The 144,179-nt window shown below is 44.0% G+C and overlaps 9 protein-coding genes across 11 annotated transcripts; 7 read left to right on the top strand and 2 right to left on the bottom strand.

Annotated features, from left to right (window-relative positions):
- Positions 1-23,220: 23,220 nt before the first annotated feature.
- Positions 23,221-54,918, top strand: LOC310868355 (uncharacterized protein). 2 transcript variants are annotated; one of them, XM_083778754.1, is made up of 5 exons: positions 23,221-23,484; positions 29,844-29,942; positions 31,004-31,297; positions 32,342-32,978; positions 54,892-54,918. In XM_083778754.1, exons 1-4 carry the CDS (start codon positions 23,439-23,441, stop codon positions 32,962-32,964), a joined length of 1,062 nt encoding a protein of 353 aa, XP_083634880.1. In that variant the 5' UTR covers positions 23,221-23,438; the 3' UTR covers positions 32,965-32,978; positions 54,892-54,918. The 2 variants fall into 2 exon arrangements, with proteins under 2 accessions (XP_083634880.1, XP_083634879.1); XM_083778753.1 differs by lacking the exon at positions 54,892-54,918 and having other exon boundaries at positions 32,342-33,471.
- A 1,887-nt stretch (positions 54,919-56,805) lies between these two features.
- Positions 56,806-64,483, top strand: LOC310868017 (uncharacterized protein). 2 transcript variants are annotated; one of them, XM_083778222.1, is made up of 4 exons: positions 56,806-57,050; positions 60,014-60,127; positions 61,607-61,888; positions 63,863-64,483. In XM_083778222.1, exons 2-4 carry the CDS (start codon positions 60,058-60,060, stop codon positions 64,468-64,470), a joined length of 960 nt encoding a protein of 319 aa, XP_083634348.1. In that variant the 5' UTR covers positions 56,806-57,050; positions 60,014-60,057; the 3' UTR covers positions 64,471-64,483. The 2 variants fall into 2 exon arrangements, with proteins under 2 accessions (XP_083634348.1, XP_083634347.1); XM_083778221.1 differs by having other exon boundaries at positions 60,014-60,133.
- A 3,626-nt stretch (positions 64,484-68,109) lies between these two features.
- LOC310867570 (uncharacterized protein) lies at positions 68,110-93,665 on the top strand. The gene is made up of 5 exons (XM_083777685.1): positions 68,110-68,127; positions 70,368-70,466; positions 78,347-78,493; positions 82,195-82,572; positions 92,441-93,665. The coding sequence occupies exons 2-5, from the start codon at positions 70,397-70,399 to the stop codon at positions 93,652-93,654; spliced, it is 1,809 nt and encodes a 602-aa protein (XP_083633811.1). The 5' UTR covers positions 68,110-68,127; positions 70,368-70,396; the 3' UTR covers positions 93,655-93,665.
- A 3,988-nt stretch (positions 93,666-97,653) lies between these two features.
- LOC310867569 (uncharacterized protein) lies at positions 97,654-108,558 on the top strand (the record flags this gene model as incomplete). The annotated part of the gene is made up of 5 exons (XM_083777684.1): positions 97,654-97,948; positions 101,482-101,628; positions 104,258-104,611; positions 106,499-106,813; positions 107,399-108,558. The coding sequence occupies exons 2-5, from the start codon at positions 101,499-101,501 to the stop codon at positions 108,556-108,558; spliced, it is 1,959 nt and encodes a 652-aa protein (XP_083633810.1). The 5' UTR covers positions 97,654-97,948; positions 101,482-101,498.
- Positions 108,559-112,170: 3,612 nt separating this feature from the next.
- Positions 112,171-125,547, top strand: eci2 (enoyl-CoA delta isomerase 2). Its single transcript, XM_083778163.1, has 11 exons — positions 112,171-112,347; positions 114,364-114,425; positions 114,571-114,671; positions 115,480-115,578; positions 117,103-117,291; positions 120,513-120,582; positions 120,716-120,818; positions 122,124-122,244; positions 122,730-122,819; positions 123,515-123,658; positions 124,564-125,547. Exons 1-11 carry the CDS (start codon positions 112,292-112,294, stop codon positions 124,717-124,719), a joined length of 1,191 nt encoding a protein of 396 aa, XP_083634289.1. The 5' UTR covers positions 112,171-112,291; the 3' UTR covers positions 124,720-125,547.
- A 3,250-nt stretch (positions 125,548-128,797) lies between these two features.
- LOC310867568 (synaptosomal-associated protein 23-like) lies at positions 128,798-129,430 on the bottom strand (the record flags this gene model as incomplete). The annotated part of the gene is made up of 1 exon (XM_083777683.1): positions 128,798-129,430. One exon carries the CDS (start codon positions 129,428-129,430, stop codon positions 128,798-128,800), a length of 633 nt encoding a protein of 210 aa, XP_083633809.1.
- A 3,367-nt stretch (positions 129,431-132,797) lies between these two features.
- Positions 132,798-133,487, bottom strand: LOC310867567 (E3 ubiquitin-protein ligase RNF114-like; the record flags this gene model as incomplete). The annotated part of the gene is made up of 1 exon (XM_083777682.1): positions 132,798-133,487. One exon carries the CDS (start codon positions 133,485-133,487, stop codon positions 132,798-132,800), a length of 690 nt encoding a protein of 229 aa, XP_083633808.1.
- A 1,184-nt stretch (positions 133,488-134,671) lies between these two features.
- Positions 134,672-135,790, top strand: LOC310867766 (26S proteasome non-ATPase regulatory subunit 13-like; the record flags this gene model as incomplete). The annotated part of the gene is made up of 1 exon (XM_083777892.1): positions 134,672-135,790. One exon carries the CDS (start codon positions 134,672-134,674, stop codon positions 135,788-135,790), a length of 1,119 nt encoding a protein of 372 aa, XP_083634018.1.
- A 6,750-nt stretch (positions 135,791-142,540) lies between these two features.
- On the top strand, positions 142,541-143,380 carry LOC310868364 (proteasome subunit beta type-7-like; the record flags this gene model as incomplete). The annotated part of the gene is made up of 1 exon (XM_083778777.1): positions 142,541-143,380. One exon carries the CDS (start codon positions 142,541-142,543, stop codon positions 143,378-143,380), a length of 840 nt encoding a protein of 279 aa, XP_083634903.1.
- Between the last annotated feature and the right edge of the window lie 799 nt (positions 143,381-144,179).

Raw genomic sequence — 144,179 nt, 5'->3', positions numbered from 1 at the left:
CGGGCGTGGCCTCACACCGGAAGGAAGTGCCGCCGTCCTCAAATACGGAAGAGACGCGTGGAGGTCGGCTTGGCCAGTGTTTGTTTGGAAGTGCCACGTCACCATCTTCCGGGTCCGTCTTCGGAGCAAGTAAGTGATTAAATGTTATTTAATACTTAACGCTGTTGTTGTTTTTGTGTTCAAACGTCTATCACTTGAAGTTACTTGTTATGATGTTTATATATGATGTTTGTACGACCGAATGGTTACTGTTGAAGGTTTATAAACAACGGGCCCGTCGATGACCGAGTGTTTTTCCTTCTTACCAAAACAAACAATTGTTTTTCCATCTAGTCGAGGTCCATTATTCATTAAGTATTTGAGCCACGGACCACCATGTTACATTTATAGACTCACATTAGAAATGAGCGAGTTATGATTAAAAGAACGTATAAGACGTATGATCTTGGCTCTTTGCTCTTTAACACACGACACAGACGGCTAGCTAACTAGGCTAGCTAGCTTCTAGCCTGTTGTTTGTTGGTGAAAGACTCCAAGCTGGGAAGTGTATTTCAGCGAGTAGCTATACGTGGTTTTGTTTATTTTCTGTAAAGTATAACCCTCGCTGCTACTCGCTGAAATACACTTCCCAGCTTGGAGTAAATAAACAAAACCACGTATAGCTACTCGCTGAAATACACTTCCCAACTTGGAGTCTTTCACCAACAAACAACAGGCTAGCCTAGTTAGCTAGCCGTCTGTGTCACTAATTTCTTGCTCATTTAAAAAAAGGTTATATACTATGTAAACTATGAAATGCAGGCTTTCATTTGGTATATAGAACGTTTGTGTAGGCCGTCTCTATGAAACGGTATCAATTGAAAAGGAAATGTCGGGAAATCGCTTTATTTTTTCCCTCGCGCACCCAGCGCCAAGATCACGCGTCGTGTAGGCCGTCTCTACGAAACGGTATCAATTGACTAATGATCATTATGACTTGCTGTTTGCTGTATCTGTTTTTTTTAAATAGCAAAATACTGGGTCAATTGTCTGACTTTGATTGCTTAAAGTAGACCTGCATAAAATTCTGTACTGCAGCTATTTACAACCAGGTAGTGTATAAGTTAAATTGAATTGTTGTACTTTCAAAAGGGTTTATTGGGGCACCTAAGGTGTTAGATCTCATTCTTCTGCCCTTTGTTTCATTGCACACTTGTTAAAGCATTGGTCTAAAACTACATAGCCTATATCCATTGAAAACTCTGTTAGCCTACTAGTTACTTTTTAGATTGTATTATTACAAAATATACACTAAACAACTTCAGTCCTATATTTCTTTACTTTAACTTACTTTTACTTTAACCTAGTGGGGGAGTGGTTAGTGGGTGGGGGAGTGATTATGCAAGAAATTAGGGTTGTGGACAAGTATCTATTGTCACACCCATTCAAGTGGTGCTAAAATTTCAGGATTCTTTGCATGGCTTATTCTTAGCCCCTCTCGGGACCCTACGTAAAACTTTTCTGATATTTTGTTGAGTTTTACGTTGGGTCCCTGCTCACTACTGTATTTTCGTATGGAAATTCCTATACGCGGAAGTGGAGATTCTCTCTAAAATAGGACCCGCGGCATGTGACGCCATTATTTTCCTTGAGTTATTCTGAATTCGGTAACTTTAAGTAGCTATACATCCAGCTGCGAATATCTCCTGTGGCGCGGAACCCGCTAAGTATTTTTAATCTTTGTTTGACCGATTTGGTCGCTTTATTTCTTCTTGTTTGTTTACCGTTTATTGTACCGCCTCCCGGTGTGCGGTTGGCTTGTGCGGCTACGTCCCTGCCTCTGATCTGCTGTGTCATAGCTATAGCGCCACTAGCTAGCCAGATAGGCGGTACAATGAGGTGTCGATAAACAAGGAAGGAAAAGAAGAATCCAAGCTTCCAAATCGGGCAAACATATATTAAAAATACTTAACGGCTTCCGCGCCACAGGAGATATTCGCAGCGGCATGTATGTGTACTTATACTTTACATATTCAGAAAGCCTCACACTGAATAATATCGTCATAGAGCGCGGGGAGCAGCGAAACATGGAGTAAATGTTTTAAACAGGTGGCATGGACGACGTGGAACAGGACCCAATGCACTGGGTCGAACAAATGTCAGAAACTTCAGTAGCATTTGGGTTCTGCCTGGAGGGCTAGCTTATTCTCTGCTTTGGGGTTTCTGTTTCAACAAGTTTTAGATGGTCATATCTCCTTCAATTATTGTCCAATTTCATTGAATGATACATCATATGAAAGCTTACATTCTGTACTTTAATAATTTACTGTAATCTGTAAAAATCGAGTTGAGGCATATTCTGCTGGCACTGGTCACAGATTCTAAACACAACAAGTAACTTAAAAAGTGATAACATGTTTGAGCCACGGACCACCATTTCACATTAATAGACTCTCACAATGGTGGTCAGTGATTATGCAAGAAATTAGGGTTGTGGACAAGTATCTATTGTCACACCCATTCAAGTGGTGCTAAAATTTCAGGATTCTTTGCATGGCTTATTCTCTGCTTTGGGGTTTCTGTTTCAACAAGTTTTAGATGGTCATATCTCCTTCAATTATTGTCCAATTTCATTGAATGATACATCATATGAAAGCTTACATTCTGTACTTTAATAATTTACTGTAATCTGTAAAAATCGAGTTGAGGCATATTCTGCTGGCACTGGTCACAGATTCTAAACACAACAAGTAACTTAAAAAGTGATAACATGTTTGAGCCACGGACCACCATTTCACATTAATAGACTCTCACAATGGTGGTCAGTGGCTCAAATGGGTCTGAGAGACTAGATGGCGTCAAATGTTGGTCCGTGGTTCAAACGCTGAATAAATAATCGACTAGAGGTGAGAAGAGTATTGTTTGGTAGGTAAAGGACACACATTCTGTGAAAATTGGCGCGAAGCAACAAACATTCTTTGAAATTGGTGGGAAACGATCCCGGGCACTCATGTTAACAAAGCTCAGTCACTAACCACTATGCTACAATCAGCATTATATAATTAAAGGATCAAAAGTAGCAATCTTCTACATTCTCTAATTGTGTAGTTTTTTGGAAATTAAGCAGATGCTTAACAACAATTGAACTATTGAGAGTGTAAAGATCTACTATTGGGGTCAATTTGGTTACCTAAATTAAATTGCTCTGTATTGTGACAGTAATCATTGCTATAGAGTGTGTGTTCAGTAACAGTGTTAAATAGCTCTATAGTGTGACAGAAATCATTGCTATAGTGTGTGTTCAGTAACAGTGTTAAATAGATATTGTGACAGTAATCATTGCTATAGTGTGTGTTCAGTAACAGTGTTAAATAGCTCTATATTGTGACAGTAATCATTGCTATAGTGTTTGTTCAGTAACAGAGGTCTCCCGGTCTCTCCAGCTTTTTGTTAAACACAGTCCCATAGTCACAGTACCTCCCATTCACTCCCACTCAGTCCCATTCACTCCCATTCACTTTTATTCACTCCCATTCAGTCACATAGTAACAGTACATCCCATTCAGTCCCATTCACTCCCATAGTATCAGTCCCATAGTAACAATACCTCCCATTCACTCCCATCCACTCCCATGCACTCCCATAGTATCAGTCCCATAGTAACAGTACCTCCCTTTCACTCCCATTCAGTCCCATAGTATCAGTAACTCCCATTATCTTGCAACACAGCAGCCAAGTATATGCAGAACATGTATACACGCATTTGACATAACACAAACAACAAGACAATTTACATACATAAAGACATGAAGACAAGAGCAATATCCACCGCTTTGATTATCCTGTGGCTACTACAACTCCTGATTAAACCCTTTTCTATTTATTAAAGAGCTGGAGAGACAGGAATATTCCTGTTACTGAACACACACTATAGCAATTATTACTGTCACAATAACTTTGTACTTTTGCTACTGATGTTTGTGTGCAACATTTGAGCTGGTGTCAAGTCACCTTAATTCAAGTGATAGATTATATACAGGGGCATGCCATATGGTCTACCTGCACAGCCTTTGTGATTACTGGTAGATCACGATGTACCTTTTGGGCACCCCTGCAATACAGGATTCCTGTCCAGAATTGTTTTTTTATTAAATATAGAGGGTTTAAGTGTAGGGTTTGTCATGTTGGTGTTCTCTATAACTTTTCGTCCTGGGCATGACGTTAAACTGTCCAGTGTAACTCCAAGTTACATGGGGTGGGTATGGTTTGAGAGTTTGTGATGCTCAGTTCTTTTTTTGCGTCTCGGTTCCTCAGGTGGAAGCTGCATAGTTGGGTTTTTGATGGTTTGGGTTTCAAGTGGCTGGTCGTTTGTTTAGATATTGAAAAGGAGGGGGGCGAGCGCGCTACCTTGTGGGAGGCCGTTCTTTTCGGCTTTCCATTTACTCCTCTGGTCATTTAACTGAACATAGAAGCGCCTGTTGTTGAGGAGGCTTTTCCTGACCATTGTGCGGTGTTGGACAGTGTCGTAGGCAGCAGAGAGATCTCTGAATGCTGCTCCAGTTATTTGTTTCCCCTCAAACCCATCCTCAATGTGTTGGGTGAGGTTGAGCTCTGTCCAGCACAGGAGCGGCTGGGACGGAAACCAGCTTGGTCTTTAGTCAGCTTGGTATCTATGAGTGGCAACAAGGCGTTGGAGTAGCAGCTTCTCATATAGCCTTGTAGGTGATGCAGAGGGAAATGGGTCGGTAGCTCTTTGTGGATAATGGGTCTATGCCAGGTTTAGGGATTGCAACCACGTTGGCCTTTTCCTAGACAGAAGGGATGGTTTTCTGTGCTATGCATGTGTTCAGCATCCCCACAAGCCAGGTCTTTGCGTTGGGTCCCAGGTGCTGTAACATTTCTGCCAGTAGGTCATCAATCCCTGCTGCTTTTCCGGGTTTCAACTTTCCCATTGCAGTTTCAAGTTCTTCTAGGTCGAAGGGTTTGGTTTGAGGGCTGGCTGATTGTGGTTGGTCTGATACCACTGTGCGATGGTATTCTCCTGTGGGTCGGTGGCGGTCTTGGTCACAACTGGTGGCCAACAGTTGTAACCAACACCGCCACTGACCCACATAGAATACCATCGCACAGTGGTATCAGACCAACCACAATCAGCCAGCCCTCAAACCAAACCCTTCGACTTAGAAGAACGTGAAACTGCAATGGGAAAGTTGAAACCCGGAAAAGCAGCAGGGATTGATGGCATACTGGCAGAAATGATACAGCACCTGGGACCTATCGCAAGGACCTGGCTTGTGGGGATGCTGAACACATGCATAGCACAGAAAACCATCCCTTCTGTTTGGAAAAAGGCTGGAGTAGTTGCAATCCCTAAACCTGGCAAAGACCCATTATCCCCGAAGAGCTACCGACCCATTTCCCTCCTCTGCATCACCTACAAGCTCTATGAGAGGCACTAGAATTTCTGAACAGACTATATTTACATCAATATGTCTGGGTCCCCACCTACTCACTCAGGGTTGACGTGTCACACCTGCAGTGATGGGAGGGGCACCAAAATGTGGTATTTTGATTGTTTAATGGGGGCACTCCCTTAGTATAAAAGTGTATGTTTTGTGTACACATGACCTGATGAAGATCAAATGGATCGAAACGCTGTCAGTATTTCAACAAAGAACGTCTTTCTTATACCTGTGGTGTGCGGGCTCCATCCAATACCTACACCAGTTGTGATGCAACAGAGTTTGCTGTGACCGTTGTGAATTATGGGTGGTGTGGTTTTTGCCAAGACGGTGGATTGTGGCCCATGCCTTCCTGCTGTTATTTGACATGTTGGTGTTCTCTATATCTTTTCGTCCTGGGCATGACGTTAAACTGTTCCGTTCGAGAGGACCAGCGACCCTCGAATGTAAACGGCCACGAAAGGAAATTATGTGTGTGTGAGGTGTTCTCTATAGGTTGGGTTTCAGGTGGTTGTATTGTAGTAGCTTGACATTTCTTGGAGGGCACTTTCAAGGACAGACTCAATCTTCTGGAAGTCTGCTTGTTGGGTCGTAATGCAGAGGTTGTCGGCGTAGATGAAACGCTGGCATTAGGCATTGGGTAGTGGCTGGTCGTTTGTGTAGATATTGAAAAGGAGGGGGGCGAGCACGCTACCTTGGTGGAGGCCGTTCTTTTGGGCTTTCCATTTACTCCTCTGGTCATTTAACTGGACATAGAAGCGCCTGTTGTTGAGGAGGCTTTTCCTGACCATTGTGCGGTGTTGGACAGTGTCGTAGGCAGCAGAGAGATCTCTGAATGCTGCTCCAGTTATTTGTTTCCCCTCAAACCCATCCTCAATGTGTTGGGTGAGGTTGAGCTCTGTCCAGCACAGGAGCGGCTGGGACGGAAACCAGCTTGGTCTTTAGTCAGCTTGGTATCTATGAGTGGCAACAAGGCGTTGGAGTAGCAGCTTCTCATATAGCCTTGTAGGTGATGCAGAGGGAAATGGGTCGGTAGCTCTTTGTGGATAATGGGTCTTTGCCAGGTTTAGGGATTGCAACCACTTTGGCCTTTTCCCAGACAGAAGGGATGGTTTTCTGTGCTATGCATGTGTTCAGCATCCCCACAAGCCAGGTCTTTGCGTTGGGTCCCAGGTGCTGTAACATTTCTGCCAGTAGGTCATCAATCCCTGCTGCTTTTCCGGGTTTCAACTTTCCCATTGCAGTTTCAAGTTCTTCTAGGTCGAAGGGTTTGGTTTGAGGGTTGGCTGATTGTGGTTGGTCTGATACCACTGTGCGATGGTATTCTCCTGTGGGTCGGTGGCGGTCTTGGTCACAACTGGTGGCCAACAGTTGTAACCAACACCGCCACCGACCCACATAGAATACCATCGCACAGTGGTATCAGACCAACCACAATCAGCCAGCCCTCAAACCAAACCCTTCGACTTAGAAGAACGTGAAACTGCAATGGGAAAGTTGAAACCCGGAAAAGCAGCAGGGATTGATGGCATACTGGCAGAAATGATACAGCACCTGGGACCTATCGCAAGGACCTGGCTTGTGGGGATGCTGAACACATGCATAGCACAGAAAACCATCCCTTCTGTTTGGAAAAAGGCTGGAGTAGTTGCAATCCCTAAACCTGGCAAAGACCCATTATCCCCGAAGAGCTACCGACCCATTTCCCTCCTCTGCATCACCTACAAGCTCTATGAGAGGCACTACAATTTCTGAACAGACTATATTTACATCAATATGTCTGGGTCCCCACCTACTCACTCAGGGTTGACGTGTCACACCTGCAGTGATGGGAGGGGCACCAAAATGTGGTATTTTGATTGTTTAATGGGGGCACTCCCTTAGTATAAAAGTGTATGTTTTGTGTACACATGACCTGATGAAGATCAAATGGATCAAAACGCTGTCAGTATTTCAACAAAGAACGTCTTTCTTATACCTGTGGTGTGCGGGCTCCATCCAATACCTACACCAGTTGTGATGCAACAGAGTTTGCTGTGACCGTTGTGAATTATGGGTGGTGTGGTTTTTGCCAAGACGGTGGATTGTGGCCCATGCCTTCCTGCTGTTATTTGACATGTTGGTGTTCTCTATATCTTTTCGTCCTGGGCATGACGTTAAACTGTTCCGTTCGAGAGGACCAGCGACCCTCGAATGTAAACGGCCACGAAAGGAAATTATGTGTGTGTGAGGTGTTCTCTATAGGTTGGGTTTCAGGTGGTTGTATTGTAGTAGCTTGACATTTCTTGGAGGGCACTTTCAAGGACAGACTCAATCTTCTGGAAGTCTGCTTGTTGGGTCGTAATGCAGAGGTTGTCGGCGTAGATGAAACGCTGGCATTAGGCATTGGGTAGTGGCTGGTCGTTTGTGTAGATATTGAAAAGGAGGGGGGCGAGCACGCTACCTTGTTGGAGGCCGTTCTTTTGGGCTTTCCATTTACTCCTCTGGTCATTTAACTGGACATAGAAGCGCCTGTTGTTGAGGAGGCTTTTCCTGACCATTGTGCGGTGTTGGACAGTGTCGTAGGCAGCAGAGAGATCTCTGAATGCTGCTCCAGTTATTTGTTTCCCCTCAAACCCATCCTCAATGTGTTGGGTGAGGTTGAGCTCTGTCCAGCACAGGAGCGGCTGGGACGGAAACCAGCTTGGTCTTTAGTCAGCTTGGTATCTATGAGTGGCAACAAGGCGTTGGAGTAGCAGCTTCTCATATAGCCTTGTAGGTGATGCAGAGGGAAATGGGTCGGTAGCTCTTTGTGGATAATGGGTCTTTGCCAGGTTTAGGGATTGCAACCACTTTGGCCTTTTCCCAGACAGAAGGGATGGTTTTCTGTGATATGCATGTGTTCAGCATCCCCACAAGCCAGGTCTTTGCGTTGGGTCCCAGGTGCTGTAACATTTCTGCCAGTAGGTCATCAATCCCTGCTGCTTTTCCGGGTTTCAACTTTCCCATTGCAGTTTCAAGTTCTTCTAGGTCGAAGGGTTTGGTTTGAGGGCTGGCTGATTGTGGTTGGTCTGATACCACTGTGCGATGGTATTCTCCTGTGGGTCGGTGGCGGTCTTGGTCACAACTGGTGGCCAACAGTTGTAACCAACACCGCCACCGACCCACATAGAATACCATCGCACAGTGGTATCAGACCAACCACAATCAGCCAGCCCTCAAACCAAACCCTTCGACTTAGAAGAACGTGAAACTGCAATGGGAAAGTTGAAACCCGGAAAAGCAGCAAGGATTGATGGCATACTGGCAGAAATGATACAGCACCTGGGACCTATCGCAAGGACCTGGCTTGTGGGGATGCTGAACACATGCATAGCACAGAAAACCATCCCTTCTGTTTGGAAAAAGGCTGGAGTAGTTGCAATCCCTAAACCTGGCAAAGACCCATTATCCCCGAAGAGCTACCGACCCATTTCCCTCCTCTGCATCACGTCTTTCTTATACCTGTGGTGTGCGGGCTCCATCCAATACCTACACCAGTTGTGATGCAACAGAGTTTGCTGTGACCGTTGTGAATTATGGGTGGTGTGGTCTTTGCCAAGACGGTGGATTGTGGCCCATGCCTTCCTGCTGTTATTTGTCATTATGGTGTTCTCTATATCTTTTCGTCCTGGGCATGACGTTAAACTGTTCCGTTCGAGAGGACCAGCGACCCTCGAATGTAAACGGCCACGAAAGGAAACTGTGTGTGAGGTGTTCTCTATCATTTCATTCCAGACTTCACTGTCTATCTCCTGTGTTTTCCATTCATCTTGAGCGTTACACAGTCGTCTGATGTGCGGGGGGAGGTGCCGGCTAGCGCATAAAGGCACGGACGGGACAGGTGTTGTCTTGACCCATCCCGTGATGATGCGACAGGTGTCATTTAGGGCTGTGTCGACCAATTTGGTGTGACGTGATCGGCTCCAGCTTGAGCAGGCATACTCTGCTGTAGAGAAAGACAGGGCCATGGCAGTTGCACGGATTGTTTGTGGGTCTGCGCCCCACTTGGGAGTTCACTAGTTTTCACAGGATGTTATTGTGGGTGTTGACCGTGGCTTTTGTGTTCTCCAGGTGTTTTTTTGAAGAAGATTGTCCTGTCCAGTGTAACTCCAAGATACATGGGGTGGGTATGGTTGGAGAGTTTGTGACCATCCCAAGTGACGCTCAGTTATTTTCTCGCGTCTCGGTTCCTCAGGTGGAAGCTGCATAGTTGGGTTTGTGTGTCTTTCTTTTTCTGTCTTTCTTTCTTAGGACGGAGATCAAGGTAGACGCCATAGGAAGGCTCAACACTAGCCGATGCCCCTAGAGATCCATCCCAAAGCTTCCCTCAGGGAGCACAGCAAGCCAGCTAGCCAGCAAGCCTGCCCAGTCAGCCAACGCAGCCAGTTAGCTCCGCCAGTCAGCCAGTGTAGAAAGTCAGGCTGCCAAGCCAGAGCATATCAGCCCTTGCAGTCAGCCATTGCAGCCATACCAGCCTTGCTCAGTCAGCTCAGCCAGGCCTCTCTTGAGGCCTGGCTCTCTGTCTGCCTGGCCCGGTCTGCCCTGCCCTGCCTTGCAGCAACAGAACCAGCCTTTCTGGAAAGCCAGCCAGCTCAGAATGCGAGCTGAGCAAGCCAGTGCAGCAGCAAGCCCAGACTAGGTTACCGCAGCCTTACTGTGCAGCCACAGCCACTCAGTCTAGACCAGCAGGAGCTGGCCAGGCTCCAACCCTTGCAGCGCAGCCTTAGGCCGGACAGTCCCCCTGCCTGCACTTTGTTGCCTTCCTGGCCTGTCTGCCTGCCTAGGCGCCTCGGTCTTCCTGTCTGTCTGCCTTGGCCTGCCAGTCTGAAACTGGTTTAGACTAACTGCGTGCTTGCCAGCTGCGCTGGCTTGCTGAGCTCGTATTCTGAGCTGGCTGGCTTGCCAGCAAGGCTGGTTCTGTTGCTGCAAGGCAGGGCGGGGCAGACCGGGCCAGGCAGACAGAGAGCCAGGCCTCGAGAGAGGCCTGGCTGAGCTGACTGAGCAAGGCTGGTATGGCTACAATGGTTGACTGCAAGGGCTGATGTGCGCTGGCCTGGCAGCCTGACTTTCTACACTGGCTGACTGGCGGAGCTGGCTGGCTGCGTTGGCTGACTGGGCGGGCTTGCTGGCTAGCTGGCTTGCTGGACTCCCTGAGGGAAGCTTTGGGATGGATCTCTAGGGGCATCGGCTTGTGTTGAGCCTTCCAACGGCGTCTACCTTGATCTTCGTCCTAAGAAAGAAAGACAGAAAAAGAAACACACACACTAACTCAACTATGCAGCTTCCACATGAGGAAGGCACGCAGGCAGGCACAAGCTGCCTGCGTGCTTGCTTCGCCCTCCAGTTGCTGCTCCAGTTATTTGTTTTCCCTCAAACCCATCCTCAATGTGTTGGGTGAGGTTGAGCTCTGTCCAGCACAGGACGGGACGGAAACCAGCTTGGTCTTTAGTCAGCTTGGTGTCTATGAGTGGTATGAGGCGTTGGAGTAGCAGCCTCTCTTGTAGGTGATGCAGAGGAGGGAAATGGGTCGGTAGCTCTTTGAGGATGATGGGTCTTTGCCAGGTTTGGGGATTGCAACCACTTTGGCTTTTCTCCAGACAGAAGGGATGGTTTTCTGTGCCATGCATGTGTTCAGCATCCCCACGAGCCAGGTCTTTGCGTTAGGTTCCAGGTGCTGTATAATTTCTGCCAGTATGTCATCAATCCCTGCTGCTTTTCCGGGTTTCAACTTTCCCATTGCAGTTTTGAGTTCTTCTAGGTCGAAGGGTTTGGTTTGAGGGCTGGCTGATTGTGGTTGGTCTGATACCACTGTGCGATGGTATTCTCCTGTGGGTCGTGGCGGTGTTGGTTACGACTGTTGGCCACCAGTTGTGATGCAACAGAGTTCGCTGTGACCGTTGTGAATTATGGGTGGCTCCCTGAGGTCCTTGATCGCCATTGGGTCCAACAGTGGTCATTGAAGCGTGCACACACATGCACACATGCACCTACACACACAGGGGCACATGCGTATGCACACCTGGACCTTTAAATGAACAACAACACAAAAACTAAGGCACTGGTGTCGGACTTCTGGTTTACCGGAACGGGGTTCAACTCCCTGCAGTGCCCTGCTCAATGTGTTGTATTTCATTCATTGGTCCATGGTCTCAGGTCATTGAGCGGCGCGCTATAGTGTGCGATTCTTCATCATTGTTGAGGATTTTTTAAAGGTGAAAATCAAGGAAAAGCAAAAGGCTATAGTCCATGGTCACGAACCGCATACTGGTCAAGGTCTTCTAAAGGTCATTTATACTGGTGAAGATCATTTACTAGTCTTCTAAAGGTCATTTATACTGGTCAAGGTCAATTACTAGTCTCATGAAGGTAATTTATACTGGTCACAGTCATATACTGGTCACGGTCATTTCTACTGGTGAAGGTCATTTATACTGGTCAAGGTCATTTGTACTTGTCAAGGTCATTTATACTGGTCAAGGTCATTTACTAGTCTTATTGAAGGTAATTTATACTGCTCAAGGTCATTGATATTGGTCAAGGTCATTAAGTGGCACGCTATAGTGCGCGATTCTTCATCATTGTTGAGGATTTGAAAAAAGGTTAAATTGCAGAAAAGCGAAAGGCTAAAGTCCATGGTCACGGAGGGCATACTATAGTATGTTGTTTTTCTTTTTTTTGGTGGTGTGTGGGCTCCATCCAATAACTACACCAGTTGTGATGCAATAGAGTTTGCTGTGACCGTTGTGAATTATGGGTGGTGTGGTCTTTGCCAAGACGGTGGATTGTGGCCCATGCCTTCCTGCTGTTATTTGTCATGTTGGTGTTCTCTATATCTTTTCGTCCTGGGCATGACGTTAAACTGTTCCGTTCGAGAGGACCGGCGACCCTCGAATGTAAACAGGTGTTGGGACAGGGTCAGGTGTTGTCTTGATGCATCCTATGATGATGCCACAGGTGTCATTTAGGGCTGTGTCGACCAATTTGGTGTGACGGGATAGGCTTGTAGGTGATGCAGAGGAGGGAAATGGGTCGGTAGCTCTTTGGGGATAATGGGTCTTTGCCAGGTTTAGGGATTGCAACCACTTTGGCCTTTTTCCAGACAGAAGGGATGGTTTTCTGTGCTATGCATGTGTTCAGCATCCCCACAAGCCAGGTCTTTCCGTTAGGTCCCAGGTGCTGTATCATTTCTGCTAGTAGGTCATCAATCCCTGCTGCTTTTCCGGGTTTCAACTTTCCCATTGCAGTTTCACGTTCTTTTAGGTCGAAGGGTTTGATTTGAAGGCTGGCTGATTGTGGTTGGTCTGATACCACTGTGCGATGGTATTCTCCTGTGGGTTGGTGGCGGTCTTGGTCACAACTGGTGGCCAACAGTTGTAACCAACACCGCCACCGACCCACATAGAATACCATCGCACAGTGGTATCAGACCAACCATAATCAGCCATCACTCAAACCAAACCCTTCGACCTAGAAGAACTTGAAACTGCAATGGGAAAGTTGAAACCCGGAAAAGCAGCAGGGATTGATGACCTACTGGCAGAAATGATACAGCACCTGGGACCTAACTCAAGGCCCTGGCTTGTGGGGATGCTGAACACATGCACAGCACAGAAAACCACCCCTTCTGTCTGGAAAAAGGCCAAAGTGGTTGCATTCCCTAAACCTGGCAAAGACCCATTATCCCCGAAGAGCTACCGACCCATTTCCCTCCTCTGCATCACGTCTTTCTTATACCTGTGGTGTGCGGGCTCCATCCAATACCTACACTAGTTGTGATGCAACAGAATTTGCTGTGACCGTTGTGAATTATGGGTGGTGTGGTCTTTGCCAAGACGGTGGATTGTGGCCCATGCCTTCCTGCTGTTATTTGTCATTTGTCATTATGGTGTTCTCTATATCTTTTCGTCCTGGGCATGACGTTAAACTGTTCCGTTTGAGAGGACCGGCGACCCTCGAATGTAAACAGCCACGAAAGGAAACTGTGTGTGTGAGGTGTTCTCTATCATTCATTCCAGACTTCACTGTCTATCTCCTGTGTTTTCCATTCATCTTGAGCGTTACACAGTCGTCTGATGTGCGGGGGGAGGTGCCGGCTAGCGCATAAAGGCACGGACGGGACAGGTGTTTTCTTGACCCATCCCGTGATGATGCGACAGGTGTCATTTAGGGCTGTGTCGACCAATTTGGTGTGACGTGATCGGCTCCAGCTTGAGCAGGAATACTCTGCTGTAGAGAAAGACAGGGCCATGGCAGTTGCACGGATTGTTTGTGGGTCTGCGCCCCACTTGGGAGTTCACTAGTTTTCACAGGATGTTATTGTGGGTGTTGACCGTGGCTTTTGTGTTCTCCAGGTGTTTTTTTGAAGAAGAGTGTCCTGTCCAGTGTAACTCCAAGATACATGGGGTGGGTATGGTTGGAGAGTTTGTGACCATCCCAAGTGACGCTCAGTTCTTTTCTCGCGTCTCGGTTCCTCAGGTGGAAGCTGCATAGTTGGGTTTGTGTGTCTTTCTTTTTCTGTCTTTCTTTCTTAGGACGGAGATCAAGGTAGACGCCATAGGAAGGCTCAACACTAGCCGATGCCCCTAGAGATCCATCCCAAAGCTTCCCTCAGGGAGCACAGCAAGCCAGCTAGCCAGCAAGCCTGCCCAGTCAGCCAACGCAGCCAGTTAGCTCCGCCAGTCAGCCAGTGTAGAAAGTCAGGCTGCCAAGCCAGAGCATATCAGCCCTTGCAGTCAGCCATTGCAGCCATACCAGCCTTGCTCAGTCAGCTCAGCCAGGCCTCTCTTGAGGCCTGGCTCTCTGTCTGCCTGGCCCGGTCTGCCCTGCCCTGCCTTGCAGCAACAGAACCAGCCTTTCTGGAAAGCCAGCCAGCTCAGAATGCGAGCTGAGCAAGCCAGTGCAGCAGCAAGCCCAGACTAGGTTACCGCAGCCTTACTGTGCAGCCACAGCCACTCAGTCTAGACCAGCAGGAGCTGGCCAGGCTCCAACCCTTGCAGCGCAGCCTTAGGCCGGACAGTCCCCCTGCCTGCACTTTGTTGCCTTCCTGGCCTGTCTGCCTGCCTAGGCGCCTCGGTCTTCCTGTCTGTCTGCCTTGGCCTGCCAGTCTGAAACTGGTTTAGACTAACTGCGTGCTTGCCAGCTGCGCTGGCTTGCTGAGCTCGTATTCTGAGCTGGCTGGCTTGCCAGCAAGGCTGGTTCTGTTGCTGCAAGGCAGGGCGGGGCAGACCGGGCCAGGCAGACAGAGAGCCAGGCCTCGAGAGAGGCCTGGCTGAGCTGACTGAGCAAGGCTGGTATGGCTACAATGGTTGACTGCAAGGGCTGATGTGCGCTGGCTTGGCAGCCTGACTTTCTACACTGGCTGACTGGCGGAGCTGGCTGGCTGCGTTGGCTGACTGGGCGGGCTTGCTGGCTAGCTGGCTTGCTGGGCTCCCTGAGGGAAGCTTTGGGATGGATCTCTAGGGGCATCGGCTTGTGTTGAGCCTTCCAACGGTGTCTACCTTGATCTTCGTCCTAAGAAAGAAAGACAGAAAAAGAAAGACACACACAAACTCAACTACGCAGCTTCCACATGAGGAAGGCAGGCAGGCAGGCACGCACGCAGGCAGGCACAAGCTGCCTGCGTGCTTGCTTCGCCCTCCAGTTGCTGCTCCAGTTATTTGTTTTCCCTCAAACCCATCCTCAATGTGTTGGGTGAGGTTGAGCTCTGTCCAGCACAGGAGCGGCCGGGACGGAAACCAGCTTGGTCTTTAGTCAGCTTGGTGTCTATGAGTGGCATGAGGCGTTGGAGTAGCAGCCTCTCTTGTAGGTGATGCAGAAGAGGGAAATGGGTCGGTTGCTCTTTGGGGATGATGGGTCTTTGCCAGGTTTAGGGATTGCAACCACTTTGGCCGTTCTCCAGACAGAAGGGATGGTTTTCTGTGCCATGCATGTATTCAGCATCCCTACGAGCCAGGTCTTTGCGTTAGGTTCCAGGTGCTGTATAATTTCTGCCAGTATGTCATCAATCCCTGCTGCTTTTCCGGGTTTCAACTTTCCCATTGCAGTTTCGAGTTCTTCTAGGTCGAAGGGTTTGGTTTGAGGGCTGGCTGATTGTGGTTGGTCTGATACCACTGTGTGATGGTATTCTCCTGTGGGTCGGTGGCGGTCTTGGTCACAACTGGTGGCCAACAGTTGTGATGCAACAGAGTTCGCTGTGACCGTTGTGAATTATGGGTGGCTCCCTGAGGTCCTTGATCCCCATGGGGTCCAACAGTGGTCATTGAAGTGTGCACACACACATGCACCTACACACACAGGCCTGTAAATGAACAACAACACAAAAACTAAGGCACTGGTGTCGGACTTCTGGTTTACCGGAACGGGGTTCAACTCCCTGCAGTGCCCTGCTCAATGTGTTGTATTTACATGGTTCATTGGTCCATGGTCTCAGGTCATTGTCATTATCCCTGAAGAGCTACTGACCCATTTCCCTCCTCTGCATCACCTACAAGCTATATGAGAGGCACTACATTTTCTGAACAGATTATATTTACATCAATATGTCTGGGTCCCCACCTACTCACTCAGGGTTGACGTGTCACACCTGCAGTGATGGGAGGGGCACCAAAATGTGGTGTTTTGATTGGTTAATGGAGGCACTCCCTTAGTATAAAAGTGTATGTTTTGTGTACACATGACCTGATGAAGATCAAATTGATCGAAACGTCAGTATTTCAATAAAGAACGTCTTTCTTATACCTGTGGTGTGCGGGCTCCATCCAATACCTACACCAGTTGTGATGCAACAGAGTTTGCTGTGACCGTTGTGAATTATGGGTGGTGTGGTCTTTGCCAAGACGGTGGATTGTGGCCCATGCCTTCCTGCGTTTATTTGTCATGTTGGTGTTCTCTATATCTTTTCGTCCTGGGCATGACGTTAAACTGTTCCGTTCGAGAGGACCGGCGACCCTCGAATGTAAACAGGTGTTAGGACAGGGACAGGTGTTGTCTTGATGCATCCCGTGATGATGCGACAGGTGTCATTTAGGGCTGTGTCGACCAATTTGGTGTGACGTGATCGGCTCCAGCTTGAGCAGGCATACTCTGCTGTAGAGAAAGACAGGGCCATGGCAGTTGCACGGATTGTTTGTGGGTCTGCACCCCACTTGGAGTTCACTAGTTTTCACAGGATGTTATTGTGGGTGTTGACCGTGGCTTTTGTGTTCTCCAGGTGTTTTTTGAAGAAGAGTGTCCTGTCCAGTGTAACTCCAAGATACATGGGGTGGGTATGGTTGGAGAGTTTGTGACCATCCCAAGTGACGCTCAGTTCTTTTTTCGCGTCTCGGTTCCTCAGGTGGAAGCTGCATAGTTGGGTTTGTGTGTGTCTTTCTTTTTCTGTCTTTCTTTCTTAGGACGGAGATAAAGGTAGACGCCGTTGGAAGGCTCAACACAAGCCGATGTCCCTAGAGATCCATCCCAAAGCTTCCCTCAGGGAGCCCAGCAAGCCAGCTAGCCAGCAAGCCTGCCCAGTCAGCCAACGCAGCCAGTCAGCTCCGCCAGTCAGCCAGTGTAGAAAGTCAGGCTGCCAAGCCAGAGCATATCAGCCGTTGCAGTCAGCCATTGCAGCCATACCAGCCTTGCTCAGTCAGCTCAGCCAGGCCTCTCTCGAGGCCTGGCTCTCTGTCTGCCTTGCCCGGTCTGCCCTGCCCTGCCTTGCAGCAACAGAACCAGCCTTTCTGGCAAGCCAGCCAGCTCAGAATGCGAGCTGAGCAAGCCAGTGCAGCAACAAGCCCAGACTAGGTTACTGCAGCCTTACTGTGCAGCCACAGCCACTCAGCCCAGACCAGCAGGAGCAAGCCAGGCTCCAACCCTTGCAGCGCAGCCTTAGGCCGGATAGTCCCCCTGCCTGCACTTTGTTGCCTTCCTGGCCTGTCTGCCTGCCTAGGCGCCTCGGTCTTCCTGTCTGTCTGCCCTGGCCTGCCGGTCTGAAACTGGTTTAGACTAACTGCGTGCTTGCCAGCTGCGCTGGCTTGCTGAGCTCGTATTCTGAGCTGGCTGGCTTGCCAGCAAGGCTGGTTTTGTTGCTGCAAGCCAGGGCGGGTCAGACCGGGCCAGGCAGACAGAGAGCCAGGCCTCGAGAGAGGCCTGGCTGAGCTGACTGAGCAAAGCTGGTATGGCTACAATGGTTGACTGCAAGGGCTGATGTGCGCTGGCTTGGCATCCTGACTTTCTACACTGGCTGACTGGCGGAGCTGGCTGGCTGCGTTGGCTGACTGGGCGGGCTTGCTGGCTAGCTGGGCTCCCTGAGGGAAGCTTTGGGATGGATCTCTAGGGGCATCGGCTTGTGTTGAGCCTTCCAACGGCGTCTACCTTGATCTTCGTCCTAAGAAAGAAAGACAGAAAAAGAAAGACACACACAAACTCAACTACGCAGCTTCCACATGAGGAAGGCAGAAACAAAAGGTGAAAATCAAGGAAAAGCGAAAGGCTATAGTCCATGGTCACGGACCGCATACTGGTCAAGGTCATTTATACTGGTAAAGATCATTTACTAGTCTTATGAAGGTCATTTATACTGGTCAAGGTCATTTACTAGTCTCATGAAGGTAATTTATACTGGTCAGTCATATACTGGTCACGGTCATTTATACTGGTCAAGGTCATTTGTACTTGTCAAGGTCATTTATACTGGTCAAGGTCATTTACTAGTCTTATTGAAGGTCATTTATACTGCTCAAGGTCATTGATCAATATCAATGACCTTGATGACCCCAAGGTCATTAAGTGGCATGCTATAGTGCGCGATTCTTCATCATTGTTTACGATTTGAAAAAAGGTAAAATTGCGGAAAAGCGAAAGGCTACAGTCCATGGTCACGGAGGGCATACTATAGTATGTTGTCTTTCAAGATTTCTGAGGATTTGAAAAAAAGGTGAAAATCACGGAAAAGCTAAAGGCTATAGTCCATAGTCTCGGAAAGCATACAAAAATGTGTGGTGCTATACAGGCCGTTCTGGAAAATTTGGGACAGAGGTTCATCGTTGGCATCCAGGGAGTGTGTGTGCAAAATTTGGCATCGACCGGGTTAATGGTGCTGGAGATTAGCTGTTAACAAACTGACGGACACACACACACACACACACACACACACACACACACACACACACACACACACTCACTCAGAGTGCAAAACATACTCTATCCCCATGGCTTTGGCCTGGTGCCATACCGTTATTAATTATTGCCTACAATGTCAATTGTGAAATTACTTTACCGTTGCAATGCAAAATTTACATTTCAACGAATGGACCTCGTAAAACAAAACAAAAACCAAGGCACTTGTTGTGGTACTTCTGGTTTACCGGAATGGGGTTCAACTCCCTGCAGTGCTCTGCTCAATTTGTTGTATTTACATGGTTCATTTTTATTTTCTGCTCATTGTGTTGCCTTTTCATAGATGATAACCCCCAGGTTCTTTAATGTGTTTGCACTCCCTACAGTTAGGTTACCAAGTCTATTTATTTATTATTTCTGTTCAATAGAACTAGAACCAATTACCAAAGTAGGCTTTCTAATGACACAACTCGCCTTTGTTTTTATGTGTAGCAAAAACGTTCTTTTTATTTACGCCAAAGAGTAGAGGCTGGTCTGCATTCATGCGAGCGGGGAAGTTTAGAGTAACATAGCTCTAAATGAAACGCATTAGAGCTATGGACCAGAGCTAGTAGTCATAGCACTTCATGGTATATGCATAGTTTATATAGTTTCATTATAGATATATTAAACAGAGAGGACTGGAGTCAATTGGGTTAGGCCTATATTATGTTTAACACTAATTTGAAGCTGTCAAAATCTGACAGACTTCTGGCGGCCATGGCCACGCCCACCTTTTGGTAACGCCCACTTTCGGCCAAGCCCACAAAAAGGACCCCCCATGTCATTTGCCAGGCAGGCTCCACTCTCAGACAGATATTTGGCTCCGTCTTATGAGCTAATTTAGAATTTCCTGTCTGAGAGCTAGCTAATTTAAGACATCCGGTTGCCTTCAGAATAAAATAAGGTTATTTAATTCGTTAATTAAATAATTGTCAATGCCCCAAGGCACAGCACTTTTTTGAGCGTTGACCTCAGTAGAAGGTCTGCTGCCGTGAATTTTACACCTCTCCCACTTAGCGGAGAGTGGGGTGTGGTACAGGACATCTCCCCGAACGCGTGGGTATACTGCATCTACAAGTAGTACAAGATAAATTGAAACCATTGACACCTACTTCGATGGTTCAGTTGTCATCTATGCCGGGGAATTTAGCAGCTCTCATTCAAGCGTTTTTTCAAAATCCAGGTCACACATTTGATTGCAAAACAATCTGTGGTGTCACTCAACAACTAGTGAATAGCATCTTACTTGGCCTTAGGAATGCACAATGACCCATTAGATTGTATACACAAACTAGTAGTTTGGTTGAGTATGTGTGGTGTCCACACAGTTGTTCAAGCAAAACATACAGACATCTGTACATTCTGTGCCTGGACAGTTGAAAGCAATTAACAGAACAATAACGGAGGACAATTTGGAAGAAGATGATGATGATGTGGTTTTATGCAATGAAAGTCTAAATGACAATATGTGTGAAGCTATACCATTACCAATTCTAACATTTCTACAACAGACATCTGCTATCAAAAAATGTCACACACGGCTTGAAGAAGCAGCAGCGCAGGACTCAACATTTAGACGGAAACTTGAGAAATTCAATCTAGCCAACACATCAGTGTCATTAGTGTCTCAGAAATGTTCTAGGACAGAAGAATGCACCATATTAAACAGCTTTGTAGAATACACACTTCGGTCTCCTTTCCTTGGAGATGACCTGCTTTGCCTGAAAAGTCTTAGTCTGTATAGTTGTACTCAATGTGGTGACAAGGCCTTACCATCTACAAAGAACATGTCACAATTCATAGTGCAGCCACTTGACGTGTCACAAAAAGGCATCTTAGACACTATTGCACAAATATTACCTGCTCAATCTGAACAATGTGAAACATGTCAGCAGGAAAAGAGCTTATCAACATATGAAGTAATTAACAGCCCACAGACCTTACTTCTCCTGTTAAGAGCTGGCACAAAAATTCCAAAAACGTTCAATTTATCCTGTCTGTAGGCTACCACCAAAATGAGTATGCTTTGACCAGTATGTGTGTATTTTTCGACAGGCCACCATATGCGTCATTGTACATCCTTAAAGATCATAAATGGCATATCTGGACAAATGAATCGAATGACACAGCAGGCTATACCTTTGATGCAAAGAACATCCGCTCGACAGCACACAAAGACAGTAGTCACAAGTAGTTTCTATGTCGTGTCATACGAGAAAATAAACAGTCGAGAAATAATCAAGTTTCGTCAGGACAAACAAATGCATAAATGCACAGACAGATGCAATCAACGCACACAAGTGACACCCATTCCAAAGCTAGAGGTAACTCCTTGACCTGACTTAGCTTGCGTAGAGAAAGTGATTTCATGTCAATGCCCCAAGGCACAGCACTTTTTTGAGCGTTGACCCCAGTAGAAGGTCTGCTGCTGTGAATTTTACACCTCTCCCGCTTAGCGGAGAGTGTGGTGTGGTAGAGGACATCTCCCCGAACGCGTGGGTATGTCCAGATAGTTGCCTCGCGGAGGCCTCTTTGTCCAGTGTCCATTCTGGGTCCGGAAACGGTACTTTTTTCAGCGTTGACCACAGTAGAAGGTCTGCTGCTGTGAATTTTACACCTCTCCCGCTTAGCGGAGAGTGGGGTGTGGTACAGGACATCTCCCCGAACGCGTGGGTATGTCCAGATAGTTGCCTCGCGGAGCCGTCTTTTGTCCAGTGTCCATTCTGGGTCCGGAAACGGTACTTTTTGTCAGCCTTGACCCCAGTAGAAGGTCTGCTGCTGTGAATTTTACACCTCTCCCGCTTAGCGGAGAGTGTGGTGTGGTAGAGGACATCTCCCCGAACGTGTGGGTATGTCCAGATAGTTGCCTCGCGGAGGCCTCTTTGTCCAGTGTCCATTCTGGGTCCGGAAACGGTACTTTTTGTCAGCATTGACCCCAGTAGAAGGTCTGCTGCTGTGAATTTTACACCTCTCCCGCTTAGCGGAGAGTGTGGTGTGGTAGAGGACATCTCCCCGAACGTGTGGGTATGTCCAGATAGTTGCCTCGCGGAGGCCTCTTTGTCCAGTGTCCATTCTGGGTCCGGAAACGGTACTTTTTTCAGCGTTGACCACAGTAGAAGGTCTGCTGCTGTGAATTTTACACCTCTCCCGCTTAGCGGAGAGTGGGGTGTGGTACAGGACATCTCCCCGAACGCGTGGGTATGTCCAGATAGTTGCCTCGCGGAGCCGTCTTTCGTCCAGTGTCCATTCTGGGTCCGGAAACGGTACTTTTTGTCAGCCTTGACCCCAGTAGAAGGTCTGCTGCTGTGAATTTTACACCTCTCCCGCTTAGCGGAGAGTGTGGTGTGGTAGAGGACATCTCCCCGAATGTGTGGGTATGTCCAGATAGTTACCTCGCGGAGGCCTCTTTGTCCAGTGTCCATTCTGGGTCCGGAAACGGTACTTTTTGTCAGCATTGACCCCAGTAGAAGGTCTGCTGCTGTGAATTTTACACCTCTCCCGCTTAGCGGAGAGTGGGGTGTGGTACAGGACATCCCCCCGAACGCGTGGGTATGTCCAGATAGTTGCCTCGCGGAGCCGTCTTTTGTCCAGTGTCCATTCTGGGTCCGGAAACGGTACTTTTTGTCAGCCTTGACCCCAGTAGAAGGTCTGCTGCTGTGAATTTTACACCTCTCCCTCTTAGCGGAGAGTGTGGTGTGGTAGAGGACATCTCCCCGAACGTGTGGGTATGTCCAGATAGTTGCCTCGCGGAGGCCTCTTTGTCCAGTGTCCATTCTGGGTCCGGAAACGGTACTTTTTGTCAGCATTGACCCCAGTAGAAGGTCTGCTGCTGTGAATTTTACACCTCTCCCGCTTAGCGGAGAGTGTGGTGTGGTAGAGGACATCTCCCCGAACGTGTGGGTATGTCCAGATAGTTGCCTCGCGGAGGCCTCTTTGTCCAGTGTCCATTCTGGGTCCGGTAACGGTACTTTTTTCAGCGTTGACCACAGTAGAAGGTCTGCTGCTGTGAATTTTACACCTCTCCCGCTTAGCGGAGAGTGGGGTGTGGTACAGGACATCTCCCCGAACGCGTGGGTATGTCCAGATAGTTGCCTCGCGGAGCCGTCTTTTGTCCAGTGTCCATTCTGGGTCCGGAAACGGTACTTTTTGTCAGCCTTGACCCCAGTAGAAGGTCTGCTGCTGTGAATTTTACACCTCTCCCGCTTAGCGGAGAGTGGGGTGTGGTATAGGACATCTCCCCGAACGCGTGGGTATGTCCAGATAGTTGCCTTGCGGAGCCGTCTTTTGTCCAGTGTCCACTTTATAAAGTCCATGCACTCCAGTGAATAGCATTTATCCATTTAGATAACTTTATTATTATTATTATTATAAGGATTTAATTACTTATTCTTACACAGAAACATAATGTGTGTCTTATAGCATCATATAGCATCATTTAAATGCTTAATTTGTAGTTTTAATGTGCAAATTAAACTTTCTTTCAATACTCTAGAGGGTACTCTTATTTTGAAGAGATCGTCCACCGGAAGTCTTAAATTAGCTCACTAGACGCTGCCCTCTGTGTTCACTAGACACTGGTCGGAAGCGGCTGCCGAACAAAGTAGAGCAGAGAGTGAACGTGATACAGAGAATGTCTGTGTGATGATGATGATGATATACAGTTTGCAGTACAACCCTTTGTGCAATTTGCGTCTGACATTATCTCGTTGCACAGTTTGTAAAGAAAACGGGAAGATTTTTCACCTTATAGGTTAAAAGACGGTTTGTTTTGTATGGTAACGCTAATGCTAAGATAGCTTCAAGTACAGTCGAGAGAGAGACTGGAATACAACTTTCCCCACTATGGATGTGTTAAAGTGTGTTGTCTACCAGAATACGTCATCGGAAGGTATGTTTTTGTTATATACAATAATGATTTAAATTAGAGTGTAGGCTCTCAGTCAGTGTTGCGTGTTGCCAACTCTCGTGTGAGAAATAAACAAAAGCAAGCCAACTCAATGTCCCCTCGGAAAACAAGCCCAAAAATATGGCCATATAATCCTAATCATTTTTATTATAGGCTACTAGCCTATTACACACGTGTGTGTATGTGTGTGTGTGTGTGTGTGTGTGTGTGTGTGTGTGTGTGTGTGTGTGTGTGTGTGTGTGTGTGTGTGTGTGTGTGTGTGTGTGTGTGTGTGTGTGTGTGTGTGTGTGTGTGTGTGTGTGTGTGTGTGTGTGTGTGTGTGTGTGCGCGCGCGCTGAATGTCACTGACAAGCCAGCAAAGCAGGCAGCAGTGCCGGATTAACCCCCATGAGTGCCCCTACAGATCATGTTTAGTGCCCCCATTACCATAGCCCCTCTCGGAACCCCCTGGGTCAGCCCAATCTATCGTGCCGAACCGGGCTGACCCATGGGGTCCCTGTGCGGTGATGTGTTTTCGTATGTAAATGATAGAACGCAGACATAAATATCGTCGGAAACGTCGTCTCTTTTTAGTGCTTCTGTTCGTTTGAGTGATTCTGATTCTAAGAGCTCTAAGTTACAACGGATACCACTGCGAATTCTCCTGTGCCGCGGAAGCCGTTAAGTATTTTTAATCTTTGTTTGACCGATTTGGTCGCTTTGATTCTTCTCTTCCTTCCTTGTTTATTGACCGTTTATTGTACCGCCTCCCGCTGCGAGGTTGGCTTGTGCGTGGCTACGTTCCTGCCTCTGATCTGCTCTGTCATAGCTATAGCCACTAGCTAGCCAGATAGGCGGTACAATGAGGTGTCAATAAATAAGCAAGGAAGAGAAGAATCAAAGCGACCAAATCGGTCAAACAAATAAAAATACTTAACGCCTTCCGCGGCACAGGAGAATTCGCAGCGGTATCCGTTGTAACTTAGAGCTCTTAGAATCAGAATCACTCAAACGAACAGAAGCACTCAAACGGCACAGAAACGACGTATCCGAAGGTATTTATGTTTATTTATGTTTGCGTACCCGGTAACAGGGTAGCGGTGGCATAGGACCCCATGGTACTGGGTCTCAAAAATGTCAGAAACTTCAGTACCATTGGGTTCTGACTTGTGGGGCTATGCCCCCCATAGCGTGGGTGCGACCGACCCCGAACACAATAGAATAGGCATAGGCCTATAGGTCTTATAACATTTTCAGCAGCAGTTGGCACAACTCGGCCTGGGCAGTGTCAGTGCACCAGGTGAGGCAATAATGATAAACTCTGGGGGGAAAAAAAGCCAAAAGTCGTACGAAATAAGCAGACTTGACAATCCTGGTGTCAGTGCTTAATCATGGTTCGTCCTAGCCATGGTTCACATGATGCTCTTACCAGGCTTCACATGGCTTAACTTCCACCTGTTTTACACGATCAGTGATTGCTTATTGAAAACGTGGACATAAACATTCAGATTTAAAATATAAAGTACTCATTACATGGGTTAGAACTGCTGCATTCTGCATTGTTTAATAAAAAGCATTTTTATCCGAGCTGTTCTTTTGCCATGGGCTTTCAGCTACGCGCCTCTATCGATCGGGATGAGTGTTGCACTCTGAAACAATGGGTGTGTTCGATATAGGCACGCTGACCGCACTGCCAATACAAACTCATAGGCGAGTGCACTCCCGGTGTTCAACTGAGTTTTCCGAATGCACCCCGTTTGATAAAAATGCCTTTTATTAAACAACGTGGAATGCAGCAATGCTAATCGCTGTACCAGCAGTTGCCAGTCTTGCGACATGACTGTCATATGTCATACTGTCATACATACTATGTCATACTGTCAGTCATGTTTCAGGGCTAGGTTCGTCCACTAAGTAACAGTTTTTGCATTGCCTTTTGTGCTTTTGTTTGAAATGTACCAATTCTGCATACTGCAAAATAAAACATTCAATCAATCAATCATTGTTAACCTGAAAAGAAAACACTTTGCGGCCAAGCCCAAAGCCAAGGGCCTATGTTCTATTCCCTGATTGTATTTGTATGTTTTCTTCTTCTGTCAAATATTGCAGTTCTGGCTTAGCCGTGCAGTCAGTTTTTGCAAAACGTGGCAATAGAGGGCTATGTCAAACGGGGAAGACGCAAAGCCCAAGACCATTGTCCAAAGGGTGCCGCTATAGCACTAAATTGAAAATGCAAATTTTGAACAGGCAATCTGCTTTTGACCTCTGACCTTTAGATCGCCCACTATTTTGAATTATGAATAATTGCTTGTGTTGGTGCTCCAGGCCAACCCGTGCAGTCATTTCTTTTACGAAACGTGGCAATATGATAGATAGAGGGCTACCGTATGTCACCCTGCTTAGACACGAAGCCTGCAGTCCCCTGTACTATGTTTACTTGTTTTTGTATGGCATATGTTTTTGTATGGACAATTTTGTTACCACTTTTAAGAGCCTGCTCAGGGACTACAGATGAAAAAAGGCTTCTGACTAACTCTGGCTATTTACATGGATTAGAATATATATATATATATAGATATATATATATATATATATATATATATATATATATATATATATATATATATATATATATATATATAATTTTTAATCGGATGGGCACCACAGGTCACTTTTTGAAAGAATGAAAGGGCACACAAACTAATTAGAGGATGGTTTGCCCCACCTGTTTAAGAGCAGGATTGCTGCAGGTGAAGGCAGTCTGGCAGTCTGACTTGAGGCTAGTGAGAGCAACAGGGGAAAACTGCGTGCCAGGGCCTCATTGCAGGAGGCATTCAAGCCTGTAACAGTTACTGTTTGTGATTTTCTTAAAGTTTAGCCGTCAAGTGTTAATTTTGTTTCTCATTTTTTGGAACATTGTTTTTTGTCCAGTATTTCTTTTTGGTATTTGTCACCGTCTTGCACTGTTGATGCACTTTTGGAGGTTACTAAAATGCCTAAGACGAATTTGTGGACTGGTCTATTTCCTGGAATCGGCTAGCATTATCACACCTTAAAGAGGGAACATCTTCTAATAGAGTTATTAATTAATATTAATATTAAGAAATATAGCTGCAAGCAGCGATAAGACAGTGCCACTTTAGGTCTCCCAGTGATATTGCAGCTGTTAGTACCCCAAACAGACAGACAAACCGACGAGGTATGAGTTATGCCTGTTCAAAGTTTCTGTTATCGCTGCTTGCAGCTACTGTATAGGCCTATTTGTTTGTACAAACTTTCACGTACAAACCTCTTCAACTGGGATTTCAGGAAACCATCCATAGATTGCATCGGCGTAACTACCGTGACGCAGACAACGCAACTGCGTGGGGGCCCAGAGGCAAGCGGGGCACCCTGTAAAATAAAATGATAAATACATACAGAGATGCAATGACAGTTGAGTTGTCGGGGGCACCTGCTGACCAGCCTGTGTTGGGGTCGTTGATATATTGTGTGTAGAACTTTTCAGGCAAATTGCTAAAAAATCCTGGCAGAAAATCAGATTTAAGCGATTTTCAAATGGAGATAGATTTGAACTGTTTTTCATATAACTCAAAATGGTGGGAGATCTAAAGATCAGATTCAAAAGTCAGAACACGAAAGTTGTTCGGCATGTTGGGCAATATATGGGTATTACCGTTTCCTGCGATATCTGAAGTCCGCCTATGTGTTGGTTCACCTATGTGACTACCTATGTGTTGGTTAATGAGCACCAGTATAATGAGTACCAGTAGGGGCGCTGTTGTGCCAGAAACAGATAGAGAGAGAGAGAGAGAGAGAGTGCTGCACTGTTGCCTGCTAGAGAGAGAGGGGGGGGGGGGGGAGTTGCACCACACAGTTCACACGGGTGTGATTTAAAAAATATATATAAACATCCAAATATTTTTTTTGTTACAGGACAACATTTGTTTTTTTCAGCCAAGGTTCATGTTTTAGGTTGTTATATTAGAGAAAGTAAAAGATGAGTTACTTTTTTTTTACGTTCTCCGTGTAATGAACCAATTGAAAAGTGATTACCGAAATAGTCCTTCCTTATTGGCTGCTATTGTCAAAGCACCAACGAGCTAGCCAGATGTATGGAGAGAGAACCGGGATGACTGGAAGCGACGATGGAGGGCTCGTCTGCGGTATGCGGTATGCGCAAGACGTATCTATACGTTTTATGGGGTTTTTTATGATTACTGTACTTCATATTTATACGCGCCCGGACAACATAGAAAGTAACACTGATCGGCTCTACAAAGGTCCGGTATGTGATCCGGGAGTTAAAAGCCCCCCCCCCCCCCTCCTGAAAAGAGGTCTGGTCTATGCGGGCAGGCGGCATCCATTACGACGTAATGGAGGCGGCCTGCACGGCATAGCGTAGACCAACGCAGATGTCAGGGGATCTAAAATGGAGGTACCCATGCTCTAGTGTGTGTGAATACACTCGATTCCCCCTCCCCTCCTGTTTCTACATGGTTTCTCCCGAGGAAGCTTTGTGGGGGGAGTCTCTTGATCGCTTTGGCAGTTTGAGTTCTCCCCCCCCAGGCCCCACTGCGCCTTGCGATCGCCTTGCACCGCTCTCTCATTCTCGGAAAAAGATATAACGCAGTCGTGTCGATTTGCCCTCTGCCCGTATATAAACCAAGAATAATCTTCAACGATCGCCATTTCATAACGTTTTCAACACACACACAGGGTCATGGACAGATACGCAAAACGAATGACGTATTATCGAGGGACCGCCATGATCAACTAACTGCCTGGGATCGAGGCTACGTCTTCACCAGCCAATGCAGCCATCGCTATCCGTTGTGTGATTGTAGCCTTTTTATTCATTATAATTGAATAGCAATTGAATAGCAATGAAGGCGTCTGAGACGCCATCGACCCGTTTGTAATGTATAACGAATACAGATGTCTCATCCTAAACTGCGGAAGCCATCGAGTTTTAGTCATTTTTTCTATATCACAGCCGGGCTTAGCGTCTCTCTCGATACCGTGGATGTAGCCTACATCCACAATCACACAACGGATAGCGATGGCTGCATTGGCTGGTGAAGACGTAGCCAGGCAGTTAGTTGATCATGGCGGTCCCTCGATAATACGTCATTACGTATCTGCCGTGGATGAAGCTCTTTTCCATCGCTGATCTCTACTATACGTGCTTCTTTGCCCAAACAAAGTGAAGACGCGATGTCCAACAAAAGACATGTAAAGCGGCCAGTTATTTGATCATCTCTCTCTCCTGTGCTTCTTTGCCCAAACAAAGACATGTCCAGACATGTCAACCTCAACCACTAAACTCACCGATCCAGTAACGCGTCTCACCGTTATACTATCGTTCTGAAGGCAGATATAAAAATAAACATAAATAAATTATTATCATATACATACTACACACTGAATGAAAGCCCTAAATGTCTACTTTTAGGAGGAAAACAAATACATAATATTGATCCCATGTACAGTTTGTCAGTAGGCTATTGAATGCAGTTGTTCAGGTCCAACTATTATTCACAAAATAAGGCCTATAGCGACATGTACATACTATATACCGTATGAAACAGAAGACTCTCTGCTTTCATAAGAAAAAAACGAATACTGTAATAATAATAAAAATCACACCCCTGTGAAGTGAGCAGTGCAATGTTGTGAAGTGAGCAGTGCAACATTGCACTGCTCACTTCACAGTGGTGTGATTTTTATTATTACAGTAGAAGTATTTTTCTTATGAAAGCAGAGAGTCTTATGTTTCATACGGTATATAGTATGTATATGTCGCTTATTTTGTGAATATTGAGCAGTTCAGGTCCATGTCTTAGTCTTAGTTATCTCTGGTGGGCACAAGCTGAATTCAATGACCAATTACTGTCAAACTGTATATGTGTACAATGTGTACTGTTTTCCTCCTAAAAGTAGACATTCAGGGCTTTCATTCTGTGTATGGGATAGTATTTGTGCTCATTTTTATATCGGTCTGTTGAACTGGAAAAAAAAAACTGAACTGAAATGTCTGTCAACTTCAACCTTCCATATCTCTGTTGTTTTTTCAAGCGAGCAGCGTGCAGGCAAAAGCAGGTGTTAGAAAAAGATCAATATCTCCAGAATGGAAGATGGTAAAATCATATATATTTTTTTTAAATTGAAGTGGACAAGTTGGGCTTCCTTTTGATTTATGCGGTGTGATTCTCACTATAAGAGGCCCCTCGCTGTGGGCCCCGAAAAAGTTCAGAAGTCCAATGTTAATCGCTCAGTACCACCAAGCCTGAGAAAATTGAACACTGTAGCAATCAATGTGTTTTAATAATGAACTATGGGATTCTTTTTTTACGTTCCAGACTCTGAGGAGTCCAGACAGCAGGTGCAGATGAACTCTCCGTACCCAGCAAGTCCCGTTTCAATGAAACAGGAGGAACCTGAAGACCAGCCAGACCTCAGTAAGTCTCTCTCTTTCCAGCTTCAAGGCGCACACGCGCCTACATGTGTGCATGTGCACAGAAAAGCAGATAGCCTAAATTGTTAATAGTGTATATGAGTTTTAGACACAAACACAAAAGTAGACTTAAACTAATCAGGCAACTTCTTTACGTTGCTGACATAGCGAAACTACAGTAGAAAAAAATGCTTTGGACGAATCTCTTTGAGGGACATTTTGTTGTTGCGTTCAGAACACCACATCAGCAGTAGCCTAGCTACTGGAGCCATACTGCTGTGTTGCTTACTGTGTATGAGAACGTGAGCTCAGTTGAACAGTTAAACCTGTTGTTATGCAAAGTAGTAGCCTAATTTAGATTTGGGCACGGTAGGCCTACTTGACACATTGTGAAAAAAAAGGGGGGGGGGTACCATTGGGTACTTGATGCATCTTGAAAAGTCTGGTGACCAGTTTAGGTGCATCTTCTGTTGAATCTAGCGTGCATATGCGTGCACCGTTCGGTACCGTACCTGCGCATGAGCATCACATTTTTGGGGGTACCACAGCGTGGTACTGCATTGTACGAGCATGACACCACTGTTTATGAGTGCAGATCTGCATCACTTCAGTGATGCTTGCGGAACTCAACTTCGTCTCGTTCCTGACCAATAATCATGTTAACCCACACCCTCTCGTGTAATATTTCTTAATTAACTTGGCTTTTCTGAGGTTTTCAGAACCACCTTCTATAGAACGAGTGGCCCAGGAAATGAATCCCAATACATTTTTCCCATAGGCATTTCTTAAATTATTTATTTAAATACCTTTTAAGCGTCGTACGAAGCCAATTCTTGTCGTGACAAATCATGACAACACACACAATATTTTGGACCAAACAAATAATTACAAAGAAGAAAAACAACAAAAAAAGTCTTGTAACCTGCCGTTTTTTTTTAAAGGGGGGAGGGACTGCGACGCTCTATAAGATCTACTTCGTAACTGGTAATGGCTCATTTTGTACATGGAAAAGACAGGAAACTGAATCCAGTGTGGATGACTATCATGTTGTTTTTCTGTTCCTAGACATCCAAGAGGAGTTTTCTCCTAAACAGGAGAGGAGCCCCAGTCTGCTTCAGGAGGAACCAGAGCCTCCAGATATTAACCAGAAACAGGAGGAGCTACTTCAAAGACCAGAGGAGCCTAATGGGTCAATGTTGACATTACTAGCAGTGAAAAGTGAAGATGAGGATGAAGACATCTCTTCACACGTTGAAGTTAAACTTGAATCTGGCACTGACACTGAAGACAGTGATGATTGGGAGGAGTCCAGTGAATCTGACACCGAAGACCGTGATTATTGGGAGGAGTACGGTGGAGGTCAGTCAGTGTTAAACACAGGGACAGGAACTACATTTGTAGAGAAAACTGAGTTGGCACAGTTACTAAATTAGGAAAAGAAAAGCGAAATATGAAGAAAAATATAAAACAAATAAAGTAATAAGGAAGGACTTTGTGCTCCTAAACAAGGAACTTGTTTGATGATGGAAGCTTTTCAAGTTGTACCTGTATAGCTGGGGGCAAACTCGTAAGAAATCGCCATAATTTGGCTCTTGGTGACTAGTTTATTAATTTTGGCGGTATAAGTATAAGGTTTTCAAAAAGCTGTGCAAACACGCTAGTGGGCTGTTTGCACAGACTCAAATATTAGATATGTATAGCTATGGTTGTAAACCAAAATAATTGATCAAATAGATTTTTCAATGGATTCTGTTACTATTGGGAGTGCTAAATAACATACTAAAAGTTTAGGAAAAATGAACAACCAGAAAGGCATCGTATTCAAGATGGCGTCCACGGTGGGTAAAATGAGCTAAAATGCCTATAAACTTGGATTTAATATGTAAAAAATCATAACAATTATGCAATTGGTAACTACTTTTAGAATTTTGGCATGGTGTTGGGTATGGGCAAGGTTTTCAAAAACCATCACAAACTAATTTGGCTCGCCCCCTAGTGGTCGGTTTGCAATGAAACCACTATTACATATGTCAGTATATGGTTGGAACCCCAAATAATTGATAGAGATTTTTCAATGGATTCTGTTACCATTGAGTGTGCTAAATAACATACTATTTTTTCCCGGAAAACGAACAACTTTAAAGGCATCGTTTTCAAGATGGCATCCACGATGGCTGCCGGGAGCTTAAAATGCATATGGTTTCATTGCAAACCGACCACTAGGGGGCGAGCAAAATTAGTTTGCAATGGTTTTTGAAAACCTTATACCCATACCTAACACCACGCCAAAATTCAAAGACTAGTCACCAAAAGCCAAATCTTTACAAGTGCGCCCCCAGCTAGTACTGACTATTTTTAACCTGCCTATCCACATCTCTCTCTCTGTCTCTCTCTTTCTCTCAGGAGTGACGTCTTCAGAGACCCACAGCTGTACACGGTGTGAAAAGGTTTTCCTTACTGCAATTGGCCTGAAGACACACCTGTGTGACTCACCTGCAGGAGAAAAACCTTTCCCATGTGAAATTTGTGACAAGACTTTCCTTTATCCGACTGACCTGAAGAGACACCAGCATATCCACACTTTACAAAGACCTTACCAATGTAAACATTGCAACAAGAGATTCACCCGGGCAAATACTCTGAACAGACACCAGAGTATCCACACTGGAGAAAAACCTTTCCAGTGTGAACATTGTGGCAAGAGTTTCCGTGCGATAGGGCTACTGCGGTCACATCTGGTTACCCACACAGGAGAAAAACCTTTCCAGTGTAAACAATGTGACAAGAGTTTTAGTAGATTAAATTACCTGAATTACCACCAGCGTTCCCACACTGGCGAAAGACCTTTCCACTGTACATATTGTGACAAACGTTTCATTCAGAAAAGGGAGCTGAAGACACACCAGCGTATCCACACTGGAGAAAAACCTTTCCAGTGTAAACTTTGTGACAAGAGTTTCTGTCAGTTAACTTCTCTAAAATATCACCAGCGTTCCCACACTGGAGGAAAACCTTTTCCACTGTAAACGGTGTGATAAGAGTTGAAGGCTCACCAGCATATTCTAAAAAAAAAGTCTTCTAAATCTAATTTTCTGTTTGGTTTTCTGAAAACCCTATGTCAAGGACCCCCAGAATTATCTGTATTTGGCAGCGGACCCCCATATGACAATATTTTGTTCCGGGGACCTCCCAAAAGCAAAGGTATGAGTTAAAAACGTTCACTGTGAAATCATATATATTCAAAAAAGCAGATCTACAAGCTCGTAGCGTGGCACTTTAAAAAAAAAAAAACTTTTTTCGATTCAATTGTGGATACATATCCACTGAACTTGAACAACATGAACTTGAACATTGGACATCTATGAACTCTGCGTTTAAAGGCTTGAAGGCCATTGTCTGTGATGAAGTCAACTACATGCTCTGGTAGGCTGTTCCACATCCGTTTTGCCGTCTGGTGTAAGTTGGATGGAGCATGTCCTGGAGGTAGTGTGCAATTTGAGCTAGAAGATCTGTTATTTTTCAACAGCTGAAGTTTAAAATAATGGTTACGGGACGCTGTGGGTGCTGGCGGCGTGTTTCCTCCTCTGTGTCATCAGTGCCCATACCCGAAGCGGGGTTGGCGAAAGGGCCTTTCTGTGTGGAGTTTGCATGTTCTCCCCGTGTCCCCTAGGGTAGGTACACTCACAAAAAACATGCAGTAATCCTGGTCTCTAAACTGCCTCCCCCTGGCCAGCCGGGGCGCCTGATGGAGGGGAAAGGAACTGGTTGGAATAACTAGCGTTCCTTCCACGCCAACCAGGGAAACTCCCCCCTGTCAGGTGTAAAGGAGCAACTTGGACACTAATGCATGAAGGAAGCATGAGTTCAAGTCCGTTGCTCTCCCCAGGTTGGCGGAGGGTGTGTAGAGCCTAGGATCACATTAGATAATTGACACAGGGGTGAAAAATGGGTTACAAAATTGTGGGATAAAACATTTATTAAAATAATAATAATAATAATGGTTAAATGCTAAAGCGACACAGATGCATTCCCGTCATAAATGGGTTAAATTACCTCACCGGCTGGATCAAATTAAACAGCTGTGAGTTGATAGACCAGCAACATGTTCATGGAAATAAATACTGCTTCTGTGAACAGAAGTTTCACCTTACTGCAATCAATTTACCGCCAACACCACCATCTTGTGGCTGAATTGTAGACTCCAGGACTGCCACTCGTTCATTTCAATGCAAAACCCATTTATTTTTAAAGGTGTTTCACCCGGAAACTGTGTCGGAAAGTGAAAAACCACTATGTAAGTATGTAATAGGCCTATGTCCCGCGAATGTTATTTAATTCACCCGATACATACAGTACAATTGCACAAGACATACACATACAGTTAACGTGCCCCCCTTCTCCCACCCATACCCCCGGCCCTCAACTCAGACAAGAAATAATGGAGAAAACGGTATTATTACCTGTTAACATATATGTGCAAGCAGTATTTAGAGAGAGTGATCAATAATCTGCATGTCCAAAGCACCTCTTACCTTACTACTGCAGTATAAGTATTTAAAATTAACACATTACTGCTACAATGTTGAGGAACCGAAACCACAACCTATGGGTAGTGCACGAATGAACCCCCACCACTATTGTGTCAGGTGGGTCTATGATGGACTCACCCGACACATTAGTGGTGGTCCCTGGGTTGCTCTTAGTCAGGATGGTGGTCACCGGACCCTGAGTCAGAATCAGTTGAAAACCCCCCTTACAGTGCTGTAGTCTCAAGAGTTAGGTCTGTGGGGTCGTTGAAATAAAAAAATGGTTGAAAACCACTCGTCCATATCAAATGTAATTTTAAAATATTTACACATGTATTTGTCCCCCTTTTATAATGTACGTTATATATTTCAGGGGCTCACTGTATCATATAACCTATATGGTTATCATATTTGTTATATCGATGTGGATATAGTCTCCATCCTAATGTCAAGTTTACCCATTCCGTTCACCTGTAAATAGTTTCTTGGATAGATGTTTCTTGATTAAAGTGTAATATGGACATTTTGACTTTTTGACTACCTGATATGCATATGTCATAATTCATGTTTTTTGTTTAAAAAAGTAAAAGTCACTTGATTTCATTAAGCATTATATTCCCTCTTGTTTTACAGAGATTCCCCAGTTGTTTTAAATTACTACAGTATTAACATCACTCACTAGGTCTGGCTTTGACACAATATAATGCAGCAGGCACACCAGTACAGATACAAAATAACATCTTAACCCCCTTGCCACTTGAATTACGTTTCAAGGTGGTTCCCAACACTAGGCTATAGTCTGGCTCTACCAGGGGGGCAGTCAGACAGATATTTTGTGAAGCCACTAAGGAAATCGGGATTTCCTGAAAGATATAATGGCCTGTTGTGGTGCTGTCATTGGACCCAGAAAAACCCATAGCCCCAGAAGTCCATGTATTTGGGCCCAACTTCACCTAGACTGTATTACCTTAATAAACATGGTCATGAATACTTTCTGCTTCCAGTCACTAGTTTAAAGTCTCATTTCTAATGTCATAATATTCTTTTTGGAAAATTATGGTCCCATTTATTTAAAAAATGACCATAAAGTCGCGCATGTTCTGAGGGGCGTGGCTACCGTTACAGTCTAGGGATTCCCCTCCCACTCGAGTCAAAATAAAAACCAACGGAGAAGAAGGGGGGAAGTCCCGCCTCGTTGTCTGGGCCAGCCAATGGCCAGCTGGGCTAAAACGGATCTAGAAAGATGGCGACTTACAATACAAGGACTGACAGGCTTCATTTTACGTTCATGTTAGACCTGGAGAACGCTTTGTCCAATTAAACTGTAGGCCTATGTCACCATGTGCACCATGTTTATCAATACACAGCACATTATGGACTGGCATGACTTTGTCTATGTAGGTATATCTTCGTCTATTTTGTATATTTTGCTACTTCGTGTGTACTCCATTTCCTCTGGCCAGGACAACGCAGCTGCTGTAAGTGGAGCATAATATATATTCTACTGTATATATACAGTAGAATATATATTATGCTCCACTTATAGAATAAACAGTGATATTACTGTAATAGAACAGACCAGTAGCAGTAGTAGGGTATTATTTTCTTCAGCTTAAATAAGAACACAGCCTAAATGTCTGCCTAAATATCTAAAGCAGAGCTCTTCAAGAGTTATTACAGGGGAGCGCCCAAAGTGTTGAGTGATATAAAAAAAAATGGAAGCCTAACATCCATAACATCTAACATCTAGCGGATAGATGTTAGATGTTATGGATGTTCCCATCTTAATATGGATGTTAGGCTAGATTCTAGCTTAACATCCATAAGATGGGAACATTCGCTGAAAATAGAAAAAGCTACCTCACTTGTAGATTGGCTACTTTTGGTGAAGTTGACTAACTATTGAGGGTTGAAGTGGTTTGATTGAATGAATACTTTATTAACAGTAATGAAGGGAAGTACAGTACAGTACAGTATAATAATAATGCTAAAATGATTTTTCAAAGAAATCGAAAATGCACATTAACATGAATTATTACAGGGCTGTCAAACACGTTTATGAGGCTAGGTTTATTGCGACTGAACTACTGAAGGTCACAGTTAACTATGGAATCGCCCATTTCCCGTCAGTGTGTCGCGCACCAGTGTGTCGGGCACCTATATATTGTGCCCATGTGACATTTAATGTCTCCCTTTTGACTTCCATTCACATTCAAATTTCAACTCTAGATGGGCCTGCCCCAAAGTTATTAGTGCAGCCGTGCCCGGCAGCCGGCAGGCCTGAAAATCTGGCCGCATCAAACCCTGTAGACTCAAGACATGCTCCTTATATGGCCACTACAGAATTAATTCCATGTTGATATGACCCCCCCATGCCAAAGCGCCAGGGCTCGCCCAGCAATCTGCCGTCAATGATGCGGATGCAACCTCAGTCGTCTTACAGGTGATAATGAATTTACATTATTTCTGATGCTAGAACTCGACTATTCTGGGTATTTTCCTTCATAGGGAAAAAAAGACCCCTGATCTAAAACATTGTCTAGATGAAATTGCTGTGGGTTAATTGACAAAAACATTCAAAAATACATATTGCACGTTGCTCGTACTGTAGGCCTATGCAAACAGACTTGACAGGTTTTTATTTATTCATTTAATGAAGCTCAAAGAATCTTGTCTATTCACATACCAGCCGCAACTGACTGATCTGCAAGCTCACTATGAAGTTTACAATTATACTAATATTGATCTAGATTATATAATTGTGTATGTGGCCTAATAAAATGACGAGTGCAGCTTGCCTGTTATGCAGCCACGGTTCTGTCAGTGCACATTTGCTTGATTGTTTGATAGAAAGTCCAGACTCCAGACAATAAAATCCTTCCCTTTAGATGGTATAAACTGAGTAAATCGGCACCATTCTAAGTCAATAAAGTAGTATGTATAGTAGAACAGGGGTTATCAACGTTTTTGGCTGGGGACCCCCGGCTTTGGCCATGTCTCACGACCCCCGCCCCCCTCCCCACCCCCAATACAAATTAACCTTAATAATAGGCCTAGAGAAAATAGTAGTATAAAATACATCAGAAATAAATACCGAAACCAAATAAGGAAAGTTTATGCATGCACTATGTGTATTATCTAAACTCTTAATTTCCATTGACCACCCATTCATTCAAAAAACTTTTTCAATCAATCAATCAATAAATCAATCAATCACATGGAAATGTCACTGTTTACAAGCTCATCATGTTACTAGCAAAGTGATTGATATAATCATATCCATCACTTTGCTAGAGTAGCCTATACTGACACCAATGATAATGTGTCTGCCCAGCTCACATTGCCCCACAACAGGGCTCCGGGCTCCCAAATGATAATGTTATGTTAACTGCACTCCAGTGAACATTATCCATGTCACACTAGTCGATAGGCCTACATAGCAGGGATTTTTGTCCAGTGTCCACTTTAGTCTGGAAATGTGAAGTTTTTTTTACCTCTGACCTCGTGCCAAATATTTGTTTACACCTCTGCTGCTTAGCGGAGGGTGTGGTGTTGTAGAGGAGCTCTCCCCGGACATGTGCGTATGTTACACTAGTCGATACATAGCAGGGATTTTTGTCCAGTGTCCACTTTAGTCTGGACATGTGAGGTTTTATTTACCTCTGACCTCGTGCCAAATATATATTTTACACCTCTGCTGCTTAGCGGAGGGTGTGGTGTTGTAGAGGAGGTCTCTCCGGACATGTGCGTATGTCACACTAGTCGATACATATAAGGGATTTTTGTCCAGCGTCCACTTTATAAAGTCCATGCACTCCAGTGAATATTTATATATTATTTAGATAACTTTTTAATTACTTATCTTTACACAGAAACATTACTTATTACTTATTTTTACATTTTTACATAATGTGTGTCTTAAGCCCCATTGGATTGGATGGAGCCCGCACACCATAGGTAATATCAAGACGTTCTTTATTTAAATATTGACAACGTTTCGATCTGTTTGATCTTCATCAGGTCATGTGAACATACACACAAGTTTGTACATTTATAATTAGGGAGTGCCCCCATTACCCAATCAAAAACACCTCATTTTGGTGCCCCTCCCATCACTACAGGTGTGACACGTCAACCCTGAGTGAGTGGGTGGGGACCCAGACATATTGATGTGAATATAGTCTGTTCAGAAGTTTTAGTGCACTAGTTAAAAACATTTTAAAACCAATTAAAAAAAAAACATACATGTATGTCTATACTCAAATTCATCGGTACATCAAATAAAGATCCCACATGTCCTATCTACTAGGTCTGTGGGCTTAATTTCCATTTCCAATGTTATTTATTTTTGTTGCATTGTTCTCCTTTTGTAGGGTAAAACTTTGCAACCAAACTGAAAAACAGGAAAATACTGATGCAGATACATAAAGAACAATCAAGAAAACTACCAAATGAACTACATAAAGACACCAAAACTATATAATTATAAAGTACACACCAAAAAGAAATACATGAAAACAACAACATATGCACCAGGTTGGATTTATTCAATGCAGGAGGCCACTTTTTTTTAAAGCTTAGGCCTATAGGACAGTATAATTTTGAACCATATTTTTTACTTTTTAAATAAAAAAATGGAGAAGCAGAGCTTCACTCCAAACAAAGGGGTTTCTACAGGAAATGTCTAATTTCGTCTTCTTGGTTTAGGCCCTTCGGCATCATGGTTTGAAGAGTATGAATGTGGTAACTTTCTCTTCTTAATAAGAGGTTATTTATGTTACCTCCCCTTCTTGGGGTTTTTACATGCTCTATACCAATGTATATCAGGGAGAAGACACTATGATTAGCTTCAGCAAAGTGTAAGGCCACTGGACTGCGTTGATCCCTGGTGCGTATGTTGCTCCGGTGTTCAGCAATCCTGGTCTTGAGAGCTCTGGTGGTCTTTCCTACATAGGCGAGACCACAGGGACATGATATTAGATACACAACATTGTTTTGATTACAGGTAATGATCCCTCTAATTTTTATTTTCTTCCCTGTGTGAGGATGGTTATATGTGGTGCACTTCGTAGTGAAATTGCACTGTGTGCAGGCTCCACATCTATAGTTCCCATCTGGGAAAAGTACCTTTTCTTAGGGGAGGTAGATCTGATTTAACCAATACATTTCTCAAATTTGGGGGACGTTTGTATAACAACCTTTGGGGGATCTTTGAATACATACCTACTTGTGGGTCTGTACTAACTATATGCCAATGTTTTTAATGATACCCTCGAGTTCCTTGCCAACAGGAGTACTGCAGGAAACAACATGTACTGGTGTTAGTATAGGTTTAGCCTGTCTTTTTGTGAGACACGCTTCCTGCGTGTTAAACATATACTTATCTCTAGCTGATTTTATCCACTGTTCTGGGTAACCCTTTTGTCTAAATCTCAAGTCTAGTTCGTTTGCTTGTTTTTTGAAAACGGCCTCATCGCTGCAGATTCTGCGGATCCGACTATATTGGCTGATTGGTAGACTTTTCTTTAGATGAGTAGGGTGGAAGGAATCGGCCTGTAGATAGGAACACTTGTCTGTTTTCTTTCTATAGAGGTCAGTGGCAAACCCATTACCATCTGTCTTTATGAGTATGTCAAGAAAATTGATTTCCTGCAGGTCATGGCAGATAGTAAATTTTAGATGTTCATGACAACTTCTTAAGCCTCATTCACATTGCAGAAGCTAGCTTCTGCATGCTTTAGCTTCGTTGTCCCATGTTATCTCTATGCAGAGCAGCTTTTGCGTTTTGAAGCTTGGAATTAACAGCTTTTTTTTTTTTTTCGTTTTTTTTTTCTCCCCAAAACTTAACTTTAAAGCAGCTTTTAAAAGCTGGAGCTTTTAAAAGCTGTGTGTAGCCAGTCAGAGCACAGGAGGCAGAGTTGAGATAATTTCACAAAAGGAAAAGGCTCTGCAAAAGCTGTCCACTGCGATTCTCCGAATTAAAAAATAAACTTTTTAAATATGGGCTGTATATGAAATATGAATGGATATTTGGCAAGACTATAGCATATTTGTCGATAGAAATGAAAGTTTATATGAGAAACAAGTTGTCGAAGCCCCGGTTCTCACCGCACCGAAGCTATGGACTACTGACCAGTCCAGAGCGCTATCCGTCGCTGACGCTGATTGTGGACTAAACAGTGCATACACACACGGTTGATAAATTAGCAGATATAGATAGATAGACAAACAACTAACAATATAGTTCCAACCGGTTGTTGTGTCGGAGCGAGAGCGCTCTCTCTCTCTCTCTTTCGCTTGCACACACACACACACACATGGCTATATAATTAATTAAATCATGGCGGCCCCCTTCAGCGAGCAAGGTGAAACGCAAAGCAACAAGCAATGTGGGACTAACCTCGCATCACCAGGCTTTCCACCTTGGAGGAAAAATGTGGGACAGTTTTGTTGTGATTGTCAACAGTTCTGGTAAGAATGTCGGTGCGCAAAAATGCACTATAGCCTATGCAAGTTTGCAACCCTCCTCCTCCGCTGCGCTGTCTGGAGAGGCGGCGGGGTGCACGTTGCTCATAGAGAGCAGTCTCATGTCATGTTAAAGCATATAATATTGCAGAGAACACCAAGGGTCCGGATCTCGGATCGGATCAGCGCCGTTTTGGGCAAAACTTCTCGGCTCCGTTTCGGACCGGATCCAAAACTTTCGGGTCCGGTTCCGGGCCGGGTGCGGCCAATTAGAATGTTCTCGGATCCGGATCGGGTCGGTTCTGATATCACCGGGTCCGTTTCGGACCGGGTCCAATTTTATGGACCCGTGCTGCCCTCTAGTAGATACTAGATAGCCTAGTATATTTATAGATAGATAGAACACAATCCCCGTGTGTGTGTGTGTGTGTGTGTGTGTGTGTGTGTGTGTGTGTGTGTGTGTGATATTGAGCACCGTCACCATGGAGGAGCCGCCCGACACGGGGACACGTGTGTGTGTGTGTGTGTGAGTTTTGATTGATTGATTGAAATATTTATTAACAGTTTGTAGAATTTACAGTACATTTTAAGCACAAACTCAATACAAAGACTGTCAACTGTGAGTGGACGACCCAATTAAGCATTACACTTGTTTACAACAGGGTCCACATTGTTCAATTCATCAAAACATTTAAAGACATACAAACATTTAGAGACATACAAATAGACATTTCTATGTAGCTATAAAGTACAGAACAGGAATTCATCATATGGGAAGCAAAAAAGGGAAAAGATACAATATACAGTGAGGGGAAATGGGGGGGGGGGGGGGGAGATTCAGATTTTACAGAGGCCAGTTTCGAATTGCAGCCATCCGTAGGTGCCCTTTGAGAGCGGTTTTGAAGGAGTCAAGGGATTCACATGTCTTAATGACTGTTGGTAGGGCGTTCCACATTTTGGTGGCATAGGAGCGAAAATAATTTAGTCCCTTGTTTGTGCCGAATCTGGGTTTGTTGCACTCCCTCTGGTGTTGTGGGTGTGGACTTCGTTTACATTAAGGAAGTATTTAGACAGGTACATGGGTATCTTGGTGGTGTATCGAATCTTGTGGACCAGACCCATTGCAAGATGCTGTACTCTGTCGTCGACCCTAAGCCATCCCAGCCTGTCAAAGTGGGCAGGGGTGAGGTGGGTTCGGGGGGTGAGGCCAAGTAGGAGCCTGACCAGTTTGTTTTGGGAGGTCTGGAGCCTTGTTTTAAGGGCCTTTGAGGTGCTGTGGTACCAAGAGGTGGATGCATAGTCAAAGAAACCTTGTACGAGGGCTCCTGTTAAGGTCTTCAAGGTGTTTTTGCTGACCAGTGAGGAGATCCTGTAAAGGAATCTTGTTCTTTGATTGACTTTTTTGATTACGTTGGTGGCCATTTTATCACCGGAAAGATTGGCCTCCAGGATGGAACCTAGGTAGGTAATTTGATCTTTTCGTGTGATAATATTGTCACCCACTCTAACCAAGAAGCCATCTGCCTTGCTGAGAGAGAGAGCGATATAATGGCCCGTAGCCTATATATATATGCCATATACCGTATATACTGGCCCTATTAACTATTAATGTTAATGTTAAGTAAACGATATCTCTCTCTCACTCATGCACACACACCCATTAACATTACATAATGCCCGGAGGGTTTCGCTCTTGGCCTGGGGGAGAGGAGAGCGGAGTGGGGGGGGGGGGACATGAGCACTGAAGACAGGGGGATTGAGATCCGCTCCGTTCGGTTATTTACAAACAAGTTGACCAAGATTATATTATTTATTCATCGATAAATAGGTTATGATGTAACTAAATATATAATTATTTCTCCTATAGTCGCTATTTTACATTTTAGACTTTCAAATGCGCATCTGCTAAAAAACTGCATGTGTTCTTCCTCGTCTCAAAGCCAGTCCAGGCAGCTTGAGTGACAGGTAGGGGAGGATGGGGGAAGATGAACCGTCGGGTAAGTTGAACCACCCCCTGTATCTTTAAAACTACACACATGAGTTGTCATGTGACCTCAAAATCAGGACACACCCACCATTTCAACCTGACTGTGAAGATGAGAGACACATGGACAAAGTGGAAAGTACATTTATACACAAAAAAGTGTTTTTTGCTGGTCAAAGTAAAAAAATAAACTTTTCTGGAATAATCATTTTTATATTAAAGCAAAAGCACCCAGGTCTATACTTATATATCATGCATGTTGGTGATATACCAATGTATAAAACCCATGTGAATCATTTAGCTAAACATTATCCTGGAGCATTAAGCTAGCCATGTTTTGTCAAAAAGTGGCCATGGGGCAAGTTGAACCAATTCCTTGGGGTAAATTGAGCCAATTTTCTTAATGTGAATCACCATTCATATTTTTGTATTAAGTATTAGCTACTCAAATTATACTGAATGACCTTTAATTTGGATGTTTGCAAATGTTTGCAAATTTGCTATATTGTATTAACAATATTGCAAATATTATAAGGTTCTGAATAACAAACTTTATTTAATTGTCTTTATATTGTTTAAATAATAAATAAACAGATAAATAAGACTATTTGCAAAAGGGAAAACTGTTATTAAATTATTTTCAATACGTGAATACATTATCTGTTCAAGTTTAAGCTCTTTACATTAAAATATCATGTGGTTAAATTTTGGATCAACTTACCCCTTACCTGGGGCAAATTGAGCCACTTTTTTTTTTTTTTTGAAAAGGTCATATTTTCATGGCCCTTTGTCATAGCTGCTTACTCATCATTTCAATTGATAGAGGACATCCTGAAATATGTGTAGATCATTAGATTTGACTGCCATCTCATTTTGCCTTGCTTCCAGGACAACTTAAGTAAAAAGTGGTTCATCTTCCCCCATCCTCCCCTACCTTGTACACGCCCACTTTCTAAAAAAAAAGCTGCAAATGAGTTTTGCTTTTTATTTATTTCCAGCTTTTTTTTATCTGAACGGGGCTTAATAGCATCGCTTAAATGCTTCATTTATAGTTTTAATGTGCAAATTAATATATTTTTTCAATACCCTAGAGGGTACTCTTATTTTGAAGAGATCGTCTTAAATTTGCTAGCTTAGATTTGCAAGAAAAACACAAAACAGTGCCCTGCTGCATTGGTGAACACTACAGCGCCAAACAGAACATGCCTGTGATGTTTGCAGTGTACAACCCTTTGTGCAACATGATGTGTCTGAGAATCTCGTTGCACGACAGTCTGTAAAGAACGACAGACTGGCTATTGTGAAAACGGGAGGAATTTGCACACGAAGTTCAAAGACGGTTTGTTTTGTATGCTAACGCTAATTAAGATATAGCTTCAAGTACAGTCGAGATACTCGAGACTAGAATAGTGCCCTACTTTGGACGTGGTAAAGTGTGTTTCCTACCAGAGTAAGTCATCCGGGAGGTACTGTATGTTTTTGTTTTATGTATAGCCTATAGCCTACAATACAAATCACACTCGTGTGAAGTGGGCGCTCTTATCATCATACATCATCTCATTCTGGCCAATCACAATTTGCGTCCTCACTTTTGTCTTCGGCGTTTGTGTTTAGCCTACAGTTATGTTTACAGATGGTAAACTTATAGGGGTGAAATAACTGCATATTGGCTTAAATAAAAATGTAGCCCAGTCATCCCCGTCTGCATTCACAGTAGCCTACTAAAGATGGTACTGGCTGACAAACAACCGCCTTGTAATCTTACGTGCCTATAGTTTATCATCTGTAGGTCGGTTCTGATGCCTTTACTTTTGAGGGGCGCTGTAGCCCCTCCTATATACAGGCTTAATGTTTGTTTTAAAACACCATTGACAATGAAGATAAATTAATGTTTGTTTTTAGTTCGATGTTTGTTTTAAAAATGCCATTGACAATGAAGGGAACATTTAGCCTACGCCATATTGTCCCTAACACAAACATGAAATGCCATTAACATAATTTAATGTTTGTTTTGTCACCGTTTGTTTTACATCACCACATAGCTGTGGCAACTACTTTAGACTAGGGGGGGCTGCACTTTCAAATGCGCGTGCACGTGTTAAAATGCGCGTGCACACCATAGACTGTAAAAAATATGGACAAAGCGTTCCCCGGGTCTAACATGAACGTAAAATGAAGCCTGTAATGATATGCTAATTCCTGATGTAAGTCGCCATCTTTCTAGATCCGTTTGGTACCAGCTGGCCATTGGCTGGCTCCGTTTTGTACCAGCTGGCCATTGGCTGCCCAGACAACGAGGCGGGACTTCCCCCCTTTTTCTCCGTTGGTTTTTATTTTGACTCGAGTGGGAGGAGAAGACTCTTGAGTGGGAGGGGAATCCCGATCATAGACTGTAACGGTAGCCACGCCCCTCAGAACATACGCGACTTTATGGTCATTTTTTTAATTAATGGGACCATAATTTTCCAAAAAGAATATTATGACATTAGAAATGAGACTTTAAACTAGTGACTGGAAGAAGAAAGTATTCATGACCATGTTTATTAAGGTAATACAGTCTAGGTGAAGTTGGGCCAAAATACATGGGCCTCTATGGAGCTATGGGGCTTTTTGGGTCCAGTCCAGCAGTCCAACAGGCCATTATATGAACTACCGATTTCAAATGAGGCTTCACGAAATATCTGGCTGACTGCCCCCCTGGTGCACACACACAAATAATTACCTTTTTTCTCCCACAACGGCGCCGGCGCGCCGCATAACAATGACAATATCATCCCTTACTTTATAAGACGATCTGATCATGACCAGACAGACAGCTGCAGTGACACATGTATATAGAACAACTCTGTAGGCAACTTTAGGAGGATGAAAGACATAAGTATGAAAGTATTACAAGTTACAACTTCTCACTTGGGTGAGGGTCCCAATTTATTTTCGCACACTGCACTCACTGACAACTCAAGTTCAACACACAACACATTCATAACAGAAAAGGTGGAGATTCTGCTCGGCGGCAGCATGGCATCTTTCTTATAATTTTTTTTTTTTACATACCGAGGTGAGCGTGAGCAGCTGCGGGTCGAGTTCAACAATCCAATCGAAATGTCACTTTAATCCAACGTCACAATAATAAATAATCCAAGCCGACAAGCTGGTTTCCAAGAATCCAAGCTGGTTTCTGTCCCAAAATGCCGACCTGGGAAATGTAAGACTGCTGGCTGGAACGGGTCCTCATCCTCAAATGGAATTAGGCTGGTGGCATTTTGCTCCACCAAAGCTATGGCTGGCGGTGGTTCTGGTGGATCCACATCGTTGGTGGTTCGGTGGTGGGACCATCATTAGTCTCTGCGGGGGCATGGCTACTGTTGCGGGGGGCAGCGGTGGCACTGACACCGGAGGGGCCGGGGGTCCGGGAAGATCATCATCTTCAAGAATCATCCAATATAACAGCGGTGCTGGCGCTGCTGCTTAGTATAGCTTCTCCTTCTCTTCTCTTAGGCTTTGGAGACTGTTTTCGAAACCAATCTGAAATCAGTTTTTGAGACATAATACTAACTCGTACTATAGTGTCGACGTGCGCGCATTCGATTATTGCCCAACTTCTATCTACGATGATGCCGGATGTAAACAGGAAATACACCTGTCCAGCGTGCACCGAGGTGGCCCGTGATGACGTGAATTCATTGTGTATATTTTGTAAATATTGCACTAAATCCCCCACAAATAACCAACAACAACATACACTTTATGTACTTTATGTTTTTAATTATTTGAGTGGCCCCCAGGAATGGTTATGATATAATTATTTTCCATTCAAATTAAAAAAGGAAAGAAATGGAAAAATTCCTCTCCAGACCACTGGGGGTGCTATAGCACCCGCAGCACCCCTACTTCCCACGGCTATGCATCACCTAATCAACATGACTTTAGACTTTAATATGAATTGGTGCCCTTCACTTCACACGGGTGTGATTTTCTTTTTGGAAACTGACCAGCCAACTGGCCTGACCTGAACCTCACAGAGAATCTAGGTTGTATTGTCAAGAGGAAGGTGTGAGACATAGGACTGAACAATACAAATTAATTTACGATTGTTATCAAAGCAAACCTGGGCTTCCATAACACCTCAACTGCCACAGGCTGATCACCTCCATGCCACGCCCCATTGATGAAAGTCGTCGTTAGATCGTCAAATAAATGTCCAGAGTGAATTATGCTGGCAATGGATGTAGAGCACAGCCTATGGTAACGGGCGAGAATGTTAAATATATGAGACCCACTTGCTTAGTCAATAAGACTATAAAGAAGCCATGGGTAAATCATTTCACTTCAAAATAATGTCCTGGTGTGATTTTGCTGGTGTGAACAAGCGATTCAATCTCTGCTCCAGGTGCTGGACGAACGAAGATCAACAGTTAGGGCTGTCACGATTACACATTTAAGTTGTAAACTTCAATGTCAACCTCCTTATTCTGTTCCTTCATTCCAGAGACCCCAGACTGGTCTATGGAGTCCAGCCTGCAGGTGAAGATGAGTTCTCCAGAAGCAGCCAGAACCATTTCCCCAGGGCTCCCAGCAGCAGGACGGGGGAAGAGACAGAGACGATTACCCCAGCACTTCCACGACTTTGACTTGGGTGAGTGGGTTTTTACTGGGGCCGATGGATCCCCTCATGGGGGTCAGGGTGGCATTCTGATGCACCACCATTCCAACTACGTAGCTTCTGCGTGCGGTTAGGGATACGGTTAATGCGGCGAGTCGGAATGGCAATGCTTCGGAATAGCGGGTTTTGGAACCGGTGTGTAACCGGATGGGCTGTATAGCGTCATTCTGTCAATTGGCAATTAAAACAAAAAAAAAAAAAGTTTGCTTTCATTCATCCAGTTGACTCCCCCCATTAATGCACCATCAGAAATATGAGTGGATCCCAGCATGAATTATGTAAAATATATTGAAGCGAGCCGTCTGTTTTTGTAACCCCAGGGTTAGCGGGGTAGCCTACAAAAAATTACATGCAGCTCAGGAGGGACGAGGTGAATTTCCTTATTTTACCCTTATATTACATCTGCTATAAATATGGCAAAATCAACCATCGTCCCTGTATAGTGCAGCATAGCCTACATTTTATATCTATTGAGAAATGTGCTTGGTGGACTGTCACTTTGTGGACTTGACATCTGTTCTCACTTGAAACCTCTTAACTTATATGCAAGGTGCATATTGGTTTAAATAACTACTGAAGGCTAAGTGTCTTCCTGTGGGGTTTTTAACTTTAACGCACTGCTGCTATGCACCATGTGGCTGTAAAGTCGAGCCCTATACAGTAATAATTTTAAGATGAATATTGCGATTGGCCAAACTATAAGCAATTCTATAAAATGAAGCATGAATTGCAAACACGCTCACAGTGAAGTCAGTTAGAACTTAGGGGAACACCATTTGACCATCCCAATTATTTTGCGTTTATTATCCCTGTCTAGGACATGAGTAGACCAATGCAACGTGGAACAATACAATTCCCCCCTTTCAACAGAATTACCGTCTGTTGAATACAAATGTATATTGTCCATATATTCATCTGTTGCATCATGGCCTATTAAACACACAGTAGGAAAAACATCACAATAGCCTATATACAAAAAAGTTCCCAAAATAGTTACAACTAGTATCAGATCAAAGGTTTCATGACATTAATATTAATCTATTTTTATTTGATGTTTTATGACCTCAATTACACCCACACAACCTGAACTTTGAACATTAAGTGGATTTTCTGTGGTCTGGGGTTTTATGTGTTCTGAAGCCTTTTGAGCTGCAATGAAAACAGGCAAAATCCCTCAACAGTGACATCTTCTGGCAAATTCTTATGTCATATATATGGGATTTGTGGACTCCTACATCACAGTCCACAGGAAAATCAGAGCACTTGTTTGAGCCAGAAAACCCCAGACCACAGGAAATCTAACTAGAAAAAGTGCCCTTCTGGGCACAGGTCTCCACCAGGATAGGAATGTAGGACATTGCAGCTTGCCTTCATCTGGTGGTTGGATAAAAGGGCAACAAAAGTAAATTAGAGGTAAAAACACTTTTCGGCCAGTTATAGCGCCACCTTGAGGCTGAGTTGAAATTGTTCATGTGGCATTTCTTCCTCGGCCTAGTGGGAATGTGCGTGCACAATTTCACGGAAATCACGCGATGTGTTCATGATTTGCAGCATTTTGTTTGAAACTGAGCACTCCTGTGAACTTTGGAAGCCAATCTTAACCAATCAGGATGGAGTCTGAGAAATCTGAAAGACCCGTTTCGTTGAATGGCTCTAGAGAGACTGTGTACCAAACTTGTTTTGCACAAAGCGGCCTCCTCGTGGCGCTATAACAGGCCGTTCTGGAAATTTTGGGGCAGAGGTTCATCGTTGGCATCCAGGGAGTGTGTGTGCAAAATTTGGCATCGACCGGGTTAACGGTGGCCGAGATTAGCTGCTCACGGACACACGGACGGACGGACGGACACACACACACACACACGGACGGACGGACGGACGGACGGAGTGCAAAACATACTCTCCCCCCATGCCTTCGGCCTGGTGGAGACAATGAATGTTAAAAATGTAAGGTTTTTTCTCAGAAAACCTAAAAAAAAAGAAAAATTACAAAAACGTTTTATGTCACGATCCCTTTCAACTATTTATTAATACGTACAAAACTGAAACATGGCCATGACTTGCGGCACATTCTATTACAGGTAGAAAACACTTGCTTGGCCTACAGGCAGCATGCACAATGAATGTTGCGATGATCGGTTTCTGATAATTGCACCAGTCACACAGATTCACAGAATTATTTCTAGACATATAGAGCCACATCATCAATCATGAACATCAGTTTACATAGATTTAAAACTACGACTGATTAACAATGTCAAGCTTTCATGTCTTGCATAACGTCATGCACTTGAAGGCATGAGCTATGATTGGTCTACTTTGGAGGTCGACCTACCTACAGAAAGAGTCCTGTTGTATTTGATTGGCCTACAGCCTAATTTACTCCCAAATCAGAGCTCACATATTAACTATTGTTTTAATACTTTTTTTTTATGTCGTTCAAATTAAACATTTGCTCTAAAAATAATGTAGTACTAAATACATCAATTCAAATTACCCTATAAATATAAGACATTTATAAGTTTTATTTTTCTCCAATGGAAATATCCTATAAAAATGTATTTTAATCGTGGACTAGACTATTTGACATTCAATGTTATTTTTCCACAGATGAGTCTTGAAAAATGGGGGTCGTCTTATAATCAGAGTTGTCTTAATATATTCGGCACAATACGGTACTTTAGAAAATATGTATTTAGCTTAAATCGTACTAATTGACTTAATTTCAGAAGTTACGTTTCCAGAACCACCTTTTTTAATGTCTGCTTCATAACTGGTAATAGCTAATTTTGTACATGGAAAAGACAGAAAACGGAATCCAGTGTTGATGACTATCATGTTTTTCTGCTCCTAGACATCCAAGAGGAGTTTTCTCCTAAACGTGAGAGGAGCCCCAGTCTGCTTCAGGAGGAACCAGAGCCCCCAGAGATTAACCAGGAACAGGAGGAGCTACTTCAAAGACCAGAGGAGCCTGATGGGTCAATGTTGACATTACTAGCAGTGAAGAGTGGAGATGAGGATGAAGACATCTCTCCGCATGTTGAAGTTCAACTTGAATCTGACAATGAAGACAGTGATTATTGGGCGGGGTCCAGTGGAGGTCAGTCAGTGTTAAACACAGGGATATTTGTGGGGAAAACAGAGTTGGCACATTTACTAAATTAGGAGAACAAAAGCGAAATATGAAAAAAAAACAAGCAAGTATTAAGGGACCAGTCGAAATTTATGAAAAGGGGGCCTGGAGCAAAATAGGGGAGGGTGATGCCTTTCTAATTTTAGTCAGAGGGAGGATGAGTTAATTTTACTTTGAGTCCAAGGGAGGGTGATCCAATTTTGATAATACAATATTATTTTCTTTCCTACAGCTTTTCTGAATCCAAGTAGAACTTTGGTCAATGATACCCCTCCGTTGCTTTGAATGACGCGTCATGGTGATTCTCAGTCACGCACTCACATTGCGGAGAGCGCACATACAGTGCTATGGGCTCACTCAGTTCACATTGTAGTTGGAGATCCGGTTTAGACTGGATACGGAAACAGCCTTTCTCCGTGCCTATGGTGTGTGCAAAATATTACCGGATATAGTAGGCGGGCCACAACGAGAATTACATTTAAAACATGTTTCTGGTTGGCTGTCAGACTGTCAGTTATCATAGTTAGTTCTGGATTCAAATCATCCAGAATTTTCTGGAAGAGAAAAAGAAACATGCAAGGTGAAATTAATACTATTCAGCGGGCAACTTTCGTTAGAGAATGCAACTTAAAAAATAAATGAAGCACTTTGCAACAATTACTCTTTGCAGGAGCTGATAATGTGGTTAAAGACGTTTTGAGACACATGGGGAGTAGGCTACGATAGGCAGGCTATAGGCTACACCCTGCTATGAGAGAAGTAACAGCAGGACAACAGCAAACACAGTTAATGAATAATAATAACTGTGCCAAAGGCGCTGAGGTAAATGTCATGTTATTGTTAAGGGGAGAGTGATTACATTTTTGTTTAATCACTCGGGGACGGTATACTTTTGTTTTGTTTTTTTCATTCAGATGGAGGGGCATGATATTTTATATCAGGGCACATACATTTCCTCCAGGGGTACCCCTACTTAAATTTCGACCTGTCCCTAAAGGAGAATTCCAGACAAGCCGTTTTTTCTGGAAATAATAATTAAAAGAAGAAGAAGAATCCATGCCAAGCATTCCATAAGAATTTAGCAGATTTACCCTCCGTGCGTGTCAAATGCCAGATCTCTTCTGAAATCGTGCAACCTTTTTTGTTGTTCACATCTAGATGATGTGGAAAACCATTCTCTTCTTTTTCTTTTTTTTTTCAATTTTTTTAATCCCACGATTTTGTAATTTTTTTTCATGCAGTGCCAATTATCTAATGTAATCCTAACCTGGGGGGGCAGCGGACAGGGGGGAATTTCCCTGGCCAGACGTAGCGCGTGGAAGGAACACGTTAATCCAACCAGTTCCTTTCCCCTCCATCAGGCGCCCCGGCTGGCCAGGGGGAGGTAGTTTTAGAGACCAGGATTACTGCATGTTTAGGGTACCTACCCTAGGGGACACGGGGAGAACATGCAAACCTTTCGCCAACCCCACCTCGGGTATGGGCACTGATGACGCGGAAGAGGGAACACGCCCACAGCGTCCCCAGCGGGAATCGAACCCAGCTGCAGGACCTTCTAGCTGTGAGGCGACAGCACTACCGACCGTGCCCCCCTGTGGAAAACCATTCTATGGAGTGTTGTTGTTAGATTACTTCCGCATCCACGTCATCCAGTGTGAGGTCCTTACCGTTTCTTAAAGGACCAACACCTTATATATTTTTTTCTTTTTTTTTGCCAAAACAGTGTTTCATACACATTATCAACAGAATTCAGTAGAAAAAAATAAGCGGTTAGTGCGGAACTCTCCTTTGACAGGGAAGCCTTAGTGCTCCGAAATAAGGAACTTTGATTGATGATGGAAGCATTTCAAGTTGTTGCGAACGCAGTGAGCCACTTACTATGACAGCAAGGGCTGAATGTCTGTGTGTGTGTGTGTGTGTCACGCTGTTACACCACCCGCCCGCCACCAGAGGGCGCAGCTGTAGCACACACACACACACACACACACACACACACAGGGCGCAGCTGTAGCACACACACACACACACACAACCACACACACACGAGCTGCATTCGCTTCACGCGTTTGCGCGTCTTACTTGTACCTGATGTACTCACTAGTTTTAACTTGCATATTCATCTCTCTCTCTCTCTCTCTCTCTCTCTCTCTCTCTCTCTCTCTCTCTCAGGAGTGAGGTCCCGGTCGTCAAAGGTCCACATCTGTACATATTGTGAAAAGGGTTTCATTACTGCATGTGACCTGAGGCGACACCAGCATATCCACATTGAAGAAAAACCTTTCCAATGTAAACATTGTAACAAGAGATTCAACTATGCAGGATCTCTGAAGACACACCAGCGTATTCACACTGGAGAAAAACCTTTCCACTGTATATATTGTGACAAGAGTTACTATCACAAAGGTACCCTAAAGGCACACCTGCTTATCCACCCAGGAGGAAAACCTTTCCAATGTAAGTATTGTGACAAGAGTTTCTATTTTTCAAATGACCTGGAGAAACACCAGCGTATCCACACAGGAGAAAAACCTTTCAAATGTAAACATTGTGACAAGAGTTACCCTGATTCAACTGAACTGAAGAGACACCAGCATGTCCACACTGGAGTAAAACCTTTCCAATGTAAACATTGCAACACGAGATTCACCCGGGCAAGTGCTCTGAAGGAACACCAGAGTATCCACACTGGAGAAAAACCTTTTCAGTGTGAACATTGTGGAAAGAGTTTCCGTGCGATTGGGGCACTGCGGTCACATCTGGTTACCCACACAGGAGAAAAACCTTTCCAGTGTGAACAATGTGACAAGAGTTTTAGTACAACAAGTAAACTGAAGGTACATCAGCGTTCCCACACTGGAGAAAGACCTTTCCACTGTACATATTGTGACAAGAGTTTTAGTGTGTCAGGTTCTCTCAAGAAACACCAGCGTATCCACACAAGAGGAAAACCTTTCCAATGTAAAGATTGTGACAAGAGATTCAGCTTTGCAGATTCTCTGAAAACACACCAGCGTGTCCACACTGGAGAAAAACCTTTCCAGTGTAAGCATTGTGAAAAGAGTTTCTGTCTGTCCACATCTCTAAAGTACCACCAGCATTACCACACTGGAGTAAAACCTTTCCACTGTACATATTGTGACAAGAATTTTAGTAGGTCAGGATCTCTCAAGACACATCAGCGTATCCACACAAGAATAAAACCTCTGCAGTGTGAGCATTGTGACAAAAGTTTCAATAACTCAGGTAATCTCAAGAAACACCGGCGTATCCACACAGGAGAGAAACCTTTCAAATGTAAACATTGTGACAAGAGTTACCCTGATTCAACTGAACTGAAGAGACACCAGCATGTCCACACTGGAGTAAAACCTTTCCAATGTAAACATTGCAACACGAGATTCACCCGGGCAAGTGCTCTGAAGGAACACCAGAGTATCCACACTGGAGAAAAACCTTTTCAGTGTGAACATTGTGGAAAGAGTTTCCGTGCGATTGGGGCACTGCGGTCACATCTGGTTACCCACACAGGAGAAAAACCTTTCCAGTGTGAACAATGTGACAAGAGTTTTAGTACAACAAGTATACTGAAGGTACATCAGCGTTCCCACACTGGAGAAAGACCTTTCCACTGTACATATTGTGACAAGAGTTTTAGTGTGTCAGGTTCTCTCAAGTCACACCAGCGTATCCACACAAGAGGAAAACCTTTCCAATGTAAAGATTGTGACAAGAGATTCAGCTTTGCAGGTTCTCTGAAAAAACACTGGCGTGTCCACTGGAGAAAAACCTTTCCAGTGTAAGCATTGTGAAAATAGTTTCTGTCTGTCCACATCTCTAAAGTTCCACCAGCATTACCACACTGGAGAAAAACCTTGTTTCCACTGTACATATTGTGACAAGAATTTTAGTAGGTCAGGATCTCTCAAGACACATCAGCGTATCCACACAGGAGGAAAACGTTTCCAATGTAAAGATTGTGACAAGAGTTACTATCACATAGCTCACCTGAAGACACACCTGCTTATCCACACAAGAATAAAACCTCTGCAGTGTGAGCATTGTGACAAAAGTTTCAATAACTCAGGTAATCTCAAGAAACACCGGCGTATCCACACAGGAGAGAAACCTTTCCACTGTAAATATTGTGAAAAGAGTTCCCACACTGAGTTTCAGTGAGTCATCTAGTCTGAAGGCTCACCAGCATATCCACACGAGAAAAACCTTTCCACTATAAAAGTCATGTCAGCTGAAGGGGAAACACTGGAGAAAAACCCTTGTCACGATGTTAACAATGTGAAAAGAGTTTCAGTCGGTTACGTTCTCTGAAAACCAAAGGGGAAAAAGTAAATAAATAACGTAACTTTAACTTACCTTGCCACCTAGATCAAATTAAAGAGCTGTTTTAGGGAGTTGATCAACATTTTCATGAATACAAATACAGCTTCACCTTACAGCAATCAGTGTTAACGGTATCTTTCCTCGTCTCTTTTTTCTCTCTAGAGGTCAGGTAATGTAACATATTTTGGTGTAATTAATTTATACTATAAATTACCATGTAAACCGTGCGTGTGTGTGTGTGTGTGTGTGTGTGTGTGTGTGTGCGTGTGTGTGTGTGTGTACGTGCAAGTTTTAAATTCCCAATGGGGCACTATTTCAATTACTTTACTTATATAGCAGTTAACCAAGGGGAAATTACATGTATTTTGTTATGAGTTATGATTATTTTGTATGTCTCCACCAGGCCGAAGGCATGGGGAGAGTATGTTTTGCAATCCGTCTGTTCGTGTGTCTGTCTGTGTGTGTCCCTCCATCCTTCTGTGTACAACTAATCTAATCTCTGTCACCGTTGGCTCAGTCAATGCCACACTCCCTGGACTCCAACGTCTAACCTCTGCCCCAAATTATTCAGATCGGCCTATCATAGCGCCACCATATTTGCCACCTATTGTTGCTAAACACTTTTCATTACATTACATTAAGTCATGTGATCAACACGGATCTGTCCCATTTCCCATATTCCATCCCGACTGACGATTGCCTTCCAAAGCTTGCAGAATTGGTGCCGCAAATCATGAACACAGCATGCAATTTCCGTGAAATTATACACACATTTCCTTCTTGGTGAAGGATGACTTAGTGAATTGACTTTTAGACCATATCTGTGGTCATCATATGGGCATACCTAACAATGGATCCCAAACAAATGGGAACATTTCCATTTTTGTGTATTTCTATGTGTATATTATATATATATATATATATATATATATATGTATGTATGTATATATATATATAATGTGTATATCTTTTAAAATCAGCCTCACGGTGGCACTATAACTCACAACAATTCCTGTTTTTACACTGCACCAATCTGTACAACTGTATGCACGTTCCCTAGAGGCCTTTTCCCTGCATCTACCTGTTATTTTTAACGTTTCAGTTAAAAGCATAATGCAAGCAATAATATTTAACATGCTGTTTGAACACTGGTATGAACTACAATTCTATAATTTAGACTATTTGTAGCTTATTTATGTCATCATTTGACAGGTGGAGACATTTTTTCCCGTCAGGGCGTTTGTGAGAGACTACTCTGGGGAAGTCTCGGGTATCATCCAAACACACATTTTGTAACATGGGATCATATCATTTATAGAAATGAGCCACAAATCAAGCTTGTTTTGATCAAAAAATAATTAAGAATTTGAGATATATGTCTGGGAATCCATCGGAAAGGTTTTTCTTCAGTTTTTTTTTCTTTTCTTACTCCCCCCCCCCCCCCCCCCCCAGAACAGCTGACACAAAGAACCCTCTCCTGTCCAGCTTCCTATTTGTAAGGGCTATGCACTCCTGTTATAATAAACTGTTATAAATGTTAATAAAAAATATGCAGAAACATAATTTGTGTTGGATATTTTCGTTTTAATACTTCATGATTTATTGTTTTAATGTGCAAATGTATCGTTTTTCTTTACTTACTCTATAGCATACTTTTATTCTGAAGAGCTCGGCCACCGGAAGTCTTATCCGTGCTCCCTTATCATTGTTTACTAGACACTGGTGAACAAGCCACGGCAACGGATCAGAGAGTTAACAATTATGTCTGTGTGATGATGACAACGACGACGATATACAGTTTGCAATGTACAACCCTTTGTGCTACTTTTGTCTCAGATTCTTGTTGCACGACAGTCTGTAAAGAGAGACAGACTGGCTAGTTGTGAAAATGAGAGGAATTTGCACACAAAGTTAAAAGACTGTTTTGTATGCTAACGCTGCTAATGCTAAGACATATCTTCAAGTAGACCTACAGTCGAGACAAGAATAATACGTCATCCGGGAAGGTATGTTTTTGTTTCATTTATATACAATAATGATGTAAATTACAGTGTTGACAGTGTTGACCTGAAAGAAAAGGGGCGTTTGCATTTCAGTGATTTGGTTGGTAGTGAACCTGAACAGTGTTTAAAGGTATATTCAGTGATTTCACTAAAAAAAACCTTAGGTTTCGTTTTTGGCTGGGACCTAAGCCTTTCGTCTAATCAGGATAGAGAGTCAAAAACGAAACTTAAGGTTTTTTGACCCCCATGGGTTAACTGGGGACAGGGAGGAACTCCTTATATGGTCAGCACACTCTATAGTAGGGAGGATTATCACAACAAAACAAAAAAATAAGTGATATTTGAATTAAGTGAAATCACTGAATATACCTTTAACCTGAAAAATAAAATAAACACTTTATTGAGGGGCCAAGCCCCAAGCCATGGGGCCTATGGTCCCTCATTGTATTTGTAGCCTATGTTTCTTCTTCTTTAAGGGACCAAGCTCGAATGGACGTTGGTCCCTTATTGGTTTATTTAAAAAAAATAGCAGTTCTGGCTGAACCATGCACTCGTGCAGTCAGTTTTTGCGAAAAGTGGCAATATGGTAGAGGACTATGCCAAACGGTGAGGATGCAAAGCCCATGGCCATTGGCCAAAGGGTATCACTATAGCACTCAATTGGAAATTAAAACTTAAAGGAGAATTCCGTACTAAAAGGCTTTCTTACCTTTCTTTGTAGTTGTTACGTCCCCACCAAAGAGGTCCAGGTGTTATTTTGTGCAAAAGCTCCAAAAGCTCATTGGCTATTTCCCCTACCATAAGCCCTAAATGAATTGAATGGGAATTGAATGGGGCTATGGGGTGTTGTGCTAATTTGCTTATTTCCATTGCTCAAGATAAAAAATTTTTTGTATATATCCTCTCTTCATAATGTAAATAATATCCCAAGCGGCTCACTTTACTACTTATTTAGATGGAAATAAGCAAATTAGCACAACACCCAATAGCCCCATTCAATTCCCATTCAATTCAATGCAATTCATTGAGGGCTTATGGTAGGGGAAATAGCCAATAAGGAGATTTTGCACAAAAAAACACCTGGACCTCTTTGGTGGGGACGTAATGACTACTAAGAAAGGTAAAAAGGTCTTCTAGCATGGAATTCTCCTTTAACAGGCATAGCTCATGAACCGTCAGCAATATAACTTCTTATAGCTGGGGTCGCACTTGGAAAGATTCGGCTTTTGGTGACTAGTTTTTTTAATTTTGGCGTGGTGTTGGGTATGGGTATAGGCCTAATGATTTCAAAAAGCTGTGCAAACGTATTTACCCCTAGTGGTCTGTTTACACACACTCAAATATTAGACACATAGGCCTAGGTATGGTTGAAAACCAAAATAATTGATACATTTTTAAAATCTTAGGAAAAACGAACAACCAGAAAGGCATCGTTTTCAAGATGGCATCCACGCGGTGGCTAAAATGCCTATAAACTGGGATTTAATATGTAAAAAATCATAACAATTATGCACTTGGTAACTACTTTTTTAATTTTGGCATGGTGTTAGGCATGGGCATAAGGTTTTAAAAAACTCTCGCAAAATTTGGCTCGCCCCCTAGTGGTCGGTTTGCAATGAAACCACTATTAGATATGTCAGTATAGTTGAAACCCCAAATAATTGATAGATTTTTCAATGGATTATGTTACTAGTGGGTGTGCTAAATAACATCCAGAAAGGCATCGTTTTCAAGATGTCGTCCACGGTGGAGCTGCCGGGAGCTTAAAATGCCTATGGTTTCATTGCAAACCGATCACTAGGGGCGAGCAAAATTAATTTGCAATGGTTTTTGAAAACCTTTTGACTATACCTATATATGCCAAAATTCAAAGAGCAGTTACCAAGTGCATAATTGTTTTTTATGTGATGCTGCCAGGAGCTAAAATGCCTATAAACTTTATAAACTGTGATTAATGTAATTTTTTTTAACAATTATGCACTTGGTAACTGCTCTTAGAATTTTGGCATGCTGTTAGGTATGGTCATAAGGTTTTCAAAACGCATTGCAAACTAATTTGGCTTGCCCCCTAGTGGTCGGTTTGCAACTTTGGAATGAAGTAGGCAATTTAAGCTCCCGGCAGCCATCGTGGACGCCATCTTGAAAACGATGCCTTTCAAGTTGTTCGTTTTCCGTAAAGAAAATAGTATGTTATTTAGCACACCCAATGGTAACATGATCCATTGACAAATCGCCTCTATCAATTATTTGGGTTCCAACCATATACTGATATATCTAATAGTGGTTTCATTGTAAACCGACCACTAGGGGGCGAGCAAAATTAGTTTGCATATGCCCATACCCAACATCATGCCAAAATTCAAAAAGTAGTTACAAAGCGCTTAATTTTTGACATATTAAATCCCAGTTTATAGGCATTTTAGCCACCGTGAAAACAATGCCTTTCTGATTGTTAGTTTTTCCTAAAATTTGAGTATGTTATTTAGCACACCCAATAGTAACAGAATCCATTGAAAAATCTATTTCATCAATTATTTTGGTTTACAACTATAGCTATATATATCTAATATTTGAGTCTGTGCAAACAGCCCACTAGGGCTCCACTCATGCAGCTGAATGCCGCGATGGCCAGATTCCCGGAAACGCTCTCCTCCGCGGCAAATGAAAGCTGTTTTCGAGCTTCATTTTCCATCCACCAGCTGTCAAAAAACCCGGAATAGCGGCTCTGAGCGGAAAAATGCCGCGCCTGTCTGCGAAAGTGTGGAAACACTATCAATTCTTCTTTATGCCTTAAAAAATCTACTTACCTTAAAGAGGGAACATCTTCTAATAGAGAATTACATTAAATAATATAGCTGCAAGCAGCGATAAGACGGGACCAATAAGCCCCTTTAGAGCTTACTGGTCAAAGTGACAGATGTGTTCTTAATGAATCTTCAACTTTTTTATTAAATTTGTTATTTTAGTTTTTTTCATTCCAGACTCTGAGGAGTCCAGACAGCAGGTGCAGATGAACTCTCCATACCCAGCAAGACCCGTTTCAATGAAACAGGAGGAACCTGAAGACCAGCCAGACTTCAGTAAACGTCTCTCTCTCCTTCCTCATCCATCGTTCCTCTTCAATGTCTGCCTTTTGACTGATACCTGTCCATTTAAACTCTAGACGGGCCTGCCCCAAAGTTATTTGTGCAGCCGGGCCTGGCAGCCGGTGAAAACTAGAGTTCTCAATTAAATTAAGGCCCGGCCCTGCCTGGGCCCTCAACAAACTCTGTACACCCAAGACACTGCCATAGGTCAGCTCCATATATGGAGCTGACCTGTTATGACATTCCATATGTTGATCTGTCCTCATTAAACCCTGTACACTCAAGACATTCTCCATATACGGCCAGTGCACGACTGCACGTGACCTCGCAGCTTCTCACCCTCAGGCGTTTTACTGGTATTAATTTGCTTTGAGCTTTACTTTCACCTCGTTAAAGGTATATTCAGTGATTTCACTCAAAAAACCTTAGGTTTTGTTTTTGGCTGAGACCCAAAGCCTTTCGTCCAATCAGGATAGAGTCAAAAACGAAACCTAAGGTTTTTTGACCCCCAGGGGTTAACTGGGGACAGGGAGGAACTCCTTATATGGTCCGCACACTCTGTAGTAGAGAGGATTATCACAACAAAACAAAAAAAGAAGTGATATTTGAATTAATTGAAATCACTGAATATACCTTTAAGATCAACACTGTTGTCAGGATCCATGATATAAAGTAGAATTGCACGCCGGTGTTTTCATTCAAATCAGCCCATCCTGGCTTAATTGCCTTGCAAGTACACTCCTTGCACTGCTGATCCTAAACCAGCATAATCATTACACAAGTAACACAGCCGTTCATGTTGCTGCTACACTAAAGTGATCTTAGGTCAGCCTAACTTATCACACGTTAAACAGTTTGTTGTGCCTCCTCCACAGCGCAGCAGAGCACACACAGCGGACAGTGAGAGACAGTCAGACTGACACACAATCACACACTGATTGAATATTTTATTAACATTTGCAACAACAACGAAAAGCACAGACAGTACACACACACACGTCACACACAGAGTCAGTAGCATACAGGTCTTCTCGGGCATTACACATAATGACTGACAGACCTGAGGTCCGTGAAAATGCCTGAGTGGGCCCGAGATCCGCACGGGTCAGAGCTGTGTTTTATCATAAACACTCGGGCAGGGTCGGAATCAGGGGATCCGGTGAAGAGCTCTAGTCTAGGTGTCTTGGATATGTCATGCACTTGAAGGCATGAGCTATGATTGGTCTACTTTAAGGGTGAACTATCTACAGCAAAAGGACTGCCTAACTTAATCCCTAATCAGAGCTCATACGAGAGAGGGAGAGAGAGAGAGAGAATAGAAAACATGTGTTTTGCTTAAATTGTACTAATTCACTTGGCTTCTCTGAAGTTTCCAGAACCACCTTTTTTAACATCTACTGGTAATAGCTAATTTTGAACACGGAAAAACGGAATCCAGTGTTTATGTCTATCATGTTGTTTTTCTGCTCCTAGACATCCAAGAGGAGTGTTCTCCTAAATGGGAGACGAGCCTCAGTCTGCTTCAGGAGGAACCAGAGCCTCCAAAGATTAACCAGGAACAGGAGGAGCTACTTCAAAGACAAGAGGAGCCTGATGGGTCAATGTTGACATTACTAGCAGTGAAAAGTGAAGATCAGGATGAAGACATCTCTTCGCACGTTGAAATTGAATCTGACACTGAAGACAGTGCTGATTGGGAGGAGTCCAGTGAACCTAACACCGAAGACAGTGATTATTGGGAGGAGTACGGTGGAGGTCAGTCACTGTTAAACACAGGGACTGAACTACATTTTTGGGGAAAACTGAGAGTTGGCACCAGGGCAGGAATTTCACGGCGGCCACGGCCATGGCCATGGCCGTCGTTGCCCCTCTCTTCGGCCGTGTGCCCCTCGAAAAAGTATATGCCCATACGGCCACAGTGGCCGTGGTGCCCCGAACGGCTCCCACAGAAGTTCATTTTTCCCCTTTCCAGTCATTACGGTAACCAATGTTCCCCTCACGTACCGCGCAGAACAAATCTGTGTTGTAGTTGTGTTGCCATTTGCCAAGTGGTTTGATTATTTTGTGGTACTTTGCCTTAATAACTACCCCCGCTGGTCGTCATGACACACACGCACACACACAAACACCGCCTCCTCCTCCGCGCCACACATACACGCACTGACAGAGTAAACAGAGAGCATTTAGCCCACACGCTGCCTACTACTACTAGTGTAGCTACTAGCTATCCGGTCAAACTGCAACTATCACCCAAAACAAAATAATGTTTTCTACCTTTGAGACAGTGTGGTGGTCCTACGTCACATGCATTAACTTTGGTCGGACATGGTCCAGCTGATTTATTTTTGTCTAACGCGAAACAGCGTGGCTGTGCATAGTCCATACAAGGAGGAGGAGAGATGTTCTACCCCATTCTACCGCCAACAAACATAAATGTACTTTGCGTCACATTATGGATAGCGACAGAAAAATACCATGGATATAATTAAACAATTGTTCCCCTGTGCACAGCACACACTCCAGGTAAGAACAAAAAACTGATCTGAAGCTGCACTTTCACTTTGAGTTGACTTATCTCCAGAGTCCTCAGTCCTGCAGCCCCACAATGGAGAAATTATCTCATCTGTCACTAACCTCTCTACAATGTTATTCAATATATTAGTTTAGCACAAAATATAGGCTTTTCTAAACCAAACCCTTATTCAAAAGTTACTGTCATTGTATTTTCTGTGAATTAACTCACAGATTAACACAGTGATCCTCTGCCATTTACATTTCAAGGACCCCCACATTAAATGTAAATGAATTAGCCTAGGGTGACAGGGTCCTAGGCAATTTCATTATGATTTTCATCTCTGGACTTGGACCCCAAAACATGTTTACAATATTTTACAACAGTAGCTACTTATATTTTGTTATTTAAAGCTGTGATTATTTATTTAAGAAGCACTGTTCAGAACCAATGTTCGCCTTGAAAAAATAAATCCTTAACCTTTAAGCTAAAATAATTATGACCGGGGACTTAAAATCATTGTTTTAATTGATGGCCTTCATGCCCTGGCACTCGGCCAGGGCACAAAAAGTTGACCACACTAAAGGCCAAGTGGCCTTGCCCCTAAAAGGATGAAATTCCAGGCCTGGTTGGCACAGTTACTAAATTAGGACAAAAGCGAAATATGAAAAAACAAAGTATTAAGGGAAGACTTAGTGCTCCCAAACAGAGGTACAGCGAGTGCATTTTCCGGCAGCGGCAGCAGCCACGGAACACCCGCGGCAGGCGGTAGTGTTCCATGCGGAAGGACACTAATCCAAACCCTCGCCCTAACCATAACCGCAAGCACGGCGCAACGCATGTCGGAAACCGAGGCCGTGGAACATCCGCGTCAGGCGCCATACCCTAACCATAACCTAACCCAAACCCTTACCCTAACCTTACGGCGATCTTGCACGGCGCAACACATGTCGGCACCTCCATGGCACCTGCCACGGTTGTTGTTTAGTAGTGTACCTGCTACTGCCAAACGGAACGAGACCCCCTGTGGCAGCTGCCGCCCACCAGCTGCCGCCAGCAATGGAGTGACAAATCCCCCCCTGGCAGCGTCGCGGCTTATGCCGCTGGCGGAGAATGTACTCGCTCCTTCTGCCCCAAAGAAGATTTTCAAGTTGTGCCAGTACTCAAAATGTTGAACCTGCCTAATGTGCCTATCCAAACATCTCTCTCTCTCTTAGGAGTGAGGTCCCAGTCTTCTGAGACCCACAGCTGTACACATTGTGGAAATAATTTCATTACTGCAATTGGCCTGAAGACACACGTGTGTGACACACCTGCAGGAGAAAAACCTTTCCCATGTGAACATTGTGACAAGAGTTACCTTTATCCAACTGACCTGAAGAGACACCAGCATGTCCACACTGGAGAAAAACCTTTCCAATGTAATCATTGCAACAAGAGATTCACCCGGGCAAGTTCTCTGAAGACACACCAGAGTATCCACACTGGAGAAAAACCTTTCCAGTGTGAACATTGTGGCAAGAGTTTCCATGCGTTAGGGCTATTGAAGTCACACCAGGTTACCCACACAGCAGAAAAACCTTTCCAGTGTATACAGTGTGACAAGAGTTTTAGTAGAGCAGCTTATCTGAAGGTACATCAGAGTTTCCACGCTAGAGAAAGACCTTTCCGCTGTACATATTGTGACAAACGTTTCATTCAGAAAAGTGTACTGAAGACACACCAGCGTATCCACACTGGAGAAAGACCTTTCCAGTGTAAACTTTGTGACAAGAGTTTCTGTCAGTTAACTTCTCTGAAGTACCACCAGCGTTCCCACACTTGAGTTTCAGTGAGTCGTCTAGTCTGAAGGCTCATATCCATACACACTGGAGAAAAGCCACACTAAAGAAAGACCTTTCCACTGTACATATTGTGACAAAAGTTTCATTAAGAAAAGGGAAATGAAGATACTGTTAAGTCAAACCCCAATTCCACTCCAAATGACAGGTAAGGAAACAACTCCAAGATCCAACTCAAAGTCAACTTTTATTTTCAACTTATGTTGACTGGTTGGTTCTTCAATTAGGTTGAAAACAAGGAAACAAGGTTTTAACAATGCCAAACAAACATATCTTTTCAAACAAATAAGTTCTCTTTTTATACATGCTTGATTTTAAACATTAAATATATTTTTTAAATAATCAAACGTCATTTTCAATTAAACATTTTAGATTACTGTAACCTTTAAGATTGAATAAACTTTAATATTGAATAAACTTTAGGGACATTTGGTAAACAACAACAAATGTTATGTATAAGTATTTAAGTAAAGTCATTAAAGGGAAAAACTGAACTTTGAGCGTGTAGATCAGCTCCAAGTAACCTAGGCATTTGACATACCTTTAAACATGGTAAATCATCCAAGTAACCTATGCATTTGACATACCTTTAAACATGGTAAATCATATAGATTCACATTTTTGTAGTCTTTTAAGTTAGTAAATATAAATTTAAATGCAAACTCAAACAAATTGAGGCTATACTGAAAGTTCCAAACTGACTATCTTAATCTACAGACATTAGCCCATTAAGGCCAGATTTTAACAACATTAAGCAGTAAGCATAAAGTATAAGTAGAATAAACATAACCGACCATTGGTGTCTTTGGGGGTAGAGCTCTTGGGTAGACCTTCAGCTTGCTTGTTTGTTTGGTCTGAGGTGTCTTGTAGAAGATCCATGCTCCATTTACGAGTTTTAACTCAACAAATACACCAGCATATCCACACTGGAGAAAAACCCTTCCAGTGTAAACTTTGTGACAAGAGTTTCTGTCAGTTAACTTCTCTAAAGCACCACCAGCGTCCCCACACTGGAGATAATCCTTTCCACTGTAAACATTGTGACAAGAGTTACCATACTTCTACTGACCTGAAGATACACCAGCATATCCACACTGGTGAAAAACCTTTCCAATGTAAACATTGCAACAAGGGATTCACCCAGGCAACTTCTCTGAAGATACACCAGAGTATCCACACTGGAGAAAAACCTTTCCAGTGTGAACATTGTGGCAAGAGTTTCCGTACGCTAAACCTACTGAACATACACCAGCGTAGCCACACAGGAGAAAAACCTTTCCAGTATAAACAATGTGACAAGAGTTTTAGAACATCAAGTTCTCTGAGTGTACATCAGCGTTACCACACTGGAGAAAGACCTTTCCACTGTACATATTGTGACAAAAGTTTCTGTAAGTTAACTTCTCTGAAGTATCCCCGGCGTTCCCACACTGGAGAAAATCCTTTTCCACTGTAAACGGTGTGTTTAAGAGTTTCAGTGAGTCACTGGAGAAAAACCTTTCCACTGTAAATCACGTCAGCTTAAGGGACTCCAGCATGTCCACATTGGAGAAAACCCTTGTCACGATGTTAACAATGTGAAAAGAGTTTCAGGTCTCTGAAATCCAAAATTTAAATTAATAATTAACTAAACTTTAACCCATTTAGACCTGAGGCCGATTTTAAGTTTTCTGTTCGATTGTCTGGAAAACAGTCAGTGGTACGTGCTGAACCTTTTTCATGTCAAGGACCCCCAGAAGTATCTGTATGTGGCCGGGTTTTTCCGACCCCAATATGAAAATATTTTGTTCCGGGGACCTCCCGGAAGCAAAGGTATGAGTTAAAAACTTTCACTGTGAAATGATATATATTCAAAAATAGCAGATCTAGCTTGTAGATCTGCTATTTTCAACAGCTGAAGTTTAAAATTATGGTTAAAATCAACACTCAATGCGAGGCCCGTGTCGTGTCTTTCAACATTTTAGACCAACATGTCTGCCTGGGTGACAGCAGAGTGCTGGACGAGTGCTGGCGCTTTGGCATAAGATCTTAATTTCCAGGCCTATTAACAAGTTTTCGCCGGCTGCCGGGCGCGGCTGCACTAATAACTTTTGGGGCAGGCCTGTCTCGAGTTTAAATGGACAGGTATCAGTCAAAAGGGAGACATCGAAGAGGAAGGATGGATGGGGAAGGATCAATGGAATGGAATGTCAGAACATATATGGAGATCTAAGGGTTTGAGGTCAGACGTAGAGTTGCTGGCCAATATTGATGACATCAGGGTACTCCATATATGGGCTTAATATTTATGTCATCAGGGAACTCCATCCCTGATGATGTCACGTGATGTCACATGCTCCATCCCTGATGATGTCATGTGCTCCATCGCTGATGATGTCACATGCTCTCTCACCCCGACCAACCAACACACACACTGACTGACGGGAAATGCACAATTCCATAGTTGACTGCGACCTTCGGTTGCAAACTAGCAATTATATTCATGTGATTATTTTAAGATTTTTTTTCCGTTAGTTACAATTGCCCGTTGAAATTTCCTCACACAATGTGATTTTGGTTTGAGGGACAATCTTTTCGATTAGAAATGACAAACATGCTTGGACTTTGAAAAGATTAGACTCACAAAAATACATCTATTTTTATTTATGGAATGTTAAAGAAATTTTGCATTTCTTTCCGTTAGTTTTATTCAAGTACCTTCTTTGAGAAACAAGGTCGAGACAGTCACACCATTTGAGTTTTGCTATGTTTGATTAAAAAAATTCTAAAGAAATGAGGAATGAAATGTTATAATGCTGTTCACACTCAGATTCTAGAGTAAGTAAACAAAGATTATTGTGCAAACGATAATTTGCACATTAAAACAATAAATTAAGTGACGTGACACTTCCTCAGTGTCAAACTGTATAAATAAAATAAAAAAAATGGGCCAAAAACCTTCTGAATAGTGAGGATATTATGCTTTAGGTGAACTTACTCAAGTGCGTATGTCACAACAGCTGCCCTGAAGAGCCGTTTTTTGTCCAGTGTCCACTCTCGTCTGGAAACGGCACTTTTCTGACCTTTGACACTATAGTAGGCCTGCTGCTCGGAATTTTATACCTCTCCCGCTTAGCGGAGAGTGGGGTGTTGTAGAGGGGGTCTTCCCGAACGCGTGCGTATGTCACAACAGCTGGCCCGAAGAGCCGTTTTTTGTCCAGTGTCATATTTGTAACAATAAGCACACCAGTGAATAATTTGTTAAGGTTAATAACTGTAAATGATAATAAAAATACACTGAAACATAATTTGTGTTGTATATTTTCGTTTAAATACTTAATGTATTGTTTTAATTCAATGCAAATTAATCGTTTTTGTTTACTAGCGGGTTCTTTTATTTTGAAGAGCTCGGCCACCGAGGTCTTATCGTAGCTGCCTTATCCTAGCTGACTGACGCAGCTCTGCCAAACAACCGGAGCAGAATCTGAACGTGATATATCAGACTATCTGTGTGATGATATTTTTTTGTTTGCAGTGTACAGTACAAGTACAACCCTTATTTGTGCAACTTGTGTCTGAGATTCTCGTTGCACGACAGTCTGTAAAGAGTGACAGTTGTGAAAACGGGAGTAGGCTTAATTTGCACACGAAGTTCAAAGACGGTTTGTTTTGTATGCTAAACTGTAAAGCTAATGCTAAGAGATAATGCAGTCGAGATACTATAATAGTTCCCCAGGGTTAAAATTGTGTTTTCTACCAGAATAAGTCATCCGGGAAGGTAGGTTTGTTATCAATAATATTGTAAATGTGAGTGACGTGAAAATGATAGGACTATAGGAGCATCTCACTGTTTTAGTCATGAACCGAAATAGAAAACACTTTATTGAGGGGCCAAGCCCGAAGCCAAAGGCTTATGGTTCCTCAATGTATATTTTGTATTTGTATGTTTTTTTGTTCTGCCAAATATTGCAATTCTGTCTTAACCATTGCAGTGCAGTCAGTTTTTGCGAAACCTTGCAAATTGCAATATGGTAGAGGGCTATGCCAACTCGGGACGAGTGGCACCCACCTTTTGGGGGGCTTTTTGGATAAGGTTAGATAGTTTTATATAGTCCTTCCTTATAAATACAATTTGAGTTGGTTAGGGTCAGCTTAAAAAAAATAAAAAAAATAATAATAAAAATAATAAATACAAATAATAATTATTTAATAATAAATAATATAATAATAATCTTTATATAAAGATAGCCTGATGAAGGCCACATAGGCCGAAACGTTGCTGTCTCCCTATTAAAGTGTTTTCACTGCATTTGAAGACAGTGTGTGGGTGTTTGTTCTTTTTCATTGTTGGGCACCTTAACCGAATAAAAGTCGGTTCGGTGCTGTAGAGCCTACAAATACAATGTGACGTCATTTGAGGTTCGGGGGAGCAGGTACCGTGCTAAAGTCGGCTCTTCGGTGCTACTGAAATTTTCTGATGAGCCGAAATCATTTCGGCACTACAGCGCCGAAACAGCGGTAAAATAATAGTATGAATCGGCCCTAAGACTCATTCATAGTCTGGATTTTTGGTGGTGGGGTGACCACCGCTCCGGTGGTGAGGTGACCACCGGAGCTGAAATAACGTTGAGCGGTGGTGAGTAAAAACAGAGAGAAGGGCTGGGGCCGGTGGCGGTGGTTTGCTCTTCACCGCGGCTTGTGACGTCATGTTGTAGTTTGGTGGTCACCTCACCAGCGAAAATCCATACTATTAATGAGCCCCTACGCACCTGTCGCCTGTAGGTGTGCAAAAGCCTTGCTTTTTATTGGCGGAAGAAGAAAAATAATCTGGCTAAATACAATATTGGACCAAGAAGTCCCTTCAGGCTTGGTCCCTTAATTAAGAATTATATTTTCGATGACATATTATAGACTACAGAAAATATTGCAGGCATGAGGCAGGCGCGCGGAAATTTATTTATACCAGGGGGGCTGAAGGGTGGGAGGGAAAGCGCAAAATTCCGGGCCTTATTTGGGTATAATTGGCCTAATAATGACTTATTTAGGTCGTAGCACCGCAGCAGCATGTACACACGTGTGCACGCACAACCACACACTGCTCCTTGCACCGTGACAGGCAGCCTGCACAGCGCAACACACAAGAAAATATATTTAACATACCTCTCCATTAGGCATTGTGTATGCATCAGCAAGCATTACAATCAGTTAGCCTTAGCCCACTTAAACTACTAGAGAGAGAGAGAGAGAGAGAGATGTGTACACACGCGCACACAGACATCTCTGAACTGTGCACTGATACGCTCCAACACAAACACTCTGCCTCGACAAACATCACCCCTTGTGTGTTTCTCCAAAACACAAGTCCTTTGCAGCTTTACAATAAAATAATAACACATTTCTTATTTCTCTAACAAACGCACACCTGTTACTTATTAGTTGTCGCTGTGTTATTTCCAACTCCTCATCCGAGTAACCGTGTTAATAACAGTATGTGACTCTTGTGTTGTTCTTTGGGGGGGGGGGGGGGGGTACAGCATTTTGTAAACCAGTCATACAAAGCAAGTAAGGCATTCAATCAATTCAATATATATATTTTTGGACCATCTCGACAGGGGAGGCTGCCGCTCCAAAAGCCCCATACTTGCCGCGCCCATGATTGCAGGAAAGAAGGGCCTGACCCTGAAATTCTCTGTGCAAAAGTAACTTGTCCAATTGAAAAGTGATTACCCTTCCTTCCTTATTGGCTGTTATTGTCAAGAAAAGACACAGGACAGACACTGGCCAGATAACCGGGATAACTGGAAGTGACGATGATCTAGAGAGAGAGAGAGTTGAAGTTAAGTGTCTCTCAAAGTCTTTGCAATTAATCCTGAACTTTGGGATTTTATTGTTTTCATTCCAGACTGTGAGGAGTCCAGACAGCAGGTGCAGATGAACTCTCCATACCCAGCCAGACCCGTTTCAATGAAACAGGAGGAACCTGAAGACAAGCCAGAACTCAGTAAGGCCCAATTCCAATCCGCTCCCTTGCTGACTAAATGAGCCCTCACTGACTTAGGCACGCGTTCATGTGAAGTCTGCGAGGGCTTGAGGGCTGTCCCATTTAAAATCGGTAAGTCAGTGAGGGCTCAGCCCCGCGCCTTTATGCACCCTTTGCCAAAGTCAGCATCGATGCTAAGGACAGAGTGCAACCACTCCTATAGACCGATTCAGAAACGGGTCTCATGGTCGCAGGCAGAGACGACATACAGTATCTGCGGTTTCCCCGTACCTCCTTCTACTACAGTGAATGGAAAAGTGACTGATGTTAGACTGCCTCAAACGTTACTCTGTTACCTGCTTTTTACTAACACTAATTACAAAGATGACCAGAACATCGGTGTAGTTTATGGCTGCTCCAACAGTAGTGGCAACAAAATAAAACGGAATGTCAAAATATCTACCGCGGTGTCTGAGACCAGAGCCATATAGTAATGGTTGAGACAAAGCAGTGAAAGGTCCTGAAAGATACATAACGTCAGTCTTACCCAATACCCAATCCTTCTGTTTTAGGAACACATGGCTGCTGCACTTTATACCTTATACTAAGCAATAAAGTAATGTTAGTGTTAGTAAAAAGCAGGTAAAAGAGTAACGTTTGAGGCAGACTAGCCTGACCTAAGCAGAGACATTTCTGGCCTAGATGGGAGGGTCGCGCCTCAGAAATGCGCGCACCCAGATTGGATCTCATCGATCTGTCCGTCACCCCCGGCCCCTCCTCTCCCCCCTAGTGCAGCGCTACGTCACATCATTTAGAGCGACGCCCACCCGGAAGGGTTGACTCCCACTTTTAGACTGGTTCAGCCCACGGCTTTTTCCAGGCTTTCATCTTTCGCGCAGACGAAATGAAAGCCTGGGTATCGAGGCTAGAGGCAGACTAACATCAGTCACTTTTCCATTCACTGTAGTAGGAGGTGTGGGGAAACCGCAGATATGTCGTCTCCGCCTACAGGAAATACGTTGCCTGCGACCATGAGACCTTTCTGAATCGGTCTATAGACAGCTATGTGCGTGGCTGTGTCCCTGGGTCTGTGTCCAAGCACGAAAATAGTGTTAGCGTTTGTTCACCACCAAGTCCAGCCCTTGCAGCCTCTCACCCTCAAGCACTTACAGCTGACGTCACTAAAGTCAATGACGGCTCAGTGCTTGAGGGAGGCTATTGGAATTGGGCCTTTGTCTCTCTCTCTTTTCCAGCATCAAGGCGTTCATTGTCACATGCAACAGTTGCTAGCTGTACTTTAACTGAATGCAGCTTCTTCCAATAGTTGCAGTGATTAGTCCTTTAATGCACCCAGCAAGGATGAATTTTGCAGATTCTGGTACCCAAATAGCTTAACTCTAACTCGCTCCACCTTTAGTCCACTTTAGGCCTTGAAGCTTGCTCTGAGCATGCATGCTCCCTGGAAGATTAACCCATGTGACCCAATGACCTATCTTTCACCATCAGGCCAAATGTTTTACACAAGTTTGGGACGGCTTGATTATAATATATAATCTTTATTTCAGACAGTAGTCCATATCACATAAGATCAACGTACAAAAGATAAACAACATGGGAAAAGGAGAAAAGCGATCAATTAATACAAAACAAAGTACAGTAGTGCATATATAAGTAGGCTACTGACCTACCTAATCAGCAGCAGGCTGCTGAGCCAGCTGTGCTTGCGCAGCCTGGACGTGACCCGGTAACAGCTCCTCATATGTAGGTTTCGTTAGTGCCACTATGATACTGTTACTAGACACCTCCAGTTGTCTTAACAAAGCATCACATGTGGGCACACCAACAGAGGTAAACAACTGACTGACTGGCAGTCCGTTGTTGTGTAGTATAATTATATATATTAAAGGGCCACTTCACCCCTTTTGCAACCAGATCTTATTGTAATGATACTATTAAAGGACACAAGAAACACTTTCCTTTCTGGACTACAAGTACAATTTACAATTTTGGCATTTAGCAGACGCTTTTAAAGGACAACTTTAGATTTTTTTCAACCAAGGTTCATGTTTTAGGTTGTGATTAGAGAAAGTAAAAGGTGTGTTTTTTCATTTGCTGCTTTCTTTAGTTTTAGGGATTTTAGGTGTTTTTGACAGGGGGACGGGGGCATTCGAGCATGGGGCTAAATATGTATTTCTTTTACAAAATGTTACAGCGATTTATTATTTTATTATTTACTATAGTCCTACTAGACCCCAATAAATTATATCTGGCCACAAAAGATCACAGGATCTACTGAATGTGAAGGAGGCCTATTGGGGTGAAGCCACACTGTGTGTCATAGGCTCAATATGTCAGTTCCTTTTACTTTGTTTAATTACAACCTAAAACATTAACCTTGGTTGAAAAAAACTAAAGTTGTCCTTTAATCGAGAGCGATTTACAGTAAGCAAGAACAAAACCTGGCGATGCATCAAATACATAAAAAGAGTCAAGAATTATACGTAAGCTAAGAACCTAACAGTGGAATGTCTATAATGAAACTATGAGTATACTATACACTATAGACTCAGTGCTATGTCTACAAAAATGTCTAATCCACAAGGAGGGGCAGTGCACTATGGTCATTGTAGGAATTCAGCAATCCAGTCAAACCATAGTCAAACACACACTACATTATTTGTCTGGCCCCCTTCTGAAAATATGTTGTTCCAGGGACCCCTAGAAGCAAAATATGAGTTAAAAACGTTTGCTGTGAAAGGATATATATATTCAAAGATTTGCACATGTTTTCAAGAAAATAGCAGATCTACAAGCGTGACACTTGTTGCCGCGCTATGGGCTTGTCGATATGCTATTTTTCAAGTCTAATTGGTTATACCCTATACTGTACCGGTGTACCCTAATCCCCCAGGGCTCCACAGTATACCTAGGTCCTAGGACACCACCTGTTTTGCTCTACACTAAACATATTTGCTATAAATAGCCGATAAACAAGCTCTCTCTGCCCTCCAGGGCTATAGCTCAGTAGCAGTTTAGGCCACTGAGTTCTGCATCCTCGCCGCCCGCTGTGACTGAAGCGAGGCTGCACTCCGCAGCGCGTTCATCCGGGTTTTGAGTGAGGCTACGAGGGATGCCCTGGCCAAGAGAGAGACCCCCCACTCTGACCGAACTCATCTCTCTGTCCATTTCCATTGATGAGCGACGCCGTGCACCTAAGCGTGAAAGGGCTTCCCAGCATCACGCTGCTGTCAAGCCATCTCCCTCCGCCCCCACCAGTCTCACTCGGCCCGAGCAAGTTCCATCTGCATCCTCCAGTCTCACATGTGAGGACGCCGCCATGCAACTGGGTCAAATCCTGGTGACTTCCAGGGGTCACTTATCTCCGGCTGAGTGCGAGCACTGCCGACTACATGGCATATTGTGCCAGCTCAGCGCACAGTGTTCACTCCTGTCCCATTCTGCTCCCCAAGGTGTCCACTTCCTCGCCACCAGGGAGTGTAGTTTAATCTACTCTGGGTTTTCGGGTGATCTGTCTCACTACTACTTCCCAGCCTCACACCAGTGTCGCCGGATTCCCTGTCACTCTCACATGGCAGGGACAGACACTCACCGTTCCAGCTCTTATCGACTCCGGGGCCGATGAGAGCTTCATTGACCTCCAGTATGCTCAGAAGGTGGGCCTCCCTGTGTCTCCTCTCGAGGCTTCTGTCTGCCTTCGCTCTGAATGGTCATTCCTTGGGCCCCATCACACACAGGGCTCATCCTATCACCCTCACTGTCTCTGGGAACCACGTGGAGAGAATCTGCCCCTAAATTATTCATTCCCTGTGCACTCCACTACAATTTACAATTTAGGCATTTAGCAGACGCTCTTGATCCAGAGCGACTTACATTTAAGCAAACAAACAAAAGCATGTCATACATCACATATATTAAAAGTAGTTATCATGAATCGTGTATAAACTAAGAATGTAACAGTGGGGTATCTATGTCAACTATACATACTATACTATACTATAGTATACTATACTATTATATATTATACAATATATACATGTGTACTATAAAGTGCTATGACTACATAAAATGCAATTATAGTGCTGTCTACGTAACGAGCTATAAGTCTGTCTAAAATACTATCTAAGTCGACATAAAATGCTATCTAAGGGGCTAGGGCAAGTTCTACGGGCCATGGTGGAGTCTGAAGAGGTGGGTTTTCAGACTACGGTGGAAGATTGGGAGTGAGGCTGCAGTTCTGACTGTGATGGGAAGTGCATTTCACTCATCCTGGGCAGACCCTGGTAGGAGATTCACACCCCCCACGTCTGCCAGGTCTGTTGCCTTCAGTCCGCCCCGACCTCCACCCAGGCTGAATGTCCTCCTGCCCAGGTTCCTGCTATGTCTACATAAAATGCTATTCTAGTGCTATAAGTCTGCATAAAATGCTATCTAAGTTACATAAGTTGAGCCTTTGCATATTGTAGCGGACCCAGCTGGCAATAAGGAGTTGGAGATCGACTGATGAATTTTACCATTTTATTGTAAACTGTCACCGTGAAAACTGAAAGAAAAACATATAATACATACATCAAAGATCAATAACATCGCATGAATAACGTCACATATCAGTACATCATATATAAGCAGTTTCATATAAGTAAATCATATTTATGCATTGGCATTGCACATTCCCCATATATACACAGCCTACATTTCTAATAATCTACACAAAGCATCCAGAATCATAAACCACCAGCCCACCATAACACATTACACAATAGATCAAGACCATAAAACTCAATATAACATTTATAATAAACTTCTAGGGAATTCAACAACAGTACAGACAAACAATAGTACAGAGTAGACATCCAAACAAAATACCTTTTGCCCCCTTCCAGCTAGGCGCTAAATCATTGAGATATGAACCGCTCGTCTCTCTCAAGGTCCATTCTTGTGTTCTCTCAAAGTTACCTGTCCATGGGGATCGCACCAAACATGTCTAGTTTGTCATGCGATTCCCCATGCCGTCCGTCCATGCCAAACAATTCCTCTCCCTACACATGCTAAACTGGATTTAAATAGCCCTCTCTGATGACAGCCGGAAGGAGCTGGCTGGCGCTTCCGACCATACCCTTCAAAATAAAGTTCAGCCTTCTCGGGGTCCGTTACACTCCCACCAATAATACAGTGAATTTCAAACCCTTTGCACCAAGTTTAAAATTACAAATTATTTTTCCATCAATCATGTGACCCCAGAAGCATTTAAAATGTTCACAAGAGGTAGCAATAAACTGTACCACCCGTCTCCCATCATGATGCCTCCTCCCACCTTGGGCAGAGGTGCCTGTGCTTCCTCAGGTTGTCCTCGTTGCTGCGACGCTCCTCTAGCTGCCCGTTCCGCTACTACAGCAGCCGGGGAGTCTTCCTTGGCAGCCACCTTGTAAGCCACCAGAGCGACTGCATGAGGCTCGGCCCCCCTGACCTGTCGAGCACCAGCTCCCACTGAACCCCCTGGTGCCTCGGCATCTGAGGCCAGGGCAGCTGCATGCTGCTGGACTGAGTCTTTGGGTCTCCCCGCTGCTGCTCCCTCCATCTCCAGCAGTTTCTTGACACACATTTCTTTCTCGCCGTTCGGAGCACCCAGGCCTGGCTGTTGTGTCGGTTGGATCTCCTCATGTTGCTCCTCTGTGACTGCAAGGAGTCTCCTCTGTGGCTCTCGCTCCTCCGTAGCCGCCCTCTGTTGCTCTTGCTCAGCAGCCAGGAGCCTCTGCTGCTCTCTCTTCTCTGCGGCAGCCCTCTGTTGCTCCTGCTCAGCAGCCAGGAGCCTCTGCTGCTCTCTCTTCTCTGCGGCAGCCCTCTGTTGCTCCTGCTCCTCCGTAGCAGCCAGGAGCCTCTGCTGCTCTCTCTTCTCTGCGGCAGCCCTCTGTTGCTCCTGCTCCTCCGTAGCAGCCAGGAGCCTCTGCTGCTCTCTCTTCTCTGCGGCAGCCCTCTGTTGCTCCTGCTCCTCCGTAGCAGCCAGGAGCCTCTGCTGCTCTCGCGTCTCTGCGGCAGCCCTCTGTTGTCGCTGCTTAGCAGCCAGGAACCTCCTCTGTATCTCCTCTTGCCTCTCCATCTCATGTTTTTGAACTTCCAGAGCTTTCCTTTGTTCTTCCTGCTCACGTACAATTTCGTACTCATGAAAATAATTATGCACTTCCATTCCATAAAACTTTCCATTTACCATATTCTCAGCAACAACTTTGAAAAGATCTCTTGAAAAGTATTCACATAAATCCACTCGGACTCGTAGAACAACAGGTGGTGTGATGCATTTCTGGATTTCACCATACAGTTCAAAAATGTCTTTACTCTTCTCCAAGGTGTAAAGGAGAAGTCTTGGGTCACTCTCTGTAACGCTGGATCTTAACTGTTTCTTTACTATTCGTGCTGCCATTTTCCAATGCTCATAGGCCTATAGGTCAAAAATACTCTTCAATTTATGCTCGACCTCGGAATCTGTATTGTCTGCCATTTTGTAAAGGAAACTTGAGAATAAACCTTAAATGACCATAGAAAATAATTTAGCACAGAAAAGTATATTTCCCTTGGCCAACTGTATTATCAATTAAACAGAAACAATCTTGGAAATCATAAACAGCTGAAAATATAATTAAACAATCCTTGTGCAAGTCTCATCATTTTGTTTAGTTCCTTTTGCATATGGTTTGTTTCCTGACCTTGTTGTGCATGTTCTGTTTTTTAGCTGTAGTGTTCGTGCTGCTGTTTACCAGATCCAGTCAACAGGTTTGATGATGTTGAGCTCAGGTGATGCCTCAGAGGTTGAGTGGCGGCCATTTTATTTCAGGTGTAGAGTAGATAGCAGGCAGCAGGGTGAAGATATGTAGAGGTGATGAGGCCATTTGGGTAAAGTTTTCACTGTAGCGGACCCAGCTGGCAATAAGGAGTTGGAGATCGACTGATGAATTTTACCATTTTATTGTAAACTGTCACCGTGAAAACTGAAAGAAGAATATATAATACATACATCAAAGATCAATAACATCGCATCAATAACGTTACATATCAGTACATCATATATATAAGCAGTTTCATATACAAAGGAAATCATATGTATGCATTGGCATTGCACATTTCCCATATATACACAGCCTACATTTCTAATAATCTACACAAAGCATCCAGAATCATAAACCACCAGCCCACCATAACACATTACACAATAGATCAAGACCATAAAACTCAATATAACATTTATAATAAACTTCTAGGGAATTCAACAACAGTACAGACAAACAACAGTACAGAGTAGACATCCAAACAAAATACCTTTTGCCCCCTTCCAGCTAGGCGCTAAATCATTGAGATATGAACCGCTCGTCTCTCTCAAGGTCCATTCTTGTGTTCTCTCAAAGTTACCTGTCCATGGGGATCGCACCAAACATGTCTAGTTTGTCATGCGATTCCCCATGCCGTCCGTCCATGCCAAACAATTCCTCTCCCTACACATGCTAAGCTGGATTTAAATAGCCCTCTCTGATGACAGCCGGAAGGAGCTGGCTGGCGCTTCCGGCCATACCCTTCAAATTAAAGTTCAGCCTTCTCGGGGTCCGTTACACATATGCCTGTAAGTTCGTCGGGGCTAGGGCAAGTGCTACGGGCCTTGATGGAGTCTGAAGAGGTGGGTTTTCAGACTATGGCGTAAGATTGGGAGTGAGGCTGCAGTTCTGATTGTAATGGGAAGTGCATTCCATAGTTTTGGAGCTAGAAGGGAGAAGAGTTTGGGACGTGTGGAGCGTTGTCCCGGCATTTTTGTGAAGGTACTTCCAGCTTGTGTAACTTCCAGTCACGTGTAAAGTAGACGTCAATGTCAACATCCTTTTTCTGTTCCTTCATTCCAGAGACCCCAGGCCGGTCTATGGCGTCCAGTCTGCAGGCGAAGATGAGTTTTCCAGAAGCAGCCAGAACCATTTCTCCAAGGCTCTCAGCAGCAGGACGGGGGAAGAGACGGAGACGATTACCCCAGCACTTCCACGACTTTGACTTGGGTGAGTGGGTTTTTACTGGGGACGCTGTATCCCATCATGGGGGGACAGAGTGACATTCCGACTCACCGCCATTCCAACTACGTGGCTTCCAATAGTGGCCACCATTAACAGCCTATATAAGGCAAAAAAACCCACACTGCTTAGATTGTGCAAATACATTCACCCATTCCACACCGGTGGCAGTGGAGACCATGCAAGGCACCAACTGCACATCGGGAGCAATTAGGGGTTCAGAGTCTTGCTCAAGGACACATCGACACTAACTTTGGGGGAGCCCGGGTTCGAACTGGGGACTGTGCGGTCCCATCCGGCCACTCTACCCCTAAGCCTCCTTGGGCTAAATTCGGCCATAGCCACTTGCCCAAATGTGCCCAAATGTAATGGCCTCATCACATTTGGGCACATTTGTGATGCCTGTTTGATTCCCATTGCTGCACGTTCCTCCAGACACAGCTGATGTTGATCACATAACTATTCTGTTTTTAATCTCATTCAAGATGACATCCGGACAGTGTGTTACACATTTTAAATGGAATAAGCACGCTAAAATATCTATCTGAAAACATTTTTGGTTAGAAATACGTAGTAGGTGAATGCTCTATAGGCCTATCTGACTTTTAATGTTTGGTAAACAAACCACTCCAGCGCTACAGAGTTGTTGTCCCATAGCTTTAGTTTAGTTTATTTAGGATCCCCATTAGCTGTTACACCTGGCCAGTCCTCACAGAATAATATACATACAATTTTTTTTTAAATAAAAACAACATTTACAGATATCACAAAAGAAGAAAAAATACATTACAGCATGACAAATATGGTTAGTGCATTCACTCAGATTGTATTACATTACCTGGTATATTGACATATGTATAAAAAAATCCTTCAGTCTTTTCCTAAAATGCCTTTTACCCTTAATTTATGTGATGCATATCCTACTGGCAGTGGAGCCTGCCTGGAAAATGACAAGGGGGGGCCTTTTTGTGGGCGTGGCCAAAAGTGGGCGTTACCAAAAGGTGGGCGTGGCCAAAAGTGGGCGTTACCAAAAGGTGGGCGTGTCAATGGCCGTCAGATTTTGACAGCTTCAAATTCGTGTTAAAAATAATATAACCCAATTGACTCCAGTCCTCTCTGTTTAATTCACTACAGTAAGCACTTGTGTTATTTGTAAAGTGTTATTAGAAGACAATTGTCCCTGGATAAATTGTAAAAGTATACTGTACCAATTTGACTACATAAAAAGCAATTATAGTGCTGTCTAGATTGATTTGGTGTGTGTGTGACACAAGTACAGCACAATAACAGTGAAGATGCATATCTACAAGCTCACATTTCACATTAGCCTATTCAAAAGACAGTGTTTGGCAATGACATCTGTTTTACAGAAGCTAAGAACATAACAGTGGAATATATCTATCTATATAATTAAACTATATGTATAAACTATGCATATAACCATGAAGTGCTATGACTACATAATGTGTGGGGTCAAACTGGGGGTTTTTCATTACTCTGAATCCATTAAAAGCATTACTTTTGCACAAAAAGCACTTTTGGGTGACACTACAGCTCTTGTCATTATTTCTGGATACAAAATGCAATCATATTCACCACAATTGCCCAAGAGATGGCTTATTGACATTACATTCCTCCTGGATAGATGGTTGTGAATGGCCCATTGACATCCCACAATCAAAATAGGAATAGCAATGGCCTGATTGATAGCTAAGATCATTGTTCCAGACCCCTTAATGAACACCTAGGAATGGAAAACTAAACTGAGTTCAAACCATATTTACATTTTTTTTAATTCTAAACTCAAAAGTGCCCCAAGTTGAAGAATCACCCACATATATCTAACTATAAAGTGCTATGACTGCATAAAAAGCAATTATAGTGCTGTCTAGATTGATGTGTGTGTGTGTGTGTGTGTGTGTGTGTGTGACACAAGTACAGCACAATAACAGTGAAGATCTACAAGCTCACATTACACAATAGCCTATTCAAAAGACAGTGTTTGGCAATGAAATCTGTTTTACAGAAGCTAAGAACACAAAAAACTATATAAATAAGATTTGTGTTGTTATTTTCGCTTATTTTGGGCTTGAATTTGTTTTCACAACTGGTTGCTTATTTCTCTCGCAGAATCTGGCGGCAACATCCTTTGTTGTTGACGGTAGCTCTGTAGGCTAGGCGGGCCAAGACACTGGCCAATACCATTGTTAATATTTCCTTCTCTGCTATTTCTGTTAGCCAGTTAGTACCATACTAGTATTATCTTCAAAAACGATCGGTTACAATTAACGGATTTTATCGCGAAAATGGTTTAGCAAATGACTTTACTAGCATGGAAGCACTAGCATGGAAGCTGTAGTTAGCATTGGTAGCAAGGGTTCCCCCACACCAAACAGACACATTAGCTGCCTGCACACAACACAAATAGTATTGTTGTTGTTACTTGTTGTTGCATTAGATAATAGATTAGCCTACTTAATTTCTACAAAGTCTACACAATTAGATAATGTAGAGCCATTGTCATTTTGATCGTTTGCCTGTCATCTCTCCTTTAAAAAATTATAGTCTACTGTATTTATTTGGCATTTTGTATGAAAAAACAAACATTAAAATAACAGTCTCAGATGCATTAGGCCTGTGTAAATGTGCCAAATGAGTACAAATAAAAAAACTATATAAATAAGATTTGTGTTGTTATTTTCGCTTATTTTGGACTTGAAGTTGTTTTCACAACTGGTTGCTTATTTCTCTCGCAGAATCTGGCGGCAACATCCTTTGTTGTTGACGGTAGCTCTGTAGGCTAGGCGGGCCAATACACTTTTACAAAATACCATTGTTAATATTTCCTTCTCTGCTATTTCTGTTAGCCAGTTAGTACCATACTAGTATTATCTTCAAAAACGATCGGTTACAATTAACGGATTTTATCGCGAAATTGGTTTAGCAAATGACTTTACTAGCATGGAAGCACTAGCATTACTTTAGCAGGGAACCTTCACTTTACTCTCTGATGTTTGACGAGGGTGTCCCCCCATGTCCTGCGTGGGGGGGCCCACTCCAAGCGGGGGGGGACCCACTCCAAGCGGGGGGGGGGGGGGGTCTGTTTACAGTTTAAGTGCCTCTGAGACTGTCTGAATACAAAGCGACGGTCTGCGCATGCGTGGTCAGACTCAATCGGGGGGGGACACTGTGTCAATGCCACAGACAGGGCCAGGCGCGCCTGCCTACTGGTAGAGTTCCAGAAAGTCATTGCCCTGTACATGACTGTATTATTCATAGCCTGAAGGTATGTGACACTCTGATTGGTTCAGAAGCATACAGCATAACATTTTAGACTGAAAATTCCAAATAAAATTCCCAAAAAGCCACTGCACCCCGTATTTAACAGCATTCAAATGAGTACACTTCATTCAACTATTTCAGTGCACGTCACCTCATGTCTGGAGGTATGTTGTAGGCATTAGCTATGATTGGTCTACTTACTGACCTACCTACTGAAAATTAAATGTTGTATATGATTGGCCCACAGCCAAACTTACTCCCAAATCAGAGCTCAAATATGAAGTTTTTCTTTTCCAGAACCACCTTTTGTAATGTCTACTTCGTAACTGGTAATAGCTAATTTTATACACAGGAAAGACAGAAAACAGAATCCAGTGTTGACTATCATGTTGTTTTTCTGCTCCTAGACATCCAAGAGGGGTTTTCTACTAAACAGGAGAGGAGCCCCAGTCTGCTTCAGGAGGAACCAGAGCCTCCAGAGATTAACCAGGAACAGGAGGAGCTACTTCAAAGACCAGAGGAGCCTGATGGGTCAATGTTGACATTACTAGCAGTGAAAAGTGAAGATGAGGATGAAGACATCTCTTCATTACTAGCAGTGAAAAGTGAAGATGAGGATGAAGACATCTCTTCATTACTAGCAGTGAAAAGTGAAGATGAGGATGAAGACATCTCTTCGCACGTTAAAGTTGAACTTGGGTCTGACACTGAAGACCGTGATTATTGGGAGAAGTCCAGTGAATCTGACACTGAAGATGGTGATTATCGGGAGGAGTCCAGTGGAGGTCAGTCAGTGTTAAACACAGGGACAGGATCTACATTTGTGGGGAAAAGAGAGTTGGCACAGTTACTAAATTAGGAGAACCCAGGACCTTCTAGCTGTGAGGCGACAGCACTACCGACTGTGCCACCGTGAGGCGTGAGCCCTCTGGATCGCTAATTTTAGATCGACCTCGCCATAATGATCCATTCTATCCGTTTCTTTCAATTGCCTGTATCTCCTATTCCTTGTCCCAGATGGCATTTTTGGTCAAAACAATGTTTCTTTGACGGCACAGAGCCGGCGATGTGGAGCTCTCCAGTGCCCCGGTTTGGATTCATCTTGTAAACAAGGCCTCCGTTCAGCTTTCTAGGTTATGTTGACTTCCGGTGGACTGGAAATGTGGCTTTTCAAAATAAGAGCTCAACTGGAAAAAAGGCTGGCGTGAATTAGATCCTAATTTTTCAATCAATGCTAGTGGGCTAAGTGTTCAGGGAAGCCTTACTGCCGACTTCTAATCTGAATCGACTTGTGTTAATGTGTGTTTTTTAATTAATGCCCTTGTGAGAAGTGCACACAGTGTATTTTACCAATACCAACAGAGGACTTTCTTTTCTCCGTGACAGACTGTTCTAACCCAGTTTTTTACTTTCCCTGTGTGCAGCAATTATCAGCAATGTGAAACAGAACAAAAAGATGAGTTGAGTACAATCTTTTATAACCACCAGCACACCCCTCTCTCTCTCTCTCCCCCACCCTTCATGTGAGCAGTGTTACGCAGTGTCCGTGGCACAATATGTGACCAAATTTGACTGAGGGACTGCCATTGGATTTTTTTTAATTTCCGTTTTTTCATGTCATGTGAAAGCAGGGAATCATAGCTTTAAATTGACATTGTTTATTCAGTTTGACCCACCAGTTTTGGAGATATGGCTTATAGAGTAAGAAAACAGCGAGTTGAGAAAACGGGCTTGAAAGGTTCACTTATGTGGTCTCTAACATTACACCTAGCTACATGTTTAAGCATTTATTTCATATGTACATGTCAATTTCAGTGCTGACACTTATTTCAAACATGCTCTAGTATGTGAAGAGTCTGCCTGTGCTATTAACTCTGGCGAAAAGCTGGAATTTGCATGCGCGATGGCAGGCTCTCATTCAAATCTGGTCACATAGGCCTATAATATCTTTTTTAATATATTTTTTATCCCACGATTTTGTAACCCATTTTTCACCCCTGGGTCACATATAATATCAAATATAATATTATATCAAATATGAAATGAAATTCATTCTAGTTTTATTTATTCTCAAAATTACACTTAGTAATTAAACACATTTTCAGTGTCGTCAAGTAATACAATATCACATAAAAAAACATCACAATACAAGAAGATCAGGAAAAGGAAAACAAAAGGTATACATGTAAATTACATAAGGTTTACAAATAAAAAGCTAAGGCAAATTTCAAAACTTATCTAAAAACAGTTAGGGGATATGTATGCTCACCAAGGTTTTAAAATGACTCAAGGGTACCAATGTGGTCAATTTGAACACTTAGAGCGCTAGCATTTATTGATAAATTATGATCTAATTCACGGTAGCATTTTTCCCAGTTGAGCTCTTATTTTTGAATAGCCACATTTCCAGACTACCGGAAGTGAACATAACCTAGTAAGTGGAACATGTCCTGGACAGGGCTTGTTTACAAGATGGGTCTATGTTCTGGCACTGGAGGGCTCCACATCGTCGGCTCTGTGCCACCAAAGAAACGTTGTTTTGACCAAAAATGACATCTGGGACAAGGAATAGCAGATACAGGCGATTGAAAGAAACGGATAGAATGGATTATTATTGCGAGAACGATCTAAGATGGGCGATTCATTGTCATGACAACAACAACGATGCTAACGCAAGTAGCATTATGGCTTGATCGATCGAAAGCGATATAAAAGCGCAATTGTCATTGATCTACGCCAATGGCGGTAAGCGTAGTATTACATAATAGGCTTCAATTGACCTAGATCTACGCCAATGGCGCAGAGGGTGTTTTAATGTAGTTTGCAGGTCATTCCATGTATTAGGGCCACAGAAGCTAAAAGCAGATCTACCAAGTTCAGAATTAACTTTTGGTACCTTGAATTTGGGGAAATTACTTGATCGGGTGTGGTAGGGTTCAGAGTCCCAATTCAGAAATGATGAGATTTATTTAGGACAATCTCCAAGCATGCTTTATACAAGAACAGGTGCCAATGCAGTTCTCGTCTCTTTGTCAGGGAAGACCATCCAACCTTGTTATTTAAGATACAATGGTGAGTACCATAGCTATCACCCTTAATACCATAAATCTAATCGGGTGATAAACAGAGTCTAGGGATTTAAGAGTGGATGCTGCTGCATGTATATAGATTATGTCCCCATAATCCAAGACAGACAGGAACACTGCCTCTCTTATTGCTAATGACAGGAAAGCTGGCTTTATGTCTATACAAAAAAACTATTTTATGTTGCAATTTACCAGCAAGGACCTCTACATGGTCTTTAAAATTAAGTCATCAATCCAAATACCAAGATATTTATACTATGTGACTCTTTCAATATCAACTCCATTCATAGGAGATATGTGAATGTCATTATAGGAGATATTTTGGCTCTGGAGAACAACATGCATTTTGTTGTTTGATGTTCAACATCAATCTGAGACCTATAAGAGCATCCTGGAGGACGTTAAAAGAAAGTTGTAGGTTTTCCACTGTGACTTGTATAGAGTCTGCAGTACAATACATGAATGTCATCTGCATAGAGATGACAGCTACTGTTCTATTAATACAGCTTCGCAAGGCTGCTCACTTTTTGGGAGTTGACGCCCCCTGGCGTAAACACAGAAGCACTACAAATAAACTCACAGACTTTAGGCTGGGACTTTAGACGTGATGACGTTGAAGACCCCGCCCGCCGGGTGCACTTATAAGCGTGCCTCAGCGTCACGTCTCCATTCGTTATTCTCTTCTCACGTGTATAACACGGCGCTACGAAGTCTCCCTCACGGATGAGTATCTGATTTATTTCCACAAGGACGAGAAGCCTTCTCGGTACCGCGGAAACTGCTTATCCCAGAGGCTTCAAGAAGAAGAAAGTCGGTGAGTCCGCTTTCTTTAACTAAGTTAACACTAACTTGGAGGTAATTCTTTATTACCTGTGTGACGGTCTGTACCGTGGCTAGCAACAGCCAGGTTTCTGCTTCCACACAAACTTTCGCGGACCTAAAGGTCCCGAACGTGTGAGGTGCCAGGAGCGGCACGCGCCCTTCCTTGGCCTCCACTCGTGTGGCGGCTTTAGCGGTGACTACTACAGCCCGCTCCAGCCACACACAACGTCCCGCGGCTCTTCCAAGCCCGCGACGGTGACTTGAGCAGCATAAGTTATTCTGTCTCGAACGTGTGAAGAGCCAGGAGCGGTACACGACCCTTCCTTGGCTTCCACGCGTGTGGCGGCTTTAGCGGTGATTACTAACAGCCCGCTCCAGCCACACACTACGTCTCGCGGCTCTTCCAAGCCCGCGACGGTGATTTGAGCAGCATAATTTTATTCTGTTTAAGCTTCCACGCTGTGTGACGGTCTGATAAAGCTATCTTAGCTTTCTTTCAGCTTCCACACATACGTCCCGTGGCTTTCACAAGCCCGCGACCACGTGGCCCTCGAACGTGTGTGCGTGTGAAGAGCTACGAGCGGGGCAACCCTTTGTTAGCCTCCACACGTGCGGCGGCGTTAGCGGCGGCTATTAATAGCACGCCCTTGCCGACACACGTACGTCTCGCGGCTTTTCAAGCCCGCGACGGAGTGGTAACCTAGGCAGGATATAGTAATATTTCTGTTTGGCTACCACTTTGTGTGACGTCTCTGATGTGTGACGTCTCTGATAGAAGCTAACAATAGCTCTATTCTCAGCTTCCACACGCACGTGACGTCTTGTGCGGTGGGTGGCAACACCCACTGCATCACTGTAACGTGACAACCTACCAACTCGGCGCCTACAGGCACGCAGCCCTGTAGGACTGGTTATTAGAATTTGAGGTTACTTACGTAACCCGGGTTCTTAAACCGGCGAGCCTTGTTTCTAGCTTGTTTTGTTCAGGAAATTTCGTGGTTGCCTGCTAACTCGGCCCCTCGTGCCTTGTTTTTTGCTTCCACGTGCATCTTAGTTTCTAAGATGTCTGAGTCTCCGACCAAGGCCCGTCGTCGACGCCGTCGCGCCCTAGCGGACGCTGACAGCATGAACCTGCAGAGGGCCTGCAAGGCTTGCAGGGGCCTGCTCGCCCACGACGACAAGCACGACGAGTGTCTCTACTGCCTGGGCTATGGCCATGCTGTGGAGGCGATGGAGAACCCAGAGCGGTGCCCACATTGCTCTGTCCTCTCCGACTTGCTGAAGCGTAGCAGGCTGAAGCGCGCCCACAGGGCATATCGGATCCAGCGGGACGCCCACGCACGGGGGAGAGAGGACGAGGCCCAGCGTCAGGAAACCTCCAGGGAGGCAGCTGACCCTAACCGCTACTCTCCGAGCCTCTTCGTAGGAGCCCCGACCCCCGGCGAGGCAGCCCGGGCTGCAGCACAGGAGACCTACGATGCAGATAGACAGCGTGGGGCCACTCCCGAGGAGGCGGCCCACGCCATTGCAACATCTATTGCACGGAGGGCCTACAACAACGCTCTGAAACAAGGAGCCAGGCAGTGGTCCGCCGACATGGACGCTCCACTCCCCGACGCCCCTGACGTTGTCATTCTCGCGGATGACAACGCAGACGTGGTGCAGGCTCCAAGAGTGGACAACGCTGAGATGGACTCTGGGGGGTCCTCACCTCAGGACTCAGCATCCTCCTACACCTCCGACGAGAGGGAGGATGATGAAGAGAGCAGCGACGAGAGCGACGCCGAGGTGGCAGAGCTGCCTCCGGTCGTCGTGGCCGCTCAAGCGGCCGTTGTCGCCGCCCCCATTGCAGCGCCAGTTCCTGCTGGAGTTGCATCGGCCGACACTGTTGCAGCTCCGACTGCTCCGGCTGAACCGCAGCTCCACTATGACAACACTGACATAGTCGATCTGTTCAAGAAGGCCACGATCCGCTGTGGTCTGGTCTGGCCGGCCAGTCTTGAACCTCCGGTGGCTAAGGACACCCTATGCGAACAGTTTCGCAAGAAGATTCAAGGCAACCCAGCAAAGTCCCAGGCCAAGGCTGAGATCCCCGTCGATGACGGGTTCCTGAAATCCCTCATGCTATCCTGGGGACAGCCTTACTCGGCTTCCACCTCCCTGGGCGGAGGCATGAAGCTGCTGGACTGCGCGGGACAACGGCAGCTTGCCGCCGATGGACAAGTCCTTTGCCGGATGGCTCATGGGTGTCAACCCCAATGTCTTCCACGAGGACCCGGACTTCTCCTTGCCTTCGGACAAGGACGACTCCAAACTTAATAAGGCTGCCTACAAGTGCGCCTCAACTGCGGCCAGGGCACTGAACGCCGCGACCCTTCTGCAAGGGTCCGCGTCTCATGTCCTGTTGGAAGCGGGAGACGAGCCTACCCCCGACCACATGGCTGAATTGAGGCGCCTGCACCTTGAGCTCCTCCGTCTCACTCAGGCCCAGACAGAGATGGTGGGCGGAACCATGGCGAGACTCCTGGTCCTCGAGAGGGCCAGGTGGCTGGAGCTGTCCCCCAAAGTGGGACGTACTCCTCTGAAACAGAAGGTTTCCACATCGACACTCTTCGCGTCCATGCTCGAGGAGATGCGCTCCCGCGACGGACAGACGAAGAATGACACGGAGGTCATCGGCGCCTGTCTCCCGGCGTCTGGTGCACGACCCAAGCAGGCTCAACCCTACAGGCCGACCTACGAGCGCACCATGGACAGGGACAATCGTTCCAGGTCCAGGAGGAGCGCCTTCGAGGTCCCCGATGCTCAGAGGGCTCCGTCAGCGGCGGCCTCAGCTTCCCGCCCACCTCGCAACCGCAAGAAGACCGACAGGCCCAGGCGCCCCTCGGCTTCTCCGGCCGGCGGCCCCCGCAAAGGGGCCACGGCAAGAGGACCACCTGGCGGGAAGGCGAAATAACCAGACCTGCCCCACGGGGAGACATCGGACACTGTCTCCCCCACCCTTCCCCGAGTTTCTCTGTAGCGCAGCATAGTGGCCACGGGCCTCATGCCGGAAGCGCTTGGTGTAGGCGGAAAGAGGACCTGTTTCTTGGGAATAAATGTCTCTCCAGTTTTTTCTGTGCCACCACTTTTCTTAATAAAGCAGTGTTCTCTACTGAAAACCGGTCTTTTGAATCGTCACTTGAAACTCAAGGGGATGGGCCAGCAGCCCGGGCCCTCGAGGGGGCCCAGGGTTGTCGGCCGAAATGCAAGTGTAACTGCCGTGGACACAGCCCCAGAGCCCCAGGTCCATATTGCAGGACAGAGGCCCCAGGCCCGGGTTCTGACCGAAGGGGGCGCCGCTCCACCACAAAAAGGTGCAGAGCTGGCTTCAACCCCTCTGGCACTGTGTCTACAGGAGTGGAATCGTTGTGGTGTTCATCCGTGGGTGTTGAACACCATCTCGAAGGGTTACAAACTACAGTTTGCCAGAAGACCTCCCACTTGTGGGAACGTTCTGTTCTCGCAAGCGAGTGGTCAGGCAGCCGAGGTTCTCCAGGGCGAGATAACGTCTCTCTTGGAGAAGAAGGCTATACGTGTGGTGCCCATGGAGCAGAGCAACACCGGGTTTTACCCCCGCTACTTTCTCGTGAAGAAGAAAGGGGGGGGCATGCGGCCCATTCTAGACCTACGGGCTCTGAACGGCTATTTGAGAGCGTTTCGCTTCAAAATGCTCACGAGCAAGGCTCTGCTGCGCATGATGCAGTCACTGGGTGTAAGACAACACCGTTGTCATCATCTTGTGAACGTGTCGGTGGGTTGCTTCGAGGCATTACGCCAGTGGAGAGGCGCTCAATTCCTCTCGGAAGGCGTGAGTATGGGGATGGTCGTATCCCGGAAAGTACTCACGACGGACGCCAGCCTGTCTGGGTGGGGTGCCACCCACGAAGGCAGGACGGCCAGGGGGGTATGGAGTGGCAGCATCAGGTCTGCCCACATAAATTACCTGGAGCTGATGGCGGTAATGTTGGCGTTACAACATTTCGAACGTTTCATCAGCGGTTCCCATGTCCTGGGCAGGACGGACAACACAACAACGATGTGCTATATCAACAAGCAGGGGGGCCTACGGTCCACCAAACTGCATGCGCTAGCACACAGACTGACGTTATGGTGCGACGAGCACCTTCTTTCAGTCAGAGCCTCCCACGTTCCGGGACTCCAGAACACGGGAGCGGATCTGTTGTCCAGGGGCCGATACCTCTATGCGGCTTGGTCACTGCACAAAACAGTGGCCAGACAGTTGTGGGAGAGGTTCGGCGAGCCACGAGTGGATCTGTTTGCGTCGGAAGAGAACAGCAAGTGTCCTCTGTTCTTCTCCATAGCAGGGACGGCTCCGCTAGGTTTGGATGCCTTGGCGCATCGTTGGCCCCAGGGCCTACTTTATGCGTTTCCCCCGTTGTCTCTCATCCTTCCCACGTTGGAGAGGGTGAGGACACAGCGCCTGTCAGTAATCCTGGTGGCCCCAGGATGGGGCTCTTGGAGGTCAGACATAGTCCCTCTCCTGTACGGTCGGCCCTGGCAGCTTCCGTTGCGCAGGGACCTATTGACCCAGGCGGAAGGCGAGATATTCCACCCACGGCCAGAAGATCTAGACCTCTGGGCTTGGCCCGTGAGAGGTTGAATCTTGGCGCGGAGGGTCTTCCCCAGAGCGTCATCGACACTATTCAGTGTGCGAGGGCGCAGTCGACCAGGGATGCTTATGATATGAGGTGGCGGTTGTTTGAAGACTGGTGTTCACCGGCTCAGGTTGTGCCATTTCAAGCACCAGTAAGGGTCGTTCTGTCGTTCCTCCAGGATCTCTTGGACAAAGGCAGGGCCTTTAGTACTGTCAAGGTGTATCTGGCTGCTATCTCAGCCTGCCACATCGGGTTTGAGGACAAGACGGTGGGCCAGCTCCCGCTGGTGTGCCAGTTCATGAAGGGGGCTAGCCACCTTCATCCGGTGACCAAGTCTCTGGTCCCCTCGTGGGACCTTGCTTTGGTTTTGGACTCTCTGTCCCGGCCACCGTTTGAGCCCTTGGAGGGTTTGAGTATGAAGCTATTGTCGCTGAAGACAGCGTTGTTATTAGCTTTGGTGATCGCTAAAAGGGTCAGTGATATCCATGCTTTGTCCACGAGTGCGGAATGCATGAGGTTCAATGGGGATGCAAGGGTGGTCATCAAGACCAATCCGGCATTTTTACCTAAGAACCGCCTAGCTGCCCCGGTTCCGGTGGACTTGGCGGCGTTCTGTCCGCCCCCCTTTGCCTCTGAGGAGGATAGGAGGAGGCATAACCTCTGTCCGATAAGGGCATTGAGGTTGTATTTGGACAGGACTCAGGTGACGAGGAAGACTACACAACTGTTTGTCTCCTGGGATCCCAAGACTGTGGGACTGCCTATCTCAAAGGTTAGGCTTTCCCAGTGGATCGTGGAGGCTATAGAGCGGGCCTACTCTGGTAGGGATATGGTGCCTCCCGTAGGGTTGAGAGCACATTCCACGAGAGGTATGGCATCATCCTGGGCCCTCTGTAGGGGGGTCTCTGTTCAGGATGTTTGTTCCGCTGCAAGTTGGGCGTCGTCTTCCACCTTTGCCACCTTCTATAGACTGGATGTGACAGCAGCGCCAGTGGCGCATGCGGTCCTGGGCGTGGCCTCCAGTTAGGTGGAGAGACTTGGTTCCCCGCGGGGGACGTTGGTCTTCTCCAGGGCGTTATGACGGTTGTTCTGTCGGCCCTCTTAGGCACATTTGCAGACTTAGGTCTGATTGGCCTTCCCGTTGGGGTGCAGTAGTCCTGTTGAGGGACGTACTGTGGTCCTTTGCTCACAGATAAAGGTACGGGCCCTAGGGGTCCAGACTTCGTGATGACAATAAGGGAGTTAATGAAGTCTCCCAAAAAGTGAGCAGCCTTGCGAAGCTGTATTAATAGAACTAGGGGTTACGTATGTAACCTAGGTTCTATAACAGCGAGCAAGGCTGCTCACTAGGATTCCCTTCTTGATTGCTTGAGAAGAGAACAATTGTTATCGAATGGAGACGTGACGCTGAGGCACGCTTATAAGTGCACCCGGCGGGCGGGGTCTTCAACGTCATCACGTCTAAAGTCCCAGCCTAAAGTCTGTGAGTTTATTTGTAGTGCTTCTGTGTTTACGCCAGGGGGCGTCAACTCCCAAAAAGTGAGCAGCCTTGCTCGCTGTTATAGAACCTAGGTTACATACGTAACCCCTAGTTATTTAAAAATTAGGTGATATTATTTATATAAATACTAAATGGGATCAGGCCCAGTATTGATCCTTGTGGGACACCTTTTGAAATGGTTAAAAACTCCAGACTGGGTATTACCCATTTTCACACATTGACAGCTTTCAGACAGGCAGCTTTGGAACCAACTGCAGACATTTGTGTCAAAACCAATACTGTGTAATCTCTGCAACAGAAGGGAATGATGGACAGTATCAAAAGCTTTACATAAGTCTACAAATAGAGCATCACAGTGCATTTTTTTAATCTATTTTACTACTAAGGTGGTGGCTGAGATTGTGCTGTTTCTCTCTAAAGCCGGATTGATGCGGGTTTAGGACGGAGTGTTCTGAGATAAATGTTTTAACCTGGTTGTTTGCCAGGGATTACATAATTTAACAGGGCTCTAGATGGAAGCTTTTGAAGTTGTACCTGTACTCACTATTTTTAACCTGCATGTTCTCTCTCTCTCTCTCTCTCTCAGGAGTGAGGTCCCGGTCTTCCGATACACACATATGTACACATTGTGAAAAGGGTTTCATTACTGCATGTGACCTGAGGCGACACCGGCATATTCACACTGGTGAAAAACCTTTCCAATGTAAATATTGTGACAAGAGTTTCAGCTGTGCAGGTTCTCTGAAGACACACCAGCTTATCCACACTGGAGAAAAATCTTTCAAATGTAAATATTGTGACAAGAGTTTCTATCACAAAACTCACCTGAAGACACACCAGCTTATCCACACAGGAGAAAAGCCTTTCCAATGTAAAGATTGTGACAAGTGTTTCAATCAGTCAACTCACTTGAAGAGACACCAGCGTATCCACCATGGAGGGAAACCTTTTCAATGTAAAGATTGTGACGAGAGATTCAGCTATGGAGCTTCTCTGAAGTCACACCAGCTTATCCACACTGGAGAAAAATCTTTCCACTGTAAATATTGTGACAAGCGTTTCTATCGCTCGGCTCACTTGAAGTCACACCAGCTTATCCACACAGGAGAAAAACCTTTCGAATGTAAAGATTGTGGCAAGCGTTTCAATCAGTCAACACACGTGAAGACACACCAGTGTATCCACACAGGAGGAAAACCTTTCCACTGTAAAGATTGTGACAAGAATTTCTATTATTCAAATGACCTGGAGAGACACCAGCGTATCCACACAGGAGAAAAACCTTTCCACTGTAAACATTGTGACAAGAGTTACCATTATTCTACTGACCTGAAGATACACCAGCATATCCACACTGGAGAAAAACCTTTCCAATGTAAAAATTGCAACAAGGGATTCACCCGGGCAACTTCTCTGAAGAAACACCAGAGTATCCACACTGGAGAAAAACCTTTCCAGTGTGAACATTGTGGCAAGAGTTTCCGTACATTAATCCTACTGAACATACACCAGCGTAGCCACACAGGAGAAAAACCTTTCCAGTGTAAACAATGTGACAAGAGTTTTAGTACATCAAGTTATCTGAGGGTACATCAGAGTTACCACGCTGGAGAAAGACCTTTCCACTGTACATATTGTGACAAACGTTTCAAACAGAAAAGGGAGCTGAAGATACACCAGCGTATCCACACTGGAGAAAAACCTTTCCAGTGTAAAGTTTGTGACAAGAGTTTCTGTCAGTTAACTTCTCTGAAGTATCACCAGCGTTCTCACACTGGAGAGAATCCTTTTCCACGTTAAACAGTGTGATTATAGTTTCAGTTAGTCACTGGAGAAACGCTGAAGGGACGCCAGCATGTTCGCACTGGAGAAAATGCTTGTCATGATGTTAACAATGTGAAAAGATAAACTCACCTGGAAACCCCACATAGACTACTTAAAAACTAAAATATCAAAAACAATAGCAATCCTATATAACATGAAAGACATTAAAGGGATATTTCACTTCAAAAATATTTTTGGTCATTTCATCATCTAGTCAGGCTTATGTGAACACCCACATCGTTTTTAAGTTACTTCAGTCAGTATTTAGATATTTTATATTAATTTTAGCTGCCCCGCCCCTTCCTATACAAACTTACTAATAACTTAAAACTCCATTTTAACATGATAGATTCATCGAAAACATCTGACCTTTTTTCTGTTGACTGATAATGTCCTAATACGTTAGCCTGATTGTCAGACTCTGAGAGCGAACCAGTGCGCTCAGTCTAGTGGGCGGGGTCTATGGGCTGGAAACCAGGCTACTAATACGTGAGTGGGCTGTGGTTTGTCATTTAATGTTTTAATTTTTTTTTAATAAGATTTATTGATTTTGTGAGGATGAGGGGGGGCTGGAGCTGGAGGTTTGTTTCCAAAATTATTATAAATAAATAAAAAACAGTTAATGAGTTTTTCATTAATCCAGCATGATTAAAATGGAGTTACATTATAAAGGAGTTGTATAGGAATGGAGCGGGGCAGCTAAAATTAATGTAAAATATCAAATTACTGAATCAAGCAACTTAAGAACTGCCCAGGGGGTTCACATAAGCCTGAGTAGACTTTAAAATTACAGTTTTAAAAAATATATAAAATCACTCCAGTTATACTGTTATAAGTTATACTGTGTCGAAGTCTGGGGAAACGCATATAAAACTATATTACACCCTATCGCTATCCTACAAAAGAAAGCAATAAGAATTGTCAAACGGGCCGATTATCATGGACCAACAAATTCACTATGCATTAAAAACCGCACATTGAAATATGAAGATTTAGTCACCCTCTCAACACGGCTATAATATATATAATAAGTTGCTTCCAATCAGCATGCAGGAGCTAAGCCTAGGGAAAGCACCTATGAACACCTATGGGGAATTGGAATTTGTAAAAAAGACTAACATTTCACTGACCAACATCAAAGAGAGATGTCTTTCTGCCATTGGGGTGAACCTATGGAATGATCTGGACACTGAACAAAAATGTAACAACTCAATCATAAAATTCAAGAGAACGTATAAAGCAAAGGTAATTGATGGCTATATGGAATCACTCTAAATATATGGTTATTATATAGTAATAGTAATCATACAGTATATGTGTGTATCCCCGTACGTGTGGTTGCAAGCATATGTGCGTGGCCATATGGGTAGTTATTTGTATATGTATATATGAGTGTATGTGTGAGGAAATACACATGTCTAAAATCAATATATATATGAAAACATGTATATCAGCGCCCCCTTGTGGCCCCTGGAAGGATTTCAGGGGTCCCAGATATAAATGGCATTACATGGGGGGTATTAGCCTATGTATGTCAAACTGGGCATCCTTTTCAAATGGGGTCTTGCCCTGAAAAAGATTTTTTAGGGCAAGACCTCGACCTCGCGCGTGCGGACTTGGCCCCCAGTCTGGTACACTAGTCAAAATATGGCCCTTGAGGAAAATTAATTGGGGAACCCTGATGTATATGAATACATTATGTATTTACATATGTATTATATTAAAAAAAAAAAAAGTGATTTATATTATTATTATGGTCATAAGGGAAAATAAATGGTACATAACTAAATCAATGTATCCTAAGTGATTTTTCTGTCGAACACCGTTTCAATTGTTTTGATTTAGTAAGAAATCTGAAGCAGCAATGTTGAAACTTGTTTTCTTTATTTTGCTTTTGTTTCCTTCTATGAAATAATTTACTTAAATATGAAAAAAGTTGGGCACAATAAGCTTCGGTTTCAGCCCTTTTCCTTTTTGGTCAATTGTATCATGTTAATCCTTTTGTTTGTATGTAAAACTGCTGTTATGTCATGACCGAGACAAATAAACTAACTAAAAGAGTTTCAGTCAGTTAAGTTCTCTGCATAAACCAAAGGGGGAAAAGTAAGTAAGTAGGCTACATAAATAAAAGTTGATAGACCAGCAACATTTTCATGGATACAAATACTGCTTCTGTGAACTAGTGTTATGTTGGTGTAATTACTATAAATGACCATGTAAACGATATCAAGTGTGTGCTTTTTTTGTTTTTTTACATTCCCATGGGGCACTGTTTCATGTACTTATATAGCAGTTAACCGAGGGGAAATGACATGTATGTTTTATGAATTCTGAATGAATTATGATTTTGTTTGTCTACACCAGGCCGAAAGCATGGTTGGCAGTATGTTTTGCATTCTGTCCGCCCTGTTAGAGCCTGTGCCCGGCCTTGGCCCTGGCCCGGCCTGGGCCTGTGGAGTTCAGCCCGGCCCATTATAATACTGCAGAAGCCCGGTCTGTCAGCAGCCCCTCGTGCTAATTAAAACAAACTCCTTTAATAGATGGTATTTCTCATGATGGTATTATTCATTGCGCAAAATTAATATAACGGCACGTGAGCCCAAGTCCAGCCCTGGCCTGTTCCAGGTTGTCCCCAGCTAAATGATGGAGAGTTGATAATCAAATTGACCCTTATAGCTTGAGCATGGAGTATAAGCTAGACAAATGTTTTTTTCTGACGACATTTCTGACGACATTTTTATCCCACCATTTTGCAACCCATTAATTTTACCCAGTACCAATTAACGAATGTAATCCTGGGCGCTACACTTCCTATGCCAACCTGGGGAGGGCAGCAGACTGACCTCAACCTCATGCTTCTACGCATGAGTTGTCCAAGCTGCTTAAGGACCACTTCACCACTTTTCAACCTCTTCATATAATAGGTCCTCACTAATAATCACGATAAAATGGTGCAATTTTTTCTACTCGTTCTGTGTCTCATAGGAGGGCTGTGGGCAGTTCAGAAACCGTCTTCCAGTGACATCATTGATGGGGAATACAAGCTAATAAAAACTGCAGGCTTTCTAGTCCTGAAAAGTTGCAATGCAAAAATGGAATCTAAACATTTTTGTAAAAGAATCTTGTTTAAAAAATAATCTGCCTATATGATGTCACTGGAAGACGGTTTCTAAACTGCCCACAGGCCTACTATGAGACGTAGACTGAGTAGAAAAAAGTCCTGCCATTTTATCATGATTATTAGTGAGGACCTATTATATGAAGATAGGTTGAAAAGTGGTGAAGTGGTCCTTTAAGGAACATGCAAACTCCACACAGAAAGGCCCTTTCGCCAACCCCACCTCGGGTATGGGCGGAGGAGAGAACACGCCCACAGCGTCCCCAGCCGGAAACGAACCCAGGATCCTAGCGATTGTGCCACCGTGCCCCCTAGATGGCTCTTGTCCATAGCTGCATCATGCACTTTACTGCCGTTGCATTGAGGCTATGCAACGTTCTCTTTCCTGGCTCGCATGAAACGCGGACCAACCTCTCTGTTACGAAAAGAAAAAGAACGTTTCACCTACTCACCTCGCACTCTACCCATATTGCCAACTTTGCCAAGAGAAAACGTTCATAGAGAAGATTTTTCCTTGTGAAAAATCACGAAAGATGTCCTTCCTTTGTGAAAACAAATCGCTTTCTGGCCAAAAAGTACATTTGTAAGGATTATGCAATCCAGTGAACATAATTTATCCATTTGGATAAGTGTTTTAAATGTTAATAAAATACACAAACATAAATTATTTAAATACTTAATGTATTGTTTTAATGGTCACATTAATCACTTGTTTACTCTAGACTAGAGTGTACTTTTATTCTGAAGAGCTCGGACACCGGAAGTCTTATGTGCTCGTGCTCCCTTATGCGTGTTCACCAGACACTGCATGAACTGCCAAACAAACATAGCAGAGAGACAGAGGAGAGTGAACGTGATACAGAGAATGTCTTTGTGATGATAGGCTACATGCAGTTTGCAGTACAACCCTTTGTGCAACTTGTGCCTGAGCTGATCTCGTTCCAACTTCCACGACAGTCTGCAAAGAGTGACAGACTGGATAGTTGTGAAAACGGGAGGAAATTGCACACGAATAGAACAAATTGACTCTGTTTTGTATGCTAACGCTAATGCCAGGAGCTTCAATTACATTCGAGATACTCTGGACTAGAATAGTTCCCCACTTTGGATGTGATAAAGTGTCTTTTCTACCAGAATAAGTCATCCGAGAAGGTATGTTTTAGTTTTATTGTTGACCTGAAAGAAAAGTGTTTTCAGTGTTTTGGTAGTAAAGATGCTTTTAAACTGACAATGGTAACAACTGAGGAGGTACTTAAAAGACTGTGTGCCCTACAAGGCCACTGGCCATGACAATATTCCCTCCAAATTTGGTCGCAGCTTACGTATTTCCTGTAGGCGGACTCGACGTAGCTGCGGGGTTTAAACCCTCACCAGGCGCTGGCGCATCACTTTTACTACAGTGAGTGAGTGAACGGTAGAGAGTGACTGATGTTAGTCTGCCTCAAACGTTACTCTTTTACCTGCCTTTTACTAACATCACAAAGAGGCCCAGAACATCGAGATGAACCTGTGTAGTTTATGGCTGCTCACAGTAGTGGCAACATTCACATTTTTTGTGTGACTGCCTGCCCACCATCTTATCACTGCTTGCCACTATATTTATAATTATTATTTGTAGTATTTATTTTTGCATAAATCATGTAGGCCTATACATTATTGATAAAAAAAAATCTACTTATATAAATAGGGAACATCTTATAATAGAGAATTATATTAAGAAGTATAGCTGCAAGCAATAAGCCCTTTTAGGCTTCTCAACAGTGCCACCCAGCGGTATTGCATATGTTCGTACTCCATACAGACAGACAAACCGACGAGTGGGTTATGCCTGTTCAAAGTGCCTGTTATCGCTATTAAAAAAACTGATCTTCAACTGGGATTTCAGATATTGGTGCACACTGAGTAGAACATTGTAGAACATTTCACGCAAATTGCTCAAATCCCGCCAGAAAATCAGGTTTTAGCGTTTTTCAAACTGCTCCAAATGACGGAAAATCTGAGGACGGAGCTTACTGGTCAAAGTGACACATGTATTCCACGTGAGTCAAGGCAGATGGATTTTCGGCAAACGACTCAGTTTTCATATTGACACGATTGCTATAGCACCCCCCTTTGGCCAATTGGAGTAAAACGGTTTCAGTGCTATTTGGCATGACCCTCTCACACATGGTTATATTTGACAATGTTAAATGCTGTGTATGCGGCTCTCTCCGCTTCTTTGACCCATTCCAGTGCTGCTTTCAAATCACAGCTGTATTTTTGTGCGTCCCTGCCTGGTCAGTAGTAGTGCCCACCACTGCCTGTGTTTGTACAACGGCAGTCTATGGTACAACGCAGGGAGGGAACACAACATGCGTTGTACACTTAAGACATTGTATGCTAAGCTTTGAAAATTTCTCAGGATTGCTGGTGCTAAGCGATTAACATTGGACTTTTGAACTTTTTAGGGGCCCACAGCGAGGGGCCTCTTATAGCGAAAATCACATCGCATAAATCAAAAGAAAGCCAAACATGTCCACTTCAATTTAAAAAAAAATATGATTCTACCATCTTCCATTCTGGAGATATTGACCTTTTTCTAACACCTGCTTTTGAAGGCACGCTGCTCGCTTGAAAAAACAGCAGAGATATGGAAGGTTGAAGTTGACAGACATTTCAGTTCAGTTTTTTCAGACTGACAGACCGATATAAATATGAGCACAAATACTATCCTATACATACCATACACCGAATGAAAGCCCTGAATGTCTACTTTTAGGAGGAAAACAGTACACATTGTACACATATACAGTTTGACAGTAATTGGTCATTGAATTCAGCTTGTGCCCACCAGAGATAACTAAGACTAAGACATGGACCTGAACTGCTCAATATTCACAAAATAAGGCCTATAGCGACATATACATACTATATACCGTATGAAACATAACTCTGCTTTCATAAGAAAAATACTTCTACTGTAATAATAATAAAAATCACACCCCTGTGAAGTGAGCAGTGCAATGAGTCTTCTGTTTCATACGGTATATATTATGTACATGTCGCTATAGGCCTTATTTTGTGAATAATAGTTCTTCAGGTCCATGCTTTCTCTAAAGTTCTCTCTGAAAAAGAGAATTTTATACCTGAACTGCATTCAATAGCCTACTGACAAACTGTACATGGGATCAATGTGTATTTCATTTGTTTTCCTCCTAAAATTAGACATTTAGGGCTTTCATTCAGTGTGTAGTATGTATATGATAATAATTTATTTATGTTTATATCTGCCTGTCAATCTCTGTGACTTTAAACCTTTATAACTCGCTATGATAACTTCATGAGGATGATGATTATGCGCACATATCTGATCATTGTCTCAGTAACAGGGGGGGCAACAAAATCAACTTGATCAGTGTAGGCTACCTTCCACCGATCGTTTCGTTTCAGAACGATAGTATACCGGTGAGACACGTTAGTGGTTGACATGTCTGGACATGTCTGGACATGTTAGGGCATAGAACCACAGGAGCGATAAGCGGTGAAAGGAGCTTCATCCACCCGAGAGAGAGAGGCTAATCCCGGCTGTGATTTCGACAAAATGACAGACAACTCGATGGCTTCCGCAGTTTAGGATGAGCCATGTGTATTCGTTATACATTACAAACGGGTCGATTACGTCCCAGACGCCTTCATTGCGGTCTTATCACTGCAATTATAATGAATAAAAAGTCGGTTACAATCGCACTACGGAGTAGGATATTGTTGGCTGCATTGGCTGGCGAAGGCGCTATGGCTAATGGCGATTATGGTGATCCACTGCCGTTATATCTTTTTTCCGAGAATGAGAGAGATGCAAAGCGATCGCAACTCGCAGGGGGGGGGGGGGGGGGGGTTCCACGGCCGTGATATCTCCTAGTATACGTGCTTCTTTGTCCAAACATGGGTGGTGAAGAGTGAAAACGCGACGGCGAAAAAAAGACAGTTGATCATATCTATACTGCTTCTCCTATGGCGGTCCTTCGAGAATACGTCATTCGTTTCGCGTATACCTGTCCGTGTGCGTGTTGAAATGGCGATCGACCGTTGCAGATTATTCTTGGTTTATACGGGCAGAGAGGGCTATCTTTTTCCGAGAATGAGAGAGGACGAGGCGGCGGACCGGCGGTGCAAGGCAGTTGCCGTTGGAGGCACAGCCACATTGGAATAGTGGATCATGAGTGAGTGGGGGGGGGGGGACTGAAACTGCAATGCGATCGGAGACGAAGAGGCCCCCCCTCCATTGCTGCCTCGGGAGAAACCATGTAGAAACAGGAGGGGAGGGGGAATCGAGTGTATTCACACACACTAGATTATGGGTACCTCCATTTTAGATCCCCTGACATCTGTGTTGGTCTATGCCGTGCAGGCCGCCTCCAGTACGTCGTAATGGAGGGCGCTTGCCCGCATAGACCAGACCTCTTTTCAGGAGGGGGGGGGCTTTTAACTCCCGGATCACATACCGGACCTTTCTAGAGCCGATCGGTGTTACTTTCTTTGTTGTCCGGGCGCATAGGAAGATGATGTACAGTAATCATTAAAAAAACGTATAAAACGTATAGATACGCTTTGCGCATACGGCGTTCGAGATTAATAAAGCGTATGGATACGTTTCCAGCATTTGATGTGTTAAATGTCAACGTACTTATTCTGTTTCTTCATTCCAGAGACTCCAGACTGGTCTATGGAGTCCAGCCTGCAGGTGAAGATGAGTTCTCCAGAAACAGCCAGAACCATTTCTCCAGGGCTCCCAGCAGCAGGACGGGGGAAGAGACAGAGACGATTACCCCAGCACTTCCACGAATTTGACTTGGGTGTGTGGGTTTTTACTGGGGCAGATGGATCCCCTCATGGGGGGACAGAGTGGCATTCCGACTACGTAGCTTCCACGTGCTAGGGACACGTTAGGGACACGGTTAGTAATGCAGCGAGTTTGAATGGGGGTTCGTCAGAATAGCGGCTTCGGAATGCCGGTGTGTAACTGCCTCATGGTTGGGCTGTGTAGCGTTATATTCAGTCAGTTGGCAAAAATATGCAATACACGCATGGGAGCTCTGCCTCATGAAGGCTTGTTAGCCACGGCAACATGTAGCACAAAAAAAATAATAATAATGGACGGACAGTGGTGACAACATAGCGTTCTGGCCTGACAGAGACTATGTATTATTCACAATTGTATTGATACTTGCACAGTGGTGTTGCTTGAACTTAACCGTTGGTGTATCCAATTTTAGCTGCCAATCCAATGGGTCTTAATTAACTTGTAATTGATTTTGGTGAATTGGTGCCTGTAGAAAATGTCACTGCATGAAGGTACTGAAAGACCCACCTGCCTCAGACATCACAAAAACTTTATTTTTATTTACTCTAATGACGAGAGGCTGGTCTGCATTCATGCGAGCGGCGGAAGTCGAGAGTAACATAGCTCTAAATGTAACGCATTAGAGCTATGCTATGGACCAGAGCTACGCTTGTGGTGTAAACTAAGACATGTCGGATGCTGCTCGTACAACCTTTTGCTCCTCCTCTCGCTGTATTGGGCTGTGTGCCCCTGAAGTAGTTGGCACAAATTCACAGATATTGCCTGGCTGCCTGCGGTAATGAACACCAGGGGGCGCTGAAAGTCTTAAATACTAAATAGATAAATTCTAATTATTTTGGAAAATATGTATTTTGCTTAAAGGGGGAATGTCATGCCCCTCGGGAGATAAGAACGGCTATCTTTCATGCTAATCATGATCATGACGTCAGGCAGGCAATGAGCTTTCCCCATCGACTTCTATGCGGGCTTGGTGGCAGTAGTAGCATAGCAACCCATGCTAGGTAACTGTTGCATAATCGCAATTTCGCACTCGAGTCCCATGCCCCGCACATCTAGCTCTCTGTGTCCCCCGCTGACATGCCCTCAACCACGGCTATTAAGTTCAGCCTGCTGCGGAGCCCTTTTCACAGGTTGAGTAGCAGCACTGCAGCGGGCTTAAATGCATATCCGTCTTCAAATATCTCATGTACCACAACATTGTTCAAGTGAACTGTGTGTTTATGCTTATTCATTGTAATAATCAATATCGCTATGATGATTTATCGCCGCGCCGCTCCGCATGACAGCATGTACGTAGTCTAGCCCGTCTCAGATGCCCCCTCTCACCGCCGCGGCACTGAGCCTCTTCTGGTCATGCAGTGCAGTGCTCATAGCACACACACAGCACACACAGAGGACGAATAGCCTCTCTGGTCAGTGGTCCCCGCAGTGAACTGGGCATGTGTGTACACACACACGTGTACACACACACACACACACGTGTACACACACACACACACACGCAGCTCCGCCTCCATCGACCAATCGGCACTTTTGGCCAGCTCCACCCTCAGCCCAGAGAAAGCAGGAAATTCAAAATAAAATCAAAATGGATCCACAGGACGAAATCCTTTCACCTCCTCCAGAGAGAGAGAGACCCCCCCCCATATCGGTGTCAGGTTACTTGTGCTCACGACACGATGAGCATGCAGTGCAAATGCACCGGTGTGGCATCTGATTGCCGGGAGACTACATGCTTCAACCCCGCGGAGCGGACAACGAGGGCGATAGCGATATTGATTATTACAATGAATAAACAAACAAAGTGTGTGTGTGTGTGTGTGTGTGTGTGTGTGTGTGTGTGTGTGTGTGTGTGTGTGTGTGTGTGTGTGTGTGTGTGTGTGTGTGTGTGTGTGTGTGTGTGTGTGTGTGTGCATGCCCAGTTCACTGCGGGGACCAGGCAGAGAGGCTATACGTCCCCTGCAGAGGCTCATGATCTCGGCCGCAAGACTATGCCTCAACTCGGCTCGGACAACCAGGCCGATAATTCATCTTTGATATATATATTGATTATTACAATGAATACAAACATAAACACACTATAGTTCACTTGAACAATGTTGTGGTAACTAACTACGGTATTACGGGGAAGAAAGAAAGCGAAGAGAACAGTAGTCCCGCTGCGGGGCTGAGGGCTCTCAGAGCGGGCAGACAGGGGTGTTGGTGACCGGGGCAACATGGGACTCGAGCCCGAAATTTGCGCTTGTGCTGCAGTTCCCCTAAAAAAAACCCACGCAAACCTCAATTGCATTCTAACTAAAGAGTTTTGGGCGAAAAAAAATGTTTGTTTTTTTCAATTACATTTATAGCCAATATGACGCTAAATGTACCGTCAGAAATGCTAGCCTGACCTAGTAGCCACTTGTTGCTAGCTCCGTAGCGTGACGCGAGCGCTTTCAAACTGTTTTCAGTCAGACCACGTGATGTACAGTAGCCTACCAGACATATTAATTTCGGGGCATGTAAGCGGACCTTTAAGTTTCCAGAAGCACTTTTGATAATGTCTTCATAATAGCTAATTTTGTACATACAGAAAACAGAATCCAGTGTTGATGACTATAATGTTGTTTTTCTGCTCCTAGACCTCCAAGAAGAGTTTTGTCCTAAACAGGAGAGGAACCCCAGTCTGCTTCAGGAGGAACCAGAGCCTCCAGATATTAAGCAGGAACAGGAGGAGCTACTTCAAAGACCAGAGGAGCCTGATGGGTCAATGTTGACATTACTAGCAGTGAAAAGTGAAGATGAGGATGAAGTGAAAAGTGAAGATGAGGATGAAGACATCTCTTTGCACGTTGAAGTTGAACTTGGATCTGACACTGAAGACCGTGATTATCGGGTGGAGTCCAGTGAATCTGACACTGAAGACCGTGATTATCGGGAGGAGTCCAATGAATCTGACACTGAAGACAGTGATTATCGGGAGGAGTCCAGTGGAGGTCAGTCAGTGTTAAAGGGACAAGAATAGGGATGGGTATAATTAGGATTTCTGTGAGTCCGGTACCGATTACGGTTCCCTATTTCGGTTACAAAATGGAATAAATTAAATTAAATTAGAGCCGGTCAAACTCTTATTTCACAAAAATCTTTACTTTATTTATGTTTTACGACAGGTAATGGAGTAACATCCTCTCCCTATTCAACAGTTGAGCCGTGTGTGTGTGTGTGTGTGTGTGTGTGTGTGTGTGTGTGTCTGTACATACATATAAGGCTGTCAAAGTTAACGCATTAATCGTGCGTTAACGCAAATTAATTTTAACGGCATCAATTTAATTGACGTGCGATTAGCGCAACGCTTGAAGTTTGAAAGAGCGGTTAAGAGACATGCATGCATGTTTCTGTATTCCACTGGCCAAGTAACCCCCTTGGCCCGTTTTCCAGGCTGCGGCCGGCCGGGTGCCTGCCTACCTCGTATTGGCTATGCCTTACTCAAGTTGAATTATTGTTAAACACCTGCATTACTTAAGACTACTACAAGAAAACTACACAATTAGAGGATGTAGAATAATTATTATTTTGATGATCAACATTTCAGTTATCTCTCCTACTGTATGTTATGTTAATAACATCAATACAGCATGGAAATGTGGACATATTCTTTAGTTTGGGTCTGCAAGGTCTAAATCTCATCAAATCGTGGTCTGTGGTCTCTGATTTAAGGTATATTTAGAACAGATAAAAAATATGCGATTAATTTGCGATCCATCGTGAGCTAGTTGAGTCACATACTAAGGTTCTGTGACCATCCTCTGGCAAGGATGTTTTGATGATTGATATGACCTCATGGTTGACTTGTATGGAAAAGTATCTTCATACATGATTCTAGGTCATCTAGATCAAAAGTTCATTTTTGCCTATGGCGCCGGACGCCATTTTGAATTTGGCCCTCTAGCAAAAAATGCCAGGATTTTTGCGAGGGACCTGGGGGCTAAATCTTTTATAAAGGGTCCATAGAGGTCATATCAATCATCAAAACATCCTTGCCAGAGGATGGTCACAGAACCTTAGTCTGTGACTCAACTAATAATGTGATTAATCGCGATTAAATATTGTAATCGATGGACAGCCCTAATATGCACGCACACACACACACACACACACACACACGTATACACATGCACACGCACACACAATCAAAGGCAAGCGTTTACAGCTGTTAATTATTATTTTGTGATGCACAGTTAGCGCTGGTTAACATTGGGTCTACTAATGTTACAACCTCCTCTGACATGTGGATTTTAGCCTGGTATTTCAAGATGAGAACAGCAACGCTTGGTACAAGGATAGTAGGCTATAGTCTTTGCTTCCTATACTTGAGTAGATGTATGGTCTTGTCGCGCACGTGTGTTTGTGTGTGTGTCGGGGGTGGGTGCAGACCTTTGCTCTCGGAGCAGCAGTGCTGTCGTTTCTTAGGCTACTAACGGTGTGTGACAGAGACGCGCTGCCCTACTCTATTACCATAAATGCATCTCCTTACAACAGGGGTTTTCCGTATTTTGCCGTTACTGTTAAATAAATAGCGCTCGACTGTGCACATCTGTAGGAACCGATAGGGAGTACCCGGTACCCAAGCTTGCTTGCTTGGTTTCGTACCTGCTTGGGCCCGAGGTTCAGGACCGAAACACAAACAGGAACTACATTTGTTGGGAAAACTGAGATTTGGCACAGTTACTAAATTAGGAGAACAAAGGCGAAATATGAAAAAACAAGTATTAACAGGGAAGCCTTTGTGCTCCCAAACAAGGAACTTGTTTGATGATGACTTCAAGCTTTTCAAGTTGTACCTGTACACACTATTTTTAACCTGCCTATTCACTCTCTCTCAGGTGTGAGGTCCCGGTCTTCAGAGACCCACATCTGTACACAATGTGAAAAGGATTACATTACTGCATCTAAACTGAGGCGACACCAGCGTATCCACGGAGAAAAACCATTCCAATGTAAACATTGTAATAAGAGATTCAGTGATGCAGGCAATCTGAAGAAACACCTGCGTATCCACACAGGAGAAAAACCTTTCCACTGTAAAGATTGTGACAAGAGTTTCTATTGTTCAACTGACCTAGAGAACCACCAGCGTATCCATACAGGAGAAAAACCTTTCCAATGTAAAGATTGTGACAAGAGTTTCAGCTATGCAGGTTCTCTGAAGACACACCAACGTATCCACACTGGAGAAACATCTTTCCGCTGTAAATATTGTGACAAGCGTTTCTATCGCTCAACTGACCTGGAGAGACACCAGCGTATCCACGGAGAAAAACCTTTCCAATGTAAACATTGTATTAAGAGATTCAGTGATGCAGGCAATCTGAAGAAACACCTGCGTATCCACACAGGAGAAAAACCTTTCCACTGTAAAGATTGTGACAAGAGTTTCAATTATTCAAATAACCTGAAGATACACCAGCGTTTCCACACAGGAGAAAAACCTTTCCACTGTAAATATTGTGACAAGCGTTTCTATCACTCAGCTCACTTGAAGTCACACCAGCTTATCCACACTGGTGAAAAACCTTTCCAATGTAAACATTGCAACAAGGGATTCACCCGGGCATTTACTCTGAAGAAACACCAGTGTATCCACACTAGAGAAAAACCTTTCCACTGTAAAGATTGTGACAAGAGTTTCTATTATTCAACTGACCTAGAGAAACACCAGCGTATCCATATGGGAGAAAAACCTTTCCAATGTAAAGATTGTGACAAGATTTTCAGTTATGCAGGTTCTCTGAAGACACACCAACTTATCCACACGAGAGAAAAACCTCTGTCTTCAGAGACCCACAAATGTACACAATGTGAAAAGGATTACAATACTGCATCTAAACTGAGGCGACACCAGCGTATCCACGGAGAAAAACCTTTCCAATGTAAACATTGTACTAAGAGATTCAGTGATGCAGGCAATCTGAAGAAACACCTGCGTATCCACACAGGAGAAAAACCTTTCCACTGTAAAGATTGTGACAAGAGTTTCTATTGTTCAACTGACTTGAAGTCACACCAGCGTATCCACACGGGAGAGAAACCTTTTCAATGTAAAGATTGTGACAAGAGTTTCATCTATGCAGGTTCTCTGAAGGCACACCAACTTATCCACACTGGAGAAAAATCTTTCCACTGTAAATATTGTGACAAGCGTTTCTTACGCTCAGCTCACTTGAAGTCACACCAGCTTATCCACACAGGAGAAAAACCTTTCGAATGTAAAGATTGTGACAGGAGTTTCTATTGTTCAACTGACCTGGAGAGACACCAGCGTATCCACACGGGAGAAAACCCTTTCCAATGTAAAGATTGTGACAAGAGTTTCAGTAATGCAGGTTCTCTGGGGAGACACCAACTTATCCACACTGGAGAAAAATCTTTCCACTGTAAATATTGTGACAAGCGTTTCTTACGCTCAGCTACCTTGAAGTCACACCAGCTTATCCACACTGGTGAAAAACCTTTCCAATGTAAACATTGCAACAAGGCATTCACCCGAGCAACTTCTCTGAAGAATCACCAGAGTATCCACACTGGAGAAAAACCTTTCCAGTGTGAACATTGTGGCAAGAGTTTCCGTACGTTAAACCTACTGAACATACACCAGCGTAGCCACACAGGAGAAAAACCTTTCCAGTGTAAACAATGTGACAAAAGTTTTAAATCATTAGGTTATCTGAGGGTACATCAGAGTTACCACGCTGGAGAAAGACCTTTCCACTGTACATACTGTGACAAACGTTTCAAACAGAAAAGGGAGCTGAAGACACACCAGCGTATCCACACTGGAGAAAAACCTTTCCAGTGTAAACTTTGTGACAAGAGTTTCTGTCAGTTAACTTCTCTAAAGTATCACCAGCGTTCCCACACTGGAGGAAAACCTTTTCCACTGTAAATGGTGTGATTAGAGTTTCAGTGAGTCATCTAATCCAGAGGTTCCCAACCACTGGTCCACGGACCGGTGCCATGCCGCCGGTACTTGAGTCACTTCAGTTTAATTGTACATTTTATATATTATATAATTTAGTGCCAACTACGTTATGTTTCTGGAATATTTATGTCCCCGTCCATTGATCCCCTACCCCCCAACCCCAGCCCCCCACCCGCCCCCACTGTTTAAGTTCTCTGAAAACCAAAGGGAAAAAAGTAAGTAAATGAATAGATAACGTAACTTTAAATGACATCACTGGGTGGATCAAATTAAACAGCTCTATGGTGTTAGGGAGATGATTATACCTGACGAAGAACCGGAAGGGTCGAAACGTTGTCTGTGAGAAGATATTCAGTGTGCGGACAATCCTCCTTTCTCTTCATGGATATAAATACTGCTTCTGTGAACAGAAGTTTCACCTTTCACCTTACAGCAATCAGTTTAAAGTGTAACGGTAACTTTTACTCTTCTCTTTTTGTCTTTCTTTTTCTCTAGAGTTAATGCAACATATTTTGGTGTAATACATTTATACTTGAAATGACCATTTAAACGATTTCATTTGTGTGAGTTTTCTTTTAAATTACTTTACTTACTGTAGCAGATAACCGAGGGGAAATGACATTGTTTGTTTTGCTGTGTGTGTGTGTGTGTGTGTGTGTGTGTGTGTGTGTGTGTGTGTGTGTGTGTGTGTGTGTGTGTGTGTGTGTGTGTGTGTGTGTGTGTGTGTGTGTGTGTGCACGCTGCGTGTGTTTAGTCCCCGCCGGTGCAGCATGGCTGGGATATCACAGAGCCTGATATGAGTGTGGTTCAGTTCCACCAATTTTTGTGTGGTAACATGTACAGAACATATGACAGGTTGTTGGGGGGGGGGGGGGTTCATTTTGGCACGGCCCGCCACTGCTGAAGACGTGAACACCTCTTGACTGAGCATGAAAAGACTGAGCATGAATTACGAAAAGGACGTGAAACTTAAGTGGGAGATTGTGTCTCGCTAGGGGCGGGGCAGTCCTCCCTCTAGTTGAGGGGCTATATTCAGCTATAGTGTAGATTTTTGTCCTAACCCAAACATTAAATGCCATTGACAATGAATGGAGAATTTATGTCATGTGTCTGAGCAATACGGTATTTTTGTCCTACACAAAGATTCAGTTCCCATTGACAATGACTGGAGAATTTACCTCATATGTAGACGAGCAAAACAGCTATTTTTGTCCTACACAAATATTAAATTCCCATTGACAATGAATGGATGATGTACGATGATGAGAGCGCCCCTCATTTCAAACGGGTGTGAATATCTTTTTAAGGAGGCAAAAGGATGTTGCTTTACTGACACTTTACTGATTTTCTTTCCTTTTTTTTATCCCACGATTTTGCAACCCATTCTTTCACCCAGTGTCAATTATCTAATGTAATCTTGGGCACTACACCTCCTCTGCCAACCTGGGGGGGGGGGGCAGCAGACTGACCTCGTGCTTTATGGTGGATTTTTATGAAACGGACACTTTGCACTGCAGATAGAGGATATTTCAAGGCACAGCTGCAATGTTGGTGAGTTTGACGTTGTTTAATACAATCAGTTAGGACTTTTCTGTTTGGATGGGCTGTCAAATGCAAACTTTGTCCAAGTGGCTACTTTGCCACTTGCCCCCTGCTATTAATGGCAAGATAGCCGCCGTGTGCATACAGTATATGGTCTATTAGTGGTCTGAGTCCACAAACAAAGTTTTCAGACTGATATTAAGGCGAGACATGGCAGGTGAAATCATGATTTTTCTTTTTTTTTCTTTTGCTATTTTGCTTCCTAAACATGTTTTCTTTCAAACTAAAGCAAAATAAACATTAAAAATACAGATTTAGATGTTTATTTGGATAGTTTATTTTAGCCAATGACAGCTCGTTTTTCTGGGTGAAAATCCACCATCTCTATTTTCATGATTGGTTGTTGGTACAAAGGAAGTGACCATATTTGGATCAGACCACAGTCAGCTCGAGGTCCAGACCTTTCCAATCAACGACGTAGTCTGTGGGGGCCACGGGGCCACAGCCCCCATGAAGACTCCCAGGGCCCCTTTAGGCCCCCATGAAGATTTTCGTGGACATTTTACATTTACATATTACATATTTTTTACATATTTACATATTTTCTGGGAATTCCGAACCTTGAGGATTGATCAAACTCTTCGGCTCTGTTTCCAATGATATATGCCATTATATGTTGTTGCCAAGGTTTGGATGAGATATTTTGTCTCAAAATAGTTGCTTCAAATAAAACGTTTTGGAATTTTACAATACAAATCTTTAAATGCCGTTTTCTCAAAATGAGTTTTCCTCATGCCTGGGACAAAGAATCCCTATATAACTATATTCTGCAGCAATTTACAGAGGGATTTGTTGTTATATCATTCACAGCCTGATTTACATCACATTTTATAGCCTACCTTAAAACATGCCGAAAATTTGGTTTTTTATGCCTGTTGACACTATTTTCTGATTTGTGGAGTGATAATTAGAGATATCTAAAATCCCATCTGTAATTTTCTTTGTCTCTAATGTGTCAACAAAATGAAATGATAATTTTGAACCTGGCTTTATCCGATCTTCAGATTTATCGTCCCGAAATGTATGCAAATTAGAGCATATAATGCCTAATTTGCATATTTAAACATATCATTTCAGAAAACTTGTAGGCCTAGTAATCAACTGGAGAAGTTTCATTGTGATAGCTATTATTTAACTTTTTTTCCCTATTCACCTACCATGTCTCACCTTAAGTAGATTTGTATTGTACTTTTGTTGTTAAATATAGGTGAGATTAACTATAAACCCACACACTGGCTACACGAGAATAGAACTTGCATTGTTCCAATGGTAGGTGCCACCGTGCCAGTACCCAACCGGCACCGCTCTGGTTTAGATAGTGTACTTTTATAAGTGTTAACAATAAACAGAAACATAATTTGTGTTGTATATTTTCGTTTAAATACTTAATGTGTTGTTTTAATGTGCAAATTAATGTTTTTTTGTTTAGGTTGATTTTATTCTGAAGAGCTTGGCCACCGTCCGGAAGACTTTCCGTGCTGCCTTATCGGTGTTCACTGGACACTGGTATGTTCCAGTGTTGCCATGTCCGCTTGTTATGAGCGTCATTGGGCTTGTTTTTCTGTAAAGTTGCTTGTAGATAATATTGGTAGAACGCAGATTGCGTTTGGGGGGGGGGGGGGGGGGGGGGGGGGGGGCTTGTTTCCTAATGTTGTTCAAACCATGGTGACATTTTCAAGTAAATAGGACCCCCAAATTAATTTTATATATTTATCTGCGGACCCCCATCTGAAAACATTTCATGCCAGCGAGGCAGCGACCCCCATACAAGATTGTTGTTGCTAAAACTACTACACTGTAGTCACTGTGTAGTGGTCCATAGCTCTAAGGGAAATTCGGCTATGGACCAGATCTAGTGTACAGTATGGGACTATAGCCTGCCCTATGGGCGAAGTGCTTGCTTCTTTTGGGCTCGTTTTCATAGACCTGGTTGCTTGTTTCTCTCAAATCTGGCAACACTGCTGACTGCTTGTGTTACGTTCATCATGGAGTAGCAGTGACCCTGTGTGTCTGGTCACACTATAGTAGTTAACTCTTCATTAACTAACTTGGTTTATTTGTAGTGTTGTTGTACTTTGAACCGTTTCACGTTTAAATGGCTGCCGTTGTTTCCAACTGGTCTGCGGCGTGGAGAGCTGTCAGGTTTGCAAGGTGAGAAAATAAAGAAACAAACATTGAGCTGCTTGTTATCTGTAGGTCAAATTTTAGAAAGAACTCCCTAACTATAATGTAGGCAATAATGGACGTTAGTTATCAGGTTAACATAACGAGCAGCTCTGTAACCGTCTAGACTCTAGAACTAATCTGATCACTTCGAGAACGACTCAGTTCTGTTTATTGTGTTATTAAAGTTTAAGATAGCCATCCATGCTATCTAAGCTAAACAGCAGTAATATACACGAAGGAATCTACACGAAGCTCCATAACTCCGTGGATAACCTACTTGATGCTTATGCTCTCTCGTAAGACTGTGTCGCTCGCCGAAAATCAGTTCTACAAGCTTAAGCACAATCTTATTGTGTTCTTTTCATCTTTATTGCAAGCGAGACCGTCCTACGGCGGAGTATATAGGTTATAGGTCGTGTTAGTGTGTGAACTTTGCTCTGGATTCCTTTATGGGAGGGATCTACAGTCTGAGAGTGACGATGATCGAGATGAATTATTATGAATAACATTATAAATCTACTCAGAAATGAATGGTGACACAAACTCAATTAAACGTTATATTACAGTGTCAGACCAGTTGTTCTCAAACGTTTTCATGTCCAAAGATTTGTGTTACAAATGTATTTTTTTACTGCGGTGGTGATCAGCTTCTATCATGGTGATGGTGAGCGCCAAGAGGGGAGCAGTTATAGGTACCGCTGTCCATGGACAAATTAGCCATTGGGTCGTGGCCAAGGGGCCCTTGGCTCTCAGGGGCCCTTCTGGGTAAATGTAATGGGTTTGAGGCCCTGAAAAAAGCTCCTGGGGACCTTCATTGGCCATTGATTTAGTTAAATTTAGGTCAAAAATGTTATAACGCAAACAAACTCAAATATTCTGCGTGCACATGCGCTAGGGGAGCCCCAAAACATTTATCGGCCCAGGGCACTTGTGGGGGTTAATCCGTCCCTGCCGCTGTCCAAAATACAGAAAAGGTAACCGAGAAAAGCGGCTATGGTTGTCTACACGATTCTCGCTCAAATGTTAATCTCGATTTTCCTCCACGAGAATTGAGTTCACTATTCTCACACGAGTCTCATTTCTTTCAATGCAAATATTTATTGTCTTTATAGTTGCTGAACATTACTACATACCATGCATACCATCTCAATAAAAAAATCACACCCGTGTGATGTGAGGGGCGCTCTAATCATTGCACATCATCATCAAGAATGGTGGTCCCTTATTGGCCAAGGGTGGCCACTAGAAACCTGCGGATGGCGGATTTAGCCGCAGGTAACCGCGGTTAATATAGATATGATGATGCGGTTGGTTAATGGGTGGATAATGGATTTGCGGTTGCGGAACTTGCGGGGGACAAAAAACTCCATCCGCAGGTCTCTAGTGGCCACCGGCACCCTGACGATTTGCTCAGACACATGATGTAAATTCTCCATTCATTGTCGATTATCTACTATCTATCTATTATCTGTCGAAAATCTACACTATAGCTGTTTATAGGAGGGGCTGGCCGCTGGCGCCCCTCAAAAATATTATTATAACAATATTATTATAAAGGGTTATGTATCAGTATGTGTGTAGTAATAGAAGTGTTATTGTAATAACAGCAGGCAACTAGAATGATGTAGTGGTAGTGTCATGTTGGTTGCTTTGCTATATATTTATTTTTATATATGTGATTTCATGTCTGGTTATCTTTCAACCACTCTTTTAATTGATGAATGTGGGGCTCTCCCTAGGCCTTGGCTAGGGTATAACTTGGGAGACTGGAGCAGCAAAAAGTAACACATTGTACAAAAATCAACAATACGGCCACTGTACTGACTTTCAGATACACACACACACACACACACACACACACACACACACAAATCAGCATGTAGATGCATATATGTACAGAGGATACAAAATAAATTACACACAACGCAATACTAGAACAAAAACCCTCACTGTAAAATGGGACAAATAACGTGTAAAAACCTGTCTATTCTCACCCCTCAGATCACTCAAACCATCACTCATTCCGTGTCTGAAGTTCCACACCAGTGCCTCTCCTATGATGGGTTTGTAGGCGGTTTTACAGTAAAGCTCAGTTTTGATAACAGTCTGCATTTGTTCCTTTCATTTATTTGACTACAACTCTTTGTCACCCAAACTTCCTGAACACAACAAATTGTCCTTATATACCTCTGTGTTGTGTTGCTGTAGCCACGGTGGAGGAGTTCAACCATGCCAAGAGCCAAATGGGCACCCTGAAGGAAGACCCTGGAAATGAGGCTAAGCTTCAGATTTACGGCCTCTTCAAACAGGTACCTGGTCAGCTAGAAAATAGCCTGGGGAGGCAATGTCTGTTGATTTTGACAGCAAAGTTAGATTTTTGTTTCAGTCGTAGTCTTTTGAATGAAATGCAATTTATCTCTAGTCATGTTTGAATTAACTGGCATGTTTTAGTTTTAGGCCTTTGTCAGGCCTTGATGGCGTCGTAATGCCTGATTCTACACTTGGTTGCATGCTGAAAATGGCCGATCTACAAGCTCACAACACTGTCGCAGCGCTCACCCAAGCGCAACCAAACATAAAATGATAATAATACATTGTAATACAGAAAAAACATTAAAAATAGTCATCAAGAATCATACGTGGCCCAGGCCGTGGCGTAACGGTCTGGGCACCGGACTGGTAATCCAGTCGCAGTGTGCCGCGGGTTCGACTCCCGAGCCCGACACGGCCTTTACTGCATGTCATCCCCCCATCTCTAAATATCTAAAAAAAAAAAAAAAAAAGAATCATACGTAAGCTAAGAACCTAACAGTGGAATGCGTATACACTACAGAGTGCCATGTCTACATAAAATGCTATCTAAGTTACATACGTTGAGCCTTTGCGTACGCCTGTAAGGTCGTCGAGGCTAGGGAAAGTGCTACGGGCTAAGATGGAGACTGAAGAGGTGGGTTTTCAGACTACGGTAGAGAAAGAGAGAAAGCATTTGTGAGCAAGTCGAGGGTTAGGGTCAGGTGGAAGTTGGAACGAGCGTTGGTTCTAGACAGTGAGAGAGCGAGCGTGTCTGTATGTGTTGAACGGGTTATCCATCTACCGTGTGTGTGTGTACTCCACCAGGCTACGGTAGGACCCTGCAACACTAAGAAACCAGGGATGTTGGACTTCATCAACAAGGTTAAATGGGACGCATGGAAATCCCTGGGCTCCATATCACAGGTAGGAAATGTGTCATTTAATAACCCATTCTGACCTGAGATCAGCTTCTAAAAATGTCTTCTACATCCTGACAGTTTTCCGAAAAAGCCATGTCTCTATGTCAGTCGTTTTTCGATTTTTCAAAAATAGCAGACCTACAAGCTCGTAGCGTGCCACTCGGTGGCGCGCTATGAGCTTGTATCCCAAGGTTGGCAGGTCTGAACTACTTTCAACCTGCCTCCACCTATTTTGGGCATGTCATTATTATATACTGGTAGGCAAAAACAACGCCACAGCCCACCTAGTGCTGTAGTGTCCTTGCGCAAGACTCTTAAAATCTCGCAAGACAGATTCAGATCTTCAGATTCAGTGAAATAGCATGGTATTATAATTCCGTACATAAACGCCTATTTAAGACTAGAGTCTTAAATACAATATAAATTTCATTTATACATTTGTATTTATACGACAAATAAACCTGAACGTAATGTTGCGAAGTTCGGTAGAGCCGACTCAGCCCTGTCCGAGTTGTAACCCAATAGCACAGAATCGTAAATAATGTCAAACCGGATCTCACCCAAACACGGTGAATTAGCACGGATTGGCAATTCCGGTACATGCAATACTAGTGAAAGACGTTGCGGTCAAAACAGTAGTTTTGTTATATGTACAGATTTGGGGATTTTCTAAAGGCATGCATGTACGGAACCTAGTGCTGTAGTGTCCTTGTGCAAGACTCTCGCAAGACAGATTCAGATCTTTTTTTTTTTACCTTCTTTTTAACTTCTCCCCGGGTGCTGTATTAAAAGCACCCGCCAGGGGTCAATTTTAGATTTTTTTAGGGGTGAGCAGCACAGCTAAATTTAATCGCAGCACCCCGTAAAAAAAAGAAAAAGGGTGGGTGTGGAGGCATAAGAGCCCAGAGACTGGAATGTTGCTGGTCATAATGATTGAGTCTTTGCCTCAGGTTTTTCGTTAACTTGAAGGTCACTCTATTCAAAACTTTGATTCTTCCTTCTGATTGTACCAGTATTGACCAGCCAACTAATTGGGGTGCTTCTGAAGGTTACCTTACTTAATTGAAATGAGGTTTGCTAAAGTGAAAGCGATGGAATACTTTTGCAAACAACAATGAACAATAATATGACTCTATTATGACTCTAATTATATACTCTCTCGAGTATATAAGCCACTAATGTGGAATTTTAACTGTGGTTTCTTAAATGTATATAGTATCTACTAATGAATTATGTAATTAACCTTTTTTCTTATTGATTATTAAATGAAAAACCACACACAGGCTATGGATAAAGTGCCATGGTGCAATTTTAAAAGATTGCACCATGGCACTTCATCCGTAGGCTATGTGTTGTGTTGGTAACCTTTCATATGAATTGCACGTCTACATACATACATACATACATACATACATACATACATACATACATACATACATACTTTTTATGTATGTAAGTACATGGGAAAAATGACAAATTATTCTGAACAATGGCATCTGCTATTTCATCTCTCCTTTTGGCCTATCAGGAAGAAGCCAGGCAGCAGTACTGTGACCTCATTGGCTCCCTACTGGCGGCAGAGGGAGGCGCCGTCAAGGTGGCCGCACAGCCTGCTGGGAGCGCAGCAGCGTACGAGACGCTATTGGTCACCACCGAGGATGACATCACCACCATCAAACTCAACCGTCCGGCCAAGAAAAATGCCATCACCACAGAGGTGTGTGCGTAATCTACCCGGTCTCACCCAAACACAGTGAAATAGCATGGTATTATAATTCCGTACATAAACGCCTAGAAAACCCCCAAATCCGTCCAAAATTGCCGTGTCTAACAGCAATAACAGTTTTTTTCCCCCAGGCAGTCAGGCTGCTGAACAGCTGACCTTGCACTGTAATGCACTTTGTCACTTTACCTTGCACCTTCTTCTGTTTGTGTTCTTTCTTTTGCACTATAGTTGTTGTGATTTTTTTGTCTTGTACACACTAATGGATATTGTATTTAAGACTGAGGGTGCCATTTTGAAGATCCGTTTTACAATGGGGTAATACATAAATTGCCCTCGCTCTGCGCACAATCGTATTATGAAAGGCATATCGGCCTGTGTTGAACGCACACACATATGGCATACGGCGTTCCTGAATATTTTAGCATTGTGGGAGTGACCATAATTATGTTAATTATTTTCGCTTTGCGCAATTTGCTATTATTAAGCCCCTTGACCTAAAAACACTCGGTGCATAACGATTAGACGTGGGTCTGACCACCTCATAAACGCAAAAAGCACTGTTTGATTTTACACTTGAGCGGCTCTGGGAGGCTGCTGGAGTGTTACTATGTCTGTTTATTATAAGCGGCTTCTTTTTCTGTAAAGTTGCTTGTAAATATTGGTATTGTGGTTGCTTTTCTTGTTTCTAAAGTGGTTATTTGGGCTTTTCTCCTAATGTTGTTTAAACCAGTGATCCTCACACAGCACATTCCCATGTCAAGGATCCCCAGATGAATGCATTTGCCCAACTAAGGCTAATCCAAAAATTAAATTAAAATTTTCCAAGATTACTTTTGAAAATAGCAGATCTATACCAGCTCACAATGCATCACATTCACTCATTAAAACTATGGACTCTGACTGCAGGGGGATATATATAATGATCATTATAACAATGTGCAAGAACATATTTAAAAAGAAGGAAGAACTTTATATTTGTGGACAATCAAAATATGTTTTTTTTTAATGTGGTGTCATTAAAATTAATCTGGATATGGCAGACTCACTATCTAGAAAATACAAACATGGCACTACATTTAAAATAGGTTACAGATCCCTGTTATATGCGCTTATTTTTATAGACCTATTTACTTGTTTCTATGAGACATGGCAACAGCCTCTTTTTGCGTCTTTTTTTTGTAAAATGTTGAGATTAGAAACGGCCATAATTCTTTCATTTCTCAACCTTAAAAATAAATTAAAACATCTCCATAATCCTTGGGAAGTTTGCTTTCATACACCCGATTCAAGTCTTCTTCAATAAAATGCTACGAGCGAAGACAATATACCATCGGGGCCACAGGCACAGCATTAAGCAGCAGCATTCAACTCATTCCTTCATCATGACTTGAATGAAATCAAATATAATAAACGTTATTTTACTGGTATTTTTCAATAGAAACAAATTTATTTTGAGGCATAAAGGTGACAGCATGCAGTGCAATAGGAATAATTAACCCAAATGTGACAAAGTCATGTCATGTCTTCTATGGTGCCAGCCTGAAGAAATGTAATACCACGATCCCCAAAGTGCGCATTCCGTATGTGACATCAGCTGACTGGTAACGAGAATAGTACGGACATGTTGATTGGGTACGTCTCAAACACGCCTTAAACACACCCATGACTAATTCAAGGCTGTTTTGCACAATCCACGCCTTCTTAACATGCCCAAAATTGCAATATGACATACAACACGCCCCCAGCTCATAAAACTGTAATATTATATGTCATATTATATGAATTGCTTAATGGAGCCCTGAGAGTCTTAAATACAATATAAATTTAATTTATACATTTGTATTTATACGACAAATAAACCTGAACGTAACGTTGCGAAGTTCGGTAGAGCCGACTCAGCCCTGTCCGAGTTGTAACCCAATAGCACAGAATCGTAAATAATGTCAAACCGGATCTCACCCAAACACGGTGAATTAGCACGGATTGGCAATTCCGGTACATGCAATACTAGTGAAAGACGTTGCGGTCAAAACAGTAGTTTTGTTATATGTACAGATTTGGGGATTTTCTAAAGGCATGCATGTACGGAATTACAATTCCGTGCTATTTCTGGGTGCTGTTTGGGTGAGAGAGGTTGGTGTACCTGTATTAAAGTGCAAATAACATGCATTTTAAAACTGCTTTTAATATTTAATAATCATATTGTCTATGTCCCTCAAAGTTATTTCTAATGGTTTGAGCCTAAATCACCACTCTGATATAACCAGGCCTTGTCATTTCTTTCTGGACTTTGAAAGCAGTTTTAGCTGCAGTACCACACTGTCCTGAGGTGGAGAGGGTGCTGATATGCAGATTATTTAATATTTGAGTCATTATAATACTCATGCTAGATAAAACCAGGCTTGTTTCCATTCCATGCCAGCTTGGAAAATCAACAATGGTGGACATTGTAAACAAAGTGGAAATGCAAATTTGCAACTGAAGACTGAAGAAAAGGAGGAATTATACAAAGTAGGGTGACATTGATGACATCACGATGAGGCCAAAATCAGTCGAGCTGTTTCTGAGAGCAATTTCCATTAAAACACCCATATGACATGAAGGCCTGATTGTTCAAAATTGGTTATTTGTGGGGATAGAAAACACACATGGGAGCCCCAAAAACACAAAAGAAATTGAAAAAGTTGAATTTTATGTTATAGGTCCTTTAATATACTTCAGAATCGACTATTATCCTGGACCCCTCAGGAAAAATGGTAAAAAATATATATATATTTAGAGTTCCATGTTTACAATTAGGAAACTATTCAGGGTTTCGTTAGGATTAGGTTTGACATTTAGAGGTTCGGTTTGGGGGTTGGAGTTGGAAGTTATGCCTGATTCATACTTAGTTGTGTGCTGATGTCATGCACCGAACATATACTTGTAATTGTATATTGCCAAAATTTGACCATAGGGTTATAAATTGCAAAACATTTTTATGCCTTTCATAAAATCACTGACCTAACAAATGTGTGTTGCGGCTGTGTGCACACTCGGTCCGCAATTGTTCTCTGTATTATTTACACGTGTCTGTGTTGGATTTTGTGTATGAGGTCCACAATGGAAATAAGTCTCCGATTGTGTGTTTTGTTTTAAATCCTTGATAATGTATGAAGGTCGCTAGCAATGACATCTAATGGAACTCATCATGTTGCTCTCCTCATCCCCAGATGTACCATGAGATCATCAGAGCTCTGGAGCAGGCGGGGAAAGACGAGTCTGTCATCACAGTCTTCACCGGTACAGTACACACACACACACACACTCTCACTAACTCCTACATGACACTTACTCAACTGGAGTGATTTAAATTCCTTTCTTTTTATTCCTATTTATTTTTTCTCCCACGATTATGTAACCGATTTTGTTGTAGGTGCCGGAGACTTCTACTGCAGTGGCAATGACTTGACCAACTTCACCAAGATCCCCGAAGGAGGAATGAAACAGATGGCCAAAGACGGTGGGGAACTGCTCAGGTGAAGATTGATCCCGTAGCACAGCGGCCCCCAAACGTTTCTGGCCGTGCACCCCCTGTTACCTCCTGACCTAGCTGACGCACCCCCCCAATGCTCAGTGTCGTTGTATTTGGTACCACATCAATACAGCATAGAAATGTGAAAAATCGTATCCAACGATGACAAAATATTCTACGTTTTGGGTCTGAGAGGGTAAATGTCATCAAGTGGTGGTCCGTGGCTCAAATGCTGAATAGATAATGGGCATTGGTATGAAAAGGGTTGAAAACCACTGTTCTAAATTGATCCATTTGATCGTTTCCATTGGAGTTGTATATCATGCAGTAACTCTTGTCAACCAATAGGTGTCCTACCTGACCACAGTAAAATGTCTCTGTATGTAGGAGTAGTAGGAGATAGACCAGCTCAGTGGTCTATCTGTAACAGTGGTGTAAAGTTAAGTAACTAGTACATTAATTTAAGTTTTGAGGTACTTTAACTTTACTTGAGAGGCAAAAAAATTACTTTTACTCCACTACATTTATTTGAACACTTTTACTAGTTACTTTGTAGATTTTGATTATTATTTAAATAAATAAAACACTCCAGCCTAATACATTTCGGACATTTGAAAATGGCAGATCTACAAGCTCAAAGTGTTGCTTGCAACACTTTGAGCTTGTAGATCTGCTATTGTAGATCTTGTAGATCTTCTATTTTCAAAAGTTTTTATACATTTGAAAACTTGAAATGGGACATTTCTGCATAACACAATCTGTGCTTTCCACGAGATCTCTCTGGGGAGAGCCTGGAACTGAGATCTTCCTTCAATGCATGAGGAGTGAGCAGGTCGCTTCTCATCACTGTTTCCCCGGTGGGACGTAGCATGTGGAACACAAAGCTTCTCTTCTGTGCTTCCCTGGCACACGATACTTTCAGATGGGGTTGCCAAATACATAATGATCTGCATGTTGGGGGTCCTTGACCCAGGAATGTTTGAGAACCACTGCTCTACCATACAGATTGATCAAAATAAGGTTTTGGTCTCCGCTTTATTTGGGATGCACACAGCCAGTGGCATTTAGATTTGGCACTTTGGTGTCCACAAGGTCATGTGTTCGAGCCCGGGCACCTTCAACTCAGCGTATGAGTAGCACGGCTTGGAAATGCGGCAAGTCGTGTGGTAAGTACTGGGAGCTGATGGCAGGTGTGGCGCTCCACCTCAGCAATCCATCTCCCAGAGGTCTAGGCTAGCGCATTGTAATGGGGCTCGGCTGATACTGACAATAACCGACTGTGTGTGTGTGTGTTTGTGTGTGTGCGCAGGGAGTATGTGAATGCCTACATAGACTTTCCTAAGCCGTTGATAGCTGTGGTGAATGGACCTGCTGTAGGAGTGTCTGTCACTATACTGGGAATGTTTGACATTGTCTACGCTACTGAGGGGGTACGTGCAAGCACACACACACACACACACACACACGGAGGATAATGTTAATGTAAGACTAATAATTACACAAACACCCATGCATCCCACACTAGCCATGACCAAACACAAATATTAAAGTTCATAGAGTTTTTTTTTGTTTGTATGGTGAGTTTTTGCATAGCTCCATTACAGAGCTACAGTGTCCCTATGTCTGTGTCTGTATCCGTAATTCGGTATGTCAGAGCACGGAAAGCTGCAACACCTAAAGTGGCCAGTACAGTACAGTAGTGAAAACACAAGGCGCTCTTTCAAAATGATTCTGGTTGATTACTACTGACTACTATTTGTAACATGGTTGTGTACAGTACGTGCCACCGCCAATATTTAAACCAAATCAAAATTAATTATAATCGGTGAAAAATACTTTGCCCCTAATAACTCCTTACTGTTGTAACATCTGCTTCTCTCTCTCTTGCTCCGTCTGTCTGTCTCTCTCTCTCTAGGCTACATTTCACACTCCGTTCAGTCAGTTGGGTCAGAGTCCTGAAGGCTGTTCTTCCTACACCTTCCCTAAGATGATGGGCACCGCTAAGGTACACACACACACACTCTGTATATGCACGTGCACGTGCACACATAAACACACACACACTCTTTATCCAAAATCCTTTACATAGAATGTGCATTACATTCACCCATTCATGCACCGATGGCAGAGGAAACCATGCAAGGCACTAACCTGCACATCGGGAGCAATTAGGGGTTCAGAGTATTGCTCAAGGACACTTCCACACTAACTCTGGGCGAGCCTGCAGGGATCGAACTGGGAACCTCACAGTTGCCATCCAGCCGCTCGATCGGTCACTCTACCCGCTCTACCCCCCAAAACATTCTAAAACTTGTATTTACTAAAGCGTTAGCCTACCTAATACACAAAGAAGAGAATAAGAGAAAATAGTAATCAATCCACAGGTTGAGAACCGCTGGACTAATGGTACTAATGAAGGCCCTGTTCCATTCTGGTCAAACAGAGTCGGGGTGCTACTATTGCACAAGTTGGCTCCCTGAGTGACCTTGAGTGGGTTCCAAATGGCCCCGTACTAGCCGGGATGTGTTTCAAAATAGAAGCTTGGGGTGCCGGGAAGATATGGCCGCTTTTTATGAGTTCAGTCATATCAAACTAAAGGGTTTATACTTATGGCAAAACATTTACTGCCCTGTGTGCAGCCAGTCATACAGGACTTTCATCAGATTGTCTGTCTCTCTCTCTCTCCCCCAACCTCTTTAGGCCAGTGAGATGTTATTGTTCAATAAGAAGTTAACGGCGGTGCAGGCCTGTGAACAAGGTCTGGTCACTGAGGTGTTTCCAGAGAGTTCCTTCCAGGCGGAGGTGTGGACCAGACTGCGGGCCTACGCCAAACTGCCACGCAATGTATGCACACACACACACACACACACACACAGTATACTTCCTTTGTATTTGTCTGATAACACTTTCTATGATGCACGTGTGCACAGCTCCAATGACCGTGTGTGTCCCTATGTACATGTATGTCTGTTTGGGGTATGAACAGAACTGCAATACCACTGGGTGACCTAAAGTGGCACTGTTGGGCAGCCTAAAGAGTAATTCACACTGAGCACTATAACTATAACAATAAAAGTATAACTAACAATAAAACTGTACCGTAGACCCTAGAGGCTTATTGAGAACTTCCCCTAATTTGACAAATCAGATATACAATACATACAAATGTATACATAATTTAAAAAATCCCACTTGTGTGAAGTGAGGGGCGCCCTTATCATATGCCATGTTCTCAACCAATGGCACATCTCCCACCCAATCACAATTTGCGTCCTCACTTACATGCATAATCTTTTTTCATCAACGTAACCGCCTACCCACCTGCCTGTACACTAGGGCATTAAGCAACTGGTTGACTAGTTTACTAGTCGACTAGTTGCTAGTTTACTAGTCGACTAGTAAATCCACTAGTCGACCTTGTTGGTGTACTAGTTGACTAGTTGATAAGAAAGTTTATCTTTTTTCCCCGATTTTGTAGGTCTCAAGATCAGGTAGATTATAGTTATAGTCACCAATGCACAGTTTTTAAATGTACAAATATTTATTTCCAAAAAAGATATATATACTGTATATATATATATATATATTTTTTTTTTTTACATAATAGGTAGTTAAACAACTAGTCTACTAGTAAAAATGACTAGAAATCAACTGTACACTGGGCTACTGTACACTGAGTGTGCGGCTGAAAATAATGTATGTTCCTCTCTCCCTCTTACCTTCCTATATCTCTCTCTCTCGTCCATCAGTCTCTGGCTCTGTCCAAACAGTTGATTCGCGGCGTGGAGAAGGAGCGTCTCCATGCTGTGAACGACGCCGAGGTGGAGCGTCTGGTGGAGAGGTGGTTGTCAGACGAGTGCATGCAGGCCGTCATGAGCTTCTTCCAGACCAAGGCCAAACTCTGAAAGCCGTCCGGTTCTTTAATTCATTGAACCTAACATAACACTTGTACTGTAAATTCACAATGAACAACTAGATTTTCTTTTCTCTTTTTTCTTTTTAATGATAAGTGTCTAATGTCCATTTGGTACTGATGGCATTTGATGTCGTATTCTGTCCCATACTCAGAACCTGAGTGGCGTGTGAAAGAGTTTTGTTTGGGTGCCTTCATGACACCTGGTACTGCTGGTTTGTAACACTAACCAAGCACCAGTTGGACCTTGAATGTAAACGCCTGGTTGCGTCGACTGACCCAAACCGCTGTCAATGGAGTCGCCGATGACGCCTCAAAGGAAACCATGTAGGGGCTACATCGACATCAGTGTTGCAGTAGCCACACCAAAGGGTTTGGTCGTACCTGTAATTAGAGGAGTTGACTCAATGAACTTTGCGGACATTTAAACTATTAACCTGTTAGGAGAGAAGGCCCGTACAAACCAGCAGTCCCAGTGGTCCCTCTGTACCAGGGCTTAAGAGCAAACAACCCTGGTCCAGATTCTAATAGAACATGAGCTATCACTGTCAGTATCTGTCATGGAGCTGTCATAAATAATTATTTGGTACAGAAGATGAAGGAAAAATTGTCTGCTACTCTATGTGCCTATGTTTGTAAAAGAGTAACAAAATTAACTGTGTAGATAAAAGCTGACACACACAACCCTCTGTGGAGATGTATTACTGTGCGTACGCAGCAACACTGTTTGCTGTGGAGTGGCATTTGAAGGGCATGATTCCTTGCACTATAAATGTTGTGAATAGAATACAGACATATAGTGTTTAAACACAGCATGTGATTCTGGTCTCTTTGTGCAGTCATTGGTCTCTTGTATCTATGGGCAGATTCACACCGAGTCCATTTGATGCAGACTGTTCCTGAATACAATTGCATGATCCCCGCTGGCCATGATTCACATTGGCCTTGATTCTTCCGCACCCGGGTACACGTCAACCGTATTCAACGTTTTCACATTGCAGATGGCAGAGATCCGTATCCGAGTACACTTCAATCGGTCCTGAGACTGCCTCAATGTGGTCCCGGGAACTGGCGCTTTGGCATGGGATCAACTTTGACCCAAAAGCACAATGAAAAATACTACTGTATTGAAGATTTCATCCTGGTGTCTTTGTTGGAGATCTAACAGATGAATCATTCTGTTGAGCTGGTCGAGTTAACATTGTGATGTCAGAACTTGCCAGCTCCATATATGAGGTCAGATCAACATATGGAATTAATTCTGTATTGGCCATATACTGTATGGAGTGTTTCTTGAGGCGTGACTGACTGACTGACCCTCTACCATACCGTAAAGTGCGTACATGTGAGTGAGTGAGCGAGAGACAGACCGATACTAAAAGAGTGTGTTATAATCAAACTTGGAGATCCATTGTCAGTGGAGTTAGGAGGTTTCTCTGTCATTGATAAGAAGAAAGAAGGAGAAACTAGACCTGGCTGTGCCCCTCAGGGCACAGGTTGTGGCCTCCTGTGGCGCGATAATAGGCCAATGTGAAAATGGTGCCATTTGTTCTTATGCCTTAAATGGCAATTGGATGATTTGAGGCATTTTGTTTCAAAAATGTGTTTTTTTGCAAAGAGCCACCTGTCGGTGTTGCTATAACAGGCCAACGTGAAAAGTGTGGGATATACTACTCCTCAGCCTAGTAGGAAAGTGCGTGAAAGATTTCAAGTAAATTGCACGCTGCGTTCATGATTTGAGGCTTTTTGTTCTAAACGGGCGAGACCTGCAAACTTTGAAAGCCAATGTTAGCCATTTAGGATGGAATATGAAATATTGGACAGATCCGTCTTGAACACACAACGATTTGCGGGATTTTTGGACAAAACCTGGAGGAGTAATAGCAAAAAATGGTTTTTACAAAAGTCAGCCTCCTGGTGGTGCTATAACAGGCTGTTCAGGATAATTTGGGGCAGAGGTTCATGTTGGCATCTAGGGAGTGTGTGTGCAAAATTTGGCATGGATTGGGCCAACGGTGCCGGAGATCAGCTGGTAACGGACAGGCACACGGCAAAACATATAGGCCCTCATTTATCAACCGTGCGTACGCCAAAATATGGGTGCACGCCGAAATTACCGAAATTTTCGGCATTTACCATTTCCGCCAAAGCTCGAAATTGAACTTGACAAAGTTCAAAACTCACGTCTGGTCGGGAGCTGTCGTACGCTTTGTCCTCACCTGTTTTTCTGTTGTAGAACAGCGGAGCAGCATTGACCAGCTGAGAGGCTGTCACAGGCATCTAAACATATTCACGTTTTCACTCCTAAAATGTATAAAACTAATAATACATGTGAAAAAAATATATTTTGTAAAGGCATGTCATATGATGGTAGGATATTTCCAAGTGTGCAAGCAATTCAAATCACGCAATTAAAATCAATGTTGCAAGTCATGCTTAAGCCATTTAAACATGTTTTTGCATGAGCGCATACCGGTATCCCCATGGTAACATCGCAAATGTCTGATGAAATCTCTCTCCCACTTATATTGGCTCATGTGGCGCATCCACTATGCGATGCTTAGCCAATCACAACTCACAATGATACAGCTTCAAGGACACACAATTACTAGAATGATTACCGGTAGTTAGATTAAGATTATGTAGGCCAACAATACCCAAAGTTTTGCTTGTTTAATTATCGCCCGCGACACGGGATGCCTGGGTTATCCCTTTAAGCACCATTGTATAATTGTACCACTGTACTATTTGCATAATAAAGTAGCCTATTCAATCAAGTATACATCACAAATGTAAAATGTATGGTGCAAAAAAACTAGTGGTGAAGATGTTGGACTTTCTTGCCGTGACCCGAATCGGGTCAGCCTCTCAGCCTCTGCCTGATGGCCTCAAAAGTCTAATATCTCCCCCAGTCCAGACTCCAGAGGGATATCCCTTTGGTCTAGTGGTTAATAAGATGTTGGACTTTCACGTGGGAGGCCAGAGTTAAAATTCCAGGCGTTACACTCCTCAAATCATCTCAAATGTTGTACGCAGACACACAAAGCTGGGCATATAGGCCTTAAATTAAGATTGTCGGAAGCGCCCCTGAAAAATAGTAATATCGGATCTCAGGAGGCCAGCCTGTGATTGTATTAGCCGTCTTTGACAGCTAGACCTGTTGCCTGTCGGGCAACGGCCTAATTGGGAATGATGCAAGTTGGCAACAATGGAAATCGGGAATGCATACCCCACCCTTGTATAAAATACCCATTATATCCGTGTCCCTTTTGTGGCCATGGAGCTCTCTATATGTGTCTGTTCGTATCCCCTTTTATGCCCATATATGGAGATCCCTGATATCAGTATATGGGCCTGGACATATGGAGAATGTGTTGGGAATGTCTGAAGACTGAAAACTGTCTGGAAGCAATCAAAAGGCAGGTGTGAGGTTGCCAGCAATCAATTGGCTGAGGCAGAGAATTCTACAGATGTGGGGACTTTGGCTTGTTAGATCCACTGGCAGGGCCTGACCAGAGCCTTTTGTTGCGTTTCTGGACAACCGTTTATCCGACTGACTCAAGGCCGGGGCACTGCACTCCCTGTGATGGTGTGGAATGCGTGTGTCAAATTTGGAAGTCAGTGGGGGGAATGATTATTGAGTTACGTGGATTACAGACAGACATACATACACACACACACACACACACACACACACACACACGTACATACATACATACACGTACGTACGTACAGAGACGTGGTACATTTATTGTAAGATAAGATGACTGTAGACATTTTGAGAAAAGGTTTCAGCCCAATCCTCCAAGCCCAATTCACCCATCATGAAATTAAAATTAATATTTATGTAACTCTTTGGCCTACTGACAGAGTGACAGGTCGTTCTTACATGGCTCGGTCGGCTCAAACCAAAAGTCCAACTCTACTGACTGGCCATTTGGAAATGATACTGCAGAAAATGATAGAGCAGCAACACAGAAGTACTAAGTAGGCTACTTGCCTGATCACAAACTACAATTTGTGATTCTCTTAATTGACTGGCAATACAGGCTCGATATTCGTGGTGGTGTCTACTTTCTGATGAGCCGTTTGGCTTTCTGGTGTACTTGGTCGATGCGGACCTTGTTCGTGTCCACCCTGCTCGTGATGTGGTCGATCTGCTCATTCTGCTTGTCGATCTCACTGCCCATGTCAATGGCCATGCTCCTCAGGTTGCCCATGATGCTGCCCACCGCCGCCAAGTTCTCCTCCATCTGGTCCTCCCGCTCGTCATTGGTTATCCTCTCGATGTAGGGCCCTGCGAGTGACGAGAGGTCGACACGCGTAGATTGCTTGTTTGGGGCGCCCGAGGGCCGCTTGGAGGACATAGTCCCCCCTCGTCCTCCTTCGACGGCACTCGCAGTGTTGCCGCTCTCGTCCTCTCCGCTCCCCCAGACACGTTTGAACCACTGCTTAAACCTCCACTTCAGCTTCCACTTGGTGAGTTCCTTCAGGTTCTTCTCGGCCTGGGTCATGTCCGTGGCGATCTTCTCGGTGGTGTCCTCCACGTGCCTCAACTGTTCTCCTTGGTGGTCCAACATGACCATGGTGTTTGCGGCCGTCTGTTTGCTCTCCTCGGCCATCTGCAGCATTCGCCGGGTGCTTTCCAGTGACTCGTCGGTCACTTGGTTAGCCCTCTGTTCCACTGTCATATAAGGGTCCATGTTACTGTCGTCCTGTTTGAAATGCACACCTCCGGTGGAGCTCAATACTTTTTGTCAGGTTTCCGTGTTTGGAAATAGCGTTTAAGGCATGCGAACGTGGCTGAGGTTATTTCAAAATTCATTCATTTAACTACACCGCTTCAGAAAGGTAGTATTTTGAACCAGGGGGTGAGGGGGAACTATATAATGAAATTTGTGATGTGTTGTGACATCACCAGCCATACCCATATGCGTTTCCACAGCGCATTGCCACCATATAGCCATGCCCATCTGTAGGCGTAACACACTGATTATTTCATCCAAATGTTGGCGGTTTTGACAAAAGGTGCTAGAGGCTAATCTAGAGAAACGCTGCAGCGCTCCTACGCGTGGCTCTGTGTAAGCGGTGCCTTTTATCATGATGATGTATGTATATGATGTATGTATATGATGTATGACCCATGACATGACCTCATGTGGGCGAGAGTAGACAAAAGCATGTAAACCCCCGAAATGCATAGAAAACTATGCTATCATCATATCCAAGTTATCTATCCATATCTTCTCCTTTGACCAACAGTCATCACCCAATTTCCATCAGCACAGCTGATGCAGTATGGAAAACGGTGTTCGGGTACATGAGGTACTGAGGGCTTAACCCTACCTAGAACACTAAACATGGGTGATTTTCACCCGGAGGATTATAGTTTTGCAATTTTCATAATGTTGCTGATGTCTGAGGTGTGTGGGTCTTTCAGTACCTTCATGATGCTCAGTGACATCATAAAAGGTAGGTTTGTTTCCCTGCCCACATCCCTTGTTTTTCCTACAGGCAGCTGTTCAGGTGAATTTCACCCGTGTTATATAACAAAATACGCACCTGGGACGTATCCTCAGTGATGTATCCCAAGGTCATCAGGGTTTCGGGTCTCCCAACATCATACCCCTCACTCAGGTGACCCAGCCGGGGTGATCAAGTCCCGACTTACGTCCCAGTAGCTACCCTCGATAAGTCCCATTAGGGAAAAACCAGGGCCACACAATCCGTTCCTCCTGAACTACTCTGCCGGGACTGGGAGGTACCATTCTGGTGCATGGAAGGACTAGGCTCTGTGGGTTGACTCCTGTCCGGGCCCCTCCTACGTCTCACCAGGTTCACTCCTGCTCTCACCAGGTCAGGCCCTGTGCGTTGCACCAGACTCCCAGCACCAGTCACTTTATTCAGGAATGGTGGATTCTCAAGCTGCAACGGTTCCGCAGGCTCCACCTTGCCCTTGGTGGTGCCGCAGGCTCCGCTTGAGGCTTGAATGGCCCTCCTAAAGTGTTTAGTGATAGTGATAAAAATCCAATACACACAAAATTTGTTTATTCACTGGACCATTCTCACATGTCTTAGGAATGGGTGGACCGAAGGAGAAGTTCCCAACTTCGTCTCTTTTTAGGAATACTTTAAAAATAATATGCACGTTTTTCACCGATTTTGCCCCCGCTCCCCATGATAGGGCCCCCCATGAAATCTATTTTTCGTTTTTTTGTGAAAAGTCATGATGAAATATTAAAGAAGAGTACCTCAAGTTGTCATGTATTGCTGCACTGCAATATATTTCGATGAGAAATATTTTTTATGGAATATTTTATATTGGGTAAAATATACCCGTGTTTAGTGATGGTGTAACAAGAAATATGTTTTCTAGGGTTAAAAAGTGAAGATACAATTAAAAAATCACACCTGTGTGAAGTGAGGGGCGCTCTTATCATCTTATACAACATCAATTACAACATATGTTTGTTTAAGCAATGGGTGCTAATGTTTGTTTTAGTCCTCAAAACAAACAAGCATCGTTGAAAGCGTCTATGGTTGAAAGACAAACATTAAAGCTGTATATAGGAGGGGCCCCTCAAAAAGTGAGGATGCCAAAAATGTTTAGCCGGAATGTGATGATGTCTGATGATGATAAGAGCGCCCCTCACTTCACACAAGTGTGATTTTGATACATATTAAATCCGAGTATAACAGGCATTCTTGCTCCCGGCGGCCACCGTGGACGCCACCTTGAAATCAGTGCCTTTCTAGTTTAATTATTATTCAAAACGTGGCTGCCCCTCCTCCCCTCCCCTCTACCCCATTCTAACCCTTAAGGCTGAGTGCCATTTTATGATCTCCACCACGCACAAATAAAAATCACACTCATGTGAAGCGAGGGGCACTCTTACAAAGCTGGGCATATGATGTGCTGGTGCCCCTCAAAAACAATATGTAGGGCATTGGAGGCTTGGACAATGATGTATGATGTTGCGCACAGTCAGTAAAAATATAGGGTCTGGATTCCAGGTTAGAGTAATTTGACCTTTACACCCCAACCATTACCCAGATGACCCAATAAAAAAAGAAGGAAATATAGTAAATTAAACTCCATCTAGAATCGAAGGTTTCTGCAATGGTGAGTGAGTTTTACAGTATCAACAGTTTTAAGTAGTAATCTTTAGAATTTGGGGCACTTGGGGGGGATCCCAAGTGCCCCAAATTCTAAAGATTTTCCGATTTCATGAACGTGGTGCTGCACTGACTTTGTACCACACTGTTGTGATGGGAACATGCATCATCACATTCCGTGCTCAGCCAATCATCACGTTCCGTGGTACAAGCACACAAAGCTGTGCATAGGAGCTGGGGACAAAAAAAGTGTCTCTCTATAGTTCTTCGTCAAGTCGGGACCCTCGGTTGTCCAGAACCGCCACAAAAGGCTTCTGCCCGGGCCACAGCTGACATCACAAGGCATCTGCCATTTAGGCATGGCTAAATACGGGTTCGTTCCACCGACTTCTGACATCTGCAAAGACTCCACATTTGGGCATGCCTGACAAATAACTCCATATATGGGCATAAAAGGGGATACCGCTGACATCACTTCTGACATCTGTCTAGAACTGCCACAAAAGTCCTGGGCACCTGCCCCCGGGCACCTAGTAGTTGGAATTAAACATACTGTTTGACCCTCATGCCATCTATTCCTTTCAGTAGACCTCTGGAAGGAAACAGGCAACCAAACAAAAGCTAAATAAATAAATGAAAATAAAAATAAAAGGAGACAAGTATAACACAAATCAACTGCCAGGCAAATCAGGCAGCCAGAGATACAGCTTCTATATCTGTTGGGTAACATTTGCATTTTCCCCTCACGTTAGCCAGCTTTGGAAATGTTTTGTTTGTTCAGTTTTACTATGTCAATTTCTAGATCATCATTGATCATGGTCCATTTCCTGTGAGGTGGATGGATGGCCATTGGTAATACCACTCACTGTCTGTTTTATGGACATACAATAGCAAACAATAGGAACTTCTCACCGAGACCTTTCTCGTCTTTCCTTTTATAGTGGCTTGCACAGTTCATTGGTTCGTGAGGGACCGCTCCAGAGCCTCCTGTATCATTCGTTCCTCATCGGCTGAGTAATCGACGAAGGTGTCATAGGCAAAGGTGTGCCTCGTCTTCAGATGCCGGAGGAAGTTTCCGCTCCTGTAGTTAGGGTCTCCCCAAGGCATAGAGGCACAGATCGGACACACCACAGGGTGCACGTCCCGAGCATGCTGGTTGGTGCAGTGCTCAGCAAGGCCGTCCTGATCCAGGTTCCGGAAGTCACAGTAGGGGCAGGTGAAGGTGTGGCGATTTGGCACAGGCTTGACGACAGCTTGCCGGCTCTGTGCGGTGGCCCTCACTTCCTCCTTGATATACTCTTGATATTTAGCGCAGGCAGCCGTGTGACTTCTCATGTGAGTCAGGCCCACCTTAGCTGCACAGCCCTTGCACGGTTCCACAGACGAGTGGATGAGGGCCTCGAGCTCGGTGGCTTTGGCCCAGTCGCCACGTAGGTCTGTCCTGCACATGGCACACACGGGGTCAGGGCGACACAGGCACTCCTGAAGACAACTCTGACAGTACGTGTGTCCGCATTGTGTTGTTACTGGTCTATCGAAGATCTCCAGACAAATCGGGCAGGTCAACTCCGACTCCGAAAAGTCCTTGCTTCCTGCAAAGACATTTCCGTTTTGTACGAAACTAAAACCACCAAAGCTCGCCATTTTCTTTTCTTCACCAACTAAGTTGGGAGGACTGGAGGATGCTATATACAGGTAATGTGTGTTGTGTCACCAGTGCGGTCATGCCTTTTATGGACTGGAGTTATGCGTTTCCGTGGCGATACCTATACCAGCAAAGGCAAAGCCATGGCCACACCCCTTCCCACGACATGATACGATTCAATGATTTTAAATCACAGGCGTCTTTCAAAATGGCGGAACATCTGAGGGGGGAGCTTACTGGTCCAAGTGACAGGTAAGACATCACACAATGTTCGTAAACAAGATCCATGGCTTTTAGGTGAACAAGCTATGACTTCATGCCTGTTCAAAGGTTTTATTTTCAAATGATTGCTATAGCGCCCCTCTTTGGCCAATTGGAGTAAGACCACGCTGGAGTTTCCACGCTACTTGGCATGATCCTCTACCATATACTGTACATTTTCGACCGGCCAGACTCCATATCCGCCTGTTAAAATCGATTTTCTGCCTGGCCCAAAGTCCATAGACCAGGATAAAAACAAGACCTGAGAACTATTAGTGGACAGCAGATTGGCCTCAATCAACCATTGGAATGCAAATGCATGCCTTTCAGACTTTGTAACTTACTGTCTGGCTGGCTGGTATATCTCTTTGAAAACCTTTAGTGCTATTAATTGTGCGTGGGGGGTGACAATTAACACATCTGGCCTGCCCAATTTTTTTATTCTTGCCTGCCCAAAATGTAATGAAATGCCACTGTCTGCATAGACTCCATATTAGGGCATGCCTGACAAAGAACTCCATATGGGCATAAAAGGGCATACCGCTGACATCACGATACAAGTGCAGTGCCCGCTGTCGAGTCGGTCAGAGCCACAGTTGTGGCCCCCGGGCACCGCTCTAGTAGTGCAAGCGCCCCTCACTTTCCCATGATGAAAGCATAAAAGCTGCACATTGTAAGAGTTTTAAAGTTGTCGGCGAGTCATCCGATCGTTAGTATTTCACACTACAGGCAGCACTGCAACGGTTTGTGTTGTGTGACGTCAGGGCGGAGCTCTAGTCTTTATAAGCCCCTGAGTCTAGATTTATCTTTCTGTGAACGTGATTTTGACACAGAGTTTCTGAGTAACTGTGTCTTAACACTCCTGAGCAGCACAATAATAAATACACAAGATAAATAAATACATTGCATTCACAAAGCAACAATGAGAGACGTTACAGGATTCCTCAACAGCGCCACCCCGGGGTTGTTGTCGGAATGGCACACGCTGGAGGATCTGTATGCAAAGAAACTGTGGCATCAGCTAACGTTGAAGCTCCGAGATTTTGTGAAAGATCCATGTTTCAAAGCTGGAGACGGGCTCATACAGCTGTACCAAAACTTCCTCTGTGATTTTGAACACCGGATCAATCCGTTATCCCTAGTGGAGATCATACTCTATGTTGCCAGACAGATGTCGGATCCTGACGCCATTCCTTTCCTGGAGAAGACTATCGAAAAGGTAAAGACCAGCGAAGAGGCGGTCATTCTCTGCAAGACGTCTATCGGGAGCCTCAAGCTGCAGATCAACGACCTTCCCGCCACAAAGAAACTCATCGAAGAGGTTGACGTGATGTTGGATAAGTTGCCCGGGGTCACGTCGGTCCACGGGGACTTTTACGACCTCTCCAGCAAATATTACTGGATCATCAGCGACCACGCCCGCTACTATAAGGACGCCCTGCGCTACCTCGGCTGTGTGGACGTCGAGGACCTGCCGGACGCCGAGAAGCAGGAGAGGGCGTTTAAACTGGGCCTGGCCGGCCTCATGGGAGACGGGGTTTACAACTTCGGAGAACTGCTGATGCACCCGGTGCTCCAGACGCTGAGGAACACGGACAAGCAGTGGCTCATCGAGACGCTCAACGCCTTCAACGGAGGAAATGTGGAGAAGTTCCAGAGCTTCAAGTCGGCCTGGGGTCAGCAGGCGGACCTCGCGGCGCACGAGGCCAAGCTGACGCAGAAGCTCCGGCTGCTCTGCGTGATGGAGATGACCTTCACCTGTCCCGCCAACCACAGGCAGCTGGCGTTCCACCGGATCGCCCAGAGCGCCCAGATCCCCGTCGACGAGGTGGAGCTCCTGGTGATGAAGGCTCTCGCCGTGGGCCTGATCAAGGGGAACATCGACGAGGTGGAGCAGAAGGTCCAGATGACCTGGGTTCAGCCCAGAGTTCTGGACACGCAGCAGATCAAGGGCATGGAGAAGAGGCTGAACGTCTGGTGCGATGATGTGAAGAACATGGCGACGCTGGTGGAGAAACAGGCCCACGACATCCTCACCTAGTGGAGAAACAGGTCCATGACATCCTCACCTAAATATAGGCCTCCATCGGTGTCCTCTTTTCATCAGGGAGGAAGCTGGCAAGTGGAAACTATAATGGCCGACTCCTGCTCGAGTCCATGAGGAGATAAATAGTACTGATAATACTGTTCATGTTTAATGACACTGTATTGTTTATGATTAGTGCATAATCGTGCAATACATGATGTGATCGTGTGTATTGTTTCTGCACAGTGCAGGACACTATCGCCGGTAAATGTACCATTGCTGATGTGATGGTGTTTTATTTATTTCTTTTTTTTTTACACCTAGCTACTGTGTCACTCTACTCTTTGCTGTATCTTACTACTGTATGCTACTGCTGTGCTGCCTCTGGTGACGGAGGGATCAATACATCTACGTAAGGTTAATATAAACAACAAAGTGATTATTGACTTCTCATCATTGACTACCATCATCCTATACAGTTATCGGGCCACGGTCTACAGCTTTGGTAGTCTCACGTGGCTTTGGTAGTCTCACGTGGCTTTGGTAGTCTCACGTGGCTTTGGTAGTCTCAACAATGTGAGAGAGAGGAACAGAGGCACGACACCAGATCCACTGATCTCTCGTTTCAACACAGATTCCGCACACACATTAAATTCGTTCTACACTGTAAATCCCTGGAACATGTGACGCGTTTAAACCTAAACACCATGTGTTTAATAATAAAATGCCAAGTGTTTATTAATGGTCATAAAATACAGTAGAACACGAGTTCACTCAAACACCTCACGAGAACACATAGTGTTCAAATTCTAAACACCTATATGACTGACTTTGATTGTAAAAACTAAACACGTTTATGTGTTTAAAAAGTGTTACAGGGATTAAACATGTTCTTCTGTTTATAATCTAAACACCTTGACACGTTTATTAAGTGTTACAATTAGGTGTTTAATATGTGTTCAGAACCTAAACGCTTGGGTTTAGTGTGTACTTACCAAAATGTCAAGTAAGTAAATTTAATTTAAATAGCACCTTTCCCGGAGAGGTCTCACAAATTGCTTTACATGCAATTCAAATACAAAACAAACAAGCAAAGAAAATTAAAGCAGATAAAATGTGCTGTGCAGTTCAGCTCAAACAAAACAACAATAAAAAAGCATCATAAATCACCACCCTCCACAAATGCTTGTTCAAAAAGAAACATCTTGAGGCAGTTCTTTAAAAATGTTCACAGAGAGTGTAAATCTCAGAGCTAGTGGGCCGCTACTAACCTCGCCTCACCAGGCTTTCCACCGCCTCGGAGGAAAGCCTGGTCTCTGTTTCAAAAGTCTGTATGATCCGGGCTGGGGCCGGATGATGTGGTTACGTCATGTTGTAGTATTGTTTTGTAGTCGCCAGACAGGATGAACAGGCGGCGACAACTTCCTTTTCCCTCTCAATAAAAGCTCTCGTAAGCGAGAGCTTTTATTGAGAGGGAAAAGGAAGTTTCCGCTTCCGCTTCTTCCTGTTTGTTGTAGGCAAACCATTGCCTACAACATGACGTAAGCATATCATCCGGCTCCAGCCCGGATCATATACCGAAATGAAATGGTGCCCAGGTTAGGCCGCTACAGCCTGCAGGGCCCGATTAACACCTCTGAGGGCCCCATGGCACTGAAGCTCCAAGGGCCCCCCTTCACATGCACACGTAAATCTCTGTGCACTTGCGTAGCGTGCATGCAACATTTTTTGCTGTTTTGGGCCATTTTATATTGGCCTTGAGAGAGACCATTGCAGCAGCACAGAACGCATTTCCAACTGCAAGTATCCATATCCCTTTAATCAACTTCTCAAATGACCTCTCAAACAAGGATAAAGTAAACTTAAGAGAGTTAAATCGCAATATTCTAAAAAGCCATGGCCATAGTTTCCTCCCGAAATAGGATGAAAGGGACTTTAAAGTGGGTCCTGATAACATACTTTGGAAAAAAGAGACAGGCAAAGCAATGCTTGAAAATTGGCTTACTAGTTTAAACGTATTGACCCCATAAACCAAGAAAGGAGGGGGGGTAAGTCAAACATAATTAATCTGTCCCATTACTTCCAACCATGATCAACACCAGACCGAACTGCTGGAAAAGGGACTTTCATTTGTTCCAACTCTGGACATCTACAAACAACAAACCAACAGGTTAAAGAAAGACCTTTCCCAGTATCACCGCAGACTGAAACTAGCCACACTTTGGAAGGGACCAGGGAAGGGAAATACAACCGTTTCGACCAGGATCAAACTGGGAACCTGCAGAGACGCTGCTCCCTACCAGCCTTAAACAACTAATCGAGAAGGACATGAATACGGTAAAACGCATACCAGGACATATTAAGGAAAAAGATAATCTCACAACAGAACAAACCAAGGCACTTAGGGAACTAATCAACAACAAACAAATCGTAATCAAGCCAGCAGACAAAGGCTCCTGCATAGTTATTATGGACAGACACCAATACCTGTTAGAAGGTGAGAGACAGCTCAACAATCGGGATCATTATAGGCAATTAGACCAACCAATTTACATAGAGACAGCTGTAAAGGCCAAAGCCATCGTAAACAAACTGAGGGAAAAAAAGCACATAAATGCCAAACAACATCAATATTTAATAGGACAGGACAGCCCACGAGCTAGGATATTTGATATTTTACCAAAAATTCACAAAAGCCCGGATTCATGGACAATACCATATGAAATTCCACCCGGGAGACCAATTGTGTCGGACTGTGGCAGTGAGACTTATCAGACAGCAGAGTTTATTGAATATTTCCTAAACCCACTGTCGATAAAACACCCCAGTTTTATAAAAGACACTTACGATTTTGTGGACAAAATTAAAGCTATTATAGTAGGAAAGGAGGCCTTTCTGTTTTCAATAGATATAGACAGCCTCTACACAAACATTGAGACAGAAGCAGGCCTACTAGCAGTTAAAGAAGTATTTAGTAAATACCCAGACACAAATCGACCAGAGGAGGAATTACTCCAATTACTTAAATCTAACCCAGAATGATTTTTCCTTTAACAACAAGTTTTATTTACAAATCAAAGGGACGGCCATGGGAAAGCGATTTGCACCATCTTATGCAAACATTTACATGAGCATATGGGAGCAGACAGCACTAGAAAAATGCAGACTTAAACCAACACATTACTATAGGTTTCTGGATGATATATTTGGAATATGGGAACATAGCAAAGAAGAATTCCAGGAATTTATTGATGTTCTAAATAGCCATCATAGATCCATAACGATAAAATTTGTGACACACACTGAAAGGATTGACTTTCTTGATGTAACAATCTTCAAGGGCCCAAACTTTAACACAAATGGGAAACTAGACTTAAAAGTATTCTTTAAAGAAACAGACACCCACGCCCTATTACACAAAACGTCATTCCACCCGACACACTCCTACACAGGGATAGTCAAATCACAACTACTAAGATTCCATAGGATTTGCACGCAAAGAAGTGATTCCAAATTGGTTGTAAAACACTATTTAAGGCCCTCAGACTAAGAGGATACACTAGGACATTCCTCCGGAAAGCTCAAAGTACCTTCTTAGAAATAAGAGTGTGGTATCCAGGCCCTAAATTGGCCCTGATAACCAGTTATTCAACACAGAGCACACTAGCCAACAACAGAATAAAAAGGAATTTTGAGAACCGAACGGATTATAAAAGATTATAAAATTATATCGGCCTACAGAAAAAACAAAAACCTTAAAGATTATCTAGTACACAGCAAGCTAAAAGAAATCAACACACCAGCACGCCAGGGACCAGAATACTTCAAACCCAAACAATTAGTCAAAAATAGGACTACAAAACGCGTGTTAGAGATTAAACAACAAATAACAACCAGAACCAGCAACTGCATTTACTTAATCACATGTGAAAAATGTGGTTTACAATATGTCGGAGAAACGGGTAAAACAATAGGTACAAGGCTGGGACAACACAGATACAATATTAACAATGGAAAAAAGACAACCACAAGGTTTGTGCAACATTTCATGGCTCACGGCATTGAAGCTCTAAAATGCGCTGGACTTCAACACAATCCCAACTGGACAGTAGGACAAAGACGTTTTAATGAAAAACAGTGGATTAAGAACCTCAACACAGATTTTCCTGGAGGCTTAAACATGCCTAAAATCTGATCTTGAACACAACAAAACTTAAACTCAGGATTAAACTGGAGAAATCTAAAAATGATTGGATCAGACTTCCTTCGGATACATGGCGAATGCATTTATTCCTTGCATTGTGCCTACACATGTTGCGTGTAGGCACAGTGCACTGAAGTTTTTTAATTCCCCCCCGCAGCCAATCTAGCGCGCACAATTGCACTTTTCAGCTGTGCCTTCTCAACAACAATAAAACACTAATCTTTTTAGACACCATTTATTTCATTCGGATTAGCAGGGACATTTAGCAAAGTGCCCATTATGGTAGTTCCGGCCCTGACAGCCTGCAATGATTCTGACAGGGCCCCATGTATGGAGCTGGCCTGTTCTGACATCACACTCCATATTTGGGCATGCCTGACACAGAACTCCACATATGGGAATAAAGGGACACAGAGAAAAACACGTACAGACATCTCTATATATGGGCATAAAGACAGACGGGTGGAACGGGTATACTCTGCATTTCTTGGTCCAGAAACGGGCACTGTTCTAGTAATTGTCACGATCTGTGACATGTGTTTTCATGTTTTCCAGTTATGGTTGGTGTTTTACTTTTCTGTTGTGTTCCTCTGATTTATATTACTTATTTGAAGTATTGTGTTTTTGGTTTCCTAGTTCCTGTTTGAGTTTGCTTTACCCTTGTGTGCTTTTATTTTGTGGAATTGTTCCTAGTGTTTTGTGTCTGACTTTTTACTGTTTGCCTGCCTTGTCAACCTGTGCTGTGATTAGCCTATAGTGTTTCCACCTTGTCCTGTTATAGTTCCCCAGCCTATCCCAGTGTTGTTCACCTTTGCCCTTGTGTATTTCTACCCCCCCTGATCCCAGTGTTTCCTTGCTAGTTCACTGTGGTATGTTGCGTGTGTCTTGTCTTGACACCTTTGTGCTTCCAGTGTTTTTGTTTGTATTCTATAGTTCTTTTGAGTTATTAAACTTTTTTAAATGACCTGCTCTGCCTCTGCCTCCTCCTGCATTTGGGTCCTACAAGCTCTCCTGACTTGAACCGTGACAGTAATATAATAATACTGTGCTTTATAATAGAAGCTGTTTTTTTTTTAAATCAAGAATTGATCAATTTCACCATGGTCCACATACTGTACAGTGTACACTGTAAAGAAAAAAAGGGGGGGGGTTCAAAAGGGAAAAGGGCTCTAGCACCCCCCTAGTGTCTATCTGTGCACGCCACTGCCTCCAGCAGAGCTGGTCTGTCGGTCCATACAGCCAATCAGAGCTGGTCTGTCCGTCCATACGGCCAATCAGAGCTGGTCTGTCCGTCCATACGGCCAATCAGAGCTGGTTTGTCCGTCCATACGGCCAATCAGAGCTGGTTTGTCCGTCCATACGGCCAATCAGAGCTGGTCTGTCCGTCCATACAGCCAATTATGTTCCTTTTCAGAGTGAAAAATCACACTCGTGTGAAGTGAGGGGCGCTCTTATCATCATACATCACATCCCGTGCACTCAGCCAATCAAATAATTTCCATGGTACACAGACAGACACACACAGCTGGGCATAGGAGCGGCTAGCGCCCCTCAAAAAGGATGGGACCAAAGACCTATGTTATTGGACCATAGAACCGAAAACTCTGTTCACTTCATGGAGCTTCAGTCCAATGGAGGCTCTCCTACATAGACTTCTATTGGTCACTTCATGGGGCTTCAGTCCAATGGAGGCTCTCCTACATAGACTTCTATTGGTCACTTCATGGGGCTTCAGTCCAATGGCAGCTCTCTTACATAGACTTCTATTGGTCACTTCATGAGGCTTCAGTCCAATGGAGGCTCTCCTACATAGACTTATATTGGTCACAGCATGGGGCTTCAGTCCAATGGAGGCTCTCCTACATAGACTTCTATTGGTCACAGCATGGGGCTTCAGTCCAATAGAGGCTCTCCTACATAGACTTCTATTGGTCACTTCATGGGGCTTCAGTCCAATGGAGGCTCTCCTACATAGACTTCTATTGGTCACTTCATGGGGCTTCAGTCCAATGGCGGCTCTCATACATAGACTTCTATTGAGAATGGGGACAACAAATGGGGACAAGTCCTGGACCGGAAGTAGGCAGAAATGCATTGGACTCGGGCAACAGCCCAGCTTTAAAGATCTTAAATCCCTTTATTTTAGATTGATTTGTAGTAATCATACAACATAAACATTACAGAGACTTTAGTTGTCACTGTACAATACTTTAAAACAGTTGTCATGTTCCACACATGCCTAAAATAGCTCTTAATTGCGCCGCCCTCGTTGAAAACAATGTATTTCCAACTCCAGCTTGTCTCAGTTCAGGCTGCATGAACAGCGCTCGGTTTCTGCCCCCTCAATGTCGTAACTCTTCTATTAGATGGCTCTGTGTTGGACCACCCATCAACTGAAGGGTGCCTGCAGCGCAAACCGGTGTTGTGAGGCACGCATGACAATGTTTTCTTTGTTGCGGATGACGTCAGACTAGAGTCCTGTTTTAGGCAATATAAGATTCTGTATGCTTTGAGTTGCCAACTTCTCCTAAGGGTTAAAATAACTTTATCGAGTTGAAAGAATGGCGACCATCCTCTCCGTGTGCCAGCTGCCCGCTGGAGGCTTTAACTTCGAGAACTGCAGGAGGAACGCAGCGTTGGAAGCCGGCGTCGCCAAGCTGGGCTGCGGCGGCCTGCCCGCCGCCCGCAAAACGGGCACCACCATCTGCGGCATCGTCTTCAAGGACGGGATAATCCTGGGCGCCGACACCAGAGCCACCGAGGGCAAGATCGTGGCCGACAAGAACTGCTCCAAGATCCACTACATCTCGCCCAACATCTACTGCTGCGGCGCGGGCACGGCCGCCGACACGGAGATGACCACAGAGCTCATCTCGTCCAACCTGGAGCTCCACGCCCTCTCCACGGGCCGGCTGCCCCGCGTGGCCACCGCCTGCCGCATGCTCAAGCAGATGCTTTTCCGGTACCAGGGCTACATCGGCGCCGCCCTGGTGCTGGGCGGGGTGGACTGCAATGGCCCGCACCTCTACAGCATCCACCCACACGGCTCCACCGACAAGCTGCCCTACGTCTCCATGGGCTCCGGCTCGCTGGCCGCCATGGCGGTGTTCGAGGACCGGTACAAGCCCGGCATGGAGAAGGACGCGGCCATGCGGCTGGTGTACGACGCCGTGGCGGCGGGCATCTTCAACGACCTGGGCTCGGGGAGCAACGTGGACCTGTGCGTCATCACCAGGGGCGCCGTGGACTACCTGAGGCCCTACAACGTGGCCAACCAGAAGGGCGTCCGGGCCGGAGAATACCAGTACAACCGCGGGACGACCAAGGTGTTGAAAACGGCCGTGACCCGACTGGACCTGGAGGTCGTGGAGGAGACGGTGCAGACCATGGACACTTCCTGAGCCAGTTTAATATGCATGTGGCCACGCCCTAGTTTAATTTGCATGTGGCCACGAACCCCCATTAGATTTTCTTTTTAAACAAATAAATATTTATTCAATAAAATATTGCATAATAATTCAATAATGCATGCTTTGAAGTAACTATAGAAACTGATGTTTTTTTTTTTCAAACTAAATAAAGTATACTAGTATAGGCCTACAATATTTGGACCTGAGATGTACCAGATGGACCAGAAAGTACAGTAGGCCTACTTAAGTTAATGTACATAGTACATACTATTAGTATGATACTAATAAATAGGTACTCCGGCTATTTTCGGCGGGCGCGAGTCGCACGACACTGTCGTACGTAGGCTACGAGCGGATTATAAACGCAGATCGAGAGCCCAGAGCCATAGAGGTAACACAGAGTTACGACATTCAGGTTGCAGAAATGCAGCCTGGACCTGGACTGTAGAACTGGGACAAGCTGGAGTTGGGACACACACACAGGGAGAAATGTTTGTGACAGCCGTAGCCTACATGCATATAGCGAGACAGGACGTTAAATCTTGATTTGCCTTAAATAATTATCTGTCTCTCTCTCTCCGCATGTGCACACACACATACACACACACGGCGCGCACGAGGTAGGCCTACAAAAGTTTGCAGCGTGGGGGGGATATTTCCCTGTTTGAAAAAAGGTTCAGACACGACTACTGCTCTAAAGACTATAACACATTGGGTTTTCGATTGTGATAAATAATGAACTTAAAAGTATAATTTGTCCAGCATTAATACTAGAGTTATATCAAACCGT

This window comes from Protomyctophum parallelum, assembly GCF_964188405.1.
Source record: "Protomyctophum parallelum genome assembly, chromosome: 12".
Lineage (NCBI taxonomy): Eukaryota > Metazoa > Chordata > Actinopteri > Myctophiformes > Myctophidae > Protomyctophum > Protomyctophum parallelum.
This window is presented reverse-complemented; position numbering and strand designations above follow the sequence as displayed.

Coding starts and splice junctions, on each gene's coding strand:
- LOC310868355 (XM_083778754.1), top strand. CDS start 23,439: ATGGATGTGTTAAAGTGTGTTGTCTACCAGAATACGTCATCGGAAG. Junction 23,485..29,843: donor CCAGAATACGTCATCGGAAG/GTATGTTTTTGT, acceptor TTTACGTTCCAG/ACTCTGAGGAGTCCAGACAG. Junction 29,943..31,003: donor TGAAGACCAGCCAGACCTCA/GTAAGTCTCTCT, acceptor TTCTGTTCCTAG/ACATCCAAGAGGAGTTTTCT.
- eci2 (XM_083778163.1), top strand. CDS start 112,292: ATGGCTGCCGTTGTTTCCAACTGGTCTGCGGCGTGGAGAGCTGTCAGG. Junction 115,579..117,102: donor CCCTGGGCTCCATATCACAG/GTAGGAAATGTG, acceptor TTGGCCTATCAG/GAAGAAGCCAGGCAGCAGTA. Junction 122,245..122,729: donor TTGTCTACGCTACTGAGGGG/GTACGTGCAAGC, acceptor CTCTCTCTCTAG/GCTACATTTCACACTCCGTT.
- LOC310868017 (XM_083778221.1), top strand. CDS start 60,058: ATGAACTCTCCATACCCAGCAAGACCCGTTTCAATGAAACAGGAGGAA. Junction 60,134..61,606: donor CCAGCCAGACTTCAGTAAAC/GTCTCTCTCTCC, acceptor TTCTGCTCCTAG/ACATCCAAGAGGAGTGTTCT. Junction 61,889..63,862: donor TTGGGAGGAGTACGGTGGAG/GTCAGTCACTGT, acceptor TCTCTCTCTTAG/GAGTGAGGTCCCAGTCTTCT.
- LOC310867570 (XM_083777685.1), top strand. CDS start 70,397: ATGAACTCTCCATACCCAGCCAGACCCGTTTCAATGAAACAGGAGGAA. Junction 70,467..78,346: donor TGAAGACAAGCCAGAACTCA/GTAAGGCCCAAT, acceptor CCTTCATTCCAG/AGACCCCAGGCCGGTCTATG. Junction 82,573..92,440: donor TCGGGAGGAGTCCAGTGGAG/GTCAGTCAGTGT, acceptor TCTCTCTCTCAG/GAGTGAGGTCCCGGTCTTCC.